At 53.0% G+C, this 141,519-nt stretch overlaps 2 protein-coding genes across 2 annotated transcripts; one reads left to right on the top strand and one right to left on the bottom strand.

Moving 5' to 3' along the window:
• Window positions 1–3,205: 3,205 nt before the first annotated feature.
• On the bottom strand, window positions 3,206–68,572 carry Runx3 (RUNX family transcription factor 3). The gene is made up of 6 exons (XM_004657504.2): window positions 68,427–68,572; window positions 29,915–30,177; window positions 27,847–28,003; window positions 18,914–19,018; window positions 9,406–9,555; window positions 3,206–5,677 (listed from the first exon to the last, which is right to left on the bottom strand). Exons 1-6 carry the CDS (start codon window positions 68,482–68,484, stop codon window positions 5,145–5,147), a joined length of 1,266 nt encoding a protein of 421 aa, XP_004657561.1. The 5' UTR covers window positions 68,485–68,572; the 3' UTR covers window positions 3,206–5,144.
• On the top strand, window positions 31,015–32,890 carry LOC123460782. The gene is made up of 2 exons (XM_045150095.1): window positions 31,015–31,473; window positions 31,693–32,890. The coding sequence occupies exons 1-2, from the start codon at window positions 31,291–31,293 to the stop codon at window positions 32,128–32,130; spliced, it is 621 nt and encodes a 206-aa protein (XP_045006030.1). The 5' UTR covers window positions 31,015–31,290; the 3' UTR covers window positions 32,131–32,890.
• Window positions 68,573–141,519: the final 72,947 nt, after the last annotated feature.

The following is a 141,519-nucleotide window of genomic DNA, read 5'->3' on the forward strand; positions in this document are numbered from 1 at the left end:
AGGATATAAGTAAGGTTTCTCTAAAATGCTGTGGGATGGAAATTCCTCAAGAGCTAAGCAGGTAATAATGGTGACTTCTTTTTTCTTTTTTGGTTTTTCGAGGTAGGGTCTCACTCTAGCTCAGGCTGACCTGAAATTCACTCTGTATTCTCAGTCAGGGTGGCCTCAAACTCACAGCGATCCTCCTACCTCTGCCTCCCCGAGTGCTGGGATTAAAGGCGTGCGCCACCACGCCTGGCTTTAATAATGGTGACTTTTGTTAAGCCCTCACTCCCACACTGGCTCCACTGACCTAGTGAGAGAAATCCAGACTCCCGAGGTCTAGGGCGTGGAGTCCTCAAGGTGACATTAGTGCTAAAGTCATTGATGTGAGTGAGAGAGTGAGAGAGGAGTGCCTAGTTCTTCCTCCTTCACTGTGACACTGCACCCCCCCCTCCGCCCCGTGGTCAGACCATAGACCCCGCGGCAGCCTGTGAGCAGGTTCCTATCTTCCCAACCCTGTCCATGTTACTCAGTCCCTTCCCCACAGCTTGCTCTCCAGTGCCTGACGACTCCAGCCAGTTGGTTTCCCTCTCCTGCTGCCATGACTACCCCTTCACGCAGTCCTCTCTGGCTCACCCCATGCCTTTGCACACGAGATTCTCCCCAGGTACAAGGTCTTCCTGTCACTTCTCTGTCCCATGATTTCCCATCATCATCTTATCTGAGAGGGGTGGATGCCTCCTCTGGGAGAAACCTCCCCTGCTTGCTCCTACCCGCACCTGTGTGACTCGCCTTGCTCTTCTGGCATCTGGTACCTGGGGGATGGGGTCTGCCCAGTGACTGGATGAATGGTGGCCATGGCCTTGAAAACAGCCTCAAAGAGCAGAGTGGGGCTGTGGAGCCAATGGCTGCTGCCTGTCAGTGCTCCAACGAGTCCTGGATGTTTCCAGCACTGGGGTGGCACCGAGAAGGTGGTATCAAGACAGTGGGGCCACCCATCTCTTTGCACACCCGTTCCTGGCTGGCTCAGGCAGGCTCTCCATGGTGGATATATAAATATATAAAACAAACAGCACACTCTTAGCTGCAAACTAAAAATAGGAAGGTTGGAATCCGGCTTCCCAGCTCCCTTGGCTGGGACCACACAGGTATGGCTCTGTGTGTGTGTGTGTGTGTGTGTGTGTGTGTGTGTGTGTGTGTGTGTGTGCGTGTGCACGGGTGGCCCCTTACCCGCCTGCTGCCGTGTAGCCCTCTGTGGGAAGTGAGGGGTGTTCTGGATTTCCATTGGAGCGGTTCATTCTTGTCCTCCCTCTGCCCCTCCCCTCCAACAGCTCATTTCATTTACGACCCTAAGATGAATGCAGCCACGGAGGTAGACTGGTGTTCATGCTGAGCTGGAGTATTGGTTGTGGGAGAGCTGCCCATCTTGGGTCATGCTGCGGGCCTGAGATGCTGTTTGTGGTGGTAGAGTCTGGGCTAGGGAGAGGTCCTGGCTAAGGGGGGAGCCAGGTCTGTGTCTTTATCAGGTCACCGTCACACAGCATTGGTCCCACAAGGTACCCCAGGTTCTCATCTTGGCCCTGTACGTCTGGCCAGGACAAGCACTTCTCAGAACAAGAACCAAAACCAGCCCCACAGCCAGAGCCTGCTGTCCCAGGGCTGGGTCCTGTCTGGTGGGCACTTCTCCCTCAGGAGGTGCCAAGTGAGGTCTACTATCTATCCAGTATCTTCTCAGGTAGACACCAGGCCAGTTATTGGCTGTCTAAGTCACAGGGCTCCCACAATTCTCAAATGGGACTCTGGGCCCCAGCATTCCCAGGCTAGGGGCAGACTGGCATCCTCATCTGGGCTCCTGGGGTTGTCCATGTTCAGAAGTCAGCGCTTCCCTCTAGCCAGGCACAGATACATCCCCGTCCTGAGGCAGGCTCAGGGACCTGTAATTCTGCCAACACCAGGAGGGTGGCTCAGAGAGGGGGCAGGGACAACCAGCTCCCACCATCGCCCCCACAGTGGTGACTGAAGATATCCTCACCTGGCCAGGAGTGGCCGTCCTGAGGCTGTGGAGTTACTTGTAGTGTCTGCCCCAAGTCTGGGTCATTCCTTGTAGCATACACCCGTCGCCAAAGTAGACCACCTGCCCCCACTCCCGGAAACCACCCCTGCCACCACCTGAAGGCCACTGCGGTGACTGTAGCATTTGCTCCCATAGCGTATGGCCTCTGGCCAGCTTGGGGCTTCTCTGTGCCTAGGTTTCCCTATGGTGATGGTGGTGGGGGAGGTTGCAGTGATTGAGGCTTGAGCCAGGGGTTCTGGAGGTCAGTTTTGGGGTGGGAGCATCATTACCATTACCTACAAAGCTATCCCAAACAAATAAGCAGCAGGTGTTGGCCACGTAGACAGTGTTGAGAAGCGGTTCTCATCCCGGGACAGGTCCTGCAGTGACAGCTGGGATACCGTGGGCAGAGGTGATGCTGGGAAGGGGAAGGTTCAGGGTGTAGGCTGGGAACTACCTGTTGGGTGTTTGGTTTTAAAGAGACCAACCTGTTGGAATAGGGCAAAACTTTGGGATTGATTTCAGCCAGATGGTCTGTTTTATGAAAAGCCCTCTCCACACTACCCAACTGGCCAGGTGCGGGGTGGGGGTGGGGCGGGGCTCCCGGGTGTTGTCAGGTAAGATCTTCACACCATCACCTTAACCACCACCATCTTCAGGCTGGCGTTTCAGCCTAGCTGCCAAGGCCATGAGGAGCTGCAGGCACACTCATTTCCACACGGGTGTGCTCAGACAGCTGACTGCTCTGCAGTCTCCACACTCTGCTGTTAACTTGCCACCATTCCAGCGAGCAGACCCTCAAGGGACCCCCCTCCTGGACTGTTCCCACACTAGAAAGCCCCTCATGGTGGCTGAGCTCTCCCTCACACTCTGCCCCTTCCCACATCTGCATCTAGGAGACAAGCTTCTGACAGTGGCTCCTGCCTCCATGTGACAGACAAGACCATCTGAGGGAGGGAGGGCTAGTGGCATCTTGAAGGCCTAGCTGATGTTCTGGAGTCCTGGCCCAATCCAAAGGGCAGGTTGTCCACTGTCATTGGGCCACGCTGTCTGGCTGTGTCTCACACACAGCAGGCTGTTTTGTTTCTCTTGCCCAATGCCGAGATCCCCCTCCTGGGCAAGAGCAGGAGGTTCCACCCTTCCCTATATGCAAACAACCCCAGCACAGGATCCTTCAACACGTTATATTATTGTAACAAATACAATTTCCATTTTACAGTTAAATAGTTCCCAAGACGGGCAGTTTACTGTACAAGCAAGTTGTGCATGAAAAACAAACACACCAAGCAAACGATAGTGCAAAGCAGTCCCTCCCCTGCCCACCTCAGCTCTGGGATGGTTTCAGGAAGACCTGCATAGGATGGGCACTGACACCCCAGGGACAGTATGTCAAAGGCGCAGGACCCTCCACCCACACTTACAGTAACATCGCATCACGACCCTTCAGCTTTCCTGTGCGTTCTCGTCCCTCGGAGCTTCCAGGCAGCACAGCTTTAAAGCAGCCTTGCAAATAAGGACCCATTTTCTACCAGCCCAGGCTGTCTGTACCCACCATGGAACCAACAGACTCGGCCATTACTTTGTCAGCGGGGGAGGAAGAGGGAGGGGAAGTTTACTTCCTAGCCCCACCAGGGTTTGGGTTATCAGGACGGGCAGTTATCTGGGGTGGGGCTATGCCAGTGCTGGGCACTGGGCACTCCAAAGGTACCTCCCTTATTGGCCCGAACCAGTCTCCACCACAGAAGCAAAGCAGGCAGGAGTGCCGTGGGTGTCTCTGCTTCCTGAGGAGCGTGGAGGCCATCTGGGTGTCAGGAGCTGCTAGGTGGGGAGTGCTTCCTCCCGAGAGCACTGGACAAGAGGAACCGCGGCAGACGTGACTGCATAGCCCGCGGGGACTTCCTAACTTGCCGGAGGGCGTATGTGGCGGCTAGGAGGTGGGTGGGTGGCAGAGACCAAGTGCTGCAGCAGAGACTGGCCCTGAGGAGCAGCATGGGGGAGATTTCCACAGTCACAGAGGATGTGGCTCAAGCCATATAAAAACCACTTGCGGGCCAGCCCTGGCAAGAGCTCTCTTGTCCCTTTCCCGTCCTCCCGCCCCAACTGACCTCTGTGTACAGGTAGCTTTGGCCATCACACGCATGTGCTTCTGCGCCCCCCCACCCCACCCCACCAGGCCTCCTGGGCGCAGATGTGCGCTCTTGGCACTTCCCTTGGTCCCTTGTGTGGAGGAATGTGACATCTGTAGGTGGCAGGACCCTGATGACGCTACCTTCTCGGAAGGCAGCTGGCAGGGCGCGTCTGAAACCACAGAGCTTATGTCGGAGACCCTGTCTGAAAACGTTTGATGAAGCTGCTTGTACTAAAATCAGTTTTAAAAACTGGTTGTGGTTTTGAGATTTGCTTCTTGGGTATAAACAGGTGAGAGTGAGAGCAAAAGCTGTACGTCAGAAGGCTAGGGGCAGGGCACAGCTGGGTTGGACCTAGCAGGACAGGGATGCTGGTCACCCCATACCCTCCATCTCAAGGCTTCTGCTAGGGCCCACTTGTCCCTGACTGTGAAGGTGGAGAGAACCAACTTGGACTTCCTGACTGGAATTCACACAGAGGAGTTAAGGCTCCTGCTCTAGGGACCTGCTGCTGGGGATGTCTTTGCTTAGGGGCCTAGTATCCTCAATCCCCAGGCAGCTGGGACGGACCAAGAGTTCTTGGATGGGGGGAACCAGGTTGGGGTCTGGTGTGTCCCGGGTCCTCCCTCTATCTACAGTAAGGAGAAGCATCTCAGGGGCAGAGGGAGGTCTGAGCCTCAGGTGGAAGTATGTGAGGGAGGTGGAGGTCTAGGGACCCCTTCTGGGCCCTGAGCTTATCCTGGGGACAAAGGCCTTCTCATTAGTGGAGGGAGCCTCTGACCCAGGAGAGAGCCCTGGGTGAGCCGCAAGTGGGTCTGGGGAGGTGGCAGGAGACCCATTGGGTGAGAGGTTGTGGGTCTGGGCTGGGGCAGTGCCCTGGGGGGCCCCCTCTGTACAATGCTGCTGCTGGACAGATGCTCTCTGAGCCGCTGCCAGCTCTGGCCCCTGGGACCAGGCCCAAGTCTGTTCAGTGCCCTGGTGGGTCAGTAGGGCCGCCATACAGCCTCGTCTATGCGGCCTGGTGTGCTCAGGGCTGTGGGTGAGTTGCTGTGGCTGCCATCTGCCTCCACGCCGTCTGCCTGGCCCAGGCTGGGGTTCATGAGGTTGCCGGTGGCCACCGAGGTGGCAGCGCCGGGGCAGGAGGTCAGCATGCGGGTGGGTGAGCGCTCGCCGCCCGAGGTGGCCATGGAGAACTGGTAGGAGCCCGAGGAGGCCCCGTAGAAGAGGTGGTAGGGCGCGGGGTTGGCCTGGAAGGGCCCGCTCTGGCTCTGCGGGGCGCCGGGGTAGGGCGGCGGGAGGTAGGTGTGGTGGAAGCGGCTGCTGGCCGGCATGCCCGCCACGCTCAGGCTGCCCAGGCTGGTGCCCGATGGCGTGGCGCTGTAGGGGAAGGCGGCCGACATGGCGCCTGGGTAATGCATCCTGGGGTCTGGGAAGCGGCTCTCGGTGAGGCTTTGCAGCGCTGGGAAGGAGCGGTCAAACTGACGGGGGTCCGAGAAGGGGTTCAGGTCCGAAGAGCCTGGGGACAGCAAGCGGGAGGGTCAGGTGCAGTGTCAGACACCCCAGGGACCCTCTCCCGGCTCAGTGACCCCTCTGGGGATCTCTGGCTCTGTCTCATATGGGTTGTGGGGACCCCGGTGCAGACCCAACTGGAAGTGGACCCTGACCTGCACGGCCTCCTGTAGGCCTTCTTTATCTCTGTGTGGCCTTTCTTTCCAACAGGAAGGGATAGGGCTCCCAAAGGTCTCTGTGGAGAGGGTCTCGGTGAGGGTGGGAACTGGATCCTGCCCCTGAAGACCAGGAAGCTGGGGCCGTGGGGACAGGCTGCCTCTTGGTGCGGCGCAGGTGACTGGAGCTCACCGCAGGGCCTCTGCTCTCTGCTGAGATGGGCCATGCACGCGCGTGTGAGTGTGCATGCTCTACACCCAGGCGGACCTTAGTTGGGGTGCTGGGTTTCTAGGAGGTCTGACCTCTGTCCTACAAGTTCTCCACCCCTCTACTGGGCCTGTGTCCCCCAGACTGCCCTGCAGGATGCCGCTGCCTGGTGGTCACAGGACAACCACCAGCTGACACCTTCACTTGCTCAGCTACAAAAAGGAAAGCCAGACAGATGCATTTGGCAGTCCAGCCCCCAACCTGGCCAATGTGTAGCCGGAAAGTACATGACCACCCCGGAGCCAGGCTCCTCAGTGGTCTCTAAGGTAAGGGGGTGCCAGCCTGTTCCCCTACTTTTGTAATCCCAGATCCCAAAATAAAGTTGGGGAGCCAATGTAACCCCACTGGTGGGGAAGCGGCGGCGAGGCATAGGTCACAGAGAACACCGGGCCTTCCCACGGCTGAGCGGCCGTCAGGGGTGACTGTGGCCTTGGGCTGGACAGCCATCTTGGCTTTGATGCTCACTGCCCGCGTGTTCTTTGGCAAGCCACTTTACGTCTCCATATCAGCTTATCAGGGACTCTAACAGTGTGTAAGGTCAAGTTCGTGGAAACACTTCAGATGGCACTGGGCACCGTGGGACCTGTGCAGAGATGCAGCTGCTGTGACCCCCTTGCAAGAGCCAGGATGCCTAGAACTGCCCTGGCCAGGACTCTGCTGAGATGAGACCCTGACTCAAGGCCCTTCCTGTACCCTGGCAGCAGTGGCCCAGAGATGAAATCACTTGTCCTCAGCCCCTCTGTCCTCCCTCCATGGACTAAGGGCCAGGAGATCAGGCTTTCAGGGCCTGTTGGTCACAAGCAAGGCGAGCCTGGGGATGCAGTGTTTAAGCTTCCTGCGTCCTGATCTCCACCTCAGGTGCTAGGTGACCTCAGGTGACCCGACTCTCCTCAAGTGTACTTCCCTCTGCAGTGGATCTGGTCCTGGCTGAGGGTCACCATGGAGAGCTACCTGACTTAAGGTGGGAAGAAGGGGCAAGGGCTGAGGCAGTTGGAACCTTCTGGGGACATCACCTCCCTGGCTGGTCATTCTGCCTTGAAGCCTAAGTAGCAGAGATGGCTGACACCTGCCAGCATCCAGTGACCCCAGAGAGAGGGCACCACAAGGCCCAGACAAGAGGAGAGGCACACTCCATGCTGAGCCCACATGACAGGATCCGGTTCTCAAGGCAAAGGAACCCAAACAGGACCTGAGACGGGACAGCGGGGGGCCCTGCTGTGGAAGGCCCAGAGTATGGCCCCTCAGGAGTTCAGAAAGCCTTGAGCTACCTGGACCTGCTACTGTCCCCACCCTCCTCCCTCTTCAAGGCCTCCACCTCTTCCCCAGGATTATGGGGGAAGTACTTGTCCAGACACTCCCTCAGAGAGCCTGGGCAGCTTCCTTGGGTTCCTGTGCCCATCCCCAGCCCCGCTGCCCCAGGAAACCCGAGCTGCCGGGGCCACTGCGGAGCAGCTAACCCGGCAGCGCAAGGCAGTGTTTATTTTCTTCTTCAAATTGCCTCAGCTGCTGCATGGTGGCTGAATGGGCCCTTTGAGCTGTGAGAAGCCCCAATTGTGGGCCGCTGCAGCTGGGGGGGCGGGTAAGCAGGGCCTCCGCATTGCCTGCAGTGACCAAAACTGGGGGTCAAAGCTATGAACAGGCACGAAGGGAAGAGGAGGTGGTGGGGGGTTATGAAGGGATCCCTTGAGATGGGTGTGACTCCTTCCAGCTGGGTCTGCCAAAGCCCAGAAGCAGGAACCTCTTTTTCCCACTTTGTGGATGAGAAAATGGGCTCAGAGAAGTTAGGTGACTTGCCTAAGGTCACACAGCCAATGTGAGACAGGACCAGACCGGTTAGGTAGACTTGATGGCAAAGTGAATGCCCTTTGGTGTCGTGACTATCCAGAACCCTTCCTTGTACCCGCAGGGCACAAGCTGAGGGGTACCTGTGGCCTAGGGTTGTGGGTAGCTAATAAGGGGATGGGGCCCCATTTCAGGATGCAAGAGGCCTAGTCAGCCATGGCCCATGGGCCACACCTCTGCTCCTCCAGGCAAGACCAAGCCCAGCCCAGGGCTGGGTGAAGGCTAGGAGAGACTGCCTCTGCCTTCTGTGGGCACAGATTCCCAAACCATGCCTCCCACCATGGGAGGGCAGATATGACCTCTCCCACTGCAAGGGGGTGGTAGGCAGAAAGCACTGTTTAGCCTTGTTGGGTTTTGAGGTGTCCTCAGCTAGATCCCAGTCCCCGTCAGGCAGAGCTCCCCAGGGCAGGGCTGGTATGTGGGGCTGCAGTGACCTGCGGTTTCTGGCCTGTGGGCATGGGAGCAGGGACAGCTTCTGGGCATGGGTGAGTATGTGCTGGGTGCAGGGCACCTTCTGAGGGCAGAGCTCAAGAGCTGCATCTCGACCCCTGTGAGCCTGTGGTATCACCATGGGCCAGCTTCCCGCTTCCCTTCCCATTGCAGGGTGGCATCGAGCCTCTGCCATCATGCCCTGGGCACAATGCACTGTGCTAGGCAAAGCTTCTCTTAGATGAGACCCAGTGTGGAGGAGGGCAGAGGCAGGAGCACATGGGCACCGGCCTCCAAGGCCTACCCAGATCCTTCTTACTCTGCAGAGGGGCCGAGATGGTGGGGGTGGGTATGGGGAGACATTGGACCTGACCACTGCTGCCCGTGTGGTCCACGGGTGGCTCTGACCGTCCTCAGCCTCAGTTCACTCATTGGCCACAAGAGCCCCAAGCCAGCCCTGACGATCTGTGGGGAAGCAGGCACGGTGCAAGGCGGCAGCCAGCCATGCAGCTTAGTGTCTGCCCTTGTGCAGCCTGGGCCGGCCGCCTGTGACCCCTGTGCCTGGCTCACAGCACAGAGGTGTAGCACTGGCTGCCTGACTGCAGGGCACCTGCCTACGCAGCAGGGACAGCTCCCCTCCTGCCGTGTCCCTTATTCAGGAGACATGCTGGCACCCCACTTGAATGATTCTGACATGAGCACACACCCCCGTGAACAGATGTCTGCCTCACCTTTCTTTGCCGTGAGGAAGCCGAGACTGGAGGGGAAGGTGCACACTGGTACCACAGTGGCCCCGGCTCTATAGGGTTAAACTTAAGTCCCCAGGATGGCAAGCTCTGTCTGCTTGTCCTGATCCCTGGAGTCTCTGTGCCTAAATCAGTGAGTGTCTACTGAGTGAATGGGGCGGCCCCGCACACAGGGACCCTCAGGAGACACCCCCATAGTGTAAGCTGTGCCAGCTGTCACCCTCTTCCCAAGGCGTTTGTCCTGAAGAGGATGGGCCATGTGCTGGCTCCCTTACAGGCCTCTGCCCGTCCGTACCTTGGATTGGGGTCTGGGTCTGGCTGCTGAAGTGGCCCGTGGTGCTGAGTGAGCCACGGGGGCTGGGTGTGCTCGGCGTCACCCGCATGCGCAGGTCCCCAAAGCGGTCAGGGAATGTCTTGGTCTGGTCTTCCAGTTTCTGTCGGTGCCCTGTGGAGCACACAGAGCCCATCTGTTACTCGTCAGCCAGTGCCGATCTGTGAAATCAAGATCCAAGCTACCCAATTTCCCCAACGGTTTGGCACCAGGGGAAAATGAGGCAACAGACTGGGGGAGGGGAAGCAGCTCAGGGTGACACCTTAGGAGGGTGGCCTCCCTGGCTCCTGAACACACTGTCCCCTCTCTGGGCCTTGGATGGGGCACTGGGCAGAGGCTCCAGCATATAAGGAAGGGCTGGATTCTCTCCCGTCCCTTCCTAGAGCAGGGTCAAGGAACCCAGTGGCAGCATCACACTTGGTACACAGTCCCCCACCCTGCCCCTGCGCAGGAGGCCTGGCCTATCCCCAGGCCCGGAGGCACAGGCACGCTCAGGTTCACCATGCCCCTGCCTTCCCACAGCCTGCTGAGGGCTAAGGGACACCTCTGGAATGGTACCAACTGTCCAGGCACTTCCCCCATCACACATTTCTCAATCACTCATCTTCTATCCCACAGACAAAATGCCAAGTTTCCAAAAGCCGAAGACCACAGAGACGCCCTCTGACCTCTGGCGCCCCCCCCCGGCAGCCCCGCCCTGGCCAGTTTGCGCTACTCTCCGTCCTCTTTCTGGTTCTCCGTGGAAAGCACAGAGGAAGATTCTCATGGAAATGTTTGGCAAGGGCTTATTCTGTCACTTTCTGCTGGAGTGGTGCACCTGGGGCTCAGTTTCCTCATCTGTGAAGTGGGGACAGTAACCAGCTCTCAGAAATGACAGGGTTCCCAGGGCCTTCACTTCAACCCAGAGAGCTAGGTGAGTGTGACAGGGACAGCCATGGCACTGGATGTCCCATGGTTCTGCTTGTCACATCCCTGTATGTGCAGATGGCTCCCCACTCTTCTTCTACCTCTTTTTTTTTTTTTTGTTAAAATTTTATTTAGGGCCGGAGAGATGACTTAGCGGTTAAGCGCTTGCCTGTGAAGCCTAAGGACCCCGGTTCGAGGCTCGGTTCCCCAGGTCCCACGTTAGCCAGATGCACAAGGGGGCGCACGCGTCTGGAGTTCGTTTGCAGAGGCTGGAAGCCCTGGCGCGCCCATTCCCTCTCTCTCCCTCTATCTGTCTTTCTCTCTGTGTCTGTCACTCTCAAATAAATAAATTAAAAATTTTAAAAAAAATTAAAATTTTATTTATTTGAGAGTGAGAAAGAGGAAAGAAGCAGTTAGAATGAGAGAATGGGCATGTTAGGACCAATAGATACTGCAAATGAATTTCAGACACATGTGCCACCTTGTGCATCCAGCTTTACATGGGTATTGCCGAATCGAACCTGAGTCCTTTGGCTTTGCAGGCAAGCACCTTAACTGCTAAGCCTTCTCTCCAGCACCCCCCCCCCCCACGCTTTGTTTTTTCAAGGTAGGGTCTCGCTCTAGCCCAGGCTGACCTGGAATTCACTATGAAGTCTCAGGCTGGCCTTTAACTCATAGCGAGCCTCTAACCTCTGCCTCCCAAGTGCTGGGGAAAAAAAGGCATGCATCACCATGCCTGGGTTTTATTTATTTATTTATTTATTTATTGAGGTCGGGTCTTGCTGTAGCCTGGCTGTCCTAGAACTCATTCTGTAGTTCCAAGCTCTTCTCGAACTCAAAGCGGTCCTCCTACCTCTGTCTCCCAAGTGCTGGGATTAAAAGTATGTGCCACCACATCGGGGAGAGAGAGAGAGGGGGGGGGAGGGAGGGAGGGAGGGAGAGAATGGGTGCACCAGGGCCTCTAGCCACTACAGAACAACTTTAGACACATGTGTCACCTTGTGCTTCTGGATTTACATGGGTACTAGAAAACTGAACTCAGGTTGTTAGGCTTTGCAGGCAAGCACCTTAACTGCTGAGCCATCTCTTCAGGCCTGCCTCCCGCCGCTCCCCCCCCCCGCCCCCGTTCCTTTCCTTAGTGGTCAGTCTCAAATGCCCTTTTTGGTCTTTTACACGCACTCCCCTAGGAGGCTCTGCTCACACCTCCTATCTGGGCCTCTCCAGGGCAGACACTGGGCATGGACCGAGCCTTCGTGGTTCCGTCTCCATTGCCTTGATAAAGACAGAGACTGTGGATCAACGAAGCATGGAGACTTGCCTGAGGTTGTACAGCAAGCAAGATGGTCAGATTTCCTGGACCTGGTCCCCTTTAAAAAGTATGTGAAGGGAATTCAGGCAGAGAGAAATGTGCCTGAGTCTTTGGGTCTGGAGTGACATGTGGAATTTTCTAGATTTATGGAAGAAAGTGGGAGGTACAGCATTCCCTCACTGCTCTGCCTAGGCTGGACAAGTGACCCGACGGCTACCAAAGCATGACGTGACTGCTGTTGGACCAGTGGGAGCCTAGGGATGGGCCTGGTTTCTGACTTTTTAAAATTAAACGAAATTTTTTTCCCAAGGTTATGGTTTCACTCTAGCCCAGGCTGATCTGAAATTCATTATGTAGTCTCAGGATGGCCTCGAACTCACAGCCATCCTCCTACCTCTGCCTCCTGAGCACTGGGATTAAAGGTGGGTGCCACCACGCCCAGCTGGTTTCTGACTTTTTATACACAAGGTATCTGGCATCCACAGACCCCAAAGATCCCTTCAAGTCCCTGCCACAAGCTCAAGATGGCCTCGGTAATGGAGGGGGGGTTCTGGGAGCCATGGTTCAGACAGCTCATGGAGATCTAGAGAACTCCAATTTCCCCAGTGAGCCCGGGACCAGTGGGATTCTTGGAAGCAGTTGTCCCCACTGATGTTCTTGGCAATGACAGAAAAAAGTGGGCCAGGGGCTAATGTGGCCAGAGCTGGCACTGCAAACCCTGAGGCCTGGGGACTGAGCAACTATGGGTATGGCAAGCAGGGTGGGTAGAGATATGAGCAGGAGAGGCAGTGCCAATGCCCAGCTCTGAGGCCCACTGGAGATGCCAGGGGCATGTGGATGGGGTGGGGGCACGATGAATTCCGAATAATCTCAGTGAGCAGGAAGCCTGCCGGATGGACAGGAGCCCTCGGGCTGGCCTGACAGTGCCTGGGTGCGAAGAGCTGGGCGTCTCTGTCAACCACAGGCTCGGGGGCAGCCAATGGCACTGCACAAACGCTGAGGCTACACCTCAGACCTGTCACTGTCGTCACCAATGAGCCAAGTTCCCTGTCCCTGAGTCACACGGTGTGCCAGCACCTATGGCGGAAGGAGGGTGGGCTTGGGGACAGCCTGGCGGTAAGGGTGGGCTCTGCTGTGTACAGCCTGGGTCCTGCTCATCACGCCCTCCATGCGGAGATGCTGTGGCCTGCACAGGTCATCCTCACTGCCACTTCTACCCTGCCTGGGCTTCGGGAGGCACATAAGAGGACACAACACTAAGACCAGGATGTGACCTCAAATGCTGAACCAGGACAGACACACCCCAGGCGCTGTTCTCTGATGCGCTTTGCTCCAAGTGATCAAAGGGGCCACTGAGGCTTCACAGCCAGCTGAGCTGAGGGCCGCCCTCCTCTCCCACAGCAGAGGGCTGGCTCCTGGAAGGGACCCTGCCCGCACCCCCCCCCATGCATCTGGACTGCTTCCTATGACTGTCTGGAGCCCCCACTGAGGAGGAGCTGAGGGGAGCCACTGCCCCACGTGGCCAGGGCGCCAAAGAGTCTCAGAGCCACGGGGCCAAGGCCCTCATGCTGGGAGCGCAGCACAGCGGAAGTGCCCATGCCTGAGGAGAGGAGATGGCATTAGAAAAGACCTTTTATTCCCTTTCCCACAGTGAGAGTGGTCAGGCTGCCCAGCTCCCTTGGCCACCTGGGGCTCCACCCTTCTGTACTTTGTGCCTCCGTTTCTCCTGCTCTCGCAAGCAGTCCCGCACTGACCTCCAGCCCCGGGGAGGGTGTGGAGAAGGCAGGTGGCTTCTCCGAAGCTCAGCCGTGGCCTCTCAATGCTCTACTTCCATTTAGCAGCACAGCAAGGACAGCCTCTGCCAGGAAGGCTCCCCGCCCTTTGGGGTTCAAGCTGAGACCAGCGAGCACTCCTGAAAGCAGCTGTGAGCAAGAAACATCGCAGCCCGCAGTCCGGCCCAAGGCCCCTCCTCCACGATGCCTGCATGGCACACACTACCCCGCAAGGGCCTGGCTGTGAAACTTAGGGCGGGATGTGGTGCCAGGGCCCAGCCCAGGCTGCTCTCGGGACAGAGGAAGATGGCAGAGTCTTAGCAGATCCCAGTGGGGCTCTGCCTTGCTCTGGAGCTGAGGGTTGGGCCCAAGTCTCCCACCACACTCAACTGCAGCCACCAAGTCTCTCTGCTCAGGGTTTCAGTGTCTCCACCTGTGCAAGGCAGTTGTCACCCTTTCCAACCCCCGGGAGGGGGTGCGCGGATTGGCCAAAATCTTGTAAAAGCAGAGTGCTCAGTGCAAGGAAAGAGACCACCCGGGGAAGCCCACCAGGGGGCTCAGATCACAGATAGCCCCCTCACGGCCAGAGTGTGAGCGCCCAGAACCCTCCAGTGTGGAAGGACTGATCCCAGCCTGCCCACCCCAGGCCTCAGTGGCCTCAGGTCCAGCACAGATAGTCCTGGACAAGATACCAACTCCTGTTGGACCTCTGTTGTCTCTTCTGTAAAATGGGGATGGCATGCTCAAGAACCCCAAAGGGTGAGGGCAGATTTGAGATGTTAACAGCCCACAGAAACATGAAGCATAGTGCCAACCAGCCTCTTATTCCTGGGCCAGGAGCTCCAGTCCAGTGCCTTCACACTGTGGCTGACCTTATAGGAAGGCTGCAAGAGTCAATGCCCTGGGGCCAGTCTGATCAGGGGCTTCCTCACAGCCCCAGGCAGGCCAGCATGCCCCCCCCCCACCAGCCAGATACCCAGTGTCCCTGAGGGAACCATGCAGCTATCAGATTCAGCCCTGCCTCCTTGCTGGCAGACACAGGCCAGCATGACTATGCCAAGCAGGTCACACATCTAACCTCAAGGGTCACAACCCATCCAAGAGGATGACAAACACCCCTACTGCACAGATGGAAGGAGAAGACCCATGACCAAGGTCCCAGGTGAGATTCAAACCTGGGCGGGGAGGGGTTCCTGGCCTACAGAGTTCCTTCAAGAGAGGAGAGCTAGGCTTCTGGGCCATGGGCTTGGTCTGTCTGGCAAAAGGCCAATTGAATCTGACCTCAACCAGGCCACAGAGGAGGCAGGAAGAGGAAGCAGCAGAGGTGGGCAGAGCCCTGGGAACAAGGTGAGCCCCAGCCACCAGGCGCTCGGCCCATGTGAAGTTCCCCACAGCCTCCAGGCTGCCTGGTGCTCCGCGAGGCGCACACAGCCTCCACTGTGCCCTGCTGGGCTGTGGGGCCGGGGCTGGGTGTACACTGCGGCCTGTCAGGAGATTTACACCGGGCTGGGAACAGCCGCGCAGGATGACAGGCGGGTGCTGGCCCAGGGTGGTCTGCTGTGAATTGGCCCCCTGTGAGCAGATGAAACCCAGCAGTGGCTAGGCAAGGAAGCTGGCTGGCAGGAGGCCAGCAGCAGGGAGGCAGTGGCTCCCACCCAGGGCTGCAACTGGGGCTTCCAGGCCTGGGCCTGATTAGGAGAGCCCGGGAGGTCTGAGGTTAACCCCTTCCCTTCTGCTGGGTGGGCTCTTCTGGCTCTGCCGGAGCTGCCCTTACTCGAGGATGCTCCAGGGTAGTGGAGGTCTTGGGTCCCCAGACCAGGAGCGGCTGTCTCTCTAGCCTGGCAGAACATGCCTCCCTTGGCTTCCCCGCACCTGGGCAACCCCAGCGCCTTCCATGTTCTCTGAGGCACAGCTATAGCCTGGTGTCCCTCTCCCAGCCCACACCAGGTTGGCAGAAGCCGCACTGCTTCCGTGCCCTTCAGGCCAGAGCTTAACTCTTAGGAATCCTCCCCTAACCGCTCCCAGTACCCACCTCAGCCTGCTCCAGCCTCCTCCCAGTTTGGCTAATTATTTATTTACTCTGATTATTTCCGAACTGCTTATTGAGCACTGACTCAGTGCTCCTGTCAGCATTCTCAGAGCTTGGAACAAATAAAGATCCCGGCCCTGGGACACTAGACGTGTGCATGTGTGTGTGCGTGTGTGTGTGTCTCGTGTGAAGGAGGAGTGTCCCTGGCAGGAAGAGCAGCCCTGAGGCAGAAGTGTGCCTTGAAGGAGGTGGAGTGAGTGAGGAAGAGGGCGAGGAGAGGAAGGCACAACCTTCAGGACCATGGTAACTGCAAAACCTGTTTCCATTTCTCCCCTGTGGAACATGAGGCCCAGGTGGGTAGGAGCCCAGAGCACTGGGTTCAGGGAGGTGTCCTCAGAACAGGCAACAGTGCCCAGCGTATGACAGGTGCTCAGGAAGATCTCTGTGGCCATCACTGTGTACGTTTTTGGGGAGGAGACGATACCAGGCCACACCCTCTGCCAGGTCTCACCCTTTCAGTGCCAGCACCTGCTGAGCCTGGCAGATGGGGTTAGCTGTTCCCGAGCTGTGGTCACTGCCAGGGTGGCCTGGCCCTGCCCCACCTCCGGCCCCACTTCTGGATCCAGCTCAGCAACCTGCGTTTGAACTGGTCCCCAGTGACTGGGAGGGACACCAGCATGTAGAACCTCTGAAACCAAGGCCACACAGGCAGGAAGCCACCGAGCCAGCCTCAGCCCCTGCTGGCCACCCTGCTGCAGGTTGGGCACACTGTGCAAGGCCCCCGAGGGGAATGAGCAGACCACAGAACCCACAGCCGGGCCTTGGGGATGCACAGATGCCCCCTCCCGGGCTCCAGGGCCAGTCCCACCCACTCCACAGTAGCTCTGACCTCACAGGGGTCAGGAGCCAAGCAGGGCAGCCACCAGGAGGCTGGTGCCAATCCCTGAGGGCAGCAGCACTTCCTGTGAGCCAGCTCAGGAAAGTTTGGGCCCCTGTAATTCCCCACATGTTCCAGACTCCCCTCGCCAGCCTGTGTCTCCTGGAGCCAGCTGGAGCCTTGGGTATCCAAAGGGTCACCTTGGGCAGCGGCTCTGCCTCCTTGGGATTGCTGAGGGTTAATTCATGGAAATACTGCAGGAGGCTGGACGTACAGGACCACTCAGGGGTCAGTAGTCATGTGGGGGCCTGGCCTCTTCCCTCTTCTGCATGGAGAAATTTGAGGCCAGCGAAGAGAAAAGATTAGTCTCGGCCCTCTGACTGAAGGGCATGGTTGGGGCTGGAGCCCAGGCCACTGGAATCCTAATCTCAGGCCCAGGTGGGCTCGGGCGGAGCAAGCAGGTCCCAAGGATGGGAACCAGAAGAACTGCCCCTCCCCTCTGTTCTGTTCCAAAAGTGAGCTTCTGCTAAGATTTGATTTGAACGAAGCTGCCAATTCAGCCTCTCCCAAGGCCCAGAAAGGTGCCCCATCTGTGCCAGGCCACACAGCGATCCCAGCTTTGGACTCCAGCTTATCTCTTGGCCCAGCTTTGCTTTCCTCTTGCTGTTTCGTCTCCTTGTGACCTTAGCTGCCTCTCCCAGCTCACCCCAGGAGGGCCTGTCTGAGGTCTGATGGCCTGGAGAGAGCAGGCCCTCCAGGAGACTCAATGGAGGTTGCCTGGGACCAGCTCAGCCACCAGGGCCTTGAGGAGCACCGGGCGGGGCCTGTGTGCATGCAGGGCTCTGAGGGGCTCCAGGTACTGCTCTGGCTCTTGCGACCTTTCTCCCCAGCCGACCCCCCCCCCCCCCCGGCATGCATAGGCCTCTGGAGCAGGGTGGCCCTCACTCTCGTCCTCAATGCCGAGCCCATTGTGGGCCCTGTCCTTGGGGGTGGAAGCAGGGGTATGGCTCCTTCCGTGAGGCATTCTGGTAGCTGCTGGGAGCTCAGCCCTGGATTCAGTGCTCAGCCTAGTCCACAGAGAAAAGAGCACCAGGCACCCAGGGACTCACAAGGCCATTTCATCCCCCAAGCCATGTGCTATCCTCACGTTGCCGCTGACACTGGGCCTGCAGGGGGTGGGATCAGCCCCCTTCACAGAGGTGGGGCTGAGGGCCAAAGAGCTCTTCTTTAGGTCACCCAGGACCTAAAAGCCTTGTCAGGGCGCACCTGTCACCCCCTATAAGTGCTTTACTCAGATGAACCCACCCTGTCCACACAACAGCACCACAAGGTGGCTCTTTACGCAAGCCCATTTTTCAGACAAGAAAACTGAGTGGCTACAGCCACACTCTGCTCTCTGTCATGCAGTGGCCTGTGGATCCCAACGGTTTTCCAGCTGTCACCTCCTCAGAGTTCTGCGCTCACTGATTTGGTCCACAGATAATGAATCTGAGGCCAGGAAACAGGCCTGACTGGCTCCAGGTCATGAGGTCCAAGACTAACAGCATGGAGCTGTGGTCCACATCTGTTCCTAGTAGGTACTGTCTGTCATGGGTAGGAGCTCTGGGCACCATATCAGAGACAGCAACCCTGAAGTGCCCGAGGGGACCTTCCCCAAGGCCACTAGCCCAGCTCCGGGCCTATTCCAAGTACCAACTGTCAGAATGAATGGGTGGGGAGTCAGGCCCGTGTCCCTCGCCAACGCGGATGGCCCTGGCAAAAGCACACTCCCTTTCTGAGCCTCCTGGGTCCCGAGAGGCACTGAGGACCTCCCTGGAATGAAGTGACCCTTGGGCTCAGCTGTTTTGAAGAGCTCATGCAATAACATGAAAATGTTTTCAAAACTGCAAAGATTCTTCTTAGGAAGACCACGAGGCCAGCCCTCTATGCAGCAGCTGCGTGGCACGGGGGCTGGGGAGCACGCAGCCAGAGCTGGCTCCAGTCACTCACCCATTCCCTTGAGGGGCACAGAAGCGAGATCTCCCTCCTGTTTCTCCAACTTGGTGCGCGCTGCCTGGCTCGCAGCAGGCAGCAGTCAAGACGAGCGGCGCACAGAAGTGTTCAGTACATGTCCACACAACCAAATTGCATTCCTAGTCTTATCTACATGTCCTGGAGCCACAGTGCCTGGGTTCTGTGACCTCAACAAGCCACACGCTAAGACGCCAAGTGTTACCAAGGAGCTTCGTGGCACAGGGAACCAGATCCTGTGTGCATGGCTGTCTGCCACACACTCCACCTCAGCTGAGGGGTACAGGGAAACCCTGGACCAACATCCAGCCCAAACATCCCCCTCATCCACCAGGCGCACAGCTTCCTCCACTCAGGGGACAGTCACCCCCTAAGGCAGGCGGCTCCCTCAGCTGGTCCCCTGACATCTGGGGTTACACCCAGAGGGTTTAGGATTTAGGCTTGCCAGTAGGCAGGTACACAGGATGCAGAGAGCACAGGAATGAGGACTGAGACTCTGCCAGCGCTCCGAGCCTCAGGGCTGTCCTCAGGGCTGTCCCCCTCCCTTGCAGGGGCTCAGCGGCACTTACGTCGGGGCTCCCGGGGTCCGTCCACAGTGACCTTGATGGCTCGGTGGTAGGTGGCCACTTGAGTGGGGTTGGTGAACACTGTGATGGTAAGTGTGAAACTCTTCCCTGGGGAATGAAGGTGAGAGGTTGGTACGAGGCACGTTTGCAGCCCCCTGGCCTCCCACCAGCACCAGAGTCCCTGACTTTCAGGCTGAGGTGCTCCCCTTCCAACCCAGACAGAAGACGCTGGGGCGAGCTGGTAAGCTTAGCATTCAAGGCCTCTGCGGGATCTGGCCTAGCTGTCGGCTCCCTCGGCACGATGTCCTGTCCCTCTGGCTTATTGTCCCTCCCTACTTTGTGGCCTTGCTTTGTATAATTCTTTCTATTGAGGGACCCACAAGATTTTGGGCTAAGGGAACAAATAGGTGTGTATACTTATTTTTACCCTAAAAGTAATCAATGATCTTTATAGAAACAAAACTGAGAACATAAAAATTTAAGATGACTCCACCCACAGTTCCACCAGCAGGGAAAAACACCATTGCCATTTGGGGGCATGCTCTTTACATTCTCTCTTTTTGGGGGTGGGTTTTGAGGTAGGGTCTTGTTCTAGCCTAAGCTAACCTGGAATTAGTCTGAGGCTGGCCTCAAACTCAGTGCAATCTTCCAACCTTTGCCTCCCGAGTGCTGGGATTAAAGGTGTGCGCCACTACGCCCGGCTCTTTCCACCCTCTTGGTGTGAGAGTGTGTACTTAAAGAGTTGCAGTGGTACTAAACAAAGTACCTATTTTCGTGCCTTTAATAATAAACACTTCCCCATGTTACTAAAAGTTCTTCATAAGGTTCGTTTCTTAACGGCTGCAAAGCACTGGCCTGGCGGAGGCCCCAGCTTTGACTCCTCCAGCTCCTGACCGCCTCTGCTAACCTCTTGCTGCGGCGTGTAGCCGGAGCTGCAGGAAGACTCATCTGGAAGCTGCAGACATTTCATCTGCAGACACAACTGTTATTTCCAGAACTCTACTCTATTTTTAGAGAGACATTTGGCTGCAGAATCTCCATTCAAAATTCCAGAAAGAGGAAAAACTTTTAAAATAATACTCTCTCTCTCTTTTTTTTACCATTTAAAATAGAATGAAAATGACATTCTGTTTGTATAAATCTCTGCCTGCTTCTCTGCTGATTTCTTCCAAATGGCTTCCAAGACGTGGCTAGCGATTCCATCGCCTTGAGAGGCTGGAGATGAGTTTGCGGGCGGCGGAGGGGGGCTGGTCTCAACTCTCAAGGGACACGTGTGACGTCAAGAGCAATGTGAGGCCACGCGTCACTCGAGTGTCATTGGCTTGGTGACCATGTCTAATCAAGATGGAAGATCTCCAAACCGTCTTGATGTTGTTTGCCTTTCTCCTGTTATTAGTGAGACCGAAACCTTTTCTTTGGCCACAACCTGCCACAATGCAGCCCTCACTGCGCCTCGTGTTTAGACTTTCCCACTGGGGTCTGAAGCCCTTTGAAAACCGTGTGAGGCTTGTTAGTGCCTTCCTGGGGTGGGCTGGGAACCGGCTGTCTGGGTGGAGGCTGCCACTACCTGGCTTCTTAACTCAGGGCTATTCTCCACTCTCAGTTCAGTTTTCTCACTGAGGGTTTCTACTCGCTATGTTTAGACATCTTCCTCTGAAGATTAACGTTCTTTTTTTAATATTTATTTTTATTTATTTGAGACATACACACACAGGGAGAGATAAAGAGAGAGAGAGAGAAAGAGAGAAAGAGAGAGAGAGAGAGAGAGAATGGGTGTGCCAGGGCCTCTAGCCACTGCAAACAAACTCCAGATGCACGTGCCACCTTATGCATCTGGCTTACGTGGGAACTGGAGAATTGATCCTAGATCCTTGGGCTTTGCAGGCAAGCACCTTAACCACCAAGCCATCTCTCCAGCCTGTGAAGATTAGCTTTCAACAAAGTACTTTCTACAGTGAGGGCTCTGACTGGCTGATACAGTCTATAGCAAGGGGTTCTTTTCAAAGGGCAGCCCAATTTAGAAACTTCTAGCACCTTAGTGAGAGTCAGACTTCCATCCTATGTACCCAGCTATGTTTAGAGCTTCATGTCTGTCTGCTTCCAGCAACATCGCCATTTAGAATAAGCGAGGGCTGGAGAGATGGTTTAGCAATTAAGGCGCTTTCCTGCAAAGCCTGAGGATTCATGTTCTATTTGTCCCCCGCAAGCCAGGGAATGCAAGTGCGCAATGTCGCAGATGTGCCCAAGGGGGCCCACCACACATCTGGAGTTCGACTGCAGTGGCTGGAAGCTCTGGTGTGCTAATTCTCATTTAAAAAAAAAAAAAAAAAGGACCAATCTATTGGGCTTGCCTCAAAAATAAATAAATAAATGAGTTAGGGCAAGGGGGAACTCTACTGATCCCCAAGTCAGACTTCCTCTCTCCCTGCTGCTTCTGCGTAGCAGTCCCTGAATTCTCGCTACAGACCTGGGAGCGTCTTGCAGGCAGGCCGCGGCCTGTGCATCTGCAACTCCCTGCTGGCCCCGGTGTGGTTCCAGGGTCCTGTCGAATGTGCTCCAAGGAGAGGGAGGCTCCCACGTTCCAGTGCCCTTGTCGCAGAGAGTGTGTGGGGGTGGGGGTGGTGATCTCACAAGTCTTCTTACCCAGGTGAAAATTCTAGCCTCAGAAACAGGAGAGGTCTGAGCAAGTCTAAACCAGCCAGCCACCTGTGCTGGAGAACGCCAGTGCTTCTGATTTGCAGAAGGAGTTCAAAGCAAGACAGCCACCGGTCTGGCTCCCTGGGAAGTAGGGTGCCTCTCTCGAAGATGGTGCCAGAACCAGACTTCTGGGAGCTGGGACAGAAACACTGAGGGACTGCCTTGGGACCCCAGGACAGAAGAGCCAACCTGCCTCTCACTTTCCGGTCACTTTTAGGATTTCTGGAAAGATGGGGTGCGTAAGACCTAGGCCACTAGGGAAACAAGGGCATCAGCCTCCCTACCCACTCCATCTGGACTCTTCAGATGCATGCATGACCTTGTGCATCTGGCTTTTAAGTGGCTCCTGGGGAACTGAACCTGGGTCTTTTGGTTTGCAGGCAAGTGCCTTAACCCCTAAGGCATCTCTCCAGCCTGCTCTGGACTTCTTTTCTCTTGTGGTCTTCTCCCTCCGATGGCAATTCTCCCCATACCCCTCCCCCTCCAGCCAGCCAGGCATTGATGAAGAGAGCTGGGCCTGAGCCTCTCATTGGTGCTAGGTCCCTATTGACGTAGGGTTTAGTCGAGGCTGGGAGCCCTTGCTGCCAGAACTCTAGACCCTGAGAACCAGGTCTCTCAGGTGTACACTGGAAAGGCATCTTGTCGCTGAGGACTCTCCCTGGCCACATTGTTGCAAGGTGGCATTTTTGGGGCTAAGGGGAGTGGCTCTGTGGTACAGCACTTGCCAAGCATGCTTCAGACCCTAGGTTCTATCCTCGGCACCAAAAACACAAAGAAAGTGGGCATTTTCAACATGGCCTCTGTGGGCGGAACCCCTCAGCATGGAAGAGGTCTGGAATCTAGGATAGGAAAAACAAAAGAAAACAAATAACAACAACAAAAACTTGCAGTGGTATTGTCCCCAACCTCTAATTGGAACAACCTCTCTCAAGCCTGAGTGCAGGCCACAAGCCACAGAGGTGTAATAGACAGTACCTGTGACCTTGCTGACCAACAGAGAGCACAGATATTTACAGATCATATTACAGTCCTTGCAGAATTCTCTGAATACCCTCACTGCTTGTCACAATGTCAACATTATAGTCATCATCAGATCCATAGCTAGACCATGCCATTGAATCCGTTCAACAGGGCATCCTGGTATCCCGACCCCTCAAGTGTTCAAAGGCCATGGGTGTGTGTTTATATCTAAGCCACACGGGCCTCCTGTCTGGGAACTCATATGCAGTTCCCCATAAGGCTCAACTCACAATCCATCTGCTCACTGACTTTCGCTTCTTCTCCTAGACCATAAGCTTGCCAGGGCCGGGGGCTGTGCCTTGTTCCCCGCACCCCAGCCCCCAGGTGCAGCACCTGCCCAGAGCAGGTGTTGCATCAACTCCTCGTACATGCCCTAAGAGCAGCAGAGATGACGGCTGCTATCTTCCAGACAGAAGACAGAGACTCACTGAGAATCAGGGTTGGGCAGCTCAGTGTCCAGACAAGACCAAGAAACGGTGGCACCTGTGGAAACTGCCCCTAAACTTGCTCCTGTGGAGTAGGCAGCCACCACCAGAGAAGCAAGCCACATTCCACCTCAGCGATCACTGCCACCCTTGTGGTCACCACTACCCGAGGTCACTGGAGCACCTCAGCAGCTTCCTCCTGCCCGCAGAGAGGGATGGAGGTGTCTGCAGGACAGGGGGATTGGGGACTAAGAGCAGGAGGGATGGGACAAGGACCTGAGAACTGGGGGTGAGGATAAGTTGCCTCTGAGTAGCCTCATCTCCTTGGCCCTGCACCCAGTCTTTCTCGGAAGCACAGAGGAGGCTGGTGGACAGCTGGGCAGCAGTCGATGGCCAGTAGCCCGCCAGGGGCTGCAAAGCAGGGAGCAGCAAGTCTGACCCTGGCTGGAGTGGGGAGTACAGGAAACAGGTGCTTTCCGGGGTCCTGACCAACTAGCAGGCTCAGGCCAGTCAGGCCTCCGACAAGCCCCACCTGTGGAAGCTACAGGAACAGTCTAGGAGCTGAGTCTAAGGCTCTGCAACCTTTGGGTTTTCTTAGCATTGGCAAGGTGCCATCTGTCCCCTCTCCCTCTAGAAAATCCACGCTTCTCATCCAAGTCTCTCCCCACATACTACTGCTCCTTCTTAATGGTCCAGGTGCACAAGTGACTCTCATTTGTGCCTAGGCCAGTGGCCACTTCCTAGAGGACAATTTGTGATGGTGTCTGGTCAGTGAAGGGCTGGAACAGCATTGGCATGTAGAAGTGGATTTGTTTGTGTGCGTGTGTCCACACAACACACACACACATTCACAAAGGCCCAGCACTACAGAGGACCATGATGAATGAAGTTTTCCTGTGAAAGATATACGTTAAAAAAAACTGCCAGGAGCTGGAGAGATGGCTTAGTGGTTAAGACCCTTGCCTGCAAAACTGAAGGACCCAGGTTTGATTCCCCAGGACCCACATAAGCCAGATGCATAAGATGGCACATGTGTCTGGGGTTCATTTGCAGTGGCTGGAGGCCCTAGTGCACCCACTCTCTCTCTCTTTCTCTCAAATAAATAAATAAAAATAAACCACACACACACACACAAAAATCTGCTGGGTATGGTGGCACACACCTTTAATCCCAGCACTTGGAAGGCAGAGGTAGAAGGATCATTGTGAGTTCAAGGCCAGCCTGGGACTACAAAGTGAGACCCCTACCTTGAAAAAGAAGAAAAAAAAAAAAACCTTCATGAGCCACAAACCTAACTTGGTTTTACATAAAATAAAGCAATTTTTGCAGTTTTAGTATCTACTGAATTCTCCAGAAGGGAAGGTGGCATTTTGTTTGTTTTGACTTGGGGAGCTGGGGATGTGGCTCAGTGATAGTGTGTTTGTTTTACATGAGTGAGGCCCCAGGCTGCACTACTTTGCACTGACAAAAGCAAAAACCACTGCTCAGAACTTTGCCAAGAATTTTCACACCTTGGGCCTGGGGAGATGGCTCAGCAGTTAAGCACACTTGCTTACAAAGCCTACCAGCCCAGCCTGGGTTCAATTCCTCGTGGGCACTCACATAAAGCTGGTTGTCAAGTGGTGCATACCTCTATACCAACACACCTCCAACAAGGGGGGTGCAGAGCCAAGAGTTAGGAGTTCCCCTGCAATCTGGCAGTTTGCAGTGGCAAGAGACCCTATCTCAAAGCAGGTGGCACATAGACACCTTAAATCGTCCTCTGACCTCTACACACACACACACAAACATGAATAAATAAATAAATAAAAATTTTTACAAAAGAATTTTCACACCTTCACCAAGTCCATGGTCTGACCTTGAGTCCTGTAACCTTGACATCCAGGGGCTTACACAAAGAGAACGTTGCCCACATTGTAGAGGTTTCGTCTCCTCTGACATCTACATATTCAAACAGGAGTTATAACAAATCGCTTTCCCTTTCTTCTCCTTCAAAGGTGTGGAAAGACACAGATATGAGGACTGCAGGTAAGTAAGCCAGTGGCATCTACAGTCTTCAGCGAAGGCGGACAGAGTCCACGACCTGCCGCTCAGGGCAGGGAGGGACTTTGCAAGTAGCAGGGGCATTTGGCTGTCTTTTCCTTGCTTTGCACCTGCAGCCTTATTGTGAAAGCTGTGGGGTGGCGTGTTGCGCATCCCTTTTTTGGAAAGTGATCTTCCTGGAATTTAGATAAAAGGAAGGAATGACAGACCAAAAAAAAAAAAAAAAAAAAGGAAATATGCAGAAATTTCCATCTAAATTCTTAGTCCCCGCAGATGTCAAAGAAACAGGGAAGAGTCTTGGGTTCCAAACCCCACTCGGTCCCCATCTAACGTGGCCCTAGTTCTCCATGTCAATCACAGGTGTATTCTCAGGAGGGGATTTCCCAATCAGCAGGCTGGGCACAGTAGTGGTGTGGCCACATGCACCCCTGGACCCAGAGCCCCCCCTCCTCACTGCAGCACCTCTACTTCCCCCACTCAATAATTCACACCTTCTGGCTTTCCCCCACCCACACCCAAACCACACTGTAATCAGAGAATCAGTGAGTGTCACCACTCAAAGGGACCTCAAAGGCTCCTCTGGTGCCAAGCATTTGAAGTACATACTCTCTAACGTGTACCTGCTCTCAGTAGGTGAGAACTGGTGTACCCAGTATCGAGTTCTTTAATCCACCCCACATCTCTAAGGCAGGTACAGTATCACTTCCATTTCACAGACAAGGAAATCGAGACACAGAGAAGTTAAGCCAACTGCCTAATGTCATTCAGGAAGTCCCTGGCAGTATTGGGACTCAGATTGAGGTGAGGTACTCTAGTGTGGGAGACCAGGAGCTTCTGGGGTCTGGCCTCCTGGTCCAGGGTTCCATGGGTTTGGGAACCCCTAGGGGAAGGGGGCTTTCCCCTTCCTCCCAGAACCCCTGCAGCTGGTGAGAGGATGGACACGAGAATCATTTATAAGCCCGGCCTATGGCATGCCCGGAGCCACAGTCTTAGCCAGGGCCTTGTGTGCTCCAAGAGTGCTTAATTAAGGGACATATTGCAAGGCTATTTCCCTCCCTGAGGGCTTCCAGAGTCTGAGGGAGGGGGGATGCAACCCACTAAGAAAGCATTTGGGGGCTGGGGGAGGTGGCACATGCCTGAGGCAGGAGGACTGAGAGGTGGAGGTCAGCCTAAGCTACAGAGCAAGTTCCAGGCCAGCCTGAGCTACGTGGTGCCTACCTCAAAATAGGTCACATTAATAAAAATAAAACTGTATGTCAGAGAATCATCGCCTCTTCTATTCGGAGGTATCACCGCCCTCAGGGGAGGGAGCAGAGTAAAAGAAAAGGAGGCACCAACTTCCTGGTACTTTGCCAGGCTCCTGGGACCCGCCTCACTTCCTGCCTGCTTCCATAGGGACAGCAGCTACAAGGCCTGCCAAGCTGGACCAGCCTCGCCCGCCTGCCTGCCACCGACCTGCCAGCGGCTCCCTCTCCACTCGGGGGCCGAGGCTGGGATTAAGTTGCAAAAGGCTGCAGAGATTGGGGATGACAAAAGGGGCTTGGAGACTAATTAGGAGCAGCAATGAAAGCTTAATTCATAAAAGCAAACATTTTTCCATCCATCAACCTGCAACCAGTTAAGTTTGAAAGAAAACTGTGCGTGGGGAAGGGAGCCAACAGGAACAGGAAATGTTTGAAAGAATGTAAACTATTTCAGTTTCATAAAAAGTAACAAGTAAACAGTTATTACATGCAAATAACGCCCTGGTTTTAATTAATGCTGAAAAGTCAAAATATGTTTGACATTTGTACGTATACACTAAGCTGCACAGAACAAAATGGTGCCCAGATGCCCGGTGGGAGCAGGCTGGCGGCTCTCCGGGAACTCAAACCTTGAGAAAGCCTTGTTTATTGGTGATGAAAAGTACAATTCGGTTTCAGCTGTGGCAGCCGGTGGCCCAGGACCGGGGGCTCACTTCCTAACCCCGGAGGGCTCTTGGGCTCAGCCACATCTAGGCTCAGCCACTGCTTGGCAGGCTGGTCTTAAAAGGGCCAGTGACCAGCAAGTCTCCATCTCCCCCCCCCCGCCCCGCCCCCCGGGGCTTAGTCGCTAGGGCTCCTCCACCCCAGAGTGACATGATGACGGGTTTCGGGTCCCACTCAACAGCCCCTGGCGGCAGCCACTGTGGCGTCTGTTCCTGCCTTCCTGCCACTACCGGGGCAGGCAGGATGGTCACTAGCTTGAGACTGGGGTTGGAGAACAGCCTTCGAGCTATCCTTCCCAGCATTCAAAGTCCTACACTGCACTCGGTTCTCTAAGAAACCACATTAGGGTTCAAAGCATTGGGGAAACTACACCCTGGGGAGATCGCAGCGGGAGAGCCACCGCCCTTCTGCTCTCGCCCTCTCGGGAGACCGGCTGGGAAGCCTGGACCTCACTGACCAAGGGCCTGTCCTCCGAGCCCCTAGCCAAAACACCTTCTAAGCATCCCCCTTTTTTTTGTGAGAACAGGGGTGCTAAAAGAGAAAGAGGGCCCCACCAGAGGCTTCAGGAGTTCATAAACCCCGGAACCTGGGAGAAAACTGTGCCCTTTTCTGGTAAGGGACCACAAACATATTCACATCCTCAAAGGAGTGTCTAATACCTAAGGCCATTTCAAAGTCGGACCTGCAGGCCTGTCTCTGGGGCTCCCGCTGAGACCCCTAAGTTCTCATTCAGTTTCCTACCTCCCCCCCCCCCACTGCCACCTCCAGAGTCCCTCCTGCTCACCTCGTCCACTGCGGCCCACAAAGCGAAGGTCGTTGAATCTGGCCACCTGGTTCTTCATGACCGCGGAGGCGTTGCGCAGCTCAGCTGAGTAGTTCTCGTCGTTACCGGCCATCACGGTCACCACCGTTCCATCTGGCACATCCCCCAGTGCCACCACCTGAGGACAAGGGCAGGAGGAAAGGCGACTTAGAGAGGCAAGGGAAAGCCAGGCAGGAGGAGAGAGGCTCGGCCCAGGAACTCCCTTAGGTCCCAGGCGCACTGCGGATTTCTCAAACCAGGGAGGGAAAGAGAGGTTTGACAACCGTTCACGCCCTCCCCCAATACAACAGAACCAAAAGGACGAAATCCCTACAAATCCTTGATCGGTGGGCTCACCCAAGCTTCCAAGAAGTCACCCTTTCTTATTAGTCAAACCTAAGCAAGAACTGTCAATCACAATGGTCACTAAGGGGGGGGGGGCGCTGGCAGACCTCTGCTGTTTTCTGCTTGAGCAAAAGAAGACTCAACGAGTCCCTAGCTGCCCAGTTTATAAGCAAAAAGTGAATAATGATAACAGGACTGCTTCCGGCGCTCCGGTCAAGCAAGAGCGGTTTGGGGCATGAAATTTGGCTTTGCAGAGTGTCCCAGGCCCAGTTTATGGGCTCCAGCCAGACCTGAATTCGTTATGCAGAAAAATGAAAAAATGCAAAACAAACTGCTGTTTTGCAAGGGGGTGCAGAAAACCCCTATAAAAGGGGGTGGCTTTTGATAACCAAAGGATGCACCTGCCAAGAATTGTTGGATGAGTAGAGAGGCCTTCCTAGTCACCCCCACCCTCATCCCAGGAGCAGCACCAAGATGCAGATGCCACTGAAAAGGAACCAGACACAGAGTCACAATCATTTAAACGTGGCTGCCGCGTGCAGGGCCTGGGGATCCAGATGGTGAAAATTTCAAGGAGAAAATGTTTGGGGTCTGATTAAAAAGGCCAGATTTCCTGTCAACATCCTGTCTTCTTTTAATTTCAAAGATTCCTTTTAAGCTCCAAGTGACAGTAAAACCTCCGATCTGACGATTACACTCACTCGGGCCTCCTCCCCCACCTCACGGGAGATTTCCCCCGCTGGTATTTTAAGATGTCACCTGGGAGACCTCAAAGAGCCACTCGTTCGTCTCTTTCTTCCTTCCTTTCTCTCTCTCTCTCTCTCTCTCTTTCTTTCTTTCTTTCTTTCTTCTCCTCTTTCTCCCTCCCCCCCTCTTTCTTTCATTTGAAGTCGTCTTAATAGGAGCAAGGAGGGCCTCAGCTGCCAGCAGCCAGCGTTTCTAGCTACCTAGAGCACCACCCCATCCTCTGGCCCTTTCTCGCGGCAGCTGCGAGAGGTTTAGGGGAAAACCGAGGCGTTTTCGTTTCATCTCGCTGCCCCCTTTAAAAAAAAAATGAAAATGAAACAGTCGCCCTTACTTTTTGACATAATTTAAAAAATTCTTTGAATGACTGGGGGCTACCAGAGGTGAAGTGACCTCTCCCCCCAAAATCTCGGCCTGTCATTCGGGATGCAGAATGTGTGGGAGACAAGCCTGTAGGGTGCGATGCCTGCGATCTTGGCCTACGGGTGGCCCGGTGCAAAATTCTCAGACGCCCGTGATGGAGGGTGTGAGCAGGAAGTGTGAGTATCAGCGGCAGCGGCGGAGAAGTGCCTGCGGTGAAGGCCAGGCCCTCTTCACCCTCCGCACCCCACCGCGGAGTGTCCTCTCCTACTACCCGCGATCCGCTTCCCGGTGGCCGCTTGGGCTGTGCTCGAGGGATCTGGATTAGGGGGCGCGGGACCCCATGCGCTATTTTCTGCATTCTCTTACTCTGGTTTCCATGACATGCCAGGTGCCACGGGCACAGTCCCTCCAAGTGCATCCCAAAGAGGGATGGGCCAAGTCCCCGCTGTCCAACGCTCACCGGCTCAAGGACTTGACCCTCCTCCCCTCCGGCTCCTCCCCGGGGCCTCGGCTCCCGCAGCTGGGATGCCAGGAGTCTCCGGGTCCCCCTCCCCCGTCTCTTGGGACCACCATCCCCCGGGGCCCCTTGGTCGCTCACCTTGAAGGCGACGGGCAGCGTCTTGTTGCAGCGCCAGTGCGAGGGCAGCACGGAGCAGAGGAAGTTGGGGCTGTCGGTGCGCACGAGCTCGCCCGCGTGGTCCGCCAGCACGTCCACCATCGAGCGCACCTCGGGCCGGGCGCGTCCTCCGGGCCCCGCGGCCGCCTGCGCGCTCAGCGCGCCGCTGTTCTCGCCCATCTTGCCGCCGCCGCCGCAGGGGAAGGCCGTGGAGGGAGGTGTGAAGCGGCGGCTGGTGCTCGGGTCTACGGGAATACGCATAACGCGGCCGTCAGGGCGCGCGCGGCGGCGGCGGCGGCGCGGCTTCCCCGGGAAGGGACGGCCGAGGAGCCGCCGCGAGAAGCGGGAAGCGGGAAGGTGGCGGCGCGCGGGGCCCCGGCTGGAGGGGGCCTCGGCGGGTGGGTGGGGAGGAGGGGGCGGCACCGGGGACGATCCCTGCCGCCCCGACGGTCGGCCCGCTCCGTTAGTCCCGCATCCCGCGTGCAACGCGTCCCCGCTGCCCGGGCCGCGCGCGGGCTGTGTCACCGCCGCCGCCGCCGCCGCCTCCTCCCCGCACCGACTCGGCGGCCCCGGCCCCGGAGCAAATCCTAGAGAATCGAGTGGCGGCGCCGCGGCCGCCCGCGCGGGGTTAGTACCCGGGGGCCCGCGGGGCGGGGCCGCCCGGGCGACGGACGCGTGGCGCAGCCAATCCGAGTCCCCGTCGCGGGCCCCCGCGGCGTTGGCTTGGGGAGGCGCGGCCCTCGCGGAGGAGGAGGAGGAGGGGCGCCGGGCCCCGCCCCGCCCCGTCCCGCCGGGGACGCCCGCGTCCAAGGTAAACCCACCCCCCGCACACCCCAATCCCGACCCCCCAGCGGGAGAGCCACGGTGCCCCGGAGTTGGGAGCAGCTGCGGCTGGGGGACAGAAATGGGTTCCGACCGTCCCCGGCCGCGTGGAAGTTCTTCCTGACCACATCGCACATCGGCTCGCCTTTCCGCGGGCTTCCCCACAGCTCCGGCCACCGCAGCGGTGGGGTGGGGTGGGGTGAGGGGAAAAGGGGAGCTGCACCCGCATCGGGACGCCGCAGGGGTCCGGGGCTGGTGACACCCTCGTCACCTCTGCCGAGCAGATCGAGCAGATCGTTTAGACCCTAGAGCCTCCGTGGCACCCGGGATGCCACGGGCCCAAGCCGGCGGCCCGCCTCTGCAGCTCCAGAACCCGCACCACCTCGGGCCCGGCCTCACGGTGGCCTCGGTGCCAATCTAGGGGCAAGACCAAAGCGGATCCTCCGCGGGTCTGCATTCGCCTGGGGGCCGGCCACCCGTTGCCGCGCGCTCAGAGCAAGTTCCAGGACGGCGCAGGCCTCGAGGCGTCGTGCTCCATGGCCGCAGCCCGTGGCTCTTGGCAAAAACACGGCCTGCAACACGCGTGCGTTCCGGAGCCCTTTCCTGCACGCGTGCACACCACCGTCCGGCAGCGTGGAAGTGGACGCGGGACTGAGGCAGGAAGGAAGCTGCGCAGAGGCTGCGAATCTAAGGGTCCCAGCTTCCAGAGGAGCAGGGGGGTGAGTATGGGGGGGAAGGTTTCTTTCCAAACCCTGTGGATGGACAGTGGTTGTCGCGGGGAAAGGGGCGCATCTTCTTCGGTTCATGCGCTCGGGCCACAGCTCTGTTGGAGGCCTTGCAGGTTCCCTGGCCAGGGGTCTCCGTGTCCATTCAGGCCGCGTGGCCCGGCCTCTCCCGGCCATCTCTGCCAACAACTCTTCCCCTCTCCCGTCTCCTAGGCCGGGTGGATGGACGTAGAGACGGGCGACTCGGGCTACACAGCGAGCAGGAGAACCCGAGAGATCAAGCCCCTATTCGCTGGGAATGACATCCCGGACGGGCTCGCTTGGGCGAACGAATGCCTGGGAATCCCTCGGAGCTTTGCAGATTCAGCTGGATTTTCGTTGCCTCCGGCACTGGACAGAAGTGCGACGGCCGATTTCAAGCCCTGTGAGCTGAGCAGTCCAGGATCCGATGGCTATGGCAAGACTGTGTTCTGGATCCGACCTCTGCCCAGTTCATGCCGTTTCGAAGTGGTCAAACGAAATCAGCCCCCTACCCGCACCCCAGTGCGCCACAGCAGGAAGGTCTCGGACCCAGCCTCGACCACAGGGAAGGCTGGTCCATGGCCCCCTCTCTGGGCCGCACGCTTGGTCCTCGGGCCACGAGGGAAGTAAGAACGGGCGAGGGTCCCTTACAGGGCTATGCCTCCGAGTGGTTTATTCCTTGGCACTGGCCCTAGGAAGGTCTGGCATGAGCCGCAGGTCTAGCCAGGCGAGGGACCTAGGTTTTGTTGTGACCTCTGGGTGCTTCGCGGGAAAGGCTCACGGACCCCTTCCAGGTAGGGCCCGTGCTGGGACAGGCCACCGTGCTGCCCTCCAGAGGCTTCAGGGCCCAGCTATGACCTGCTGTTTTTAGGGTCTGCAAATTCGATTTATCGGTTTGCACCCACTCCTTTTACCTGTTCCCACGCCTAATTTTTCCCTCTCACCCTAAGGGGAATCCACAAACTGTTTCCAGAGAATGGGAATTTTGAAGTCGCTGCGTCTGGCCCCAGGCTCTATATGGGCACCAGAACCAAGGGACCAGTTGGTGGCGCTTGGTCCCTAGCTGGAGGTCCTGGGGCCGCTGGGCCACCCTGGCAGGAGCAGTGGCAGGAACCATCGCTAGTTGGCGCCTGCGCCCTGCCTGGGCGTGGAGTTGCCCAGCCAGGCTCAGGGCACAGATGTGCGCCAGCTGTGGCCCCGATGCTAGTGAACCACCTCGGAAGAGCTGTTTTCTGGACAGAGTGCGGGAGGGATTCCTCGTCATCTATACGGACAAACGGATAACATGGTTTCAGCTCCCCCACCCCCACCCGCTCTGACGGCTGGTCCCTCTGCCCTGCCACCAGCTGAGCTCTCTCCGGGCCAAAAATATACCTGACCTCTCTCCCCAGCCTGGCGTCTTCTATTCTAAGGGTCGAGCCTCAGGGACAGACTTTTTCTCCTTAATTTTGAGGTAGTACCCACTTAGCTTCTTTTCTGCTCTGGGAATCACACACCAAGGCTCTTCTTTGGTTTTTCCATTGTCATACCTTATGGAAGCTTCAGCGGCTGACCAGGGACACGCCACACCCTCTTCCCTGTCCATTATGCATGCTCAGCCACCTCCTCTCATTGGGCCCATGGGTGGGTAACAGCCTGGCTTCTCTCAAATGCTCTTATTTAATAGCGACCCGTTCTTATGTCCTTGGCCAGGCCAGGAGGCAGAGGTCAGGGTCACCCTTCTCTCCCCACTCCCACCTGTAGCACCCAGCCCAGAGCTGGGTAAATCAGACCAGCCCGAGGCTCATGCAGCGAGCACCTCTGCTGAGGGGATCCCCATGTAGGAGAGTGCCCTAGTGCGTTCTTGGCAGTGAGTTGCTTCCCCTGTCTCCGGAAAGGCCAGAGAGCCACCAGGGTGGGGCTGGGTCTAATTCTTTGGGAGTCACCTGTGGGGAGGCAGGCTCCCCAGTCTCCCTCAGGTGAGAGGGCAGGTGTGTTCTGGAACACCTGCTAAGAAGGTTGAGAGCTAGGATCTGCCATCCACTGCTGAGTGTGTCTCCACCACCACTCTGGTACCGAGGCTTCAAACCTCCCTGAGCGTGACTCATTTGCTCAGTGCAGGTGAGAGCCCTGCACCTGGGATGGTATGTAAGGTGCTTAGCACAGGCCCTGGGCTGAGGGGTGTGTGTGTGCGCCATCCATGTCCCCCCCCCCCCCGCTATTGTTAAGGATATAAGTGAGCTGGAGATGTGGCTCAGCTGATAGTGTTTGCCTAGCATGCATGAGGCCCTGGGTTTGATCCCCGATGGCACTCACCTATATTGCTAGCACTTGGGAGGTGGAGACAGGAGAATCAGAAGTCGAAGATCATCCTCAGACTGGGCTACCATGAGATCCTATCTCAAAAAAAAAAAAAAAAAAAATTGGGAAGGCCCTTTACTCTTTGTTGGGGTCCTTTGGCAAACTCCTGCCTTTCTGTAAGCCTCACGCCCCCTGACTGTGAACTGTCCAGTTCTCACTCACTTAGCCAGGACTTAGAGCCCAGGCTATGGCCAGCCACCCCTCCCCATTCTGGCCTAGGGGCTGCCTTGCATAGTGTGGGACCTGTCTCCTGGCAGAGCTTCGGAGGGTCACCCGCAACCATCAAGATCTCCCAGACCCTCGCTACTGCCGTATTAAACAACAACTGTGCCTACATAGACACCAGCCCATTCCCCTCCCACTCACAGAGGTGTCCGTTGTGGCGTCCTTGTTACCAGCAGTCCAGACCAGTGACAAGAGCAAAACACTCTCACAGAAAGGAATGTCGCCAGCCTGGCCTCACACACCCGTCCCTAGAGACCCACAGAACCCAAAAGGGACTCTCCTGTCCCTCTCTGAGCCTCAGTTTCTTCTTCTATCAAGGGAAGTCTGTAACTTTCCAGTCACACAAGGAGGATTAGAGATTCCTGCTGGGAAGCGAGAGGTGGGGCATTGGGTCTAGGATTACAGAGAGAGAAAAAGGAAGGGAGTAGGGCTAAGTAAACCAGAACTCTGTATCCCCATTTCAGACATGTATAGTTACATGTCTGATTTATGATGTCTAAGTACAAAATACGCTATGGAAACATACCTGTATGTATGTACCAAAATGGTGAGAACCAGTCATGAAAGGTAGTGATTAAGTTGAGAGGTGGTCTCTCCAGCAAGATGGAGGCCTCTACCTCAGAGAACCCTCCCTCCTGAGCATCCTCTATGGAAGGTTCCAGAGCCACTAGAAGGACAGATAGGCTTTTCTAATTTGTGTTTGTATAGGGACAGACTTGGAGGGAGGGAGGGAGCAGGTGTGTCTGGGACACTACCAGTGTCTGTGACTTTCACATTCCTCACAGCTGATTACATAGCTGGCACCACCAAGGTGCCAGGGCTTTGTGCAGATGTGACTGGCAGCAGTCCCCAGCAGAGGTGCTCTGCCCAGTCCAACAAAGGAATGTGGCCCAAGGTCAGTCTGGGAGACCAGAGCCAGGCGAGGATCCTCATGGAAACCCAAGTACCTTGTGGTTACAAGTGCTCAGTTACAGTGACCCTGGGAAGGCTAGAGGCACAAAATCTATTAGGCAGCCATGGACTTGGAAATCTTCAGACCTTTCAAAGCTGGCTGGAAGGCAGATGGGGTCCAAGGCTGAGGTTCCCCTTTACAGTTCTCTTTAGGATCCCTGGAGCCCCCGGTTGGCTGATGGGAATACTGAAGCTGAGAAAGAGGGAGAGGCATGGCCTGGGCTGAGCTTGTGTCTCAGGGTGATCTCAGCACACAGCAGGGGCCAGGCTGCCCTCGGTGAGCTAGAGCTGTGGCAGATTGATGCCTACAGGCCTGGGGTTACCTACCAGCAGGGATGACAGCCCTTACCTGGCAGCTGAAGGGCCAGAGTGGGCTCTGTCCCCATCTAAAGAAGGAAGGCACTCTTCCAGCAATCATCTTTGCCAGCCGACTCCCCAGCCCCAGGTTTTCTCTGACTTCTTTGGGCACTTCCTGTACCCCTAGCACCCTCACTTTCTAGGGTACCAGATGGACCTCTCACTCCTATTCAGATGTAGATCAGCTCTGAGTGGGCATTGGGCTTTGGAGTTTGGGTGGGAGGAAAGGAAAGTGGTAGTGGGGGGAGAAGGAAAGGAGGGAGGGAAGGAGAGAGGGAGGGAGGGAAGGAGAGAGGGAGGGAGAGGCGCAGTGCCCACTCCCTCAATCTGAGCTGAGTATGCAACACCGGGCTCGATGGTGTGGGGGAGGGCTCTGTGTTATTTTTATTATTTTTACTTTTTGGCAGTGCTGGGATCGTACTCGGGGTATGCCGAGCAAGTGCCCTACCATGAGGCACGTTGACGCCACAGTGTGATGTCCCCTCAACTCCCTCCTACCTTCTCACTGATGCCCTGTATACACCCAGGAAGTGGTTGTAGCTGGAATTACTCAGTCCTTCTGCTAATGGCCCAATTCACACAGAACCACCTGTTGGGTGTGCACCCCGAGCTACCCTCCAAGGTGTCGCTCCTTCTTTTTTTTTTTTTTTTTTTTTTTTTGGTTTTTCGAGGTAGGGTCTCACTCTGGCTCCGGCTGACCTGGGATTCACTATGTAGTCTCAGGGTGGCCTCGAACTCTTGGAGATCCTCCTACCTCTGCCTCCCGAGTGCTGGGATTAAAGGCGTGCGCCACCACGCCTGGCTTCCCCTCAGGGTTAGGTAACCCGTGCTCCTGGAGTGGGGGGACCCCAGATTCTCCAGCTTCACCCATAGTGAGGTGTCGCTCATTCTCCTGTCCCTGGGCAGGTAGAGATTTCGTTCTTCCCCTCAGGGTTGGGCAACCTGTGCTCCTGGAGTGGAGGCACCCCAGATTCTGCAGCTCCACCCATAGTGATCCTGAGATAGACCCTTCCCCGGGCGCCATGGGGGCTTGGGCTCTGGAAGGACCCAGAAGGGCCCCTCTGAGTATCACCTGAAACTCACTCTGCACTGTATACGCTGGAAGCATTCTTCTAGGGTGGGCCACTTTCCAAGTGAGAAAACAGAAGCCCAGAGAGGCTAAAGAACTCGCCCAAAGTTGCACAGCTGGGCAACCACAGAGTTGGGATTCCCGCTAGGCAGCCTGCCTGCAGAGCCCATGCTCCTGACCACTGCTAGTCCTGTGGACCGGAGTAGTGGTGAGGCAGTGTTAGGAACCCTGAGCACGCTTCAGCGTTTCACTGTCACCCACTGGGCTCTGAGACACCACACGGCAGCACTGAGGCCTGGGGAGGATAAGCGTTTCACTCAAGGTCACAGCTTGGGCTTGGGCAGAATCTAGACCCCCTCTTACCACCGCCTCCCCTCCCCCCCCGCCTTCCTGGCAATTGTAAACCCTCCTGTCTCTTATGCCCACCCAGCAGGTCCTGGACCCACTGGGTCCCATTAGGGATTTTCCACCTTTGCAAAAAGGTCCTAATGACTGTCAGCCCTTGTGAAGCCTTAATTAATCTCAGAGGCCTATGGCTTGGAGGAGCCGGCCTTGGCCTTCCGAGGCTGAAGATGACGGCTCCATTTATGTGGTGGAGGAGGAACGCCTCAGACATTCCTGCCAGCAATAAAAGCCACATGGCTTTCCAGCCTCGCCCTTGGAAAAGAAAAAAAGCACAGCCCTCTGCGGAAAGAAATCAACTATGTACTGTATGCATGGCATGAGATAAAAACGGGGCATTACGAGGTGGAGAACAGTCAGGCTTCTATGCAGTCTCCGCGGCCACCGCGAGTGGCAGCGCCCAGCGGTCACCATCCTCGCCACAGCCCTGGGGAGCAGGGCTGGCCTTGGCCCCAATGCCGGCTTGTTCACCGTGAAGAAGGAACCTCAGCCCCTCCACCTGGGCTGGACTTGAGCCCTCCAGCTGTCCCTGTGGCCATGCCAGCTCCCCAGCATGTGACCTGCGCAATGTCACAGTGCCCGGCTGTCAGGAAGGGCCCGGGCTTGGTGGATGGATTCTGTTGCCGTGACTCTGAAATTCTTAATACTCGTTGAACAAGGACCTACCTTTTAATTTTGCACGGAGGTCCCCAAATTATGTGGCCAGTTGTGACCACAGGTCCTCCCCCTACCCCCACACACAGGCCAATTGCCATGTCTCTCTGGATGTCTGCCCATGCCAAAGTCTGGGTGAGGGGTGGTATTGCCTGAGCACACATTACCCATTGTGCTTATGTTAGCTCAAATGAACTTCAAAACAACTATGTAAGCTGGGCAGATTAGGAAACTGAGGCTCAGAGAAGCACCTATGTGTCGAGGAAGCCTGGTTTTGAACTTGGGTCCTGTGGACTCCCAAGTGAGTGCTCTTAAGCACTGGGTTCTGCAGGATTCGGTCTCACCACGCAGGGTGGTGATGTATACAATCAGGCTCTTCCATTCCCAAGTAACAGAGGATACACCCGAGGCCTAGAAGTGGTGGTGGTCAGGGTCACACACAGTCAGTGGGCAGCAGCGGAGAACACGAGTGGGCCCGGGCAGGCATTCACAAGGCTGAGGTGGGGGCTGCTTCCGCAGCTGTTTGTGAGTCACAGTCTGAGGTGGGCTGTCACCAGAGCACCGCCCCTCCCATTTTAATTACCCAGGACTCCTCCTTCCTGTCTTCTCCCATTCTTTCAGTTTCTTTCTGCCATTCTGTTCTCATTGGCTGGAAAGCTGTGGCACCCTGAAAAACTCAAAGGGGTCCAAATTACCTGTGAATCTTAGAAAGCTGGGTGTGAACGGAGCACAAAGACTGTCCCATGGGGACTGGGCCTGAGGCTCTGTAGTCCTGGCTGCCAGCTGGGTGGGGGGAGCCCTTCCTTCCTTCCTTCCTTCCTTCCTTCCTTCTTCCCTTCCTTCCTTCTTCCTTCCTTTCTTCATCCCTTCCTCCCTCCTTCCCTCCCTCCCTCCCTTCCTTCCTTCCTTCATCCCTTCCTCCTTCCTTCCTTCCCTCCCTCCCTCCCTCCCTCCCTTCCTTCTTTCCTTCCTTCCTTCATCCCTTCCTCCCTCCTTCCCTCCCTCCTTTCTTTTCCTTCTCCTCCTCTTCCTCCTCTTCTTCTTCTTTCTTTTGTGGTAGGGTCTCACTCTAGCACATGCTGACCTGGCACTCACTCTATTGCTCTAGGCTGGCCTCAAACTCACAGCAATCCTCCTACCTCTGCCCCTTGAGTGCCGGGATTAAAGGCGTGTGACACCCACCAATGCCAGGCCCAGGGGAGCCATTTCTATAGTCCTGTTGGGTGAATGGAGGCAGTGGACCCCTTTAGGCCTTGGACACCTCTTCAGCCAGGCATCCTGCTTCATCCCCAAGAGACCTGCAGACAGCCTTCTAGAACTCCGTATCCATCTACACAGATCTGCTCATCTCTTACCCTACAGCTGGGGAGGCTAACGCCCAGGAAAGACAAGGGAATTGTTCCAATTGGTGGTGGTAGAGGCTGGACCTGGCTTGGGGCTCTCGACGCTGGCCTGCATGCTTACAGCCCTGCCTGCCTTGTCTTACTGATCCAACACTGGCCTGTCAGAAGCCCTAAGTTCCCAGGCCTGACTCACAGCCACACATCCCTGAAAGGTGTCCCCTGCTATAGCCTGACTGCCCCCCCCCCCAGTTAATTTGTTATTAAGTTCCTCCTCACTGGGGTGTAGCGGCGGGTGAGGCCTTTAGGGAAGGGATTATGTGACAGCGAGCTTGTGTTGCACAGGTGGGCTGGTGCCTTTTGAAAGGCCAGGGGAGGGACTGGAGAGATGGCCTGAAGGAGCCAGAGACCACCTGAATTCGGTTGCCCAGCACCCATGTAAACATCTGAGTGTGACCATATGTCCACAACCCCAGTTCTGTGGGGCACAGAGACCAGAGAATCACTGGGACTCACAAGAACTGGCAAGCTCTGGGATCAGCGGAGAGACTCGTCTCAAGGGAACACACGGTGAGCAATGGAGCGGGACACCGGATGTTTCTCCTCGGGTCTCTGCGTGCAAGTGCATGGGTGTGCACACCTGCACACACCTGTGCATACACTCCAACCACACATGTTACCCTTGCACACTAGCAAGAACGAAGAACAAAGGATCCAGGGAGGCAGGTGAAGTTCTTCCCGCCCTTCCACTTGCTGCCATGTGAGGACACAAGATCTGTCCCCTCAGAATGCAGAGAATGGCTGCCATCTTGGAAGCAGAGAGACCCAGGCCCTCCCAGGGCCACCACCATGGTGCCTTGATATTGGACTTGCCAGCTCCACAGCAGGGAGGCATAATTTCCTACCACCTAGGAGTGACCTGGCTCAGGCATTCTACCACAGCAATAGGAGCAAGCCGGCCTAGAGAGCCATGTACACCCCCTTTACCCCCATTAGCACCAGCAGCCCATGTTTCTAGAATAAGGGTCCCGCCCTGAGGTTGCGCTGTGGCTGAGAGTGGGCCGGGTGGGTGGTGGACGCTGTGTGGGAAAAGGCAGTGTCGAGAATCAAGGGCGAGAGCTCTCCGCATGGGCGGTATTCACGAAGGTATTCATTTATTCTAGAGAGTGAGCGCAAGTGTCGGATAGGGCAGGAGGCTGAGCCAAGTATGAGAGTCCGTCCGGGGCAGGGTCCCTTAAAGGGTTGCTGAGCAGATGAGAGAGTCTGGCTCCCCAAACTCCACCCTGACCCAGCTGTGAGTTGCAGCCCAGCACCTCCATTTCCAGCTGGCTCCTCATCTGTGACATGAGGGGAGCAGCTCATCCTCCTCTCCTCTCCTCTTCTCACCAGCTCACACCCCCAGGGCTGGCCTTGTACTTGGCCCAAGCTCCTGTCCTTCCAAGTAGGAAATGGTACGCAAAGCACACGGTCATGCTAGAGCGGCTGCGTCAGGAGGTGGTCCCCACGAAAGTGCAGGGGACGGGGAGGGGGATGAGAAAGGGACTCTGGCGGCAGTCCCAGGGTCTACCCTTGTTTTAGCTTTCAAAGTCAGGGGTAGGTATATATTCTTTCAATAACACTCATATTTTACATACTTCTGCGCTTCTGTTGTACAGAAACCATTTCAGAATAATCTTTTTTTCTCTCAGTCTTTTCAGAATAATCTTTCTAATATTTTTTTCATTTATTTAACAGAGATTAGATAGATAAACAGATAAGAGAAAAGAATGAGACACTAGGGCCTCCTGCCACTGCAAACAAACTCCAGACACATACGCCACTTTGTGGGTCTGGTGGTATATGGTATACCTGGGAATTGAATCTGGCCCATTAGGCTTTATAAAGCAAGTGCCTTTAACCACTGAGCCATCTCTCCAGCCCTAAACATATTTCAAGGAAAGTAAAAGATTAAAAAAAAAAAAAGCCGGGCATAGTGGCGCATGCCTTTAGTCCCAGCACTCGGGAGGCAGAGGTAGAAGGATCTCCATGAGTTCAGAGCTACCCTGAGACTACATAGTGAATTCCAGGTCAGCCTGGGCTAGGGTGAGACCCCACCTCAAAAAAAGCAAACAAAAAAATTAAGGCAAAGCATGCTGGCACACCCCTGTAATTCTAACACTTGGGAAGTGGAGGTAGGAGGATCAGAAGTTCAAAGTTTGTTTTGCAGAATGGCATTGGTCACAAGGACACCATATGTCAAATATATGACCTTGGATCATGTATGTGTACCATTGAACATATTCTAGAAGATTCTGAACTCAACCCATGCCCCTCTTTGCTTTAGCTGGAATTTGAACTAGGTGGTATTCACTTCTAACACTTCTCCATAATGCTCAGAGCATGTCAGTGCAAGCTTTTATCTGACAGTCATTTCTTTTGTTGTATTTTTGAGGTAGGGTCTCACTCTAGCCAAGGCTGACCTGGAATTCACTATGTAGTCTCAGGTGGCTTCGAAGTCATGGTGATCTTCCTCCCTCTGTCTCGAGTGCTGGGATTAAAGGCGTGCGCCACCACACCTTGTTGTGATTTTTTAAATACTGTCACATCTTCTCTAAATGTGCTTGTTCCAACTTGGAAATACCCTCTGTAATAAGGTGCATTCATTTTACCACATAAGTTGTTACCAGGTTAGAGCCTTAATTTTTAAAAATTAATTATTTATTCATATAAGAGAGTTAGTGAACATGGGTGTGCCAGGGCTACCTGCCACTACAAACCAACTCCAGACACATTTGCCACTTTGTTCATGTGGCTCTACATGGGTATTGGGGAATCAAAACCAGGCCCATCTGGCTTTGCAAGCCAGCGCCCTTAACTGCTGAGCCATTTCCCCAGCCTGAGTACTGATTTTTTTTTTTTTTTCCAAGGTAGGGTCTCACTTTAGCCTAGGCTGACATAGAATTCACTATGTAATCTCAGACTGGCCTTGAGCTCACAGTGATCCTCCTACGTTGGCCTCCCAAGTGCTGGGATTAAAGGTGTATACCACCATGCCAGGACTGAGCCTTGTTTTTTTTTTTTTTTTTTAAGCTTAAAAAAATTTTATTTAAGGCTGGGGAAATGGCTTAGTGGTTAAGGTGTTTACCCAGAAAGCCACCCTGAGACTACAGAGTGAATTCCAGGTCACCCTGGGCTAGAGTGAGACCCTGCCTCAAAAAAAGCAAAACAATGGGCTGGAGAGATGGCTTAGCGGTTAAGCGCTTGCCTGTGAAGCCTAAGGACCCTGGTTCGAGGCTGGGTTCCCCAGGACACATGTTAGCCAGATGCACAAGGGGGCGCATGCGTCTGGAGTTCGTTTGCAGTGGCTGGAGGTCCTGGCGTGCTCATTCTCTCTCGCTCTCTATCTGCCTCTTTCTCTCTCTGTCACTCTCAAATAAATAAATTAAAATCTTAAAAAAAAAAGCAAGTGGGGGAGGGAGGGTATTACCATGGGATATTTTTTATAATCATGGAAAATGTTAATAAAAATTGTGAAATGAAAAAAATAATAAAATAAAAATTAAATTAAATTTAAAAAAAAAGCAAAACAAAATTTGGGGGGAAAAAGTTCAAAGTGGATTTGAGGCCAGCCTGGGCTACATGAGACCCTGTCTCAAAATACCAAGTAAAAAAGAAAGAAAGAAAGAAAAAGAAAGAAAGCATTCTGCCTCTAAATCTTTGGAGAAAAGGGCAAAATTGCTTACATTACAATAGAGTCATACAACCGTCCATGGTGCATAAAAACTGGAGTGTATGTATTCATTCATTCATTCATTTTTTTTTTTTTTTTGAGGTAGAGCCTCGCTCTAGCCCAGGCTGACCTGGAATTCACTGTGGAGTCTCAGGGCGGCCTCGAACTCACGGCAATCCTCCTACCTCTGCCTCCCAAGTGCTAGGATTAAAGGCATGCGCCACCACGCCCAGCGTTCGTTCTTTCTTTCTTTCTTAATACTTTGTTTTATATTTATTTATTTATCTGAGAGAGAGAATGGGCCCCCAGGGCCTCCAGCCACTGCAAATGAACTACAGACACATGAGCCACCTTGTACATCCGGCTTACGTAGATTCTGGGGAATCGAACCCGGGTCCCTAGGCTTAAGTGCCCCAACTGCCAAGCCACCTCTCAGCCCTCTATTTTTTTTTTTTAAATTTTTTTTTTCAGCCCTCTATTTTTATTTACGTCTTTATTTTGGTGCAGGAGGTGGAACCCTGGGACTTCATGTGTGTGGCCAGCTCTGTGCCCTGGAGGGAGTTCACACCCCTGGGTGCCATTTTATTCTCAGCCAGACTGGTTTCAGCTGCCTTGTCCCTCTCTCTACCAGTTAGATCTCAGCCATCTCAAGGTGGTGCTCCCACCCACCGGCATCTCCAGGGCTGAGCATGCTCCTGGCAACCTGCCACCAGCCCTCTCATGCCATGGGCCTCTGCAGGGCTGAGAGGAGCTGGGTTGAATCTGGGGATCCTGCCCGGGAGGATGGGGCTTGGAGGGGAACAGGACCCTTCCCTGTTGAAACTGTGCCCTCGTATCCTGGCCCTGTCTTCCCCAGCCATTTCCTTATGCTACGCTATGTTACGTCTGCATTCATCACAGGCGGAAACTGAGGCAAGCGGAGGCGAGAGACTGGTTCAAGTTTGCCCTTGGCCAGCTAAGTGTCGGAGCTGGGCCCAGACAAGCAGGACGGAGTTGAGGTCCGGCTACATAGTGGACCCCAGGAACAGAAGGCCAGCAGAGGTGGACAGTGGACTTCGGGGAAGAGGGGAAAGGGGAACAAGGTGTTGTGGGAGGGCTGCCGCTAGGCTTTGTCACCAAGTCTGTGGCTGCTGGGGACAGAGGTGCTGAGGATGTGGGCCGAGTGAACCCAGCCAGGCTTGTAAACTCTACCTGGCCATCCAGACCACGGCCTCTGACAGTAGGCACTCTTGTCATTTGCTGTCGACATGAGTTTCTCCTTGGTGGGAATTTAACCCCGTGTGTATCTCTGGCCGTCCCAGAGTGGTTCCACACACGTCCTCAGGTTCAAGGTCTCCTGCCCCTTCTGGGACCCTCACTCAGTCAGGGCCTTTAGCTAGGAGCTCCAGGGCTGTCCCCATGTCAACCTGAGAGCTATGTGTCCAGATGGGGAGAAAGGACAAGCTCGAGGAGGCGGGGGAGGCAGCGACATTAATGAGAACCTACTACGTGCTGGGGGTGGTGAGGACACAGCAGGGGGGGGCATAGCTGTGGGTGCTGTGATCCAGCTGGGAAGACAAAAGACCAAGGAACAGCTCCCAGGTTTGGTAGTGCCTTGGGACATGGCAGAGGCAGAGGGTCACAGGATGGACTGACAGTCCGGCGATGCGGAGTGGTGACCACCCATGCCTCAGTCGGGGCCGCCAGAGAGGGCCCCTTGGGGCTGGTGTCATCAGGCTGACTGAGGAGGACAGGGAAGGGAACGAGGAGATGAGGACACCGGTTGCTTCCCTGGACCCCTGTACTGCCACTGCCCCCACTTTCATCTCTGTTTCTCCCACATCAGCTGGGGTAGGCTGAGGAAACTGAGGCTGGAGAGGGGAGGGACTCTGCGGCCCCGCGGGGTGGCCTGGTGACCGGATGGGTGAGGCACCAGGCGCTGCAGAGGATCCTGCGGGGGTCGCGGGTTGCACCGCACCCCAGGGGCGCCGGAGGACCAGGCTGGCGCTGGGCGCGGTCCCCCAGCGGAAGGCGCCCGGGCCTGATTGGAACAAGGTGGCGGCCCAGACCCATTGATCTTGCCCGGTGTTCCAGCCACGGGGCGGGGCCAGCGCCGGGCACTCTGCCGGTTTTCCCAGGTGTGGGGACACCCCGGGGGGAGGGGCGGGGAAGCAGTTTTTCATGTGGTTGTGGCCCAGCCATGCCACCCAGCACGTGGGGGAGGCCGGGGCGTTGGGGGCACGTTAGCAGGGTGAGATGTGTATGTGTGTGTTGTGGGCGGGGGCGGTCGTAGGTGGGTTGGGTACAAGGTTTCCACAGCCAGCCAGCGTCAGGCCCTGGAGATGGTCCGGGACCAAGGAGGATCCCCTGCTTGGGAAGGACAGGCTCACTGTCACTATGGGAGCCTCCTCTTGTTGCTGGAGGGACTTTCTGACCACTTCAATAGAGCTCTTTCAGTTTCCCCACAAGTACCTTTGGGGCTCAACCTCACTTACCCATGGGGAAACTGAGGCTCAGCAAAGTAAAGTGATCTGCCCATGTCATTAGGCTTTGTCTTAGAACCCAGAGTACCCGGCTAGAGACGCAGCTCGGACACTGACTGCCATCCCCAGCACCAACTGTAATCCCAGCACTTGGGGGGTGGAGGTGGAGGGGGGGGCATCCTTAGCTACATAATGAGATTGAGGCCAGCCTTGGCTAACATGTGACTCTGTCTCAAAGAAAGAAGCCAGGGGTCCTAGGATTGGAATCAGATATGAGAATTATAACTAGTCAACACTGGGAAGACCCTGACGATCCTAGAGTCCTGTCTGGTTGGGTTAGAGAGACTTGGGTCAGGAGAGGGGATAGGATGTGACTGGTGACTTGGGGAGTCCAAAGCCAGTACTCAGAACTCTCAGCTGGCTGCTGACTGTGAGGTCCCTAAGGCAGTGGTATGCTACTAACCATAACAGGTTCCTCCTGACACACAGGAAGTCCTTTTAAGCATCTAACCCAAATCCCTGATGCTGCAGGGAAACCTTTTTTTTTTTTTTCCCTCATCTGGAGGCAGCTCTAAGAGGAGCTTGGCCTTTGATGCCTTTGAACCCTGCTGATTCCCTGGTGCTTTGGTTAGGAAGAGCACGTGCCCTCCCCACTCTCAAACCCTTTCTTCTGTATCTGTCACTGTGGCCTTCTAGAGCTTTCTATTGACTTGAGAAGTGAGTACTCTCAGCGTGAGTATTAGCAGAATAGGGTGGTCGTGGGGGTCAGGGCTGGGGGTAATAGAAACCTGGGAGGGGAGGTGATATCACTGGTTGTCCCCTTCTGACTAATCTGAGATTCCCTGTGACCTGTCTTCCCACCCCCACCCCCATCCTCCCCCGCATCCCCCCAGGTAGGGTCTTATTCTAGTCCATGCTGACCTGGAATTCACTATATAGCCTCAGGGTGACCTTGAACTCACAGTGATCTCCTATCTCTGCCTTCTGAGTGCTGGGATTAAAGGCATGTGCCACCAAATCAGGCTCTTCCCTTTTTAAATCTTTCTTTTAAAATGTTATTTATTATTTTTATTCATTTATTAGAGAGAGAGAGAGAGAGAGAGAGAGAGAGAGAGAGAGAGAGAGAGAGAGAGAATGGGCATGCCAGGGCCTCTAGCCACTGCAAATGAACTCCAAACGCATGTATTACCTTGTGCATCTGACTTACGTGGGTCCTGGGGAATTGAACTTGGGTTCTTTGGCTTTGCAGGATAATGCCTTAACTGCTGAGCCATTCCTCCAGCCCTAATTGCTCAGTTTTTATTTCCTTCTACACTATTTTTCTATCATCTAGGTCCAGCCACACTGGACTCTGCCATGCCAGTAACCCCCAACATTTTCATCCCCTCGCAGGGATGCACTTGAAGTCTTCCCCATTCTGTCTTCAGTGGCTCAACCCCTCCTGGCAGCCTCTGCTAAGGAACATTTTCTTTTTAATACTTCTTTTTTATAATTTTATTAATAGAGAGAGAGGGAGACAGAATGGTCACACAGGGCCTCTAGCTACTGCCAAGGAACTCCAGACATGCACCATCTTGTGCATCTGGCTTATGTGGGTTCTGGGGAATCGAACCTGGGTCCTTAGGCTTCGCAGGCAAGTGCCTTAACCACAAAGCAAACTCTTCTGCCCCAACATTTTCTGATCACTGTGGTAGGCAGACTAATAGCCCTAATGATGTGCACTTCCTAAAAGCAAGACCTTGGAATGTAACAACTTACATGGCAAAAAGATCTTTGCATATATGATGAAGGTTAAGGCTTAGAGATCATACTGGGTGACCCAGGCGGCTGTGAAGGCCGGTGAGGACAGGCAGAAGGACACTGGAAACTGGCTGGAGGGCCACAAAGCCAACAGGCATCATGAGAACACCTGGCCCAATGTTGCTGCCCAGGAAGGTGAGAGGAACGCCCTGAACCAGAAAGCACAGCTGGATGGGAGAGGGATACCAGACCCGCGCCTCAGAATGAAGCCCAGCCCTGCCCGTGCTTTGCCCTTGGCTGCCCGAGACTCACACTGGATTTCTGGCCCACGCACTGCAGTCTTAAACTGTCTTTAACAGTCTTTAACTGCAGTGGCCATGGGGGGTGGGAGGGGGGAAGGAATTAGCATGTCGGGGACCTGAGTTCCAGCTCTTAGTGGCCATCAGCACCTCAGCAGTGGTGGCTCTAGCTGACAGCGGTCCACTTCAGCCGTTTCCCCAGAGCACTTCTATTCCAGAGGACGGGAGCTTTGGTTTGCGCTGATCCCAACAGGGCAGTGTCTCCCGGTGGGTCTGAAGGTCGGGAAATTTGGGCATCCCGTGTTCTACCTGGTTTCTTGGGCCTCCTCATCTAAGGTAGGTGCTGGGCCCACCTGAGGAGGTCTGTGAGCACTGAGTGAATGAATGTCCTCTCTGGCTTCCCAGGCGCCAACAATTTTAAAGTGTGACGAGATTGAATGATCAAAGCCACCCAGCGTTCAGGAGGCCTGTCCGGCTAAGTGGTGCATTCCAGGCTATACAGTGAGACTCTGTCTCAAACAACAGTCACAATAAAAGCCAGTGGTGCTGGGCGTGGTGGCGCACGCCTTTAATCCTAGCACTTGGGAGGCAGAGGTAGGAGGATCGCCGTGGGTTCAAGGCTACCCCAAGACTACATAGTGAATTCCAGGTCAGCCTGAGCCAGAGTGAGACCCTACCTCAAAAAACAAACAAAAAAAAAAAAAAGCCAGTGGTGTTATAGCCCTTCCCACACGCCAGGTAGGTATGGTAGGTAGGTTAACAGTCCATTCCGTTTTGCAATAACCCTGTAAGTTATCAATTCATTTGGCAGAGGAGAAAACTGAGGTCCAGGAGACTCCAAGCAAGCAACCACTGCGTGACTGAGTGGGACAATGTCAGGTACCTGGAGGACCAGACTCACGGAGTTCCTGCTGGGTGTCCCTTCCTTGTCCTCACACCGATTCCCTATTAGCTCAGGGTGCCTTTCTGTGCGGGGGGGTTCCCCCATTCTCTGGCTGCCATACTCCTGCTCATGTGCCCAAGCCCTGACTTAATTCCCCTTCTTTGTGGGGCTATCTTTGACACCACCCCGAATCCTTCTTCTGCCACACTGCCCGACTTGCTGGTGGCCCTTTTCTCCCTGGGACATCCCTGAGGACAGAGCCAGCTCTTTGACCAAGGACCAGAGTTCCCCAGAAGATTTGTAGAATGAGCAAATGAACGAAAATCTTCTTTGCTCAGTTTTAGAGTCCAGAGTCCACGAGACGGGGGAAAAAACCCTCATTTCCCCATCACTTAAAACAAAACACATATTTTTTTTCCTGAATATGAAAATAATACTCATTCATTAAGGAAAAAATGGAAAATAATAGAATTATGGGGAAGAAAATTAAAACCACCCCTAACCCTGCCACCCAGAACAATGGCTGGCGTCTGCTCTTGGGCCAGCTGGTCTTCCTCCTGTGCGCAGACTTCACTGCTTTCCTTCCTGTCTGTCTTTGTATTCTCTTATAATGCTGGGAACATAGAGTATATGTTGTTTGAGACACGCTTTGGAAACAACTCGATGTAGTGTGTGTCCCCATGTCACTGAGTCCCCTCTCCAATGGCAGATGAGAGGCAGCTGAGGTGGGCACCTGTCCCTCCTCTCACCTCCCAGGCCTGCACCCCTGTGTTCCCTTGACCTAACTGCTCAGCTTTCTAGTTTCTGGATTTCCATCCTGTGACAAAACTGCAGGGACAACGTGGATGGAGTGTCTTGGATAGCCTGACTCCCCTGTTAGGACAAGTTCTGGGTCAGGGATCATGCAGCCCGGAATGGGTACCCCACATCCACCCTGCGGCCAGTCCTTCCCATAAGAGCTTCCACATCCTCACCAGTCAGGAAGCTGAGGACACAGTGTCCCCGTGTCCAAGAAAAGTCCATCTACCCTCAAGGTCTCCATGCTCTGTCCAAGGATGAGAACACCGTTCTTTAGCCCTCTGTCCATGCAGGCATGTCCAAGTCTCCTTATTTGCATCTGAGACACTCAGCGCCAAAAGATCAGCCACAGAGAGACCTCAGTGAAAGGATGCTGCCTCCTCAGTCACAGACCTCACGCCTGTGAGTGACCTACTGACCCAGCTCGCCAGGCACCAGGCCCTGGGCATCCGTGCGCCCTGGGAAGTGAGAGGGGCTGGCTCCCACTTCACAGATGAGAATCCCTCAGGTCAGTGGTGCTACGGGGCTGTACCACGCTCACCCAGGATCTGCCCAGGCCCGTGGGACTCCCTATCATAGGCTGCTAGCACTTTCCCAGGGAGCTCTGGACCTTGTGACCTGGGGACAGAACTGCTGATTCAAAAAGCCTGCTGCCTGTTGAGTGGCCACAGTTCCAGCCTCACTGGGAAGCGAGGCGAGGCTTGTGCCTGACAGCATGTCCTGGAGGCCCCCCGTGCCTCACACTGTCTACTACTACAGGGTGACGTCAAGTTTTTGAGCGGGCTGGTGGATCGGCTCTGAGTCAGAGGAAGATCTGTCAATCAGCCACCCCTGTGGGCAGCCCAGCTTGGTCCTCCTGAGATTCATCCTACCCTTGCCAGGCTGGGAGAGGCAGGGGCTGTTTACCCTATCCTGGTGATGACTGGTTCCTTTTCAACCAAATCCCCAGGAAAAAAGAGGCCCGAAATGAGACCAGGGCTTCCCCCTGGGCCCCTGGGAACACTCCTAGCTGCAACTTTGCCCATCACCCTGGGAGTGCTGGGGTCACTCAGACAGCACCGTGGCTCCGAGTGCCTACACTGTCAAGCTGGAAGGTCCCGGGGTGGCCCGGAGTTACAGTTGGGAAACCCAAAGTCCCAGAGATGGCTTCCTTCTCGCACTCTACTCTGTTGCGGGGAGGACCACTGTCACACCTGCAAGGGCTCAGGAGCCCGCGACAGGTGGCTGGGGCCTCTAGGAATATGGGGGATTTCCTGGCCAAAAAGTGGGAGCCAGCGCGCCCAACTACAGCTCTCCTTAGACCCCACTGGCCAGGGTCTGGGTAGGGGCTCCTCTTGCGGTGGCCTTGGACTCTGAGGTGTGAGGCCATGCATGTCTTCACACTGGCACAGCGGGGTGGAGGGCATACGGCAGGCGGTGGCCCAGGGACCCACCTGGAATGCCTCAGCTGGTGCCGGCCTGGCATGCAGGCAGGCGCACTTGAAGAGGGGTTGGGGCGCGGCCCCATGTACCGTAGGAGCATGCGCGTTAGGGAGCGCATGAGGGATCCCAGGGAAGGCTGCGGCCCAGGCTGCTTTGGACAGCTAGGGGGGATGCTCGCCAGGGGCGGGAGGGAGCTGCCTCTTTTATTTATGGTCCATGTAAACAATGGATCTAATAAAGAACATTAACGGGGCTCCACTCCACCCTCCCTGGGGACAGGCAGAGAAACGAAGCAAGAAATCTTAACGCCTGAAGTCACATCCCTGGAGAGTATCCTGGGACAGGGACCGTCCATGTCATCCGCAGCTACGCCAGCCGGTCTCCGAGCCCTTCGCAGCTCCCCAATGGCGCTCAGCCTCGTCTGTTAACCCTCCAGAATCAACGGGAAGTGGGTGCTTGTTAGGAGCACCGGTTAGTAAACTAGTTAGTGTAGACAAAATGAGGCACTTGCCTAGCAATGACGACAGCACCAAGGCAACCAGAGACCTTATGGATATGCAAATGAGCTGACCCTAAAGGTGGGTATCAGAGCTATGGAGAAGAAAAGTCTAAAAACCCACAAAAAGCTGAAGAGGCCATCACTCAACCCAGAGAGGCAGACTCCACGTAGCTCTCCGCGTTGATACCCGCCACAGGACAAGGACGGAGCAGGAGAGCTGGCCCCGACCCCGCCCACCGACCAAGTGGGGTCCCCAGCAAGCTGCCTCTAGGCTAGGCTGCATTTGAGAGAATGGGGAGAAAAGAAAACTTGACCTAATTAATTAACATGTGTGAAGGGTGAATAAAGTGTGGTAATTAAATTAACATATCCGCCTCTCTACTTAATCACACCTCTCCACCGCGCTACTGCTGCTGTGTTTTGGCACACACAGAGAGAAACTGAGTCAAAGGAGCTTGGACATCATCCTCTGGAAACAGATGGCAGCGTGAAGATAGAGTCTGGAGTCAGGAGCTGGCTAACTGAAAGGTGTGAACCTTCCCGTGGACCCCAGCCAAGCAGCCATAGGTCTCTGGTCCTCCCGTGATCAAGACAGGCAAGTCCCTGATCTGAGCCCCCCCACACTCCCCAATGCCACAGTCTGAGTCCCAGACATGACTCCAGCTCTGTCATTGTCCCTGGCCCCAGCCCTAGTCACTGAGACACAGCCTCAACCGCTACTGCCTTGCTCACCATCATGCCCCCCCCCCCCACATTGTCCACACAGGCAGGAAGGCTGTGGAGCCTGCCTCGACCCCAAGCCTGCCCGTTGGAGCCAAACCTCCGGGGCTTCAGTTGTCTTGGGCCTAGACAGGCCAGGGAAGCCACAGTGGGCCTGGAAGCCTACGTCTCACTCAGGGCGTGGGTCACCCACGATTGGTCAGCAGGGCTGACTCAGGGTAGTCACTGTCAGGTTCCCATGTCCCTCAGCCTCACTCTGTGGTGTCCCTTCCCTGACTAGGCTATGGGCCCCTGGGAGACCTCACTTGAAGTAAAGCCGAGCAGGTGGTCAGTGTGGAGCTAGGGTTGATCCTGGTGTCTGTTGGGATTCTACTTTCCTCCAGGGGCACTGTCTGAGCTCAGCTTGCCCTGCCCTCACGCTGTGCCTCAGTTTCTCCTCCGCTGTCCTGGTGAAGGAAAGGGCCACCACACGTCCAGTGCTTTCCAAGGGACCACGTCCACCTTCTTTTCATGTTTTCGGCTTTTCGAGGTAGGGTCTCACTGTAGCCCAACCTGACCTGGAATTCATTATGGAGTCTCAGGGTGGCCTCGAACTCATGGCAATCCTCCTACCTCTGCCTCCCAAGTGCTGGGATTAAAGGCGTGCACCACCACGCCTGGCTTTCGTCCACCTTCTATAGCCTCCTCTTGGTATTCAGACCCAGTTCTCTGATGATAAATGGAACAGGAGGAGCCAGTGACCCACTCACCAAGAACAGCCACTTGTGACCAGCTGTTGCAGTCAGCTTCACATTGTTGGCATAAATTACCCAACCAAGAGCAGCTTTGGGGGGAGAAAAAAGGTTTATTTTGGCTTACAGGCTCAAGGGGAAGCTCCGTGATGGCAGGGTAAAACAATGGCATGAGCAGAGGGTAGACATTACCCCCTGGCCAACATAAGGTGGACAATACCAACAGGAAAGTGAGCCAAACACTGGCATGGGGAAACTGGCTATAACACCCACAAGCCAACAATACACTCCCTCCAAGAGGTGTTAATTCCCAAATCTCCATCAGCTGGGAACCTAGCATTCAGGACACCTAAGTTTATGGGGGACACCTGAATAAAGCCGCCACACCAGTCAACACCCTTACATCCCTTCAGTCATGAATGTGCTTAACCTTTCCCAGGAGGGGAGCAAGTGGAAGCTGCTGGATGATGCTTGATATAGAAAACCTCCATTACCTTATAGTTGAGGTGCTGCAGGGAGGGACATGCACTCTGCAGGCAGGCTGCCCGAGTTTGGACCCCAGCTGGCTTAACCTCGCTGGGTCTTTGCTTCCTCATGTATAAAATGGGTTTCATAGAAGCATCTGGTTTATGGGGCTCAGTGGGCAGCAGCCATGAAATGCCTGGAGCATAGTAGGAGCTGTGTGAGTGTTGATAATAGTGTGACTATTTAAAAGTTGACTCATCGGGCTGGAGAGATGGCTTCATGCTTGACTGAGAAGCCTTAGGACCCATGTTCAACTCTCCAGATCCCACATAAACCAGACGCACAAAGGCGAGGCAAGTGCAAGGTCTCACATGCCCACCAGGTGGTGCAAGCATCTGGAGTTTGATTACAGTGGCCGAGGCCCTGGCATGCCAATTATCTCTCTCTAATAAAATAAAATAGGGTTGGAGAAATGGCTTAGCAGTTAAGGCACTTGCCTGCAAAGCCAAAGGACCTACGTTCGATTCCCCAGGACCCACGTAAGCCAGATGCACAAGGGGGCGCATGTATCTGGAGTTTGTTTGCAATGGTTGGAGGCCCTGGTGCACTCATTCTCTCTTTATCTGCCCCTCTCTCTTTCTCTCTAGCTTCTTTCTTTCTCTCTGAAATAAATAAATATATTTAAAATAGCTGGGCATGGTAGCACATGCCTTTAATCTTAGTACTTGTGAGGCAGGGTAGGAGGATCGCCATGAGTTTGAGGCCACCCTGAGACCACAGAGTGAATTCCAGGTCAGCCTGGGCCAGTACGAGATCCTACCTTGAAGTAAAATAAAATAAAACTTAAAAAAAGTTGACTCATCGACATTGATATTTTCTAGACAGTTGCTGTGAATTTTTCAATTTCGGTTTTGTGCCTTTTCTGTTAAGATGCACTTTCTAAGTCACATACATCTCCTGGATCCTTGAAAATAATCATTTCCCTGCCCCACAGTGCTTGCAGCAGAAGGCAGACTCACTGGCCTCCCTAGAGTAGCTTATCCAAAGTGGACTGGGGTGGAGCGAACCTTCCAGATTCCTTTGCATATCAAAGGCTCTGTGGGCTGAAGAGGTGGCCCAGCAGTTAAGGTACTTGCCTACAAAGCCTAACAACCTGGGCTTGATTCCCCAGTACTCAATTAAAGCCAGATGCATGAAGTGGTGTACGCATCTGGAGTTTGCAGCAGCCCTGGTGTGCCCATTCTTTTTCTCTCTCTGCTTGTAAATCAATAACAAATATTTTTTAAAAGGCTCTGAAAATTCCCGTAGCATAACCCAGCAGAATACTGGAATGCTGTCGAATGTAGCCAGCTCCTTTCTTGTCTGGTCCTTTTGTCTCTGCTAAGCACCTAGTAACACCCACTGAGGACACATGAGGGACATTTCACCCCAGTTGACTGGTTTCTAGAAGACAGGGCAAGAGTAAGAATTTCCAGTGATCCTGCTTACAGAGGAGGTTCCATCTACCTTCCTGGAGCTCATCTCCAGTGATGAGACTCCATCACACGCCTGGTGCCCTCCCCCGCCCCCCATCTCTCCGGTACTGTCTGACTCAGTCTCTGCAGTGGCTGGGAAGTCCAGTTACTTCAACAGTCCCATCTGACAGACAAAGAAGTGAGGGGTGGAGGCTGAGTGGCTACACGCCCAGTCAGGTGTCAGATCCAGAAGATAACCGTACAGTGTCCGGTTCTGAAGCCCGTAGGCTTACTCATGTATGTTGATAGGAAAAAATAAAAATAGATCCATTCTGCCAGGATCAATCTCCCTGTGACATGCTTTTAAATGTCTCAGGTGTTTTTCCTTTCCTGTCATGTCTAATGTATTAAAAAGCTAAAACGGAGCTTCAGTAGCTGTCTCCTGACTATAAAAACCTTAAAAAGGCCAGGTGTGGTGTTGCACACTTTTAATCCCAGCACTCCGGAGGCAGAGGTAGGAGGACTGCTTATGAGTTCGAGGCCACCCTGAGACTACATAGTGAATTCCAGGTCAGCCTGGGCTAGAGTGAGACCCTGCCTTGAAAAAACAAATCAAGACAAACCAACCAACCAACCAAACACAAACTACCTGAAAAAGAGCTTTGGTAGCTATCTTTTGATTGTAAAAGCAGTGTGTATCAGATGTCCCAAATGTTCTGAACTGGAAAATGATGTCACCTGAAGAGAATTCGCAGTGAATAGCTGGGCACGCATTTCTTTGGATCCACACAGGTTTAGCAAGGACACCACTGGCTACATGTGGGTACTTAAAGTAGAATAACTAAAGTGAAGTCATCAGCGGGCGCTGGTGGCATAGGCCTGAGTCCTAGCTCCTCGGGAGGCTAAGGCAGGAGGCTGGCAAGTTGGTCCCAAAATTTAAACAAGCATATAGCTCAGTGGTAGGATGCTGGCTTAGTATGTGTGAGGACCTAGGTCCAGTCCCCAGAATTGCAAAGAAAAAGAAAGAAAGAAAGAAAGAAAGAAAGAAAGAAAGAAAGAAAGAAAGAAAGAAAGAAAGAAAGACACCAGGTATGGTGGCGCAAGGCTTTAACCCCAGCACTCGGGAGGCAGGGGTAGGAGGATCACCATGAGTTCGAGGCCACCCTGAGACTACATAGTGAATTCCAGGTCAGCCTGAGCTAGAGTGAAACCCTACCTTGAAAAAACAAAACAAAAAAGATTAAACATTTAGTTTCTCTGTTGAATGGGCCACATGTCATATATCTAGTCTTCATCCAATACAGTGGTCATTGTGGGGCAGCTGCACACAGAACATTTCTACCATCATGGAATGTCCTCTTGGACCAGAATTCGCTATTTGAGATTTTTCCTGACATATAGGTATAATGACCATTAATATTCTTTCTATAATTCTGTAATGTCTCTCTGTTTGGCTTTACACATGGAAGAAAACATCCAATAGAGATAAAAGTAAGACATGGGGGAACATTCTAGAAGGAAATGCACCCAATGACAGCCTTTGCCTCTGGAGCCAGAGCTATCCAGTTTGCTTTTTTGTTTTTTCAAGGTAGGGTCTCACTCCAGCCCAGGCTGACCTGGAATTCACTGTGTAGTCTCAGGCTGGCCTCAAACTCATGGCGATCCTCCTACCTCTGTCTCCTGAGATCTGGGATTAAAGGCGTGTGCCACCACGCCTGGACCCTGCAGTGTTCCACACCTTAGAATGCTGAGAGTTGGCAAGCTGACCTATTTAGGAGAGCTACCTGTGTGTCATGAAGTGCTGGGCCGCAACCCCATCATTGCCTAGCCAGCACCCTGGCGGCCCCTGTCTTCCTTGAAGCCCAGTCCATCCTATGCGCCTGGCCAGCTTCCTCCGAGTTCCCATCCCTGTCCCCTCCACAGGACACTCAAGCCCACTATCACTAGGGATCCCTCTATGTGGCTCTTTTCATGCCATTTACTCTCTGGGTACCACCAGCACCTCCACCCTCCAGATCTGCAGATTATAGACCCAGTTCAGACTCCACCTCCCTAAGAACCTTCAGGAAGTCTTTGAGCCTGGAACAATCAGGGAGGCCTCTCCTGTTATCAGGTCCATGGCCTCATGATCTTAAGCAAAATTACCTCCTTTTTAAAAAAATATTTATTTATTGGAGAGAGAGAGAAAGAGAAAGAGACAGACAGAAAGAGAATGGGTCCACCAGGACTTCTAGCCATTGCAAACAAATTTCAGATGCATGTGCCACACTGCATCTGGCTTATGTGGGTACTAGGGAAATGAACCTGGGCCCTTGGGCTTTGCAGACAAGTACCTTAACCACTAAGCCATCTCTCTAGCCCCAAATTACCTCGTTTTAAAAAATATTTTTATTTAGTTATCTGTGAGAAGAGACACAAAGAGCAAGATAGAGATGAGAGAGAGAAAGAAAAAGAGAGAGAGAGAGAGATGCCAAGGCCTCTTGCCTCTGAAAACAAACTCTAGATGCATGTACCACTTTATGTATCTGGCTTCAGGTGAGTGCTAGGGAATCAAATCCAGGCCTTCAACCATTGAACCATCTCTCCAGCTCCAAATTCACCTACTTTTGCTGAACCTCAGTTTTACCATCTATAAAATGGGGTGGTAGAGATGATGACACCTACCACATAGTTGTCGGCAGAGACTAACTTAAAGGAGACCTACTTGCAAAGCAACTGTCACAATGCCCACTGCACAGCTCTCTGAGTCTGGGTGCCTTTTAATTCCTCACTGGAGGCAGCGATGCCCACTCCACTGCAGCGGGGACTTAATGCGTTTGTAAGCATTCACAGAGCCTGGGGAAGTGGCTCAATGGATAAAGTGCTTGCTAGGCAAGCATAAGGACCTGAGTTCAGATCCCCAGCACCCATGAACACATGCCAGGTGTGGTGACGTGCGCCGATTGTCCTAGCATTGGGAAAGTGGTGGCAGGAGGATTCTCAAGGCTTGCTGGCCAGGTAGTGAGCTCCAGGTCCAGTGAGAGACTCTGTCTCAAAGAATCAGGTGGAGAGACACTGAGGAAGATACCAGACATCAGCCCTTGGCCTCTACAAATGTGCACCTATGCCCAGGCACAACCCTCCCCCCACACATACAAAAATAGTATTATAGAGCCCCAGGGAGGCTGATTCAGGGCTGTGGGGAGCCTCAGAGGGTCTGCAGTGGGCTGTACCTTAGGGGCCCTGGAAGCCCCTGACTGCGGGGCTTGGGCAAGGACTGCCTTCTCTCTGGGCCTCAGTTTCTTCATCAGTAAACCGGGGCAGGGTGGGCTGCTGGCTCTAGGAGGGCAGGCACACCCGCGGCGCCCATGCCCACACGCTCACATGAGGGACATGCATCACCCATGTGTCTGCGTCCCCAGAGGTGCTCAGGAGAGGAAGAACCCAGGCAGGCAGGCTGCTTTTCCCAGGAAGTGCCATGCCTCAGGCACAAGCATGGCCCGAGCACTTGCTGTGTGCGTGGCTTCACCCAGCCCGGGCAGACCTCAACTCCACCACTCACTGCCCCATGGGCTCCTCTCCTGTCCTGCCACGCAGCCTGGGAGGTAAGTGAGAATGTGGAGGCTTGGGGAGAGGTGAAGGGCAGGGTCCAGGACCTGCTCTTGGGAGGACAGGGCTCCTGCTCTTTTTTTTTTTAAAATTAATGATTTATTTTATTAATTTATTAGAGTTAGAAAGGAGAGAGAGAGAGAGAATGGGCACACCAGGGCTTCTAGCCACTGCAAACAAACTCCAGACACATGCACCACCATGTGCATCTGTCTTACGTGGCACCGGGAAAACTGAATCTGGTTTGTTAGGCTTTGCAGGCAAGGGCCTTAACCACTAAGCAATCTCTCCAGCCCTCCTCTTTCTTTCCTTAAAATGTTTTAAAAAATGTTTTTATATGTTTATTTGCAAGGGGGAGAGAGAGAGATAGAGGAGAGACAGAGAGAATGGGCGCACCAGGGCCTCCAGCAGCTGCAAATGAACTCCAGACACATGTACCACTTAGTGCAATTGGCTTTATATGGGTGCTGGGGAATTGAACCCAGGTCATTTGGCTTTGCAGGCAAGCACCTTAACCACTAAGTCATCTCTCCAGCCCCTCCTCTTTCTTTTGAAAAACAAAAAAGTGGGGTTTTATGGGTGTGTGTGGTATATGTGCACGTGGTACATATGTGTGTACAGATATGTGCGCTCTGTGCACACACGTGGAGGCCAGAGGACGATCTTGGGTGTCCTCTATAGCTCTTCTGCTTTACCTCCCTGACACGGAGCCTCTCATTGAATCTACAGCTCCCTGTTGCTCAGTCAGACTGGCTGAGCAGGAAGCCCCAGCCTTCCTCCCTTCTCTGCCTCCCACAGCACTGAGGTTACAGGCATGGGCAGCCATGCTCATTATTTTACATGCGTGTTGAGTGTTGAACTCAGGTCCTCAGGCTTATATAGCAAGCACTCCTTATCCCTGGAGGTATCTACTGCCCAAGGCCCCAGGAACATTTTTTCCTCCCCCATCTCTAAAATACAGGCTGTGTATGACTGTTTCCTTCAATCTGTTTCTAAAGGTGACCTGTGCTCAGAAATGGTTTTCTTTCTTCCTTCCTTCTTTCCTTCCCTTCTTCCTTCCTTTCTTTTTTTTTTTTTTTTCCAAGGTTGGATCTCACTCTAGTCCAGGCTGACCTGGAATTCACTCTGTATTCTCAGGGTGGCCTCGAACTCACGGCGATTGAACCTCTGCCTCCCGAGTGCTGTGATTAAAGGCGTGCGCCACCACACCCAGCCCAAAGTGGCTTTCTTTCTTCCACGGAAGGGAAATGGTGACTCTGCAGGGAAGGGAGCAGGGTTAGGCTCTCCCAATGGGCCCCACTCCCTCACCTGGAGCTCTGTCTCCCACCTGCCCAGGAGAGGGGCTTCTTCCTTCTGGGGTTACGGAGATGCCTCAGTAGGTACCCTGAGACCTCCAGAGGCCCATGGGGCTAAGTCAGGAACCTGAGGGACATTGGAGGACGTATCTTCATTAGGGGTAGTTCTTGAGAACCTCTGCCACTGGCCGGTTAATTTCGGGGCAGAAGTGTGACCCAAAGGGACCTGTCCTGTCCTCCCCAGTTCCTTTGACCTCCTTCCCTGTTTTCTCCCCAACATCTGCCACCTCTGTCACCAGACATTCCCTTCTTCTCAGGAGAGGCCAGGTGCCCCACAGACAGGCAGATGTGGCAGGAAGGGACCTTATTACTACAAGCCCAGTGGCATCACTGTCCCCGAGGGGTCGAGACTTCCACAGGCTCTCCAGCTTCGGGTCACACAGCAGAGGGCATTTGAGGGGGGCTGATGGTGGCCACCCCATAAATCATAAGTTATGTGCGTCTGCCCTTTCCGCCCACACATAAGTCTGAGCATTGTGCCAAAAATGCTTTTCCCAGACTTGAAAGAAAACCCCAAAGAGGAACCTAAACCTCTGAGCAGCCTGCAGCCATTGGCTGGGAGGCCTCTGGCTCAGCGTTCAGAGAACAACCAGCCAGCCAAGGGGAAGTGAAGGGGCCCTGGAAACCTGTGCCAGCCAGTAGCCCGTCCACCCCCCTCCCTCCCTCCATCACTGACCCTTCCCTACACCTGCTCCTAGGACTTCCTTTTGGATGCTTGATGTGGGAGGAGTGAGGGTCACAGGAGCAACAGATCCCCGAGGTCTAGGGGAGACCCCCCAGATGACCTGGAGGAGAGGCAGGGTTCCAGCCTTCCCGTCTGCTCAGAGCCTCAGAAACTTCTCTGTCTGCACACACAGGAGAAAGTTGGTGGGGTCCTAGTCATTTCTGGCACTGATGGAGAACTTGACTGTACCCAGCCCTGTATTAAACGCATCCTAACCTTGACTTATCCTGCAGCCCTGGGTGGGTACTGTAAGTTCTTCTACAGAGGAGAAAACAGAGCACAGAGAGGCAAGACACTTCTCTCCAGGCCACACAGCAAGGAAGTGGGGGGCCGGGCTGTGGCCTGGAGCCATACAGCTCTAGTTTTCTGTTGCATCTTCCTCACAAGAGCACCTGTGTCTCAACCCTCATCCCTGGGGCCCACAGACAAGGGCCTCGGGGTATGTCTGAGAGCCCCGTGCATGCTCTTCAGCACTGAGAAAGTCAGGACCCCCACTGGGAGAAGGTGACCCAAAGCTGGGGGCCAGCAGCATGCATCTCGTGCACCCCTACGCTGCCCCACAGGCCCTGCCCAGGGCTTCCAGCACCTTGCCTCTGGGAGGGCCATGTTGCTAACCCCATTTTTGCAAAGGATGAAACTGAAATCGGAAAGGGCTGATAACAGATGAGTTTGCTGAGTCACCAGCGGCGGAGCAACCTCACCCTGGGCTGCCCCAACCCTCGAACTACCTGCAAAGCTGACGGTGGCTCCCAGGTTGGGGGAGGGGAAGTCTGTTTTCTTGAAGCTGAACTGGACCTTTCAAAGACCATCGCCCTCTTTTAACTTCATTTTCCCCACCTGAGGAGTGAGTAGGGGGACCACCTTTGCCCCTCGGCTCCACCTTTCCCTCGATTGGCTCACTGCTTTTTCTTTTTTCCTTGTAGTCGCATGGGCCACCTTGTGCATCTGGCTTACGTGGGTCCTGGGGAATCGAACCTGAGCCCTTTGGCTTTGCAGGCTGATTTAACTGCTAAGTTAATTTAACTGCTAAGCCATCTCTGCAGCCTGTTCACTGTTTTTCTTTTTTTTGTTGTTGTTCTAGTGATTTCTCAAGGCAAGGTCATGTCACACCATCCCACATGTAGTGCCCAGGGGCTTCCTCTAGGAGGCGCTGTTCCAAGGCCAGTGATGGAGCGGGGGCTCCATATTCACCTCTGGCTGAAGCCCTTTCCACCCTCCCTTGAATGGAAATGATTCATTGAGTCCCAAAGCTGGCCCTAGCGCCCCAGACTTGAGAGAGAGAGAGGCTCCTTGATGGTTCGGGTGTCTCCCCAGGGAGATGAAGATGAAAACTGGGTGAGGAATTGATAATATAGCTTGTGAGAGCACTTGACTACAATGCACAGGGTTCTGGGTTTGATCCCAACTACCCCCCCACACACACACACATGGACTGGGTGTGACTTCCTAACCACTCTGTGGCAGAAGAGCTCAGCATTCAAAGACCAACCAACCAGTCTGCCTGCCTGTGAGACATCCCCAGGAGACAGAAGTAGGATGGAGTCCGGGCGTGGTGACACACGCCTTTAATCCCAGCACACGGGAGGCAGAGGTAAAAGGATTGCTGTGAGTTCGAGGCCACCCTGAGACTACATAGTGAATTCCAAGTCAGCCTGGGCTAGAGCGAGACCTTACCTTGAAAAACCGGAAAAAAAGAAAGAAAGAAAGAAAGAAAGAAAGAAAGAAAGAAAGAAAGAGGAAAGGAAAGGAAAGGAAAGGAAAGGAAAGGAAAGGAAAGGAAAGGAAAGGAAAGGAAAGGAAAGGAAAGGAAAGGAAAGGAAAGGAAAGGAAAAAGAAGTATGATGGAGGTATTCCTGCTGCTTCACTGAACCCCAAGTCCAGGGCTGTCTTCCTACCTCTCTGCAGTCTGGATCAGCTCAGAGGTCAGCATTTCCTGCTCTCTTCTGGCCTCATAGAGCTTTCTGGAAGGTCAGGTTTTCAGGCACCGCTCAGGGGCATCATTCCTCGGTCCCCTCCCCCTCAGGTAACCAAGCAAGCCGAGCTTTGATGCGGTCACCTCAAGGGCTGCGTGTCAATGGGCCCACTATCTGACCAGCGGGGCCGCCGGCTGGCTCTAGTGGGTGAGGGTGAGGTCTGGACACAGAGTCCCACTGTGTGAGGCTGGTTCATGGCCGCCCAGACCCTGTGGGCAGTGGGGGGCTTCTAGGCACACCCTTCCAGCCTGGGGGAGGGACACCTTAGGCAGGCAGGGTGGTCTGGGGAGATGGCTGTGTTCAAGGCAGCCTTGGGAGCCACCTTCAAAGAGGCCCGGTAGACGCGGCGCCAGCAAGCGCCTCTGTGGGTGTGCGATGGCTGGTGGTCAGTCGTTCATCCTCCAGGGTGAGCGGGGGAGGAGGGCGTGTGGACATACTCAGGGTGACCAGTCACCTGGGGTGCCTGAGACTGAGGGTTTCTTGGGCTTTGGGACTTAAAAAAAAATATTTTTATTTATTTATTTGTGAGAGAGAATGAGGCAGAGGAGAAAGAATAGGCACGCCAGGGCCTCCAACCGCTGCAAATGAACTTCAGACGCATGTACCACCTTGTACATCTGGCTAATGTGGGTCCTGGGGAACCGAACCTGGGTCCTTTGGTTTTGCAGGCAAGTGCCTTAACCACTAAACCATCTCTCCAGCCTGGGCTTTGGGACTTTTGTGTACTTGTTAGTTTCTGCTGCCCAGGACTTCCTCTCCTGCTTACTCCCTGGCCACTGACTCTAATTCAGACTGTCCAGGCTAGCCATTTGTCCACCCTCTGCCTTCAACAGATGCGCCCGTGCCTGAGAGTTCATTTTCCATTTCTCCCAGGTATGTTTTGGGGAGACTAAGCTGCTAGCCCACAAGGTCTCTGCTAAATGAACTGAGGTCAGGCAATAAAGTCTCTGTGCATTCCCTCCAACCATCCCAGGGACCACCCAAGTCATCTTGCCACCCCCTGCCCCAGCTATTCCTTCTGCCTGGAATCTCACCTTTTCCTTTCCTTTTTTTTTTCTTTTTTATTTTTTGAGGTGGGGTCTCACTCTAGCCCAGGCAGACCTGGAATTCAATACTGAGTCTCAGGGTGGCCTCAAACTCACAGCGATCCTCCTACCTCTGCCTCCCAATTGCTGGGATTAAAGGTGTGCACCACCACGCACAGCTATCCTTTTTTTTAAAAAAAATTTTTTTTCTTTAAATCTTTTAAAATCTTTTATTTATTTATTTATTTATGAAGTATATATGTATGTATGTGTGTAGATAGATAGATAGAGAGAGGCAGAGAGAGAGAGGGAATGGGCAGGCCAGGGCCTCTAGTCACTGCAAAGAAATTTCAGACACATGTGCCACCATGTGCATCTGGCTTACTTGGGTTCTGGGGAATCGAGCCTGGGTCCTTAGGCTTTGCAGGCAAGTGCCTTAATTGCTAAGCCATCCCTCCAGCCCCTTTTCTTTTTCTATTTAATTTAATTTATTTGCAAGGAGAGAGAGAGAGAGAGAGAGAGAGAGAGAGCACATCAGGGCCTCTAGCCACTGCAAAGAAACTCCAGATAGACAAATGTGCATCTGGTTTTACATGGGTACTGGGGGATCTAACCCAGGCCATTTGGCTTTGCAGGCAAGTGCATTAATTGCTGAACCATCTCTCCAGCCCACTTTTTAAATTGTTTAAAAAAATTATTTACTTGCAAGCAGAGAGAGATAGAAGAGACAGAGAGAACGGCACACCAGGGCCTCCAGCCGCAGCAAACGAACTCCAGATGCGTGCACCACTCTGTATGTCTGGCTGTACATGGGTACTGGTGATCGAGCCAGGATTGTGAGGCTTCGCAGGCAAGTGACTTAACTGCTAAGCCACCTCCCCAGCCCACCTTTCCCTTCCTTTGTCACTGCCTTCCTCTTTACAATTCAGTCCTGTTGCTCCTCCGGGGGACTCGACCCGCCATTGCTGCCGGCATCTCTTGCTCCAGCGCGCATGCTCCCAGGATGGAGAGTCCCACGTGCTTCTCCAGAACCAGCTCCAGGCACAAAGCCCAGCAGTCAGTGTGGCTGGAAGTCCTGATCTGAGCCAGGCCCTTGGCTCATTTGATTTTCTCTCTACAATCCTGGGAGCTAGATGTCATCATCATCTCCTGATCATTCCCAGAGTGGGAAACTGAGGCACAGGGTGCCGATGACCTGCCCAGGTTAGTTAGGAACAGGCAAGGTCCAGACTTGAATTGGAGCGTCCACTTGCAGAACCCAAGCCTTTGTGGAATGGCTGAATTGGTGAACGAGAGCTGTGTCAGTGCGGCCTTTCAGGTTCCTCCCTGGAGGCTTCCCACCCTCTGCTCTGGGGAACAAGCCTTTTTGCCCATGAAAAAGCAATGTTGGGGTGTCATAAAAGGAACCTACTACAAGGGGGTACGTAGGTGCAGAGAAGGCCCTTGGGTAGATTCAAGGTGACATACTGGTCCCTAACAGAGCTGTGGAAGCCTCCTGTGGATCCTCTCGCTCCTGCCAGAGATCACCAGGCAGGCAGTAGGGAAACCAAGGGCTGGAGGGAGTAAAGGACATGCTCAGAGTAACACGGAGCACCAGAGTCACAGGCGTTAGGTCTCAGCTTCCCCATTGGTCACACACGTAGAGTCAATAGCCCTTGTCTTGCCTGGGAGACCCTCCAGAGGCCCTATCTCTCACGTGCTTGCCATGGCAACCCTGTTTTGCCCTCTGTGCGCTCTCTGGGTCGAGGATCTGGGGCCCTCCTCGTCTCCTGTTCAACCTCTGCTGCAGGGCAAGGTCACATGCTTCTCAGTCCCTTCCCTCTAGCCCTTTTCATCCACAGGAAAGCAAGGGGTGTCCTGGGCCCAGCAAAGGCTCTGGTCCTAAAAGACAGAGGAAGTACGTGGGGCTAGTTTGGAAGGTCCCAACCAAGCCCTGAGTGTCAGATGGTCCAGGCTGATACTTCCAGAGGCTCAGGTGATCACTGGTGACCAGAGGCAGGGGCATGGATGCCGGCCTTTGCTGGTGAAAACATAAGTGAAGCCATTCTCCTCTGGTCTGGGCAGGCCCTGAGCTCCGTGGTGGAGCTCCGTGGTAGTGCCGGAGGCCTGTCATGGATGGAGATGGAGGACACACAAGGGGTCAGGACATCTGGACTCTAACTCATCCCTCTCCCTTTACCAATGAGACACTGGCTCTCAGAGACGTCAAGTGACTTGGTTGGAGTTACACAGCAATAAGCAGCAGAGCCAGGGAGGACTGGGTTCCCGGCCAGCATTGCCTGAGTTTGCCTGGGCTACACATCAGAACTGTTTGGGGTGGAGGGATGAGTTTTTAAAATAATCTTTGCCCGGTCCCAAACCCAAGACGCTCTGATTGGGAACCCACTTCAAGACTCTCTGATGGGACTGGGGAGATAGCTTAGACAATACAGTGATTGTTTCACAAGCACGAGAACCTGAGTTTGGATCCCCAGAACCCACGGAAATACCGGGGTGGGAGCACGTGCCTGTAATCCCAGCACTGGGCAGGAAGAAAGAGGAAGGAAGACCCCAGGAGCTTGCTGGCCAGCCAGTCTAGCCTAACTGGTGAACTCCAGGCCAACGAGAGACCCTGTCTCAAAAAGAAGTAGACAGCTTTCCTGGGGTGACACCTGAGGTGGTCCCCTGGCCTTCCTCCACACACACGTGTAGATGTGCCCACACACATGACCATGCTTGCACATATGCACATACACATGCAAACAACAACAAAAAAAGTCAGGACTGGAGAGATGGCTCAGCAGTTAAGGCACTTGCCTGCAAAGCCTAACAACCCTGGTTCAATTCCCAGTACCCACATAAAGACAGATGCACAAAGTGGCGTATGTATCTGGAATTCATTTGTAGTGACTGAGGCTGATATGCGCATTCTCTTTCTTTCTCTCGCTTGCTCTCTATCTATCTCACTCTTGGTCTCTCCTTGCAAACAAGTAAATTAAATATTCTGAAAAAAATCAATCAGTTAATAAAAGTTGCCTAGAAGTAGTGAGATTCATATCACCCTGCTAAATACCTAGAGAGGGCCAGCGTTTGGAGCAGTCAGGACTGAGGAAGAGGATGTTGTGGACGAGCAAAGGAGGGGGGCATTTTCATCTGTTAAAACATACTTAAGGGCTGGAGAGATGACTTAGCAGTCAAAGCACTTGCCTGCAAAGCCAAAGGACCCAGGTTTGATTCCCCGGGACCCACGTAAGCCAGATGCGCAAGGGGGCATACATATCTGGAGTTCGTTTGTAGTGGCTAGAGGCCCTGACATGCCCATTCTCTCTCTCTCCCTGCCTATTTCTGTATCTCACTCTCTCAAATTAATAAATAGAAAATAAAACATTAAAAAAGCATACTTGATAATACCAGACATAGTGGCACACACTAATCCCAGCACTCAGGAGGCAGAGGTAGGAGAATTGCATAAGTTTAAGATCAGCCTGAGACTACATGGTGAATTCCAGGTCAGCCAGAGCTAGACTGAGACTGTACCTCAAAAAACTAAAAAAAGAAAAGAAAAACAACAACAACAACAAAACAACAAAAACATACTTGGTAAGTACCTGGAAGCCAGAATGTGAGGACCCAGAGGTACTGAGCTACTAAACTTGGCCAGAAATTTTGGGGTCTGTGAACTCAGGCTGGAAATAATGATATTTCCCCTTTTGTCAACCTCTAATTGAAATTTAGCTTCTTTATCCATCATGATGGTGTCACCCATGGAATCCACAGATTGTTTTCAGTCTCAGCAATTGTCACAGATGATCTTGAAACACCTGTCACCCATGCTCATGGCCTCACATCACACTGGTTTCTGGATCCACTGTGAAGGCTTGCTGTCACTCAGTGAGCACCTTAAAGAAACCTGCAGTGACCCTCCACAAACTGGCCCTTAGTCATTCTGTAGATCTGGTTTCCTCCATAATCCTATGGATTTTGTTTTAGACATTTTAAAATGCCATCAAGAAGGAGCCCACAGGCTACCTGAAATGTGAGGGTGGTCCAAATGGGTTAAGGTCCCCATGTAGGCAATGGGGAGTCAGCCCTGCAAGGGGACCCTGATGACGAAGCTCTCTGGGGGAAGAATTGGGGACCCTACCCTTGAGCAGGCAGGCTGTAAGGTGAGAATGCAGACAGTGCCAGCTGAATTTCTTCCAAGAATTCCCAGGCTGCCCAGGGACCCTGGCCTCCCGGATACCTTCTGGGCCTCTGCCCAGTGGCCTCCTCCATCAGCCACATATTGGACCAGAGATGCCAGCTGTCCCATCCCTCTCCCTTCCTGCTACAAGTTGCCACGTCCAGAGTTCTATACCATGAGCCGAGTCCCCCAAGTCCTTTGTTTTAAACCTGGCTACTTCTCCATCTTCTTGAGTGAGGAAAAAATACAGATTACAAAGAGGTAGCAAATGGTTTTTACAAACTCTTATTTTCTTGCCGCAGAACTGCCTTTAATTAGCTCCGAGGACCACAAAGGGCCTGTGATAGGAACAAGAGCTGGCACGACCACTTGTCACCCGCCACAGCCAGGTTTGGGGGAAGCGTCCCTTCTTTCCTGCCTTGGCTTCCTCAAGTCACCAGAGAAGAAGTGCCCCTCACTCCCAGACAAACCTTCGCCAAATCCGTGTACGCAGCACCCCGAGCCCTCCAAATCTGGAACCCGAGCGCCGGCTCTGAGCGCGGCTCGCCAGCAGCAAGGCAGGCACACTGACTTCTGCATTTCAGCCCGCTGCCTCCACTCAGAAGAACATCATCCTCCACCGAACCCTGGAGTTCTAAACCACTCGGCCCCACAGTCTTTGAGCAGCCCAGAGGCACTGCCCCATCACAGCTTGGACAGAGAATCCCAGCCAGAGGGGACTCGTGGGAGCAGAGAGGTTAAGTAACTTGCATAAGATCACTCAGCAACATAGGCACAAGTGGTGGAACCGAAGCTCAGGGACTCGAGACTCCTGACCTCGAGTGTCCCAGCCCTATCCGGGACACAGGGAGGAGGAAGGCGCCAGGGAACATGAGGCCAGACTATTTCGGTCTTGAAGGCCAAATCTCTCCGAAGGCACGGGCTCAATCAGAGGTTCCAAGTAAGGCATCTTAGCCCTTCCTGAGGGAGCCACTCCAGAACTTTGAGTTCCCCCCAGGCTATGGAGAGGAGCAAGAGCCACCCAGAAAACCTGCTTCCCTCTCTGGCCAAGTCCACAAACCTTCCCAGGACCTGTTCCCCAACAGAAGTCCGGCTTCAGGGCAGCCAGCAATATAGGATTCTCCTAAAAGCCCGAGTGGCTCCCTTCTCCCGCTACCCCCACTGTCCGGAGAAGGCACTGAGAACACTGGGCACGGTCCACACTGAGATCTTGACCCAGACCTGCCTCTCATGATCCTCCAAACACCAGTCCCCTAAGCCGAGGTGGCAGAGCCAAGTTTTGGAGGACCCTGGTGTTCTCTGGGGGAGGCAGGCAGCCGGGGGCTCATGGGGACTCTTTTCTTGTTTTCTCCACCCCAGGACCCTCTGAGGTCTTGAGACTTGCCACACACCATCCCCACCAGCTGAGGATAAAAGTCTCACCTATATATTTCACCATGGAGGCCACCAGCCCTTCTCCCCCGCCCACCCTCATCAGGCTGTCCGAGGCCAGTGCTTGAGGTGGCCAGAGCGGAGGATAGAGCACAGCCACGGCTCCCCACCCATGGGACCACGAAGGGCCCCAGCCATCGGTACTCACCACGAATGAAGGTCGGGGTGTAGGTGGGGAAGGAGTCAAAGATGCTGTTGGAGGCCATGTCCCTTTCTGAAGGAGGCGAGGACTCAGCCTCGTGGGGGTTGAGTTGGACCCACTTGGTTGGCTGTTCTTTTGTTACTTTTTTTTTTTTCCTAACTACTTTTGAAAATAAAAGAGGGGGAGATGTTGTTTTTCGTTTGTTTTTTTGTTTGGTCTCTCTTTTTTTTTCTCCCCCTGCTGCTACAAAAAAGAAAAAAAAAAGAAAAAGAAAAAGGAAAGAACGCGAGAGTATCTGCAAGCGAGAGAGTAAAAAAAATCCCCAAGGAAAGTAAGTTTCTGTTTGTACCCAAGAATTTGGCTTCCCGGTCCCACAGGAATGTCTAGCCACAAATTTTCAGCAGCAGCATATACAGAGTATCATTAGATGGTGGGAAGGGGCTCTGGGCAGCCAGGGAGGAGCAGCGAGCGGCTGCAGTACAGACGAGACCACAGCAGTGGGAATGAATGAATGAATGAATGAAGCTCTCCCTGGAAGACTGAGCTCAGGCTGTGACCAAGCCAGGGGGTGGGGATGCCGGGAGCCAACCAGCTCTACGCAGGGCCCCGGAGGCAGCGAAGGCCTGGTCTTGTGGTTCTGTGGTTGAGGGACTAGGCCTTCTCAGTGTCAACCCAACCTCAGTATGATCACAGGATGCGAGAAGCCAGCTCGCCGCCTCGGCCCATTGGCTGGGCTGCTGTCATCTGGGTGGTGATGTCATGACCCCTCAGAAAATCTTGTGGCTGCCTCATTCTCTTTTTTGGAAGAAAAGAAAAGAAAAGAAGAAAAAAAACCAGAAGACTAAGACGGGGGGTGGGGGGGTCATACAGAGAAAGAGATGGAAAAAGAGAGAGATGGAGAGAGGGAAAGAGACAGAGAAAGAAAGACAGAAAGAGAGAGAGAAGAGAAGCTGGTGGTTACTATTTGTGGTGCTGACCTCAGCATATGGCCCAGGAAGCAGATGGCAAGGTGGTTTGCAAAGGACTGGGAGACCCCTTCCTAATGATGGACAGTGTTGGCCAGACTGGCTCCTCCCCAGAAGTCTGGTCCCCGAGAGGTTGAAGGGCCCCTCACCATGGCCATGGCTCTGGGCTGTGGCTGACACCCCACCATGTCCATCTCCACCCTGGTAGGGAGAGGCGTCCACATGTGTGGCTGGGTGGCACTTCAGGGGCTTTTATGGGAGTTGGCATTATGTACAAATGGGAAACACATGAGGCGGCTGCCACGGCTTGCCCACTGAGAAAGGCCTTCCTTGGGAAATCTGCGGCCTGGCTGTACCAGGAGGCCCCCCACAGAGCTCAGGGCCTGAGGCCTGAGATCCTTATTGGAGGCCCTTTGAGGACCTTGCCTACCTATGCTTCCATTCCCTTGGGTTCTTGCACCAGCCTGACACTCTAGCTTCTGACCTCAAGTTCTTTCTTTGGGCTGATCTTTCGGACCCTATCTCCACCTCTTTTGAACCTTATACCGAGGCTCCAGGGACTCAATGATACAAAAGAGAACTAGGGAAATGGCCCAGTGGTTAAAAATGCTTTGTATACAAGCCTACCCACTGGAGTTGGGGTCCCCAGAGCCCACGCAAAGCCGGACACAAATAGCACATGTGTCTGTAATCTCAAAACACCTATAGCAAGGGGAGGCAGAGGTGGGAGAATCGCAGAGCTCACTGGCCGGCTAGTGTAGTCTCTGCTGTGGAAACATGAGAAACCTTGCCTCAAACAAGGCGGACGGTGAGGATTGACACCTGGAGGCTGTCTTCTAATCTCCACACATGTGTCTTGCACACACATACCCATGCATAAACACACACACACTAATTTGAAAAAAATTAGGGCCGGAGAGATGGCTTTTAGCAGTTAAGGTACATGCCTGTGAAGCCTAAGGACCCAGGTTCAATTCTCCAGACTCAAGTAAGCCAGATGCACATGGTGGTGCGTACATCTGGAGTTCGTCTGCAGTGACTAGAGGTCCCGGCATGCCCATTCCTTCTCTCTCTCCATCTCTCTGTCTCTAATAAATATGTAATAAAATTTTTTTTTTTTTTGGTTTTTCGAGGTAGGGTTTCACTTTATCCTAGGCTGACCTGGAATTCACTATGGAGTCTCAGGGTGGCCTCGAACTCACTGCAATCCTCTTACCTCTGCCTCCCAAGTGCTGGGATTAAAGGCGTGCGCCACCACACCCGGCTAAAAATAAATCTTAAAAGAAATTTTAAAAGACACCCTTCAATGTCCTTTGAGCTGAGTCCCCAAACTTCAGAAAGGCCCGCTGCACTTGGGTATCACCCCTATCCTCACCCAGAGAGCCCAGTCCACAGTGGACTTTCTGGGGACAAGAAGCCCCTGGATGTGTGGGTGTGTGCTTCATGGAACCCCTGAGAAGTTATTGCCCACTGTCTCTGCAGGTGAGCGTGGTGGTACTGAAGTGGAAAGGAGGTTTGTGGTGGCAGCCAACAGGCTCTGGGGTCAGCTTTGTGTTTCTGTCTCAGGTTTTGGAACTATGAGACTGTGACACGAGCCATTTCCTTCCCCTGGACCTCAGTTTTCATTCCCATAAAATGGGGATAACACCTTGGTGTGAGAGACAGCACAGTGTGAGGGCGTGGTACGCGCTGGTTTCCTTGGCCATGTCTCCGCGACGCAACTGGACTCTGTTATGAGCGAGCCACGCAGGGAACCGGCGAGGCTGTACAGGGAGGAAACTGCCTGCTCCCACCGGCGCTGCGAACACATCAGCCTGCCTGGCTTGGGAGGGACTGCGGGGGTCAGAGATGAGGTACGCCTAGGGGGTTTCGGAGCGTCTTGGAGCCTGCCGTGTGAGATAGAGCGGAGAATGATGCAATGGGAATACCCACCCCCATTTTCCAGAAGTGGAAACTGAGACCCCCCCCCCCGATCGGTAGCTCCTCATCCAAACACCCTAGAGTGAGTCAGTGGGGCCCGGTGGCTGCTCGAAGCCAGCGTGTTTCCACTCAGCGGACACCACCCCCTCCAGTTTCTAACACACCACCGTATGTGCTTTGCTGCTTTATTTTCTCACGCCTATGAGTGGGTCCCCCAAAGCCCCTATCACTTGCTAACCCCAGGGGCTCCCCCTCCATGGAAACCAACTACGGGAGCACAGGTGGCTGTGTAGGGCCCAAGGGCACATCGGGGCTCCAGGTCCCTTTGCATTCCCATGGTAACACAGCGTGGTCCTCACCCTCTGCTGGAGGGCCTTGCAGACTCCATGTGCCCCTGAAGCGTGAGCTAGATTGACGCTGAATGGATTGCTGAAGGCGGTCTGGGGCAGCAGGAAGGACAGAGCTGGAACCAGTCACGCCTGAAGTCCCACTTTGGTTCTATGTCATCACGGGATGACGGGGAAGACTTCATTCCCCTGCGTCTGTCTCCTTGACTGTGCGATGAGGCCAATCACAGTTCAGACCTTCCTTCCTCTCCTGAGAGGATCCAAAGGGACAATGCTCTTGATTGGCTCGCGATCAGCCCTCGGCTCCGAGGCTCCCTTTTCTTCTACTACTGACAGGGTGTCCAGCCAAGCTGGAACAGGCAGGGTTCCTCTTAGAGTCTACTAAAAAGATTAGATCAGTTAAATAAAATAAATAAAAGAAGGGGGCCCTGGTGAGATTGTTCAGTTGATAAAGCGCTTGCCTTACAAGTATGAAGACCTGAATTTGGTGCCCAGAACCCATGTTAAAAAAAAAAACAAAAAACCTAGGGTGGTGTACCCTTATCAGCCTGACACTGGAATGGCAGAGATGGGGGTCCCAGCCAGTCTTGCCTATTCAGTGAGCTATAGGCCAATGAGAGACCATTTCTCAAAAAAGGTGAATAGTGTTCCTAAGGACAATACCAGAGGTTGTTTTTCTCTACACACACACACACACACACACACACTGGAATCTTAAAAGATCGTTCCCACATGTAAAAGAGGATCATGAAAATAGTATCTTGAACACTTTCATTTTATTATGTTGTTTAAAAATATTTTGATTTATTTATTTGAGAGGGAGAGGAAGAGAGAATGGGCAGGCCAGGGCCTCTAGCCACTGCAAACAAGCTAGACATCTAAACCACCTTGTGCATCTGGCTCATGTGGGTACTGGGGAATTGAACCTGGGTCCTTAGGCTTTGCAGGCAAGTGCCTTAACTGCTAAGCCATCTCTCCAGGCCTGTATTTTTATTTATTTATTTATTTATTTATTTGTTTATTTTTGTCTTGTTTTGTTTTGGAGACAAAGTCTCACAATGTGGCCATGGCTGGTCTTGAACTTGCTACCTTCCTACCTCAGCCTCGCGAATAACTGGATTACAGTTGTGGGTTACTAGGCCCAGCTTTAATTTCTTTCTTAGCAACGTGTCTTCGCCTAGTCTTTCTGAAACACTCACCCTAGTTTTCCTAAAAGCAGAAACTCTTGTTCTTGTCAAAATGTCGCATAATACCCTATTAGAATCCAGCTAGGGAAACGGGAGGCCAGGAGGTGAATGCAGATATTGCCCTATGCAGGTGAGCCGGGCAGAGCTTGGGGCAGCCTGGGAGCGCAGCGGCAGGAAGCAGCGCAGGCTCCGGGGAAGAAGGAGCTCCGGTCAGGCCGCACTGGGCCAGTATAGCACAACCGAGGAGACTCAGCAACCCTGGTGGTGCCACCTGAGACAAAGACCCAAGGACAGACACCCTGCTTGTTTTATAACCTCCTCTGTGTTCCCACCAGTCAAATACAGTGGGAGCCATTGACGAAGGCCATGGACGGGGTGGGGGTGGGGTGGATCTCAAAGCCTGCTTAGGGCCATCCCAGCCAGCGATGCTGTCACCATCAGGTATGCAGACCCACCCAACTCACGCGCAGTGGTGGCTGAGTGCTCAAGAGTGACATCTCACAAGGGTGACATGAAAGCTCAAGTGGTCTCCCGCACGCCACTCCTTGACCTCTGTGCAGAGCTGGAGCCACGAACGCGACCTCTGGTAACTGCTTTGGGGGAATCATGGCATCACTGATGCAGGAGCATTAGTGGCCGTGACTCCTCCCCTTACCTGTCAGTCTCTCAACACGCACAGACAGTGCCCCCCTGGACTCTCAGGACCTCCACGCCGACTGCAGGATTGTAGCCCACTCACTCTCAGCTGGGTAAGGATGGACCCCGGGGAGCAACCCCATATCCCAGACTCCTGGGTTTTACTCGGCAGCTAGGGCCAGACGGTTTCAGATTTGAGCTGAGCCCTGGAACGGAGTTCAGATTCTGCTCCTCACGAGCAAACACGGTGACGGCAAGGAAGAGGCTGGGTGACATTTCTTATCCATGGCAAGCTGGCCTGCAGGGAGAAAAGAAGATCCCTTGCTTCCAGACCCGCTCTCCCCGGGAGCAGCTGCTGTAGCCCGTTACAATGGTGTAGCCCTCCCAGGGACCAGGCTGAGGGACTGGACAGTGAGCATTCTTCTCAGAGGACCACTGGGAACAGCTCTGGGGATGGCACCCTTGCATACCACCTGGATTCACTACCACTTTCTCTTGTTTCTTTTCCTTTCTTCCTCCTCCACCAGTTTTTTTTTTTTGTTTGTTTGTTTGTTTGTTTTTTGAGGTAGGGTTTTACTCTAGTCCAGGCTGACCTGGAATTCACTATGTAGTCTCAGGGTGGCTTCAAACTCACGGCAATCTCCTACCTCTGCCTCCCGAGTGCTGGGATTAAAGGCATGTGCCACTCTGCCCGGTTCTAGTATCTAAAAAAAAATTTTTTTTAATACATTTATTTATTTGAGAGAGACAGAAAGAGCACACCAGGACCTCTAGCGCCTGAAAACAAACTCCAGATACATGCTCTACTTTGTGCATCTGGCTGACATGGGTACTGGATACTCGAGCCTGGGTCCTTAGGCTTTTCTGGCAAACACCATTAAGCCATCTCTTCGGCCCCCTTACTGCCACTTTCAAGAGAGGTTCCGAGGTGAATGGCCCTGCCTAAAGTCTCCCAGCTTGCAGGTGGATGTGACAGGATCCACACCTAGCTGGCAGCACCTGCTCTCTGATGTTCCCCCTTCCCCACCCTTGCCTCTCTTTCCTGTTTGTTTTGAAAAGCTACCCAGGTTGCCCCCCTCTCAGCCCCCTCACGCCTCCTCCGCCTTCCTCCCTCTTCTCACTGCCATCCTAGGGGGCTGTGTTGACAACTTTGATAGCTGAGGGTGGCTCTTTCTCAGGGACTCCAATAGTCCCCATTGCTCCTGCTTTGAAGACCTTTCCGCCACCGGCCTTAGCCTGCAGCCCAGATAGGACAGGGGCAGAACCAGAGACCTCCACGGGGTCAACCAGTCAGGGCCAGTGCAGGCTGAGGCCAGCATTTCCCCACTTCTAGAGGTTTGCTGCCCCTCACCGCTGACCACAGTCAATCCTGCCCGTCCAGGTCCTTCCACAAACCTTTTCACACTTTTTCACCTGCTCCTTCCGGCAGGCACATAGGGCTGGGGGAGGGCCCTCTCTTACATCAAGGAAATCTTTGGTCACAGAGGTACGGGTGTCACTCGTGTCCACTCTGCAGCTTCCAACTCTGCCATGTCCTCAAGTGACCCCTCCACTCCCTTTCTCTTCCTAAAGTCCCTGTAGGGATGTTGAGGCGCTGGGGTCTTGGTGTCAGACAAATGGGTTCAGACCCCAGCTTGGTGCTACTCATCCAGTGAGGCTGTCAAACCTTACTGTCCTCACCTGTGCAATGGGGGCAGTTAATAGTCCTGATGGGTCTCACGTGCTGGAGCTGTGACAAGGGTTCTCCCCGAAAGAAACAAGGTGGACGGACACTCAGTCAGGCCAGCTCCTATTTAGAAATGGCCTGAGAGCCAAGGGGAAGCATGTGCGTACATGCGCGTGCATACATGAACATATGCACATGTATAGAGGAAGGACAGGCAGAGGTGGACTGACTACCCAGCAGGCTGTGACCCTTCCACTGCCTCTAAATCCCTGCGGTAACAAGTCCTGATTTGGGCCCGGGCTGAGCTGAGCACTGGAGGGGACACCCCAGCCACAGAGTCCCCTCACTGAATTGCTGGGTGGTCCAGCAGTCTCTCTTGTGCTCCTCTGAGGCCTGGAAACTCTGCCCAGCAGACCCTCCTCTCCCTCAGTACCCTGAACTCCTTGGAGGAAGAAAGACACCCTAAATGGCAGCCCCTCTTAGCTTATAATATGGTCTTCATCTGTGTCTTTGGGTAGAACAATCTATTTTTATATCAAAGTGTTCTTTCAGGGCCTTAACCTGCTGAGGGGTGGTCCTTAAGTGGCCACACCTATCTTAAGGTGGGTAGGAGGACAAAGACAGGCGCCCGTGCCCACAGAGCTGCTGGCAGGGAAGGATCTGCCCTTGGGTCGCCTTAGCCACAGCTCCTCCTACTCGCTCTCCACCATTGTCTGTTTGGGGCCAAGACGTGGTCTCTCACCACAGAACAAGCAGTAAGAATGAAGACCAATGATGAACTTGAACGTGCATAACCTTTGCTTTATGCCCTGCACACTTCTAAGAGCCCTACATAAATTAGCTTACTAGATATCATAATAACCCTTCCATAGATGGGTGGTTTGAGGGTCCGAGAGGCTAAATCACACGCCTAAGTTCAGCGCCAGGGCCAGTGTGTGAGCACAGACAGTCTGTATTTCTATCGTACAACCCATTTGACAGCCAAGGAAAAGAGAGGCTCAGAGAGGTGGGCCCACCAGCTCAACAGGATCAGGGAGTCCAGATCCACAGCCCTCGCACCTCGGGGCATCCGAGGCCTGGGACATCAGCTAATCCTAGCAAACGGTGTGTTTGGAAGGGCTGTTATCACCTCCTACCTCACCAGGCTCAGAGAAGTCAAGGGACTGACCTGGGCTGCACAGCTGGGAAGTGATGGAGGCGGTATTTGCACCACAGCAGCTGGAATGCCCAGAGCCTTTTCTAGAAGCTCCCAGTGCAAGCCAGCCTCTCAGCCTCCTCCCAGTCCCTGCTGCCTTCCTTGAAAGCCTGGGTCCCAGGAAGAAACAAGACTGACTCACAGACTCTTAAAAATGACATGGTCTGAATGTCTTCCTCCCTGCCCCTCCTCCTTCCTCTAAATCATAATGACCCTCTTTGCAGGCTGTGCTAGCCAGAAAATTTGCTGACCCAGGCAAAAGGAGAGGGGGGTGTCATTATGTGGTTAGGAAATGGAGGGGCACTGCGCATGGCACAGAGCTAGTATCCCAGGGATCCCAGCGGTCTCCCGTCCATGAAGCATCAGCTCCCAGCCAGGCCTGTGGCTTCCGCATCCTTGCGTGTGCTCATTCTCTGTGCACAGGAGGCAGCGTTATGGGAGAGGAGCGAGAACCTAGCCAGGGAGGCTACAGAGGCTGACACGAGGGGGATCCAGGCTCAGGAGGGACAGAACTAGACCCATGTCACGTGACTGGCAGTCCTTCCTGTGATGACTTTCTGGGTGCATTCAGAGAACCTCTCTTCCTTCTGGTTGCAGGTCCAGAAAGGATTAACTCAGGGAGGAAAACATTAACTCCAGGAAAAAAATAATAATAATAATAAAAATATATATATGCATGCATATGTATATATATTGCCCTTTTGCTTTGCCTGCTGGTGGGTGCATCCACCCCTGTGCTGGGTGCATCTACCCTGGTGCTGCCATCCTTCTCTAAACCCTGCTTCTTCATCTGAAGACCAGCGGCTCTCCAGGAATCCTCCAGGCCTTTAGGGACAGATTGGGACCACGGGGGCATCCAGCCTTGTGGGCTGAGCAGCTACCAGGTTCTCAGACTCCAGCCTGCAGACTGGTTGGACTGCCCCGCCTGTACGGAGCAAGCCAATCTCCCACATCCCTTCATAATCTATACTCACTCTATTAGTTCTGCTTCTTGTTGTGGTTGTTTGTTTGCTTGTTTGTTTTTGTTTTTTCGAGGTAGGGTCTCACTCTAGCCCAGGCTAAGCCAGAATTCACTATGTAGTCTCAGGGTGGCCTTGAACTCTCGGCGATCCTTCTCCCTCAGCCTCGCAAGTGCTGGGATTAAAGGCGTGTACCACCATACCCAACAAGTTCTGCTTTTTCAAAGAACCCTAGTACAGAGGCCATTATCTTAGTTTGCCTCCCAACAGGGACAGACCTTGGATCTCAAGAGTAAGGCGCTAGAAATTCACCTGTGAGATGACCTCAGGGAGCAAAGGGAAGGAGGAGGTGAGGGGCATAGGCCAGGGAAGGCAGCTCTGACCACTTGGGGCTCAGCGAGGTGCAGGACTTGGGAATCTTGTGTAACACAATGCAGAGCTGCTCCCTGAGGGTGAGGGAGATGGGACCACACACACCAACTTCAACTCTCATCAGTTTGAGGGGCACTCTGGTAATGCCAGCTCTCACTAGGGCCACTCTTGCTGTGCCCCATGGAGACTGCTCACTTCCAGCTAGAAAGCATCTTCAAGATAGTCTCTCCTCACAGGAAACTGTCAGCTCAGTGTCCTCTACCTGTGACAGGCAGGAACTCATCACTTCACATACATTGTCATCAGTATCCTCGCTCCAGCCTACAAAGCCAAAGGACCCAGGTTTGATTCCCCAGTACCCTCATAAAGCCAGATGCACGAAGTGAGGCAGGCATCTGGAGTTTGTTTGCAGTTGCTGGAGACCTTGCCACATTCATCCATTTTCTCTCTCTGCTTGCAAATAAATTTAAAAAAATATTTAAAAATCCAGGCATGGTGGCATATGCATTTAATCCCACCACTGGGGAGGCAGAGGTAGAAGGATCACTGTGAGTTAGAGGCCAGCCTGAGACCACATAGTAAATTCCAGGTCAGCCTGGGCTAGAGTGAGACCCTATCCTAAAAAACAAAACAAAACAAAACAAAAAAACTGGGCAAAAACCACACCTTGTAACCTCAGTCCTGTGGGGGACAGAAACAAGAGGATCCCTGGGGCTCACTGGCCAGGCAGTCTAACAGCAACTCCAGGGTCAGTAAGAGACTCTGGCTCAGGGAAATAAAGCAGAAGACTAATAGAGGAGGTTGCCCTACACTGTTCTTGGCCTCTGCATGCATGTCTGCATATACATATATGTACACTATTACACATCTCATATACAAGTGTACACACACTCCCTGGGGTGGGAGATAAAAGAAAGGGTGCATGGGAGCTAGATTTATGCTCACCTCAGGGATATTTTGGCTGGGTATAGAAATCATGATTAAAATCTTTTTTTTTTTTTCCCTGTGCTGGAGAAATGGCTTAGTGATTAAGGTACTTTCCTACAAAGCCAAATGACCCAGGTTTGATTCTCCAGGACCCATATAAACCAGATGCATAAGGTGGATTATGCATCTGGAGTTCCTTTGCAGTGACTGGAGGCCCTGCTGTGCCAATTCTGCCTCCTTCTCTCATTCTCTCTTTCTGTCTCTCTCCAATAAATAAATAAATAAAATATTAAAAAATTATTTTTTCTTCAGGCTTCAGGCATTTCTCCATCTTTAGAGAGTCTAAAGACATTTCCTTCTTAGCATCTGAAGGGATGAATGGGAAACAACCAAGATATATAAAAATATTATATATTGTTGGGTGTGGTGGCATGCGTCTTTAATCCCAGCACTTGGGAGGCAGTGGTAGGAGAATTGCCATGAGTTTGAGGCCAGCCTGGGACTACAGAATGAATGCCAGGTCAGGTTGGGCTACAATTAGACCCCACCTCAAAACAAACAAATAAAGGAACAAAAATACTAGATATTTCATTTCTTGGGTGCCATTGCTCCTTAAGTGGCCTCCAACTCACTGTCTCCTTCCATGGATGGTACTTCCATTTGCCCTTCAAGCCAGTTCCCAACTTGCCCTCCACTCCTCACTCACTGCTAATGGGACCTTCCAGATCAATTTCATATGGCCTCAGTTTTGCTTTTTTGGTGCTAGGAATTGGACTAGGGGCCTTGTACATGCTAAACACATCCCATACCATGAAGTCATACTCTAGCTTATTCCACTTCTTGCTTGTGGTGTGAGACACTTGTCCTCCAACTCTGTTGTGCAGGTGGAGCGTTAGTCAGAGTCTAGCTCAGTTTCCACAGCTGTCTGTTTCCTGCAAGAAGCCCTGGCCTAATGAGCACCAGCCTTCCACTGCCGATGGTACTCTAAATCAATTTCACAGGGCCTCTGTTTTGCTTCTGGGTACTGGGGAAGCACGGAACCAACTATATGACCTGGACCCTGTTGCCACCTCCATGGGTGGTCTGCCCTCACCGTGTACCCACCCGTGGTTAATAGAGGAGTGAATTACTGAGACTCAGAAACTGCTCCCCCTTCAGGATCCTTGACCTCTCCATGTTTTAGCTGTCCTGATTCCTGAGCCCAATCCTTCAACCAGTCTGTGGATTTTTCTGGGGACAGGAAGTATAGCTCAAGCTCACATGCATGAGGGTTTGCTACATGATTGTATGATCAAAAGATCCCAGAGAGGACGGAGCAAGGGCCTTGGACTGCTACACTGGCAGAGGCTTGCTGTTCACCCCACTCCTGCTGCAGGGATGCTCTGGGCACGTCTGTGTCCTTCTGTGCCCTAGTGCCAGGGTGCAACAATGAGCACAAGGGACGTCATCACTCCTGGGAGGAACTGAGCGTCTCTGAGGAGAAAACAGACCCCAAGGAACATCACAGACAATGACTCAACTTCAGGCGTGGAGTCCACTTGGGTGACATGACATTTACCGTCGGGAGAGGCAGGGATCCACGTGTGGGAGCATGCCGGGGGTAGGCTTGTGAAAAGTGAGGAGCGGGCAGCATGGGGAAAGGTCTGGGGGAGGACAGGATTCTGGCCTGGATTGAGATGGGCAAGAGCAGAGGGCTGGACAGGTGCGCAAGACCGGCTTGATGGGTGACCAAGGCAGATGGAGGCACAGTGTGTGTTGAAAGTCCCTGCTGGGTCGTAGTTCTCATGGTACGGGGTAATGGGCTCAGACTTGCGTTTTTGAAGTTTCTCTGGAGAACTAGTTGAAAGGACAGTAGGACATAAGTCATAAGCATCCACACTGTGCATGGCCTGCACCTCCCATCGCCAGGGCCAGAAGGGAAGGAGGACCTCACTATAGCTCCCAGCCCAGCCCCAGCCCCAAACTTCCTGGCGGGCAGAGGAAAGCTGCCTCTACCTTTGTTCTTGTCCCCCCCCACACACACACTCTAAAGGCCTCCTGTCCTTCATAGAGGTTTGAACCCCCTGTTGCAGTCTGGTTCACATTGCTGGTAAAAATCACCCAACCAAGAGCAGCTTTGGGGAAAAAAAGCTTTATTTTGGGTTACAGGCTCCAGGGGAAGCTCCGTGATCACAGGGAAAACAATGGCGTGAGCAGAGGGTGGACATCACCCCCTGGCCAACATCAGGTGGACAACAGGAACAGGAGAGGGAGAGTGCCAAACACTGGCAAAGGGACACTGGCTATAACACCCATCAGCCTGCCCCCAACAATACACTCCCTCCAGGAGGCATTAATTCCCAAATCCCCATCAGTTTATGGGGGACACTTGGATCAAACCACCACATCCCCTTTCAAGAAGACAGCTGAAACCCCAAAGCAGCCTCCTTGGAGGCCTGGGCCAGGAGGAGTCCATAGGTTGGGGCGGGGCTCCATCTTGCTCTGCTCATGTAAGCGGTTTATTTCATCTCCTCAGAGCTTTTCCCCCGTCCTCGCCCTCACCATTGAGTAGCGCGATATTGCCTGTCTCCATTGAACGGTGAGAACAGAGAAGCCCAGGCCCCACACCCCAGTGATGGACAGCTTGTGCTGGGAGCGGGGCTGGACCACACTCTCTTTTCGTCTTTCTTTTTCCCTTTCTCCAATGCCACCCCATACCTGTTCTGCCCCTCCCCCCACCTTCTATATTTTTCTGGATGCATGTGTGCATGCATGTGTATGCACTGTGCGTGTGTGAGAACATGCGTGGGCATGTGTGTAGAGGTCAGAGGACATCATCCTCGGGAATACCATCCGCAGCTCCTTAGAGATGGCGCTCTCTCTCTCTTTGGCCTGGAGCTCAACAACTAGGCTAGACTGGCTGGCCAGTGAGCCCCAGGGATCCACTTATCTTCTGCTCCCCAGCATTTTGCACGGGTACTGGGGATCAAACCTAGGACCTCATGCGTGTAAGGCAAACACTTTACCCAATGAGCCACCTCTCCAGCCTTTCTTGTTGTCTTCTGGTGTTTGAAACAGGGTCTCATGGAGCCCAGACTGGCCTTAAACTCCTGATCCTTCTGCTTGTGCCTCCCGAGTGCTGGGCTGCAATGACAGGCATATGTCACCACACTCAGTTGATCTGTTGTTTAGCTTGAGACATCGTCTTACTGTGTAGTCCTGGCTGGCCTTAAATTCTCAATCCTTCTGTCTCAGCTTTCTGAGGGCTGGGATCACTGGCAAGCCATCACGTCTGGCTGCACACCTAGGTTTTGCACATCTTCCGCTACACGGGGAGGAGGGGTGTGCACGGGACACTATTCTGTGACTGGCTATCCTACCCTGGACACAGAAAGTCCCCACTAAGTGCTGGTATAAAGATCTGAGAGCCACCCTCCCGTCGCTTTTCAGGCCAAGTCCTGCCACTCAGGCACTGCCCCCAGCCACAAGAGCATCCCCAGGGCCACTGGCTCTGGAGACTGACTGACGCTCACTCAGGGGTCTTTTCAGTGTGACCCCCAAGGCTGCGCATGCACGTGTGTGTGTGTGTGTGTGTGTGTGTGTGTGTGTGTGTCTGTCTGTCTGTCTGTCTGTCTGTCTGTCTGTCTATCTGGGGGAGGTCTGGATCCCACTGACACCTGGCATTTGTGAAGACACAGACCCCAGCCAGCTCGGCCTGCTCTGTGGTGCCTCCCTCCAGCTGTGACAGTCCTCTGGTTTTCTGTGATGCGCACAGCTCACAGACCCAGGGAGGGGCTTCCAGACTCTGGGTGCAGCTCCAGGCCCAGTGTGAGGAAGGACACACTGCCTGCCTCCATTCACACGGACTGCTGGCACTCACTGTGTGCCAGCTCCACCCCTTGGTCCTAAGACTCACAATGATGAGAGGGAGGGCTCAGCCCTCTGGCCCTCCGGAGGCTGACTGGGAAACGCTGAGGCAGGAAGAGCAGTGGAGGACAAAAGGAGGCCACCGTGAGCAGGTGCCGGGATACTGAGCAGAGATGCAGAGGAATGAGGGTGCAAGCCTGCTTTTGTGCTGGGAGTGTGTCCCAGGCCAGGGAAGGACAGACACAAGACCAGATAGAAGGACAGTCAGAAGGTCCTTCCCTCCCAAAGTTTCTCTTAGCAGTAGGTCAGCTATGGCGGGGACGGTATGACTATTAATTTTCTGATTTGGCAGATGAAATACAGGAGGCCAAAATGGTACAGGGGTTGTACTAAAAGGTCATTCGTAGGTGAAATCGAATTGGCCACCCGGTGCTGTCTGGGAATGTTGCCTGAGCCTAGACCATATGTAGTCAGCGTAGGGTCCAGAAGAGCTGGGTGGACAATGGCAGGCCACAGCTGGAGGTTCAGTAGGGGAGAGTGAGCTCTGAGCTGCAATTCGGAAAAGTCTCTTGGCTGGGAGGAAAGTGATGGGAATGATGGGAATGATGGGAGTGATGGGGGTGAGGGGGTGATGGGGGTGATGGGAGTGATGTGAGACAGTCCTCTCATGACATCCAGGAGAGAGCAGTGGGGTGGAAACGGGACAGTGCCCTGTGGAAGGTGGTGAGATGGCTTCAGGAGACACTAAGGAGGCTGAGCTGAATGCGTGGAGTCTGACTCCTGGTTGTGGCCTGAAGCAAGCTTGGGAGTGAGGAGCTCAGGCCTGGGGAGGGATAGGGGCAGAGCCTTAGGAATAGGGGAGTAGGGGCTCAGGCTGGGGATGAGGGTGGAACCTCAGGATGCAGGGGTGGGGCTTGAGGTGAGGATGGGGTCTTAGGAACAGGGACAGAGCCTGGGGGATGAGAGTGAAACCTTGGGAAATATTGGGTGAGGCTTGAGTGAAGAGTGGAACCTTCAGAAGAGGGGTGGAGTCTAAGGGAAGAGAATGGAGCTTAGGAAGTGGGGCAAAGTCCACCAGGTGAGAGCTGTGAGGGTCTAGGGTGCCCTCTAGGTTGAGAGATCTCCTGGAGGAATACAGAGAGTCAGTCAATGGGCAGCTCTGGGGCCTGGAGAGAAGACTGAAGTTCTTGGGGCCCATCACCCACACAGATGAGCTGTGACACTCTCTGGATGGGTGTATGGGGAGAACCAGAGGCCTAGGTGATCTCAGGTGACCAGATAGGCTGGTGGCCCAATGGAAAGCCCAGGGGAAGGTGTAGAAGGAGGGTGACATACATACAACACAGTCAGTGACTTGGGGGCCCAGGATGTGTGGATGACCAATGGGGAACAATTTGGGGACGGGATGCAGCTGAGAGCCCAAAAGCTGGGCTTCCTTCATTTCATTGCTGGTTCTTTTTTTTTTTTTTCGAGGTACGGTTTTGCTCTAATCCAGGCTGACCTGGATATCATTATATAGTCTCAGCATGGCCTTGAACTCAAGGCAATCCTCCTACCTCTGCCTCCCGAGTGCTGGTATTAAAGGCGTGGGCCACCACACCCGGCTCCATTGCTGGTTCTTTTAAATCCTGAAAGCCATTGTGACTGAAGACATGGCAGAATGCCAGCTGAGCCTGGAGGGTCACAGAAAGGCCCATCTTGAGAGCCAGGTAAGACATGGAGAGACCTTGGGTCTTGGGTGAGCTGATCAGTCCTAGCTCTGTGGCAAGGTTTGATGCGGGGCAGAGACTGGGTCGAGGCATAGGATGCTCCAGTGACCAGCAGGGAGCTCTTGGCTTCAGAAGTCCGAGGGCCCACTGTCTCTCTCCCCGTGTCCCCGCCCCAGTCTGCTCTCATACCAACAGCAATGGTTTCCCTCTGAGGCAAATAGACCACCGAGCAGCCTGAGAAGGGACTTAGCAGCTCTCAGGCCAGGGAGGTGCTGGGCCAGAGCATCGGGTGTGGGAGCAGAGGCGACAGAGAAAAATGTTATTATGGTGCCAGGGAAACAGACTCACGGAACTCTGGGGTCCTGCCATTTCTGGTGGCCCAATAATGACAGCCAGAGGCAAGAGAAAAACCAAGACAGTGGCCTCCTTCCCTGCTCAGCAGCCTGCGCTGAGGCACATCAGATAAGCTTTTTTTTTTTTTTTTTTTTTTTTTTTTTTTTGTATGTGGTCAAGGTGTCAGACGTCTGGCTGTTGGTGGCCTCTCTCCAGGGTTCTCATCATTCATTTGACCTCCCTCCAGGAAGCCCGGAGAAGGCAGGAGCAGAGCCTGGTCATTTAAGGAGCCTGGGCTGGGTAGCATTTACAGCCCCATCACAGGCCCAGGGGATGAGAAACGCCTGGCCCGTGTCTACACGTCGACCATCTTCCCCGGCTCCCCTGGGGGCCAAGGCATCACCTCCACACCCCATCAGCCTTGTGTTCAAGGCCTTCCTGGAAGCGCTTCGTTAATATTCTCCTGCTGGTATTCAGTGTGTCTATATAAAGCTTCTTAAGTCTTCCTAATACTGTGGTGGCGTCTGTACCCCGCCTCCTTCCAGGGTCAGGAAACTGAAGCGCAGAGGGCGCAGAGTCACACAGCCGGAAAGCGTCAGAGGCGGGAATCAGCTGGCCTTTCTGAGTTCACACTTTGGGTTGTCCTGCCCACTGCTGTGGCCATCCTATGGGACACCCTGGGACTCTTCTGTCACATAGGGAGTGGTCTCTGGGACCATACCAATTTTGATTTCTACCAACTCTTTCCCCTTTGTTTTTTTTAATTAAAAAATATTTTAGGGCTGGAGAGATGGCTTAGCGGTTAAGCGCTTGCCTGTGAAGCCTAAGGACCCCGGTTCGAGGCTCGGTTCCCCAGGTCCCACGTTAGCCAGATGCACAGGGGGGCGCACACGTCTGGAGTTCGTTTGCAGAGGCTGGAAGCCCTGGCACGCCCATTCTCTCTATCTGTCTTTCTCTCTGTGTCTGTCGCTCTCAAATAAATAAATAAAAAATTAAAAAAATATTTTATTTATTTATTTATTTATTTATTTATTTATTTATTTATTTATTATTTCTCTCAGAGAGAGAAAGGGAAAGAGAGAGAGAATGGAAATACCAGGGCCTCTAGACACTGCAAATGAATTCCAGATGCATATACCACTTTGTGCATCTAGCTTTACGTGGTGTGGTGGTTTGATTCAGGTGTCCCCCATAAACTTAGTTGTTCTGAATGCTAGCTCCCCAGCTGATGGATATTTGGGAATTAATGCCTCCTGGAGGGAGTGTATTGTTGGGGGCGGGCTTATGGGCTTTATAGCCAGTTTCCCCATGCCAGTGTTTGGCACACCCTTCTGTTGCTGTGGTCCACCTTATGTTGGCCAGGGGGTGATGTCCACCCTCTGCTCATGCCATCATTTTCCCTGCCATCATGGAGCTTCCCCTCGAGCCTGTAAGCCAAAATAAATCTCTTTTTCCCAGAAGCAGCTCTTGGTTGGGTGATTTCTACCAGCAATGAGAACTGGACTGCAACACGTGGGTACTAGGGAATTGAACCTGGTCCTTAGGAACTGCCAGCAGGCACCTTAACCACTAAGCCATCTCTCCAGCCCAAGGTTTTCTTAAAGATATGAAGGTAGGCCCTGAAGAAGAACATGCAAGCACATTGAGCACATGGACATGGGCTTCTCTAAGGGAGGGTGGCTCAGGGAAGGAGTAAGACCCTCTCAGTGTAAGTTCAGGCTTCCAAAGGGAGGGTCCTGGAGGGGTAAGAAACCACAAAGCACAGACAAATGTGGGACATGTCAAACGGTAAATGACATTCAAATGAACTAGTGCTTGGGGGCTGGGGAGACAGCTCGGTCAGTAAAGTACTTGCCTTGCAAGCATGAGGACCAGAGTTCATCCCCACATAAAAATGCTGGGTGTACGGCTAGAGAGATGGCTTAGTGGTTATTTGCCTGCAAAGCCAAAGGACCCGTTTTCAATTCCCAAGGACCCATGTTATCCAGATGCACAAAGTGGTGCATGTGTCTGGAGTTCATTAGCAGTGTCTGGAGGCCCTGGTGAGCCCATTCTCTCTCTCTCTCTCAAATAAATAAATGAAAATAATATATATATATATATATTTTTTTTTTTCTTTTGAAAAAATTTTTTTTATTTTAAACTTTTAAAAAAAATTTTATTTATTTATTTATTTATTTATTTGAGAGCGACAGACACAGAGAGAAAGACAGATAGAGGGAGAGAGAGAGAATGGGCACGCCAGGGCTTCCAGCCTCTGCAAACGAACTCCAGATGTGTGCGCCCCCTTGTGCATCTGGCTAACATGGGACCTGGGGAACCGAGCCTCGAACCGGGGTCCTTAGGCTTCACAGGCAAGCGCTTAACCGCTAAGCCATCTCTCCAGCCCGAAAAATTTTTTTTAATTATTTTTATTTATTTATTTGAGAGAGAGAGATACAGAAATAGGCAGGTAGACAGAGAGAATGAGCGCGCCAGGGCTTCCAGCCACTGCAAACGAACTCCAGATGCTTCCACCCCCTTGTGCATCTGGCTAATGTGGGTCCTGGGGAGTCGAGCCTCGAACCGGAGTCCTTAGGCTTCACAGGCAAGTGCTTAACTGCTAAGCCATCTCTCCAGCCCTGAAAATTTTTTTATTAACAACTTCCATGGTTATGAAAAATATCCTACGATAATGTCCTCCCCCCACTCTCCCCTTTAAAACTCCATTCTCCATCATATCTCCTCCCCCTCTCAGTCAGTCTTTTATTTTGATGTTTTTTTAAAATGTTGGGTGTCCCAGCGCTGGGGATGAGGAGACAGGATGAAGAGCTCATTGGCCAGCTAGTCTAGCCTAACTTGTGAGCTCCAGGCCGATGGAAGATCCAGTGTCCAAAGGTGGATGGATGGCGTTTCTGAGGTGACACCCAAGGTCGTCCTCTGGCTTCCACATGCACGTGAACACCTCGCCCCATGCACATGCATCTGCACATGCACAAACATACACATAGACATGCACACATTTAAGAAAATAATATTCAGGCTGGAGACATGGCTTAGCAGTTAAGGCACTTGCCTGCAAAACCAAAGGACCCAGGTTCAATTCCCCAGAGCAGATGCACAAGGTGGCACATGCGTCTGGAGTTTGTTTGCAGCAGCTGGAACTGTTGCACCCATTCTCTCTCTCTGTCTCTTTCTCTCTCTCTCTCTCTCAAATAAATGAATAAAACTAAAATAGTTTAAAAACCAATATTCAATGTAAAGAGACAGAGCCATGAGAAAATTGAGCCTCAGTGAAGTTAAGTGACTTTCTTAAGGCCACACATTAAACTCAGGTCTGAGTCTGAAGCAAGCGGGGACATTGGCAAGGCATAGAGAGGCTGCTACCTAAGTCAAGACAAGCAACAACTGGTTGAAGACCTAACTCTCCCTCCTTTAAAGAAAATGTATTTGTTTGTTTGTTTATTTATTTATTTGCAAGCAGAGGGAGAAAGAGAGAGAATAAGAACACACCAGGGCCTCTTATCACTGCAAATTAACTCCAGATGCATGTGCCACTTTGTACATCTGGCTTTACTTGGATATTTGAGAATTGAGCCCCGGCCAAACGAAATTCGGATTAAACTTAGGTCCTCCTGTTTGCCCAGTGGGCACTCTTACCTGCTGAGCCATCTCTTCAGCCCATATTCCAATTTCTGTGGTGTCAATGTTCCCACCAAAGCTATTTACAAGCTACCAAGAATGTCTGCAAAACTCCACAATATTTTACAATTGCTTCTTACAAGCTAGTAGCAGCCAGCACCAAAGGCCTCACACACCACGGACAGCCTTTCTGGCCCATAGCAAGGCCTTCTGCCACTGCCTTGAATCGGGGAATGTGGCGGAAGGACAGGCTTGCCATGCTGGGCCCTGGGGAGGGGACACACTTCTTTCCATCCAGCTGGTTCCTTTAGCCCTCTTGGTGTCCCTATGGCTCTGTTCCCCATTTTTCCTCTGCTTGCTCCTCTCTTCTCTGTCTCTGTGCTTCCCCTCCCATTTCTACCTGCAGGTTTCTCAGGAAGCATTTCAAAGACTGTTGAAAACAACATGTGTCTGGCTCTACAGGTTTTTTTTTTCCCCCCTCTGAGAGAACAGGACGTGAGAAGGCCAGGGTGAGCTTCCTGTGTGAAATGGTGTGTGGGCTTTCTGAGCAAAACAAGGGTCAGGCTGTGGTCCTGAAGGAGCTGAGGCCACAGTCACCTGGAATGGAGCCCTGGGCAGCATAGCCCACGTCGCTCAGGCCCTCCCTGGGGATGAGTTTTCCGGACTTGCTCTGGGAGAACACACCAGGCTGGGCACAGAACGTTCCCCGGCCCACCGCAGTTGCGCCCCATTTCTTCAGGTCCTCACCATGCTACAGGCCACCCTGGCCCACAGTCCAGGCACTATGCCACCTCTTCCCAGAGTGAATGTGGCTCGAGAGTAACTCCACCTCGGTGAGCCTCAGGCTCCTCATCTGTAGAGTGGGGATGAGAGGTGGGCTTCGGAGGTCTCTCCTATGGGGCTTCACAGGATGCTCAGTAGGTGGGCACCAGTGGGGTAGCATTTTCGACCTGTCTAGTGGGTAAAGGAGATGTCCTGTATGAATTTTAATTGACGTCTGCCCAGGCAGATGCTGCACTGTGACTCACTAAGACTCTGGATGGAAAGTTTCAGTCATTAGATGTGGGGCCTTTGGCAATTACTTAAGCTACCTGTGCCTCAGTTTCCTACCTATGAAATAGAATCTCACTGGGCCCACTGCATAAGAAGATTGCACAAGTCCATAAACAATGCATGAAGGTGCTCAGCACCATGCCTGGTCCATGCTGCAGTCTTAGTTGTAGCCTCTAGTGTTGAATGGAGAACACCATCAGCTTGACAGGATCTGGGGTCAGCTAGGAGACAAAGCCTTTGGGCCTGTCCATGAGGGAGTTTCTAGATTGGGTTAACTAAGGTGGGAAGACCACCCTAACTGTGGGATGTACCACTCACGGGCTGGGCTCTTGCTCTGAATGAAGAGAACAGAGCTGACTGAGCAGTCCTCCTTCTCTGCCTCCTGACTGCACATGTGACCAGCTGCCTCACCCTGCCACCATGCCTTCCCGCCACGATGGACCATTTGCCCTGGAACTGGGAATCAAAATAAACCCTTCCTTCCAGGTGTGACGGAGCACGTCTTTAATCCCAGCGTTCGGGGCGATATAGTGAGTTCCAGGTCAGCCGGGGCTACAGTGAAACCCTGCCCACAAAACCCCACCCCTAAATACATAAATAAGCCCTTCCTTCCTTCAGTTGCTTTTGTCTGGTGTTTTACTGTGGCAAGGAGAAAGTAGCTAGCACAATCATTGATCTGAAGGCTCCTCACAGCCCCTCAACATAATATGACGCTTTCCTGTTAACTTTAGGGACACCTCTGATAGGGACAATCACTGTACATTTATTTCCCTGGAGACTGTCATCCAGGGTCCCTAGCCTGCGACTGATTCCTGGCCTAGAACATCACCATGTGACAGGGCAGCCTAAGCATCCCTGAGCAATGCTTAGGAAGGCTGGTGATGACACTTTCTCCTCCCAAAGGGCTGGTTTTGCCTCTCAGCCACGCCCCCTTCAGGCAGCTCCTGAACCAGGCTGGTCTACAGGGCTTTCTGAGCCCTGGCTGTGGTGATTGGTTTGCAGCTGAACATGTGATCCAAGCTAAACCAATGAAAGCCTGCCTTAGCCACATGGCTGCCATTCATTGAGCTCTGACATGTGCCCGGTGCTGCTCCAACCCAACCTAGAGGATCTTGTCTCAGCGGCATTCTCCCCGTTATACAGGTGATGAAATGAAGACTGCCTTTAGGAGCTGGTTCTGCCACTGGCCACCCTGTGACCTTGGAGGATTCCTCTCATATATTAGGAAACACTTCTTAAGTCCCCAGGGCTGGGCATTGTGCTGCTGAGTGGGACTCACTCCATCTGGAAGAATCACCGTGATTCCTCATCATTCATTTGAACTATCAAGGGCACCATCTCTGTGAAGTGGGAACAATATCTTTGACCTTTTGCAGCATGGGTGGAAAGGGTGATGGCCCCTGGCCTCTGTCCCCAGTTTCCTGATTGGTTCTGACTTTAAGGAGAGAGAAGGAGAGACTCAGTCCTGTGTCAGCTCTGACATCACTCACATGTCCCTGGGTGGGCCCTGCCTCCTCCTCCTCTCTGAGCCTCGGTTTCCTTATTTCTGAATAGATGTATGTAGCAATCACTTTCTCATTGTTGGATCAAAAACACCTGTCCAGAAGCAGTTTGTGGAAGGAAAAGTTTATTTCCAGCTTTTAGTTTCATGGGGAAGTTTCATTCTGGCGGGGAAAACATGGCAGAAGAGACGGCTGGGTGTCACATCTTGTCGCATCAGCAGGGAGGAAGCAGTGACAGTGAATTGGCTAGCACTGGCAAGGGGCCAGAGTTGTCATAGGCCACTGCCCATACCAGTGACACACCTCCTGCAGCAAGGTTTCACCTCCTAAAGGCTCCATGGGCTAGGGATTAAGCATGAGGCTTAACACAAACACATGAATCTACTGGGGACATTTTTATTTTCAAACCACCACAACATGTTCCAATGCTTCAAGCTGTTTCCTCCTGGGGAGTAACCTGGGGTTTCTGGCATTCCTCTGCCCTGACCCTGTCTTCATGATGTTCACCTTACCCTCCCTAGAGCCTGACTTCTCCTCTGGAGAGTGACTTTTGGAGAAGCAGGCATGCATCTCCTGGCCTTGTTCCTCTAACCAGGGAGACAGGTGGTATCAGAAGGACCAGGCTTGGTGCAGATCACATTCCCCAGCTGGAAAGCCTTTCTGGCCCAGTGGTTTCTATGGATCCAGGTTCTCAGTAAAGGAAAGAAGCTATTTTCCTCCTAATCTGAAATTGATTGGATCTGGCCTCAAAAAATGGGGCAGAGCCTGTGGGTCCAGGAAGTAGTGCCCTTAGATTTTTGATTTTCAGAGTTTCAGATTGGAGTAGAGCAGAAGATCAGCTTGGTCAAGGGTCAGATGGTAAGGTGGGGCTGCAGGGCACGCTGGGAAGAGCACCTTCCGGAATCTGGACTCTGGATCCTGGGGCTGGACTGGTGGTTCAGGTCTGACGGTCCTGGGCCTCATTTTAACATTCACCTGCGGTGTGGACTTAGGGTGAGTATGTGTCCTCTTCTGGGTCTCAGTTTCCTCAGGAATTGAGGGAGGAAGTCAAACTAGTCACCAGTGAGGACAGTCTCACTTCTCCCTGAAGTATGGTAGTGACCATATTTCCTCCCTGCTGCCTAAGTCCAGATCTGACCCTCCAGCAGACTGTCAACCCATCCTTGCTCATCTCTCCTGCCATGGCTTTGATATAAAGTGACCCCCCCCGCCCCGCCACAAAGGCTCACAAGTAGAAGGCTTGGTCCCTTGTGGCGGTTCTGATCATGAGGTGGGGAAAGTAGGAGGTAGAACCTCATGGGAGGAAGTAGGTTACTGGGGGCCTTGAGTGGTACATCTGTCCCAGCCCCTTCCCATCTCTGCTTCCTGGCTGCCACAAGGAGAGCCACTTTCCTCCATCATGATGCTATGCCTTACCAGAGGCCTAAGAGCTATGGAGCCAGCTAGCCAAGGGTAGTCCTCTGAAACCCTGATCCAAAACAAATCCTCCTCCTTCAAGGTAATTTTCTTAGCTGTTTTATCACAATGGTGGAAAGCCTATTAGCCTTCCTCCAACCAAACTTCACACACACTTCAGCTCTCAGCACAGTACACTGCTGGCATCTGTTGCAGCAGGGCGGGGGGGTAGAGGGGTCCACCTCCAAGCCTTAGAGCTAGCTATACTCTCATCCACCCTCTCCTGTCATTTCTTTTTCTTTATTTTTTTTTTAGGTAAGGTCTCGCTCTAGCCCAGGCTGGCTTGGGATTCACTATGTAGTCTCAGGGTGGCCTTGAACTCATGGAGGTCCTCTTACCTTTGCCTACGTAGTACTGGGATCAAAGGTGTGCGCCATCACACCCAGTTTCTGGTTTTTGTTTTTTTCCTTTCTGTCATCCATTATGACTGTAGCAGTTACCTTCTTGTTGCTGTAACAAAACAGGTGATCATCTTATGGAAGGAAAGGGCTTATTTCTGTCTTACAGTTCCAAAGAAAGGTTCATGATGGCTAGGAAAGGATGGCAGGAGCAGACAACCAGGCATCACATCTCCACAGCACCAGGGAGGAAGTAGAGAGAATGAATTCAACATGGCAACAGGTCTGAGCTATAACACCCCAAGGCCCACCCCCAGTGGCACACCTCCTCCAGTAGGGCCTCACCTCCCAAAGGCTCCAGCAGCTGAGTATGAGACTTAGGGGGGATTTGGGAGGGGGAGTTAAGAGGTGGTAGGACAGGATTGTGATATATATCATCTATATTTATGGAAGCTGGAGCTCTACTGAAAACCCCCTCCCTGTGAACTAGCTGACAGAAGGCTAGAAATATCTATGCTGCATGAAGCCCTATGGTAGAGAGAGAAGTCATCAGTGGAGATAAACAACAGTGGACATCGCAAGCCTTAAGTTTGGCCAGCCAGGCCAAATGAGCCAACTGGTACAAAAGTGGCCTGTTATGGGGGAAACCAATAGCTCTCTAATTGGACTGGAGATCTGCTCCATGGTGGGGAATACATACCTGGTATGAAAACCTCGTCAGAAGCCTATGGTAGGGGAGGTCATGAGCCCTAGGAGTGTAATGCAGCTGGTGTCTGACTAAATGCATATACGATACTCACCAAAATGCCCTGAAATCATGTTTCTTTTTGAACATTGATACCCATATATTAATGCTACTCTCACTTTTGGTTAGAGAAGCTTCTCTTTTCAGATGGCGGTGACCTCTGGGACGACTCAGAAGGCACCATGGTGCTGAGAAGAAGTGACAATGGAGTGTTCAGCACTGAGACATCTCTAACACACCTTCCAAGGCTCAGGACCCATCACAGAAGAGGTGGCGGGAAGAATGTGAGAAGCGAAGGAGGAGTAGGGCTGCATACAGCGCATTCTTCCACACACAGAACGGCCTGGGTAGCCGTGACCTCTCAAGACCTCATGAAAGGAGGAAAAATGACATCAAAGTAAAAGAGAGACTAACTGAAAGGGGGAGGGAATATGATGGAGAGTGGATTTGTGAAGGGGAAAGTGGAGGAGGGGAGGGAATTATCATGGTTTATTATCTATAATTACGGCAGTTGTCAATTAAGAAAAGTTAAAAATGAATGAGTCTTAATTGCAAACATGAGACTATGGGGACCTTTCATACTGAAACCACCACAGTGAACTACAGCCCTGGCACCGTGCCCACTTCTGAGCTCCCACAGCACTGGCTATGCCTCCCCCACTCCACTAGCCTGGCTCAGATTCAAGTTGGGCCCCCAGCAGAGAGACCCCAGAGGCCCTCACACCTGGTGTCACCTCCCAGACTCTGCGACATAGTGAGGTCCCTGGAGGGAATGTATGGCTAGTTTGTTAGGAACAAGCTTGATTAGGAGGGGTCACCCTATCCCAGGTGCGTTGAAGTTGGGTAGGCAGACCCAGCGACCCATCTAAGGTAGACTTGATAATGTGGGTCCGTGTATTTTGCATGGCTGGTTAGTGGGCTGGGACAGGGCAGTCTTTGTGGGATAGGCTAGAGACTTTGGGTAGCGTGGCTGTGGGATGGTTTGGGGTAGGGTGGGGGTGGTAATGGGGTGTTCATGAGGGGTGAAACAGTGATCATGTGGTGAGATGGGATGGCCTTGTGGTGTTGAGGTGGGATAGTCTTAGGGTGGTTGTGGGGTGGGATGGTCATGGGGTGGTGTGAGGAACGGTGGCCTGTGTGGTAGAACTGTGGATTGGAAGGCCCAGTCTGGGTCAACGGAATTGTGGGGCTGGTTGCTGGAGTTACTCAACATGCAATCTGGGGTGGTTCAGTGTGTGTGTGGGGGGGGGCTGGTTTGGCCTGGCTTAGTGGGGGTTGCGTCGTCTTCTGCTTTGGGGAACGACTAACCTGCTAGTGCTACTGGCTGAGCTGGGTGGTGACTGTGACCTGGACAGTAGCATGGGCTGCACCGTGTGGTGGCCTTAGCCGCTTGGGTCAGACCGACTGGTTGAATTAGGCTTGGTTAGCTGGGTAGAGCGCTTTGCTCGGGCTGGGTTAGTTGGTTGGGCATGGACTTGGGCTGCCCTGAGCAAGGTTAGTTGGATTCAGCCGGTGAGATAGGTCGGTCCCTTGAGTTTCTAGAACTGAGCTAGCTTTGACAGCTGGGTGGGTCGGCTGTCTGGTTTGGAGCTGGGTTATGAGCTGGCCTGGCCTAGGTTCCAGGCTGGCCTGGGGACAGCCGCATTGCTGACTTCTGCTCAGTCCCCACCTTCTGAGCCAGGGTGGTGGGGGTGGTGGGCGCCTTGGCCACAAATAGCTGTGGGGAACACAAACAGTTTGGTCTTCAAAGCCCTTGGTGGTGGCTGTAACTTTCCACCCTGTCCCAGCAAGCACGACTCTAGGCCTTGTGTGCGGCCGGCTGCTGCTTCCTCTGCAGGCAAACCACAGTGTGTGTGTGTGGGGGGGGGGGTAGGATAATGGGGAGCTGGGGGCTCCAAGGCTCCTCCACAGGGGCCAATGGACCTTGCCAGCAAACCCACCCAAGGTCCAGGTGCTCTGTGCAGGGCAGCGCGACTGACCCCAAAGTCAGGGAGCTTTCAAGGCCCAGTAGCCATCTTGGCAGGCCTGACTTGCCGTGCCCGGCGGGAGGCAGGGACATCAAGGAGGACTGGGGGAGCAGGCGCAGAGGTGTGGCGTGATTAGACTGCAGGCCTGGAAGAGCCCCACGATGTCTGGCTCTTGGTCTCTCGCAGCTGAAGACCAATGGGCAGTCGTTCGCTCTCTCTACATAGAAAAGCCGTTCTTGAGTGCTTGCCAAGGGCGACGGCCTGGACGGCGGGGTCAGAGGGAGGAGAGATGGTCATGGTCAGAGACAGGTTTCCGAGGGGCAGTGTGCCCAAGCTACCCTTCCCCCTTGTTTGCACAGCCGCCTCCTGTTGCTCCTTTGAAGGCTCCCACTGTGGGCAGCTCAGAGCCCGCTGTGCCCGGAAGAGGTATGGCCTGTGGGTAGAGGCGCAATGGTGGCCAAGCACAAACAGTAGTGCTGGACCTCAAGGCTAAGGTCCCTTTCCCCCAGCTTCTGGGCTACATGTCACCTCCCAGCCAGGCCAGCAGGACAGACCCTCTACTAGCCCTGGGTGAGCAGGAGGGGTTTTTAAGGTTGTCAGATGAAAGCCTGTCCTTTTTTTTTTTTTTTTTTTTTTAGACAGGGTCTCACTCTAGCTCAGAGTGACCTGGAATTCACTATGTATTCGCAGGGTGGTCTTGAACTCAACAGCAGCGATCCTCCTACCTCTGGTGGGACTAAAGGCGTGCTCCACCACGCCCGGATGAAAGCCTGTACTTTCAAGGACAGAAAAGGGAGGTTCAGAGTGGAGAAGGGACACAGTGAGTTGGAGGCAAGCTTAGGCCCCCTCCAGATATCCCGACGCTTCACAGCACGAGCAGCCACATGTCTCAGCGAAAATCCTGCTGACGATCTGGCCAGACAGACCTATGTTTGCTGGGACATACGTCTTAATCTCTCAGCCTCATTTTCCTCTGGGACACTGGCTCTCTCTATGGGCTGTTTTACCCCTAGGGAATGACTTGGTACCACCCCGGCTGCAAAGTGCAGTGGGAAGGTTGTGAGAAACACCTACAGCAACGCAGGGTGATGGCTAAAGCCACCATGAAACCCTGAGGGATTCTCAGGTCCCTGGTGTCATCAGCACTGAGGTGGACTCAGTGATCCAGCTTGTCTGGGACTGAGGAGTTTCACCGGACCTGGGGCCTCCAGGATGGCTTAGCCACACCACCAAGCTTCCTCTGCAGAGTGGGACTGTGGTGACCTTCTCGAGGGCTGTCATGAGCTTAGAGGACAGTAATGATGTGGGGGGCTTAGCAGGGTCAGGCCGCAGCCAGCTCTCTGCAAATTTGTGGGTCTCTCTCTCTCTTGTGTGGGTTTCACTGCCTCGGTGGGCGCCGCTGCTCACTGGCTCCTCCTCCTGTGCATCTCTGCTCTGGTGTTTTTCTGGTGGGCGCTGCACTTCCTTCCCTACACCAGTGCTCACAGCGAGCCTCAGCACCCCCAGGAAATTGCCTCTAGCTCCCGCAGCCACCGAGGCCTCCTCCTCCGTGGCTTTCTTTCCACCCTAGTTTGTCCTGCCCAAGCCGGGCACTGGGGTTCCTGCTCAGCCCCAGCTGGAATAGAGGAGACAAGAGCAGACGCCATGTCTGGGCGCCGGCTCCACCTCTCCTCCCTTCACTGCTGGCCTCACGACAGATCATGGAGACCTGGGACGGTAGTTCTTGTAGCCTTGAGAAGCATCAGGTGGTGGGAGGGTTTTGGGATACTGAGTGAACCAACTGACTATAAAACAGTAGGCGGGTGGCTTGAAAAACACCTCCATTCTTGAAGGTAGTAATGTCAGAGGTTGGCAGTGTCTGGCCTGTACCCCTTTTCTGCTGTGTGATGGCGGGCCCATTTTTTTTTTTTTTTTTTTTTTTTAGGTAGGGTCTTGCTCTAACCCAGGTTGGTCTGGAATTCGCTATGTAAACTCAGGGTGACCTCAAACTCATGGCGATCCTCCTCCCTCTGACTCACAAGTGCTGGGAATAAAGGCGTGCGCCACCATGCCCAGGCCTGTGAGCCTGTTTCAGTATCTGCCAATGGGGGAATGTAAGAGTACCTCCTTCCTGGGACTTTGGGGAGAATCTAGTGTGATGACACTGTGAAAGGCCTTGCTCGAGGGGCGGCCACGGTGCACACTGTTACACATCCAGAAAGTACGGAGGCATCGTGAATTCTCTCCCCTCTTCCATCCTGCCTTCCCTCCTCCTCCCGAGTGTCTCTGCCAGGCCTTCCCCAGCAACAGAGAGCGCTCAGCAGAGGCCCAGCTCTGAGCACTCATGGCCCCTGGCATGGAATAGGCTAAGCTTGTCCTCAGCTCCTAGAAGAGGCCACATCACCTGGGTAGCACGTACCTCTGTCCCCCAGTCCTCTTCTCCCGCTAGACCCCGCCTGGAGACAGCCACGCCCCTTGCAGAAACAGGCTTATGATTCTCCACCCCGGTGGGTTTTCTACTGCTGAAGCCAAGGCCAGCTACTTTCCCATGTTTCCTACCCTGGTCCACCAGCCCTGCCCTGTGTTGGACTGGTATGTCTCCCAGCCATGCCACTGGGCCCCTCCACCCTCACCACAAATGCTCCCTCCACTCAATCTCCCTGGCCACTGGGAATCAGGAGCCTTCACCCCCTCCCCACTCTCCAGGTTCTTCCTCAGCAGGAGTTGGCCTGGCACCTTTGGACCACTGATTCTGCCCGGGACATCCTCTGGTTCTGTTGCAAATCCATAGACTACACACTGGTCAGCCACTCGGTGACGTGGCTCATGCACTGCGCTGGGGCAGCTGGCTCGGAGCGTAGCTGCTCTCTGCTACCCGAGCCTCAGACCCAGCTGGAGGTGAGTCCTCTGATCCCGGCCGACTGGAGCAGTGACCAGTCGAAAACTCCTACCTTTTGGCTTCATGACTCATGGAGCCGTGGAGCCACACCCATGATCTTGGGTGTCTGGCCCCTCTGTGGTGAGCTTGCCTCCCCAAAATGTTTTTTTTTTTTGTTGTCCAAATATTCAGTAATTCCAGTAATAGCTTCATTGTTTTTCTTTCTTTTTTTAATCTCTCCGTGTGTGTGTGTGTGTGTGTGTGTGTGTGTGTGTGTGTGTGTGTACGGTGCCCCATGGGTGCAGGTCAGAGAGCAATGTCTGGTAGTGGTCTTCACCTGCCACCTTGTCTGAGGCAGGGTCTCTCATTCATCATTGCGTTTGCCAGGCTGGCAGGGCCGCGAGTTCTGGGGATTCTCCCGTCTCCGCCTCTCACCTCACCAAAGGAACGCTGGGAAAATACACCGCATTCATTTAGCCTCGCACAGGCTCTGGGGTGTGCACCCCAGGCACCTCGCCTGCATGGCAAGTGCTTTATCCACTGTGCCATCTCCTGTTACTCTGTTGCTTTTCTAACTTTAAATTGACTTGAGTATATATCTTAAGATTTAGTTCGAGGCCACCCTGAGACTCCTTAGTGAATTCCAGGTCAGCCTGGGCTGGAGTGAGACCCTACCCTGAAAAAAAAAAAAATCTTAAAAAAGCTGTGGGGGGTGGGGAGCTGGAGAGATGGCTTAGCGGTTAAGGTGTTTGTCTGCAAAGCCAAAGGATCCCAGTTTGACTCTCCAGAGGGAGCGCATGCGTCTTGTGTTTGTTTGCAGTGGCTGGTGGCCCTGGTGTGCCCATTCTTTCTCTCTCAAATAAATTAATTAAATGTATTTTTTTAAAAATCTTATTCCTATTTAATATCATTTTTATTATTTTTATTTTTTTATTTGAGAGAGGAAGAGAGAGAATGGGCATGCCAGGGCATCCAGCCACTGCAAACAAACTCCAGACACATGTACTACCTTGTGCAGCTGGCTGACATGGGTCCTGGGGAATCAAATTTGGGTACTTTAGCTTTGCAGGCAAGCGCCTTAACTGCTAAGCCATCTCTCTAGCCCCTGATATATATATTACAAATATATATATTTATATATAATTATGCATAAATTAATATAAATTACATATAAATTAAATATATTTATATTTGTAATAGGGTTTTTATGTATTCCAGGCCAGCCTTGGGCTCATCGTGTGGTTAGGGATGACCTTGAACTCCTGGACCTCCTGCCACCACCTCCCATGTGCTGTGATTATAGGCATGTGCCACCATGCTCAGTTTTATGCTGAGCTGAGGGTAGAACTCAGGGTCTCGTGAATGCTGGACAAGGGTTTCACCACTCCATGAGCTGTGGCTTTTCCCTCTAAAGCCTCTTTGGTGATCATAAGTACAGCAGGTAGGGTTGGCATGCCATCTGTCATACCGTCCTTGGGGGACAATTAGGAAGACAGTCCGTTGGGAAGACATCCCCCCCAAGCCTTTCAGACCCCTGAGATGGCACAGCCTGGCACCACCTGAGCCACCATCTCTCCAGCCATGAGCTACTCCCATATACAGGAATGCAGAAAGCCTTCAAGGTTAGGAGAGCTGAGTGGGATCCAATCTCTGCCCCTTACACACTGGCTGGTACTTCACAATTGTGGAGGCCCTTCTAAAACCCTAAGCCCACCAGGAGCTGCCTGAGGCCACATGATCAAAAATGGACCTGCGACGTATGGTCAAGAGCCTTGGTATGTTGTTGATGGAAAGATCTGAAGGTCCTCTGGCCTTGTACTTTGCAGAGGTCAGGCTTGGTGAGGCACTTTGTTGGAGTGGGGGCCGGGGAGCCCTTTCCGTGTCCGTGGTCATGCACTGATGTTATGAGGACAATGTTCTCATGCCACATGTACTGGCTGGCTTCCTTGCAGACAAGCCTCATGTGTTGGGGGATCAGGAAAATGACAGCATTCAGCTGGAGGTTCAGAGTGGCTTGTGGTAGACAGGATCCTAAGGTGTCTTGTTGCCCCTTGGGCATGGGGAGGCCCTGGGAATGTCATCTTGGGCCCATCTGAAGGAAGTTTCTTTTGGTGGTCTGATCTCATCAGAGAAACCTGTCAAAAGAGGCAAAGGGCAGTGGCGTGGTGCTGCTGATCTGGGGTCTGACAGACAGCACGGGTGACCAGCCTAGGTGGGACCATGTGACCAGGGATTACGGGTGGCCCTTAGAAGCTGGGGGTACCACTGGCTGATAGCTAGAGATCATTACATAGCTCCAACGGACTCCTGACACCCACTGGTGGAGCTGGGAAGACACCCAGAAGCCAGATGAGATGCCAGCGGGGTTGACATCATGTCTATAGCCTGGGGGAACCCAGTCTGCTCATGGAGGTGGGCCTTCAACCCACCTCACTGTGAAATCCATGTTGGCCTCCATTAGCTGGCCCACTCATCCACAGGAGGAGGGAGAGGTCTACTCTCCTTATGCAAATGCTCCTCTGTTCCCACGTGGCCACACCCTCATAAACCCTTCCTGAGAGGAAATATCCACCAATCTACTGAACCTGATCCCATCCAGGCCTAGCAGCATTGGGAGAAAGATCAGAGCTGGGTATGGTGGTGCATGTCTGTGATCCCAGTACTGGAGAAGTAGAAACAGGAGCATTAGAGGTCCAAAGTCATCCTTGGCTACATAGTGAGTTCGAGGCTTAGCCTGGGCTACACGAGATTCTGTCTTGAAAAATAAAAACAAAAGCAGGCATGGTAGCATATACCTTTAATCCCAGCACTTGGGAGGCAGAGGTAGGAGGATCACAGTGAACTCAAGACCAGCCTGAGACTACATAGTAAATTCCAGGTCAGCCTGGTCTAGAGCAATACCCTACCTAAAAAAACCAAAATAAAAAATAAATAAAAACAAAACAGAAAGAAGGAGAAAGGGAGAGGGGAGAGGAAAAGGATTGGACCTCTGATTGCTAGCCCAGGGAAACACAGAAATTCTAAGGCTGGAGAGATGACTTAGCAGCTAAGGTGTGTTTGTCTGCAAAGCCAAAGGACTCAGGTTCAATTCTCCAGGACCCACGTTAGGCAGGTGCACAAGGGGCACACACATCTGGAGTTTGTTTGCAGTGGCTAGAGGCCCTTATGTACCCATTCTCTCTCGTTCTCTGTCAAATAAATAAATAAAAATAAAATATTTTAATAAAGATAGAAATTCTAAGTTCCAAGTCTAGTTTTTACTGACTGAAGATGGCCATTGTGGTTTGATTCAGGTGTCCCCTATAAACTTAGATGTTCTGAGTGCTAGGTTCCCCAGTGATGGAGATTTAGAGATTAATGCCTCCTGGAGGCAGGCATTGTCGGGGTCGGGCGATGGGTGTTATAGCTCATGTCCTCTTTCCAGCGTTTGGCACACTCTCCTGTTCCTGTTGTCAACTTGATGTCGGCCAGGAGGTGATGCCCACCCTCTGCTCATGCCATCGTTTTCCTCTGCTATCACGGAGTGTCCCCTCGAGTGTGTAAGCCAAAATAAACCCTTTTTATTCCCCACAAGCTGCTCTTGGTCGGGTGATTTCTGCCAGCAATGCAAACCTGACCGCAGCAGCCATATATGTACATGCCCATACAATGGTAAAGTCATGCCAAGGACATCTCTGTGCAGGTACTAGATGTTGGTTTTCTATTTAGGGTAGAGACATATGGCTTCCTTTAAACTCTTTTTTACTTTATTTGTGTGTATGCAGCAAAGCCTCTTGCCATTGCTAACAAATGCCAGACACTTGTGCCACTTTTTGCATCTGTCTTTATCTGGGTGTCTTGCAAATTGAATCTGGGCTGGAAAACTTTGCAAGCAAGTGCCTAACTACTAAGCCATCTTCTAAGCTCCCTCTAACCCATGCATCAAACTTTTTGAGATATTGGATATTCTACATGTTAGGCAAGTGCTCTACCAACTAGCAATTTCCCCAGCCCTATTTTTATTTTAAAATATATATATATATTTCATTTAGTTATTTATGTGAGGGAGAGAGAGAATGGGTGCACCAGGGCCTCCAGCCACTGCAAACGAACTCCAGATGCATGCACCCTCCTTGTGCATCTGGCTTACGTGGGTCCTGGAGAATCAAACCGGGGTCCTTTGGCTTTGCACTCAAATGCCTTAACCACTAAGCCATCTTCTCCAGCCCCTATTTTTACTTTCTAAAAATATTTTTATTTATTATTTATTTGCAAGCAGAGAGAGGGAGAGAAAGAGAAAATGGGTGTGCCAGGGCCTATTGCCACTGCAAACAAACTCTAGACATATGAGTCACTGTGTACATCTGGCTTTACGTGGGTACTAGGGGACTGAACCCAAGCCACCAGGGTAAGTGCCTTTTGCCTCTGAGCCATCTCTGCAGCCCTTATTTTCACTTTTTATTTCAAAATAAGTAGTTTCCAAATAGTCTAGGCAGGCCTTGAACTTTTTGTGTCTCTGCCTCAGGCTCTTGGAGTAGCTGGAATTACAAGCTTGTGATACTGGACTCAATTTCCTTGAAAAAATTTAAAAGTACGTTAGTTGAATTAAATAATCAGTATATCTGGTTGTGGTGGTACACACCTTAAGTCTCAGCACCTTAAATCTCAGGCAGAGGTAGGATGATTGCAGTGAGTTTAAGGCCAGCCTACGACTACAGAGTGAGTTCCAAGTCAGCTTGGTCCAGAGTGAGACCCTACTTCAAAAAAAGAAAAAGAGATCAGTATATAAAGGGGTTTAAAAAAATCAGACAAAACCCCAGCCGGGCGTGGTGGTGCACACCTTTAATCCCAGCACTCGGGAGGCAGAGGTAAGAGGATTGCCATGAGTTCAAGGCCACCCTGAGACGACAGAGTTAATTCCAGGTCAGCCTGGACCAGAGTGAGACCCTACCTCGAAAAACCAAAAAAAAAAAAATCAGACAAGTTCTTTAATCATCACCCAGAGGTGGACTTCGAGACTCTTCCCTCCTATAAATGTGTGTGACCATCTCTATTTCCACCAAAACATGGTGATACCCTGTGACTTCTGTGGTGCGTGATAGAAGGCTCTGCAGTTGCAGCCTGGCTGGTGTGGGACACTCGTGCTTGAGAAGCTAGCTGTCATATAAGGTCGCCACCAGAGTGGCTCTAGGTAGTCACGCCAGCCAACAGCCCAGCTGTCATTCCCAGCCCAGTAGCCATGTGAGGCACCAGTGTGGACATCCAGCCCATTCAAGATGGACATAGTGGCTTTGAACACAATGACATGAGAGACCCCCAAACAAAAAGTGCTGGCTACATCCCATTCCTATTCTTTTTGTTTTTAATTTAATTTACTTGAGAGGGAGAGGGAGAGACAGAGAGAGAGAGAGAAAGAAAGGGCACACCAGAGCCCCCAGCTGCTGTAAACAAACTCCAGAAGCATTTGCCACCTTGTGCTTCTGGCTTGTGTGGGTCCTAGGGAATTGAACTGTGGTCCTTAGGCTTTGCAGGCAAGTGCCTTAACTGCAAAGCCAGCTCTCCAACCCACCCCTCTCATATTCTTGACCACAGCATCACAGCAGAATCAACAGTGACTTTCACCTGTGACATTCTGGAGTCCTGTGTTAGGTGGTAGCAGTAGCAACCCGGAAAACTGGTAATTCATTCATAGGAGTGCAAATCAAAAAGTCTAAAGTGGGGCTGGAGAGATGGCTCAGTGGTTAAAGGAATTTGCTTGCAAAGGCTGATGGCCTGGGTTCAATCCCCCAGTACCCAACGTTAAGCCATATGCACAAAGTAGTGTACATGTCTGGAGTTGGTTTGCAGAGGCAGGAGGCCCTGGAACACCCATACTCACTCTCTCAGTTTCTCTCTCTCTCTCTCTCTCTCTCTCTTACTTTTTTATTTGTTTGAGACCAAGAAGGAGAGATTGAGAGAGAGAGAGAATGGGAAAGCCAGGGCCTCAGATGTCCTAGGGAGGGAAGGTAAGGGACTTGCCCAAGACCATCTAGTAAGAGTGTGAGGAAGCCTCCCAACATGGCTTCTTCCCTGATCAACTCATTCACGCTTTGGGTAAAGGAGGCACCAGAGCACAGGGTGACCTCTATCCCCATACAAGAATGGCCATGTAAGGAGAGGTGGCTGTCCTGAGCCAAAGCTTGGGGTTGGCCATGTGTCCTCCACTGTCACACAGCGAGGGACCAGTCTGATTGGGTCAGCCTGGAATTAGAGTCCCCTTGCTCTTCTGTGGGGCCTGGGGGCTGGGGAAGAGCAGATTTTCTGGCCTCAGGGAAGTTGACTGCTGCTGAGAGTCAACGCTCTGGAAAGAGTTAGAAAACAGGGTCCATCCAGAGCGACAGCCAAGGTCCTCTGGGAGCTGACACTCGTTCACCAGTTCCAGGAGGCACCTTTCAGTGCAGGGGCCGTGGGAATGTAGCAAAATGTGCAGCGTGGTCAGGGTGGGAAGGGAAACAGGTGGGAGGGAGGGGACTGGAGGAGGGGAATGTGGAGCAGGAGAGTGGGCCAGCTTGGCTCAGTGGTACACTGAGGTCGAAATGGTAAGTGGAAAGGATGCTTAAGACAGGCTCAGACGCGGTGAGCATGGCTCATTAAAGATTCTGGATCACACTCCGCAGAACCACTGAAGGTGCCGCAGTGAGTGCACATCCATCAGTGAGCTGGAGAAGAAGAAAGAAGAGTCACCATTGGGAAGCTTTATGACTCCTGGCCTCTTGAGGACCTGGTTTCCTGACCAGGAGACTGGAGCATAGATGACAGGTAGCAAACCCCCGGCCCAGCTGCCCTGCCTTCCCAGTCTGTCCATAGCAGACATTACTAGTTGATCCCTGCATTGGCCCCAGCCAGCCTTCACCAATCGCACAGACCTGGCCTGGGTAAAGGCATCATCCCCCCTCCTTCCACACAAGAGCTTTTGTCCCACTTTCCTGTGTATGCACTCACCACTCACTCTGGGTGCCCATTGCTCTTGCAGTCCCCCAAAGAGGGAAATTGGGGCTTACCCAAAGCCATTCTGTTCTCCGAAGAATCCACTCTGTGGCTTCTGCATCAGCATCAAGGGACTGACCCCACTGCTCAACTGCCTCCCAGAGCCCCCAACCTTGCCACTGTCCCCAGAACTTCTGGGGGCTTTCTCCCATCCCTGGCCACAGCCCAGTGGTCCCAGATGTAGAGTGCAAGAAGCTTTTGGAATTATTGGCACAGGATGGATGCCCAGTTAGTTAGAAAAACATGTGGCTAACGCTTCCCTCTCCTGCCCCCTCCAGCCACCACCACCTTCTAATTCAATTTCCCTTGAAAAACAATGGTTTCAATGAAGGGGGAAACAAGAATTTCCAAAACTTCGTAAAGTTTTGCAAAATAATTACCCCTCCCAAACTGGCAGGCTCCCTCCCTCTTCCTGCCCAAATGACTGTCTCTGGGACATTTTCACAGGCTTTCAATCCCAGCTGGACATGTCCCTGTCCCCTGGTCCCCAGGCTGCTCACCCAGATCCCATGCTGGGTATCAGCTGGGCAGGGGCTCCAGGGTCCGCACCCTCCTCCTGGTGACCCGAGTTGTCCTTCGCTATTTATGGGGAGGATTGGCCAGGAGAAAGGAAAGGAGGGGAGGAGGCCTGGCTGCTCTTCAGCCCCAGCTATGGGAACATGGACCAAACTCCAGTGGAAGTCCCCAAGCTCTCTCTGAGCTTAGCTGAAGCTGTGAGCAAGAGGGGTTCAGGGTCTGCCTGAGGTGTCATGGGGTACAGTGGACTGACCTTGACCCCAGACACTTCATCCCAGCTGCCCCTCCTGGAGGTTTTGGGTTAGAAGCCTCTCAGAAAAGCCCGGGTTAGCTGCTCTCAGCCAGCCCTCTGCATGCCACTGCCCTCCCTGGAGTCCCTCACCTAGTCAGTGGCTCCCCAGGACTTTCAGCAGGGCTAGTGCTATGTGAGACTTTCTCTCTGGTAAGTGCCTACTCCTCCTACTCTCCCAGGTAGGGCACCAGTGACCAACTGAAGTCCACTTCCACCAAAGTTCACCCTAGCAGACCAATAACTTTATTGGACTTCCTAACAGAGCATGCGTGAGGAGTCATCCCTGTGTGCTGACTTCTCCAGCCCAACCTCTGGCTTGAAAGGACCAAAGATGCCTCACCGTGGGAGCTAGTCTCCAGGAAGGCCTTGTGAAATGCTGGCCCCCCAGGGGTAGGGACGACTTAGGTAGCCAACAGGCTTTTATAGAAATGGTGGAGTATGAGGCTGGAGAGATGGTTGAAGGTGCTTGCTTACAAGGCCTGATTGCTAGGGTTTGATACCCAGTACCCATGTATAGCAGATGCACAAAGTGGCACATGCATCCAGAGTTTGTCTGCAGTAGGAACAGACCCTGCTGTGCCCATCCTCTGTCTCACTCTTGTAAATAAAATAAATTTAAAAAGTTTTTTGAGGTAGGGTCTCACTCTAGCCCAGGATGACCTAGAATTCACTCTGAAGTTTCAGGCTGGCCTCAATCTCACAGTGATCCTCCTACCTCAGTCTCCCAAGTGCTGGGATTAAATGTGTGTGCTGCCACACCCAGCTAATCATATATATATATTTTGTGTGTGTGTGTGTATAATATAAATATATTTATCATTATTATTTTAATTATTAAAATATAAATATATTTTATATATTTATTTGTTTGAGAAAGAGAGAAAATGGGCATGCCAAGGTCTCTAGCCATTGCAAATGAACTCCAGACACATGTGCCACCATTTGCCTCTGGCTTATCTGGGTTCTGGGGAGTCAAACCAAGGTCTTTAGGCTTTGCAGGCAAGCATCTTAACTACTGAGACATCTCACCAGCCCTAAAATCTATTAAAAAAAATAAGTAATGGGTATAACTGAGCAAGGTGGCACATACCTATAACCCCAGCACTTGGAAGGCCAAGGCAGGAGGATCATGACTCTGGTGGGATGGACTCCTGAGGCTGGGTCATGAAAGACGTGGTTGCTTTGCTTCAGGACACTCTCTGGGGCCCATGGCTTGCTCTGAGAGAAGATGGTCCCGTGGACAGCCAAGCAACCCATGGAAGACTCTCATGGCAAGGCCGGCAGATGGTCCACACCCACTGACCAGCCATGGGAGTGAGCCCCCAGGGAACTGGTCCCAGGCCACCCAGCCGAGCCTTCAGGTGGGTGGGCACCATGTCCATACAGGATTGCACCCTCACAAGGGACCCAACACCATGCCCGGTACAGCTTCTTCCAAGTTCCTGACCATTTTGTGTTAGGGTGTTTGCTCTTTCCACCAGAACCTCTGCTCAGCTTGTGAGAGCAAAGTGACCCAAAGCTGGGACACAGACAGAGGGGACCGCCAGGCTTCTTGGTGACACGTCACAGCACGTACAGGCTCAGTGAGGGCATTTGCTACCATCTGACCATTTGTGTTCCTCCAAATGCATATGCAGAAAGTTAATGACCACTGTGGTGGTGGCAATAGGAATAAAGGCTGCTGGGGGCTATTGGGTCATGACAAGGGAAGAGCTGCTTCATTCCTTCTGCTAGGCCAGGGCACAGTGAGACAGGAAGGCCTGCTCTTGACAGACCTTGAATCTTTTGGTACCTTGACCTTGGACTTCCCAGCCCCCAGAACTGTAAGAAATACATTTTTTAAAATTTTATTTCTAAGTTAACTAGTGTGTGGTTCTTTGTTAGAGTGGCTGTGGGAGTTGGTCTTCATTGTCAACTTGACTGGAGTTAGGATCATTTTGGAGACACACCTCTGCACATGTCTGTGAGGAAGTTTCCAGAGAGTGAAGGATGGTCCTCAATGTGAGTGACACCTGACGTTAGGCATGGCCGCGATAAAGAGTCTGAGGATCTGCAGCATGCCCATCTGCCTTCACCGTGTCTTCCTGAGCAAGTACGTGTATGGCTGCCACAATCCTACCAACATCAGACTCCAGCTTTGCCAGCCTTCCCACGTGGTTTCAATCCTAGCAAGTCTCAGGAATCCTCCAGGTCTTCGGCGCTTGACTGGGACTACTCAGGCGTCCAGCTTTGTGACTGAGAAGCCACTGGGGTCTCTGCCTCTCCAGTGTACAGACAGCCATTGTTGGACTACCTTACCTACATCATACAGGTCACTGGACATAAGCCTGTTTTATCATGTATGCATGCATTCCGTTAGCTCTGTTCTTCTAGAGAACCCAGGAGAGAGAGAGAGGGGGGGGGGAACCCTGCCTTCTACAGTGGCCCAGGGGACTGTGCCTTTGACTTAGCATGTGCCATTAAAAGGCTAGACTTTCGAGTTGGGGAGATGGCTCAGAAGTTAAAGGCACCTGCTTACAAAGCCTGCCAGCGTGGGTGCAATTCCCCAGTACCCACATAAAGCCAGTTGTACAAAGTGGCACATGCTTCTGGAGTTTATTTGCAGCAGCAAGAGGCTCTGGTGCGCCCCTAGTCTCTCTCCCTCTTCTTACAAATAAATCAATAGAAATATTTTTAGAAAGAGGCTTAACTTTAGGAGCTGTGAGCTAGGGTGTGGGATTCTGTGCAGAAAACCCTTACAATAGTTCCGCTTTGTTTGTCAATTTGAATTGAGAAGCACCTAGGAGACTTGGAAGGAAGAAAAGCCATCTTGAGTGTGGGGTCACCTTCTTATAGGCTGGGAGACCCTGATGACATAAATGGGGAGAAAGGAGAAAGCCCCTCCCCCACAACATTCTCACTCTCTGCTTCCTGCCACCACCCCTGCCCACCATGATGGGCTGAGTTTTCTGACACCATAAGCCAAATAAATCCCTCCCCTTTTAAGTTGTTTGCCTCAAGCATTTTGTCATAGTGACCAAAAAATGTGACCCCCAGGAAACTATTGATTTGGGGCCTGTTATGACATGAACTAGTTTCACATCTCATGGAGCCATTTTCTTCCCACACTCCTTCTCGAGTATTCACTAATTTCATCATTCCCTAGTTCTCCTTTGAACCAGCTGTGTCACCTTACTGCTTTCCTCAGTCATGTGTGTAGTGAATTTTGACTTGTGTTTAATCTAAATTTGGATGATACTTATGCATTTATTTATTTTTAATTTTTATTTCTTTATTTGAAAGAGAAAGAGACATAGAGAAAGAAGAGGGAGGGAGGGGGAGAGAGAGAGAAAGAAAGAGAGAGAATGGACACTCTAGGGCCTCTAGTCACTGCAAACGAACTCTAGACTCATGTGCCACCATGTGCATCTAGCTTATGTGGGCGCTGGGGAATCGAACCTGGGTCCTCAGACTTAGCAGGCAAACACCTTAAACTGCTAAGCCATCTGTTCAGGTCCCATCTCTCCAGGTCCCCCCCACACCCCTTTTTTTCAAGGCAAGATCTCACTCTAGCCCAGGCTGACTTGGAATTCTGCAATTCACTATGAAGTCTCAAGGTGGTCTCCAACTCATGGCGATCCTTCTACATCTGCCTTCCGAGTGCTGGGATTAAAGGCATGCGCCGCCATGCTTGGCTCATTTATTTTTGAAATGTTTATTTATTTGTAAGGGCTGGGGGAAGGAGGGACAGACAGAGATAATGGGCATGCCAGGGCCTTCAGCTGTTGCAGATGAACTCCAGATGCATGTTCCACTTTGTGCATCTGGCTTTAAGTGGGTACTGGGGAATCAAACCAAGGTCAGCCTTTGCAGGCAAGTGCCTTAACCACTGAGCCATCTCTCCAGCCCTGTCTTTTATTTTTCCATCATACTGTAACATCTTACAATGCCCCCAAGAATGGGAGACTCGCTGCCTATTAAGGAATATCTTAAGGCAGCTCCTAGAATGGGCCTAGAAGTCTCTATTCCTGTAGCTATGTCTTATAGTTCTCCACTGGGAGAGGCCCACCCCTCCAGGAAGAGGACAAAACCTTAGTTCTTATAGCAGACCTTCAAATTTGGCAATTTCCAATTTTTCTGCACTGTAGAACACATACTGGGTGGGGGAGCTGGAGAGATGGCTCAGCAGCCAAAGGCACTGTCTTTCAAAGCCTGACAGCTCAGGTTTGATTCCCCAGAACCCACATAAAACCAGATGCACAAAGTGGCATATGTGTCTAGAGTTTGTTTGCAGTGGCAGGAAGCCTTGGCATGTCCTCTCTCTCTCTTTCTCAACTCAATGGACATATATTGTTGTTTTTTAAAAAAGAAAAGAGGGCTGGAGAGATGGCTTAGCGGTTAAGCGCTTGCCTGTGAAGCCTAAGGACCCCGGTTCGAGGCTCGGTTCCCCAGGTCCCACGTTAGCCAGATGCACAAGGGGGCGCATGCGTCTGGAGTTCGTTTGCAGAGGCTGGAAGCCCTGGCGCGCCCATTCTCTCTCTCTCCCTCTATCTGTCTTTCTCTCTGTATCTGTCACTCTCAAATAAATAAATAATTAATTAAAAAAAAAAAAGAACAGCTTCTGGAATTCTGCTTTGAAACAGTCCATGTGCTCTCAGTGTCTGTCACCTTCACCCTGATGCAGGTTGTCAGGCTGGCCTAGAGAGCAGCACTCTTGCTTAACCTGCCAATTCCTCTGTTTTCACCTGGACTCTGGCTGATGTTTGAGTGGTGGCTCATCTCATGATAGGGAGTCAGCTATCTTTTCTTTTTCTTTTTTAGTTTTTTGAGGTAGGGTCTCACTCTAGCCCAGGCTGATCTGGAATTCACTATGCAGTCTCAGGGTGGCCTTGAACTCGTGGTGATCCTCCTACCTCCGCCTCCCAAGTGCTGGGATTAAAGGTGTGTGCCACCACGCCTGGTAAGTTATCTTTTCTTGTTTTGTTGATAGATTTTTCTTGTCCTCAGGTTTTGCTGCCTTCTGTAAAAGGAAAACAGATTCTCCAATGGAGAGGGAGAACAACATAGGTTAAAGGGATACCAGTATAGTTAAAACTTTAGGGAGATTTTGATGGGTGTAGCCTCTCTTTGGGCCAAAGACTAGTGGGAGCTTCTCAATGGAGTCCAAGACCCTCATCCCCATTGAATTTTGACTTGGTTTCCAGTACCAATACTAAAGTACACTTATAACACACCCACCAGGGCTCAGGGAACCTTGCAGAAGAGTGGGGGAGGGGAAAGATTATAAGAGCCACAGGGTGGGAAGGAGTGTCCAGAGACATTGCCCCCTCCCCCACCACAGTGACTGACTTCTGCTCTCACCAGTCATAGCCCATGACCCTATGGTGAAGACCAGTAGCCCCATTGAGGAGGGCCCTCAATGGAACGGGCGTAGGGAGGAGGAGAATGGTACCAACGCGTGATGCGACCATACAGAGTTTCTACTGAATAAAAAGGGCAGAAGACATACAGGACCGGACGCTCTACTCAAACCCTTCCTTTCTGTCTCCAGAGGGGTCTCATAGGGTGCAGCCTTCAGCCCCTGCCTCTAGTTTACTTTAATGTTCTGGCCCTCGGGGCAATGGCCAAATCCCAGCTACAGCCCTTTATGGCTGGCCCGGGCTCCTCCTCTTCAATCTCACGCCACACTCCCTTCACCCCCCTCTATGCAGACACAGTCACTCCCTGCTTCCTGGGGTCCTTCAACCACTGGGTCCTTGCTCATGCCGTCTCCCCCTCTCATCCCCCAGTACTACGTCCTGCATCGCCCTGGTCTCACAGTCCTGTCCCAGTCAGCATTCTGCCCCTCAGCCCCTGTTCTCATCCAAGGTCACAACTTGACCTTGACTTGTAGAATGATGTGACATTGTGGGTCCTGTGATGGATCTCGGGTTGCAGAAAGACGGGGTCCACATCAGTCTTGTCCTACTTTTTTTTTTTTCTGTCCTCAGGACTCATGCTGGGCATGGTGAGGCATGGACACACAGAACTGAGGTTGGTTCAAGGCCTCTTGCTCTAGGCAGCTGTGGCCTCTGTCTCCCATGTTTCCCCCATTCCCAGTGGCACAGGGAAGAAGTGGGGTCTGAGCACAGCCATCATGCCTCCCTCAGTCCAGCTCAGGCCACGTTTCTGGTGTGGCACCTCTGCAGCCAGCCTTCCTTGCCCCTGCATCTTAGGAGAAGTTCAGCTCTGCTCTGTCTACGAGGAACACGGGTGCCTGCCCTCCAGGCCTTCTCATGAGAGGTTAAGAGGAAGAAAAACCCGCAGACACAGGCAAAGCAACCCCACACCTGCCGCCGTTTCCGCGGTGGATTTTCCCTCTGCCGCGGAATGGAGAGCAGCCAGCGAGGAGGACTCAGGCTCAGGCGGGGGGCTGGGGTCACGGTGACAGCCTGGTCCCAGAGCTAATGCAATTGCTTCATTCAGTGTCTGCCTTGAAAAAAGTTAGAGGACAGGGAGGTGCTGGCATAGGGCTGCTGACTTGCTGTGTGACCTTAGACAAGGTGTTTGACTTCCCTGGGTCTCTGTCATTCCACCTGTCCAATGTGACACTTGGTTCTATCTATGATTTCAGATGTGTGTGTGTATGTATTGAGCGTGTGTGTGTGTGTGTGTAGAGAAAGATGTCAGGTGTTCTCATCCATGGCTCTTCTGCCTGAGACAGTCTCTCGATGAACCTGGAATTCCCTGTTGTTTTGGTTCAACTGACTGACCAGGGAGCCCTAGTGATCCTCCTCTCTGTCCACCTGTGCTGGGATCACAGGCATGTGAGACCACACCATGCCAGGGGCCAACTTCCGGTCCTCTTGCTTGGGCAACAAGCACTCTTACCTGCCGAGCCCTTGCCCCGGGCCTCGCGGATCTTTCTGAACCCAGTTTTCGTGGTTCCTGGATGTGAACAACTCGAACCTACGCCGGGTACCTCCTATTCAGCAGCCAGGGCTGGGGACAGGTGCTGTGGGCGGGGTCTTCATGGGTCTGTGACACAAGCAGTTTCCTTCTGGATAAGTGCTTGGCATACCACTTTGCTGCCCCGTGCTTCAGTTTCTCCACCTGTAGCTAATCATGACCCTCCCCTGCACAGGCCATGGGTGATCTGGACAGCTTGGGTACAGAGACACTCGGTACAGGCTGAGGGACCAGCCACACTGCTGAGTAACCTGTGGACTGAGACCCTCAGGAAGTGTCTCCACGGGTGTGGTGAGCTGCAGCAGGCTTCTCAGGCGTGGGCGCTTTCTTACCAGGTCGAGGAGCCCCTGCTGCATGGCCTTGTGTGACCCCACGAGCCAGAGCCATCCCATGGTACAGTGGGGGCCACCGGGCAGCAAGCTCCCTCCCAGTAGGCATGCAGGAGGGCAGACTTACAGAAAGGGAGGTGAAGAGATGGAGGAGCTCAACGCCTGCGCATCCTCCTCTCCTTTCCCAGCCTGTGCTCTTGTTGCCGCACTGGCTCTGAGCAGGTGGAGCCCACCGGGGGGCCATGCTGCCCTCATCCCGGGATTGCAGAAGGCCTGGCTGCAGTGGCTTCTCTCCAGACAGCTTGTCTTGGGGGTGGGGAGGACTGTACCAGGTGTTGGCAGCCGTCCGTACACATCTGGAGGCAGGTGGGGAGGGCGGCGAAGGAGTTCGTGGGCGGAGCAGCCCACTCTGCTGTCATGGACTCCAGAGCCTGGGGTCTCTGCTTCTGCTCCTGGTGCATACGGCCCCTAGAGCATCTCCTGGAGCAACATTGGTCTTGGGGTTTGAAGTCTTTTTGGTCTTCTGCACTCAAGTCATTGCATTTGACTACTCGGCCTTGACCCTGACCACAAACCAATCCCAATTCCTGACCCCAGCCCTGGCCGCACGAAGCCCTGACCCTGGTCTTGGTCAGCCCCATGGCCGCAGCTGTATGGAAGAGGCCAGTGTGGGCGGGCTGGGGGTGGTCCCACCACATGCTAAGGTCATTCATGGCTTCCAGGACAGCCCTCCTTGTCTTAGGAAACACAGCCATAGCAGGGTGTCATTGGGAACCTTCAGGCCTCAGTGTGTGCCTTCCACTGGCCCCCGCGAGTCAGGACCATCCTGAGCCATTGGTTCCCATGCTGAACCACCTCCTGCCCCTGTGCTTCCAGACTGTTCCTGACCTTGTTGCCCGACTCTGCTGACTGAGCTGGTCTCCAACGCTGGAAATAGCCCCTAAGGTCTCACAGGCCTGACTGGAGACCAGTTTCCACCCTCTGGCCAAGGGGTCTCTGGCAGGTTTCTCGGTCTTTCCATGGCTCCGTCTGTCCCTCTGTGCTGTGGGGATCGTGGGCATTGAGACTGTGCTGCGGAGGGTGTATGGGAGGCTCATGGCCCAGATCCTGACAGGGGTCAAGGTCAGCGACCTTCCACAGGGTTCCTGGTTTGAACTACTCCAGGAGTGATTTGGGGTATGGTGACACCCCCTTCTTCTCTTTCTTGGTTTGGAAACTGAGGTCCCTGCTAACATGGGTGAGGGGAGCGGAGAAGTAGCACCTCATGCTTCTCTCCTCAGTTCCCCTGAGCTCCATGGAATCCTCTAGAATCCCTGGTAACCCTGAACAAGTCCTGCCTTCTCTGCCAGACTCAGTCACCCCTTCCATCAGAGGAGGGAGTGTTCCAGGGTGACCCTTGCCCAGCCCCCTTCATGAGGGGTCAGTCATGCTGTAGTGAGGGCTGTCCAGGAGTCTCGGGATGTGGCTGGAAAGTTGGGGCTCACTTAGTGACAAGGGCCCCCTTTGCTCCCTTCTGTTCTTTTCATGATACTTCAACTGTTTCTTTCCTTAGTCCAAACCATTGTTTTTCCAGGGTGAAGTTAAATCAAAGCCATACGGTATCCCCCTCCCAGGCACCCCCTCCCACACACCCTCGCCAAATGGAAGACAGTTCTGGTCACAGTGATGACCTTGTGGATGAGGTTCTGCTTCCCAGGGGGTCACCAGACAGGTGCTGTCAGGCTTGCCAGTGGCCTGTCCAGGGTAAACTTAGAAGGTTCTAGACTAGAGGAGGTGAGTTGGAGACCCTGTGTTAGGGAGATAGGAGCCCCACCCTGAGACCCCAGCTTCATCATACATGCAGTGGGGAAGAGGGACACGTACCCTAAGGCCCACCTGGGACAGAGTCATAAAGTCATCTCAGAGCAGCTGGGCTACTTACGTGACTTGGAACATGGACGCCATGTTGCCTTGTGAGGCTTGGGTCCCTTATTTCTCTGTGACTCTCACTCACTTGCTGTGCAACTTTGGACATGCTCCTTGACTCCCCTGAGCTCTGGTTTCTTCTGGCCCTTGAGCCAGAACCTCATATTACTGGAAATAACGATGTTAGCAAGTTCAGTGGGGTGCCCAGCACTGGTACACAGTGGTGCACACACCACTGGTGAAACCTTTGCTGAGTGAAGAAGGGCCTCAGAGCAGATGGGGAGAAGCCAGGCCCATGCACAGATAAGCTCACGTATGCACAGGTCCACACGCAGAGTCTTGTGTACAAACAGGTCCATATACACACAGGTCCACACACAGATCTATGTACACATAGGCCCACATACGAAGATCCAGATACTCACAGGTCCATGCACAGAGAGGCCCATGTGCAGACAACTTCATGCACACAGGGGTCCATGCACATACCAAGTACAGGTCATAACTGTCAGGCCCTGTCCCCCAGCCCAGAGATCCCGTGCCAGAGAGGAGGACACAGCATGCTTATGAAACCACAGTAGGTCCTCACACGGTCAGTGACCCTCTGGAGGCACAGTGTTCCAAGGACTGCTGTGCCCCGCCCTGCTGGTAGCCCCAGAGCAGGTATGTGGCAGGTCCCGTGTAGGGGCTCTCTTTCTCGCTCTGTTTCTGCGCAGTAGTTACCGTCTGCTAGGCCCCCAAGCAGCCCAGGGAGGTGTTGGGATTAACAGAGGCCTGGCTACTCCAGTTACCTCACTGTGATCCTACACAAGCCACTGTCCGCTGCTCTGCTCTCACTGCCCCTCATGCAGAAGGTGACAGTGGCCCCTAGCCACGGTGCAGAGCCCAGTGGAACAGCTCTCCCCCGCCTCGCCCTCCAGCACCCAACATGCCTAGGCAGTCTGTCGGTGCGTCCTCACAGAACCTGGCTCCATGTTCTCTGCATGAACAAGAGACTGTGTCCACCCCACGTGTGCAACCTGCAGGGGCCTGGAGCCGGCAGCCTGGGCCCCAGGGTGACAGCACCCCACACGACTGTGAGCCATCCCAGCATTCGCAGCCCCTCGCTGGCTGCTTCACAGATGACCTCTACCGTCCTATGTGTGAACTGGGAATGGAGACAGCAGAGGTATGAGGATGTCATCTACTTCTTTCCTCAGAAATGCCTCAGTTTGGGGAGCTCTTTGGACTGGGGTGGGCAGAGGTTAGAGGGGGAGGAGGAGGTCACAGCCTGAGCCCATGACCAGCAGCCCTCAGAGGCCACCCCCACCCCAACCGGCTCATAGGCTGTTCCGAGCCTTAGCAGCCTGCAGATCACCTGAAGAACCTAGCATATGGACACACAGAATATGTACACATAGAATATGGAGGTCCTTGGACCCTTCCTGTTCTAGAATCTTCCTCCAAACCTGGAGGCCTAGAAAGGTGAACAGTACCCAGAACCCTAGGCCTCACGCCAGACTCCTGCTGAGGCCTCTTCTGATTTTCTAGGTGAGATGAGGTCTGATTTAATCCCATGTTGCCCCCAAGGATCCAGTGTGTGTTGAGTGATTGTTCAATGGGACGCAAATAGACTAGATAGGCGCCTGCTGTGTGATGCTGGGCAAGCTGCCATCTTCTGTGGACCTGGGCTCAGGTGACCTCTAAGATCTGCCACTGTGGTTCACTGGGTTCATGGTCCACGGTGTCTGGGACTTTCACGGCCTGGGAGGGGACCCAACTCTTGCACACATCTGGAAGCCAAAGCCATTTGTCCTCCGAGATACAGGCGCAGTGACCTGAGCCAGGACACGTGGCAATTGTCCACCCCACGGGGAAGGACCTTCGCCAGCCTGAGGGGGCCCCTGACTCCAGCCTGGGCCCGAGCACAGCTGTAGAGAGCCCCGCTCGCACTGTGGGCGAGGAGCAGGTGTTAGGCTCTCACTTCTTAGAATCCTTATGAAGCCGGGGTAAGCTCACTTACAGGAAAGGAAAACGGGGGGCTCTGCTCAAGCCAGCCCTGCTGGGGAGCAGCAAGTGCGTCAGCAGCCCGGCTCCCGCTGCCTCCGGAAATGCCGCCTGGGGTGCAGTCACAAAGTGGCAGGGCGGGGGTGGGGGGGGCAGCCTAGCACTTAGGGGGTCAGGTGACCTCCAGTCGGCCTGGTGCTGCCCAGAGCTGCACTGGGTGCACAGAGAGGTCAACTTCCCTTTCCTGGTGGCACCCTCACTTCTACTGCCAGCCGGGAAGTCTGTGAAGTTGCCCGTTTGTCCCCAGGCTGGCTCTGCACTGCTGCAGAGTCCCAAGAGGCTGAGGTCCTGCCCCAATAGCTTCAACAGGGCTTCTGGGTTGGGTCTTGGGCTGATATGGGGACCCACAGCAAGCCTGTTAGGGAGCCCTGACTCCCCACCCATCCCTTGTTGCTCCTCCACGGCTTGCTTGCTACAGCTATTTAAAGCCGGTGGTGGTGGCCATGGGAAACATCTTCAGATGTGTTGGTTTCATTCTCTGCAGCGCAGGGGCGCAGGGGCCGCGTCCCACTGCCACTCTCGAGGCTGGTGACTCATCCAGAGTGAGAAAAGCTTTTTTGTTGTTTGACACTCGCTCCAGGCTCTGTGGCTTGAGAACCCAGCCTTCCGGGAGGGCCTTCCCTCGTCGTCGGGAACTCCTGAAAGGCCTGGGGAGGGCCCAGAGTGGCCCCTTTGTCCCCTGGCCATGTGGGATCCCAGGGCCCACAGTTCTCAGGGGCTAAACATTCTATGTAAGCTGGGGTCACCAGCTGGTAGAGGGGCTCCTCAAACCTCACCTGGCCCACCGCCTCCTCCAGGATCACAATCTCCACCTTTGTGACTTGGTCCACCGACCCTCAGTCCTCTCACTTGTGATATGGTGTTGGGCCCATGGTCAGCGCGCACAGTTTATGGTGTGTGGAGGAGGGTGGCTAGCGCTTAACCAGTGCTAACTTCACGCAGAGTACTACCCACGAATGACCTCACTGAAGGGCCGTGCGTAGAGCTCAGGGAGAGAACCACTGCTTAGCATGCACAAGGCCCTGGATTGGGTTCTGTGTTAGTTTCCTCATTGCTGTAGCAAATAACTGACATGCTTTGCCTGAGGAAGAAAGATTTATTTTGGCTCACAGTTTAGGGTTCCAGTCCATCCACGGCAGTGGGAGCTGGAGGCAGCTGGTCACATTACACCTGCAGTCGGGAAGCAGAGAGAGGCGAGTGCTCAGAGGCTAGCATCCTGTTTTGTTGTTTTGTTTTGTTTGTTGAGGTAGGGTTTCACTCTAGGCTGACCTGGAGGTCACTCTGTAGTCTCAGGGTGACCTCAAGCTCATGGTGACCCTCCTACCTCTGCCTCTCGGGTGCTGGGATTCAAGGCATGTGCCACCATGCCTGGCTAGCTTTCTCCTTTTTATTCAGTCTAGGACCCCAGTCTGTGGGACGGTGCTGCCCAGAGTTGGCTGAATCCTCCCACTTCAATACACTTCATACAGAAACTCCCTCACTGACATGCCCAGAGAGTTGTCTCCTAGGGGATCACAGAGTCTTCCGATCTGTAGTCAGGCACATTATCAATTATACCACTAACCCAATGCTTCCCAAGGTGTTTCTAGATTACATCAAGTTGGCAATCAATATTAACCATCACAAGTCCCCAGTAAGTAAAACCCAAAAGTAAACAAACCCCCAAAATATTCTTGCCTATGGATAATCCCACCAAATCCTCCCAACAGCTCCATGGAGCAGACACTGAGGAGCCTTATATTTCTTTTTTCAGGAGACTGAGACTTGGGGTGGTGACAAAATAACTTAAATGATCTCATAGCAAGTAAGTGGCAAAATAAGTCCAAGCTCGGGCCATGTCATATTAAAGGCTGTGACATTAACCACTACATCAAGCTGCCTCCAGAGCTTGGTGATGGTGGCTGACAAAGACATGTCTCCAAGAAGCAGCAAGAGAAGCCCTATGCTCAGAGAGTCTGCACAAGCCACTCCCCCTGCTGAGACCTTTCCCTCTCCCCTCCTACCTGCCTCTCCGCAAGCCTCAGCCCTCGAGGGGGTCACTTCCTTCCAGAACCTTCCAGGACAGCCTGTGTGAGGAGTCTTAGCAGCACTTAGCAACTGTCTGCATACTTTCACCAAGGCAGCTAAGTCACACTTTGCGGCCTGTATCCCTACCCTGACAGTGCACCAGGTAGAGAGCAGCCCAGCCCCCTCGTTGCCCCAGCCCTAGGGAAACACAATGCCTGACAAACATTAAATCCCTAAGATTTGTAATCTGAATAAGCACACTGCAGGAGCAGACAGAGGGTAGGGGAAGGGTGAAACAGCGGTCACAAGGAACGTTTTCTAGAAACTTCTTAACAATACAGAAATTTTTTTGGTCACCTGTGAGAGAAGTAGGCCTTTGGATCTGCTGCCTGATAAGAATTTGGAGATGACTGGACAGTCCAAGAGGGGCTGTGCAAAGGATCTATTTCCCCAGCCTTGGCCAATGTGCTATGGCCCCATGGCACCACAGGAGTGAGAAAGAAGGGTCCCTGGGCATTGCCACTCCAAGCCACACCGGCAGTGGCTAAGGTCCCCTAAAGAAGGAGCACTCAGCTCCATCTTTGAGAGTTAAAGTTCGCTAAGACCACAGCAGGATGGCGTTTATCCAAGAGTGTCACAGGGGAACAGGTGACCACACGAAGTCTTGGGCCCTTGGGTGATGGAATGACAATGAGGCTGGGCTGCCTCCAGTGAAGACAGCAGTAGATGCTGTCTGGAGACATCTAGCAGGGACCTTGAGTGTTGCTGCTAATGCAGATGGCTAAGTCCAGGTAGCAGGGATCAAGGGTGAGCCACAGCTGCGGGGATGGTAAGCAGCTCACCTGATACTGACTGCGTGACCCATCCTTCCCTTGTATTAGTTACTTTCTCATTGTCAGAACAAAACACCTGACAGATGCAGCTTAAGGGAGGAGAGTTTTATTTTGGCTCATGGTTTTAGAGGATATCAGTCCATCATGGCAGTAAAGGAATGGTGGCTGGTGAGGCTCATTAGTCAGTAAGGGAGAGTGCCACATGGCTTGTTCATATCATGATGGATATGGAAGCAGAAAGCTGACTTCCAGCCAGGCGTGGTGGCGTGCACCTTTAGTCCCAGCACTTGGGCGGCAGAGGTAAGAGGATCGCTGTGAGTTCGAGGCCACCCTGAGACTACATAGTGAATTTCAGGTCAGCCTGGGCTAGAGTGAGACCCTACCTTCAAAACCAAGAACAAAAGCAACAGAAAAAGGTGACTTCCATATGGACATTATGACTTGTGCATGCCCATATTCACACACATGAACAAAGTCTTAACTCCACAGACTTGTAACGTACACCTATAATCTCAGGACTTGGGAGGCTGAGGTAGCAAATCACAAAAGTCCAACATCACTTCTGAGACACAAGGCAACACCTTAGCTGTAAGACCCTGTAAAATAAAATAAGTCAGGCTTGCCAGGCATAGTGGTGCACGCCTTTATTCCCAGCACTTGGGAGGCAGAGGTAGGAGGGTTGCTGTGAGATCAAGGCCACCCTGACACTACACAGTGAACTCCAGGTCAGCCTGGGCTAGAGTGAGACTCTACCTCAAAAAGCCAAACTAACTAGCTAAATAAATAAAATAAATCAAGCAAGTTACATACTCCCAACATACAATGGCACAGAGTAAAACATTTTCATTTCAATAAGGGAGGCCTGGGGGCCTTGCAAGGAAAGTCCAAACCAAAACAAGACTGAATGAAACCCATTCACACCAGCAGCCTGAATGTTATGCTGTCTTGAAGTTCCCTCTGCCAAATTAATAAGGCCACTACTTTTTTGGGGTGGTTTGCATGTGGATTGTCCCTCATGGCCTCATGTTCATGATTAATTTACATCCTTGATCCCCAGCCTTGCTGGAGGTTTTGGTTTGAGCAAAACCAATGAGTTTACTGGGGTCACTTACAGAGCACAGGTGAGGGGTCGCTTGCAGGAGCGTGGGTGACGCAAGGGCAGCTGCGTCACCACAAAGTGCCCCCCCCCTCCTCATGGCAACCTCACAGAAGTTGCATCATGGAGTCCTCCCTCTAGTAAACCTTTTACATCCTAGGTAATCTAACTTTTCCCCAAGATCCCTTGTAGCTGGGGATAGGGCAGGTGGGAACAGTATCTGTAACTTCCGGTGAGGGTCTTGTGACCCTCTCTTCCTCCAATCACTAAGGAGTTGTCAATAGCTTCATCACGATTACTGTAGACCTTGTATCACAGGGTTGTGCTGCTCCCAAGTTGCCATAGCCACCAGGCCAAAGCATGCTTTACCTCAGGATGGCTTTATGTTATGTCCAGAGGAAAACCACCGTACAAAAGGTGTGTCACTGGTGCGGCCCTTCAGGGTCATCAGTCCAGCCGTCCGGGTGTTGCTGCTTCCTCCCAGCTGACGTGACAAGATTGGCGCTCAGTTGTCTGCTCTGCCGTGCTGTTCCTGCCATAAGGAAGCTCCCCGCGACACTGAACCTGAAACAAACCCTTTCCTTCCATAAGCTGTTTCCAGTCAGGTGTTTTGGGTGCAGCAACAAGAAGGCAACTGCTATACCTTTGAATCCAGACTCTCTGAGGCTTTAAAAAAATATTTTATTTATTTATTTGAGAGAGAGAGAGGCAGAGAGAGGGAAAGAGAAAATGGGCACACCAGGACCTCTAGCCACTGTAAACGAACTTCAGACACATGTGTCCCCTTGTGCATCTGGCTTATGTGGGTCCTGGGGAACCAAACTGAGGTCCTTTGGCTTTGCAGGCAAACGCCTTAACCATTAAACCATCTCTCCAGCCCCTCACTGAGGCTTTTAGTAGCTGAGCAGAACACAGATTCTTGGCCTCATGAGCTCAGTCTTTACTGTCTTCACTCTCTCTTTTTTTTTTTTTATGAGAGAGAGAGAGAGAGAGAATGGGCGTGCCAGGGCCTCCAGCCACTACAATCAAACCCAGACACATGCACCATCTTGCACACACGTGTGACCTTGCACGCTTCTGTCACCTTGTGCATGTGGCTTATGTGGGATCTTGAGAGTAGAGCATGGGTCCTCAGGCTTCATAGGCAAGTGCCTTAACCGCTAAGCCATCTCTCCAGCCTCTACAGTCTGCACCTCTCTTGGCATTCTGGTTTTCCAAATTCCCTCCAGAATGGCCCCTTAAGCTCTGCTTATACCATTCTACAGTTTCTGTAGCCCACAGCTCCAAACTCTTCCACATTCCACCCTCAAACCAGTTCCAAAGGCTGAGAAACACATGGGCCTGTTTATCCCAGCAAGAACCCAACTTCTCCGTACTAGTGTTATACACGAGGTACTTTTGTTGCTGTGACAACACACCTGATAGAAACAACTTAGAGAGGACAGGATTATTTCGGCTCACAACATTGGGGATTCCGGTCTATCGTGGTGGCTGAGGTGGGCCCCATCCGAAGATTGTTCACATCTTGATGAATCAGGAAGTAGCCAGCTCAGGCTAGAACTGGAGGCAGACCTACCATCCCTAGCAACCCATCTGCCCTCTGCCAGCCAGCCCCCCACCCCAACCCCTTCCAAAACAGCACCACCAGCTGAGGATCAAATGCTCAAACACAGGAGCCTGGGGATAACTTTCCATGTTTAGGCCACAGCACTTGGGCTTTGGCCCCCACCTTAGTGACATTTGGCGGAACAACTGCACTAGCCACAGGGCCACCCTTTCTGCCCATGGAAGGGACCCAAATAGCAGCCACAGTGTCCTGGCCAGTGGGTTAAACTTCACCAGTATGGAGCAAGGGGAGGAAGGGAAGACACATGGCACAGAGAGCTCACAGCAGCAGCCACACACAAAGGGATTCCTGCTAAGGACGGCAGTGGTCAACCAGCCAGACAGGCATCGGCTGGCTTGGTAGGTGAAGGTCCCCTTTACATAGCAAGCAGCGTGAGCACTCTGAGGGTGCATGAGGCCCCACCACCTGCCAATCCTTCATGGGCTCTCCTGGCTGCCCATAAGGTCAACGGAGAGGCCGGAAGCACTGACACAGCACGTACTGCAGTCAGGAAGCTGGCGAGAGGCCACAGCCCTGTATGGGGGAGTGGGGGCCAGCCCGGCGCAGGTGTCACCCTGCCGTCTCCAGGCTTCTCTCGGGGGCTGCCCCTCCCTGCAGGGCCTCTCAGCTGCGTCGGGTCCTCAGACCAGGAGCCGGAGCTCAGGAAGGCCAGAGACCGGGAAGACAGCCTTGTCACCTGCGTGTGTTCTCCTCTGACGCAGGAGCGAGCGGCTGCGGAAAGAAACAGTGCTGCATGGCCGGATGGCCCCGAGGACTGAGGGGAGGGCTCAGTTGATAAAGTGCTTGCCGCCCAAGTATGAGAACCTGAGGACCCAAGTTTGATCCCCAGAACCTATGTTAAAAAAAAAAAAAAAAAAAAAAAAGCCGGGCTGGAGAGATGGCTTAGCGGTTAAGCGCTGGCCTGTGAAGCCTAAGGACCCCGGGTCGAGGCTCGGTTCCCCAGGTCCCACGTTAGCCAGATGCACAAGGGGGCGCACGCGTCTGGAGTTCGTTTACAGAGGCTGGAAGCCCTGGCGCGCCCATTCTCTCTCTCTCTCTCTCTCTCTCTCTCTCTCTCTGTCTTTCTCTCTGTGTCTGTTGCTCTCAAATAAATAAATAAATAATGAACCAAAAAAAAATTAAAAAAAGAAAAAGCCAGTTGTTGTGGCACTCACCTGTGATCCCAGCACTGGGGACGGGCAGACAGGCTTGCTGGCCAGACAGCCTCGCCTAGTCTAGTGAATCCCAGGCCAATGAGAGACCCTGAGGAATGACACATGAGGTTGTCCTCTGATCTCCACACGTATGCACACATGTGCACCACACACTCATGAAAACACACACGCATACACAAAGTACAAGAAGAATGGGGCTCAGTCCCCCTGATGCCTCAGATCTTTCTTTCTTTCTTTCTTTTTTCTTTTTCTTTTTCTTTTTTAGGTAGGGTCTCGCTCTAGCCCAGAGCTGACCTGGAATTCACTGTGTAGTCTCAGAGTGGCCTCGAACTCATGGCAATCTGTCCTACCTCTGCCTCCTAAGTGCTGGCATTAAAGTCGTGTGCCATCACGTCCGGCTTACGCCTCGGTCTTTTCATCTATGAAAGCAGACACACGCCCTGCCCGCCCCTCAGGGCTCTCTCAGTGCAGCCGCTCTACAGGAAGAGCCACAGTAAATAGTTGGAGGGAAGGGGTGGGTGACAGGGCAGGCTGCTGCTCCAAAGCCTTCCCCATGAGGCTGGAGGTGTGGAGCAACCTAGCCAAAGTCATATGTTGATCACACAGAGAGCAAGGAGGGGAACTTTGTGCGTCGGAGCCCAGACGGACTGGCAGCACTCAGGCCTGAGCGGTGGATGGAAAGATGCACAGCCGAGCCCTGTTCCCAGCCTGTCTTCTTATCAGACACAGAAAGGCTGGCCCCAAGGCACTGAGCCACAAGGTTGTTGAGCACTCAGGCCCAACTTGGCCTCAGAATCTCACTGTACCAAGGGGAAGGTTGAGAGGCTCAGACAGGTTCCCTCAGGGAGCCATGCCAGAGCAGGTGTTGGGATCTGATACCCTTGCTCCACCACCACCACCCAGAAACATGATTTGTGGGCCCCAGAACCAGCTCAATCTGCTTGCGACTCCACAGACCCACCAGCCACATGGCTTCCTGAGGCTGCTCCCCCAGTCTCTGGTTCAGCGTGGCAGATCTGACACCAGGGTACCTGCACCCACTGTCACCAAGCAGCCTCCAGAACAGCCCTAGACAGACTTCTGGGAAGGAGCTGGGCTCAGCCAGAACTAAGCATCATGCTCTGCTATGGGGGCCTATAGCAGCTACTTTGTCATTGCTGGGACCAAATATACAACCAGAGCCAGGCGTGGTGGCATATGCCTCTAATCCCAGCACTCGGGAGACAGAGGTAGAGGATCACTGTGAATTCAAGGCCAACCTGAGACCACAGAGTGAATTCCAGGTCAGCCTGGACTAGAGCGAGACCCTACCTAGAAAAGAAAAAACAAACAAACAAAACAAAAAACAACAACAACAACAAAAAAAACCAACTAGAAGCAGTTCATGGAAGGAAAAGGTGGGTTTATTATTCTGGTTTATGTTTTTTGGGGGAAGTTTCATCATGGTGAGGAAAACATGGCAGGAGCAGACAGCAGGTGTCACATCTCCACAGCGGCAGGAAGGAGCGCGAGCTGCTAGCTCTGGCAAGAGGGGCTGGACTATAAGACCCCAAGGCCTGCTCCCCGCCCCCCAGCAACACGCCTCTCCCAGCAAGCCTAACAGCTCCACGAACTTCCCAAACACTGCCGCTATGTAAAGTCTTGAGGGACATCCCACATTCAAGCCACCACAGGCCCCATAGTAGCACAAACTGCTGTTGTTAGATGTTTCTTTCTAGGACGAGCCATTTCAGTCTGTCCCCTGCACTTGACAGGTGGCAGAGCAAAGATGGCTCCTTGGAGACCCCCCCGGCATCGGCCCCCCCACCAGGAAGCGTGACAGGTAAGAGCTAGAGACTCCTGCTTTTTTATGTTTTTCTTAAAAACATAACACGTGCATCTGCTCTTTTTCCTCTCTCAGTGCTTGGTCAGGTGGCTGGGTATTGTGGGAACAGATTGAGGGATTGGTATTGTGGGACACCTCCGTGGGACACCCGCAGGAAGTTTGGGATGGATATTGGGGCCATGGAGAGTGGAGTAGAGTGAAGATGAGGGACCGTCGAGAGCCGCACAGTAGTCTGGGCAGGAGGTTACTTAGTGTGCCTTCGCCCAGGAGCACGTGGCTCTGTTCAGACCTGGCTCACCCATGACCCCAGGGAGGGTCCTTGCAGGTGAGTCCGGGAGACCCCGGGTGCAGTCAGAGTTCCAAGCCAGACAAGGGGAATCCCAACACCAAGACAGCTGTGGAACCTGAGGTTGCTCCACCATCACCACCTGTACTGCCCACATGCCACTTACCATCTCTTGCCTCTACCTGTGACGGAACGGCTGACCTAGGGCTCTGGCCAGATTCAAGTCCGGCTCAGATCAAACAGTTGCCCCGTGGTTTTGAATGCATTGTAACTGTCACTTCCTGTCCCTTATGAGGGCTGAGAGTGGGGCAGCCACAGAGAGCCTGGCCCTGTTGTCAGGCGTGGACTCTCAACGGAAGCATCTGCCCACTGAGGGTCCGCTCCCGGTCAGGACGTGGACTGGCCGCGTCATTCCTCCTCCAAACGCGTCATCTTCTGAGAAGAAGCAGGGCAGTCATCAGAAAGGCTGAGGTGGTGTTGGTGGTGGTGGACTGGGTCCTTGAAACAGGCAGACCTACAGTCAAGTTCCAGCTCCTGCACTGACTTGCTGGCTTTGGGCAAGTAACCTCACCCCTTGGAGCCTCCATTTCTGCGTCAATACTATCTTCAGGGCTGGAGAGATGGCTTAGCGGTTAAGCGCTTGCCTGTGAAGCCTAAGGACCCCGGTTCGAGGCTCGGTTCCCCAGGTCCCACGTTAGCCAGATGCACAAGGGGGTGCACGCGTCTGGAGTTCATTTGCAGAGGCTGGAGGCCCTGGCGCGCCCATTCTCTCTCTCTCCCTCTTTCTGTCTTTCTCTCTGTGTCTGTCGCTCTCAAATAAATAAATAAATAAGAAATACTATCTTCAAGTCATGGTTTCTGCCAGATGCTGTTCCAAATGATCATTCCCAGACATCACTCAGCCAGTATCCCTGACTGGAGATGGGGGACAAGAACTTGGAGTGACCTCCACTGTCCAAATTCCAATTCCAGGGTCTTTAATGCCAGCCATACCAGAAGGATCACCGTGGAGATTACAGGAGGCACTTTGAGAAGAAGTCCCCTCGGTAGACACTGGCACATGGACGCTCTTATCCTGCTGTCATCACTGCTCGTTTTCCTCCGCTCCTCCCCACGCGCTCCTCCGCATGCCTCCATCCGGGCACTCCATCCCACACCGCTACCAGCCCTTGGGGCTGTGAGTGGGAGGGGCAGCCAAAGGCATTTGGCTCATAGGAAACAGGCCCCATCCTGGGATCACATGGCACATGGGTCCCTTCTCTCACCACTTCCTGTGTCTTTACCCCTTTGCTAGCCGTCTTTCGCCACAAAGGAGCTAGGGCTTCGGAGACCGCTGAGCAGAGTCCTTGTTTGACACCTGCTCCATTCAGGTGGCTTTTTTTCCCCCCTGGGGAGCAGTTGCTGGGTGTACAGTTCTTTGGATTGTCCTCCTTTGAGGATGGAAGGTCACCATGTCACACCCTCCTTCCAGACTGACAGAGCTCAGGGTAGGGTGGGTGTGTCAGGATGACAGCGGCCCCTGGCCAGGGGGTAGGTCTGCCCCTTACCTCTCTGCTGTATCGTCAGCTCAGAGGTGCTGGAGGAACACACAAGCAAGAGCAACTTAGGGATGGAGGGATGGCTTAGCAGTCAAGGTGCTTGCCTGCAAAGCCAAAGGACCCAGGTTTGATTCCCCAGGACCCACATAAGCCAGATGCACAAGGTGGTACATGTATCTGGAGTTCGTTTGTGGTGGCTAAAGGCCCTGGCATGCTCATTCTCTCTCCCTCCATCCCTCTCTCTCTCTCTCTCTCTCTCTCTCTGTCTCTCAAATAAATAAAATAAGACATCTTAAAGAAGGAAAGGGTTTATTTCAGGCTTACAAATTCTAGGGGAGGGCTGGAGAGATGGCTTAGCGGTTAAGCGCTTGCCTGTGAAGCCTAAGGACCCTGGTTCGAGGCTTGATTCCCCAGGACCCACGTTAGCCAGATACACAAGGGGACGCATGCGTCTGGAGTTCGCTTGCAGTGGCTGGAGGCCCTGGTGCTCCCATTCTCTCTTTCTCTCTCTCTCTCTCTGCCTCTTTCTCTCTCTGCCTGTCACTCTCAAATAAATAAATAAAAATGATAAACAAAGTAAAAAAAATTCCAGGGGAACACCATCAGTGGCAGAAGCCAGCTCATTTTCATAGATCCAGAGAGACACCATCACACAGCCAACAAATACCAAAAAGCATGAGCAAGCCAATCTCCAAACTGTCCCTTCCTCACCCCCATACACCTTAGGGCTGGACTCAAGACTCGCCCCTGGCCATGCTCTGGCTGTGGCAGTGATCTGCCTGGTAGGGGCTCAGGTTGCAAGCTCAGTACATTCAAACTACCACATCGGGGCTTCAGGCACCTGGGTTCTGTGGCACTCTGGACTTTGAAGAGTGGGTAGAAATATGAAAGACTTGTCCCTTCCCTTCTTGTTGGCTTCTTCCAGTTTTCCCACTCCATCTCTTCAGGCAGCTGTGTTTACAGAGACTCTGCCAGGTGCCAGGTCTGCTGGGTTGTTGGGTGTACCTGCCTGAGCAGACCTCTAGGGCTGGCATGGCCCGATCTGAACCTGCCCCATCCCTGACCCCTGATGGTCCTCGTCCCTTTTCCGTTGTCCCCATCTGCCTTCTTCAGCCCAGGACAGGACTCTGGGCCTGAGACAGAGGCAGCAGGAAGGATTTCCGGCTGCGCAGCCAGCCTGGTGGCCTCGGTTGAGACTCACGCTGTCATGAGAAGGAGAAGACAGCCCTGATTCTGTTTTCTGGAATTATGGTAGGGTGGAGGATTTTGCAGGCCCTGCCTCCAGCTAAATGGGCCCAATTTTATTTTTATTACTCTATCTACCTAATATATCCTCTACCTATCCAGCTATCTATCATCTATCTACCTATGTATTTGTATTTTTTGGTATGTATATAAATATGTAGTACGGGACTGGAGAGATGGCCTAGCAATTAAGGTACTTGCCTCCAAAGCCTGAGGACCCAGGTTCGATTCCCATGCAAGCCAGATGCACATGTGGCAAATGCTTCTGGAGTTCATTTGCAGTGACTAGAGGTCCTGGCATGCCCATTCTCTCTGCCTCTGTCTCCTGCTTTATCTCTCTCTCTCTCTCTCATAAATAGATAATTTTTTAAAAATTAAATAAACACGTGGTATGTATGTATGCATATTAGTGTTTTATGTGTGAGCACCTGAGTGTGGTGTTTTATGTGGAAGCCAATGTGAGGTGTCTTCCTCAATCACCTGCCACCTTAATTTTTGGAGACAAGGTCCCTCACTGAACCTAGAACACACCGATTCCGCTAGACTAGCTTGTCAGCAAGCCCTAAGGATCCTCCTGTCTCTGCCTCCCCAAAGCTGGGCTTATAGGCACACACAAACACACCCAACTTTTACATCCTAACTCAAGTCCTTATGATTGTGTGACCATCACTTTATCCACTGAGCCATCTCCCCATTTCCCAAGTTCCATTTTAATCATCAAATTGTCTCCTAGGACCTGGGCCAGCTCTGCTCCCTGAGAGCTCAGGAAAGCAAAATACCCTTGGCCTGGAGTCCCCAAGACCCACAGAGCCCAGGACTAAGCACTCATGAAGCTCCGACTGTGCCAAACACTCCAGTGTTCCCCGCTGAACCCTCACCCCATTCAGAGACAGATGCCGTGACCGTCACTCAGCCGTCAGCAAAGGCAATGCTCCGAGATGTCAAATGTGTCACATGGCAGTTCTGCTCCCTCTGAACCTCAAGGTCCCCAAACCCTAGTCTCCCAGTTCCCCTCTGCACCCCACAGTGTCCAGGCACTCGTGTGGGGAAGGTCCTTCTTTGAGGGGCACGAGGAGCCTGTCATCCAACCCCCTTCTGTCATCAAAAGAAAACTGTAGCCGGGCATGGTGGCGCAGGCCTTTAGTCCCAGCACTTGGGAGACAGAGGTGGAGGATCGCCATGAGTTCCAGGCCACCCTGAGACTACAGAGTGAATTCCAGGTCACCCTGGGCCAGAGCAAGACCCTGCCTCAATAAACCAAAAAATAAAATAAAAAGAAAGGTCCCTCAACCTGCTGCACACCACAAGCCAGACTTGGGGTCCAGCTGGGCCCTGCTCTGACCCCTGGAGGAGTTGGGGTCAACCCAGAGTGTGCCAGTCAGGCCAGCGTGGCTGGCACCACACAGAAAGCATTTGGCTCGGGTCTCGCTCACCCCCTCCCCCCCCACCTAATGCGGGCATCCAGCGCCCGTCCATCCAGGTGGAGAGCTCTGCACAGCCAAGCCTACCAGCAGAACAACTGAAAAGTCCCAAACAGGCTCAAGACTCAGACCCTCGCTCTCCTGCCCTTGGTATTGCATGGACGCCCATGAAAGCTAATGGTGCATGCGCTCCGAGCCCGCTGATGTGACAGCTGAGCGAAGTATTTGAGCCCGAAGCCTCCAAAGTGACTCTTTCCTCAGAGCCTCTTCTGCCCCAGGGAGCAACTTTCTCTTCTGAACTGGATTTGCCTTCGGATACTCAGTGATCTCTTGAAGGACTCACTGCTGCTACCCTGGAACCAGACCGAGCTCCCTTCCAAAGAGGAGTTTTCTGAGGCAGCAAAACAGTCCACAGAAACCCCCACGGCCAGCCAGAGCTCAGAGGAGTCCTTGAGAGACCCCGAGACTCCTCAGTCTTCAGGTTCCAAATGCAATAGACAGAAAGCAAACAACAAGGTACTAAGGAGATGGCCAATCACCATCCTGCAGGATGACAACTCCCCTGGGACCCTGACACTAAGACAGGGTAAACGGCCTTCTCCACTAATTGAAAATGCTAGGGAGCCGGGCGTGGTGGCGCCCGCCTTTAATCTGTGAGGAGGCACAGGTAGGAGGATCGCCGTGAGTTCGAGGCCAGCCTGAGACTACATAGTACATTCCAGGTCAGCCTGGGCTAGAGTGAAACCCTACCTCAGAAAACAAAACAAACAAACAAAAAAATCTAGGGAACTAAAGGAGCCATTCTTGGAACCAGACGTCTTTTGAAAACTGGAGGCCATTGAGAGCTCCTGTCTCAAAGGAGGCGGATGGCATGCACACGAGCCCCCGCACAAAAGTTGTGGGGGACCAGCAACCCAGCTGGCCTCCCAGGCTCTCTCTCAGGACCACGGGTAACACTTTCTGGGCACCTCAGGCTGCAGGCCCAGGGGCTTTCAGAACAGGTAGCCGAAGATGAGTAGCTGGAGGGGTCAAGCAGATCTGGGGGTCCAACTTTGCCATCCTAGATAGTCATTGCCCCTCTGAGCCTCAGTTTCCTTCTCTGAGGCACTGCCCAGGGTCTGAGAGGCTGCATGCAGCGCTCCGCCAGCTCCCGCCAGCTGCTGCCGGGCCCTCACCCATGGTCACTGTTCTTGTCTCCAGTGGCCGTAGGGATCCCTTTGGGCACTGCTGCCTTTCATTTTTCTTTTTTAATATATGTTATTTATTTATCTGAGAGAGAGAAAGAGAAAAAAAGGGGGGGCATGCCAGGGCCTCCAGCCACTGCAAATGAATTCCAGATGCATGCTCTCTCCTTGTGCATCTGGCTTACTTGGGTCCTGGAGAATCAAACTGGGATCCTTTGGCTTTGCAGGCAAACGCCTTAACCGCTGAGCCATCTCTCCAGCCATTTCTGCAGCCCAGTGCTACCTTTCTTGTTTCCCAGTTGGCTGGGGATTTGGTGTGAGCGCTGAGACTGAAGCTCAGGGAGGGGACATAGTAAACCACCCCACCTGCACCTGGTGGTTACCCCCCTCCAGATAGTATAGATCTGATATGTAATGTCCACGAGCTGTGAACTCACACTGTTCCCCTTTGGGGTGGGGGCCGGGGCACGGCGTGTGTGGTTTTCACACCTCCCTGAGCTGGCCCCTCTTCCCCTGCTCTCTGCCCACCCATCAGGTCTCAGGACTGTGGAAACAGGCGGACCAGACGGGGTTCTCGTTCTCCTTCTCTGAGTCAGCCCCAGCATGCCACAGGGCTGTCAGAAGAGACAAAGGCAGGAGCCACACCCTGTTCACATAGGGAGCCTCACCCGTGCCCACCTGGACCCCCTTGGCCAGGTTGCCCAGGGCTGGCCTGTCCACCCTAGCCACTCAGGCTCCCTGGAAGATGAGGCTGGAGGCTATCAGGGTAGAGGAGGCGATAACAGAACGGGAGGAGGCCGGGCACCGGCGCAGAGCCTCGGGAGCCTGGCCAGGCTGCTGGAGACACTTAACTGGCTCCAAGGTCACATGAAGCTGGGACTGTTCTCCCTGACAGCCTGTCTCTCACATCTGCTCCATCCCTGACCATCCAGGAAACAAACATGCAACGAACGGTGTCTGGTGCCAAGCTGGGCCCGGAGGAGGGGCGAGATGAATCGAACCTTCTCCCCAGAGGCTCCCAGTCACTGGGGGAGACAGACAAGGTGACAAATGGTTGTGGACATAAATGAGAGCCCTAGGGATTTAAATTAAGAAAAAGAAAAACCCCACAGGGTTGGTGATTCCTCACAGGCCACTGAGGCAATAAACCCAGCATTTTGTGTGACAAAATAGAAGGAGGACTTATGACTGTCCACAAAGTTGGGCGAGCCGGGGGGGGGGGGCGGGCTATAGCCCAGAGAGATGTGGGAGGCCCATTTATAGTAAGCGGTCTTCAGTGGTCCCCCGCCTCTGTGAGGAGTGTCAGTTCTGCGAAGTCTGCAACAAAGAGAGACCTCATGGAACTGCAGAGATGAATTTCAGAGGCAGGCATTCAAAGTCAAGGCGGGCCTTCATCTTCGGCCAACTTTCTTTACGACCTGAGGCCAAGTTTCTCCTCTGAGCCTCCATGTTCTCCTCTGCCAGTCGGAGACCCCGTATTAAAGATCCTCACCACAGCTGATAAGGGCTGGGTATGCATTGTGTGCCAGGCACTGCACCACACATTTTGCATACTTTACCTGGCTCTGACTGCAACTGCCTCTGAGGTGAGTGCTATTGATAGAGGAACCCTTTCGTCCCCCGAGGGCAAAGCCAGCGGCGGGTTCGTAGAAAGAGGCACATTGAAGACAGGAAGTCTTATGATGTCTTTGCAGTGTTTCTGGTCTGGTAGGACCATCCATGTCCCCTGCTTCCAGCTTCCTGTGGCTCACATGTCCTTTGAGGGTCACTGGGGATGTTAAAGGTATCAGTCTAGTATGAGGACTTTCAAGTCAGGCTCGGTAGAATTCCAATTCCTGCCCTGTCAACTTACTGGCTGAGTGTGTGACCCCTGTGTGTGTCTAGAGGGAGCTTCCAGGAGAAGGGTCACGCCTGAGCCCAGGTCCCCAGGAGACAGAGCCCCAGCAGACCTTGCAAGGTGACAGTCACTCAAGCCCCCGGTGGGGATAAGGCCCACTGGCATGGAGTGGCAAGGCCACAGACAGGGGACAAGGCAGGCAGCCCTGAACAGCTTCAGACCAACCGTTGGTGGCTGTGGAGAGGGACGTGGTGAGCAGGGGCCGGGGGGGGGGGTGGGGGGATGAAAAGAGGCCAGACACCATCCAGGCCACAGCACGCAAAGGACCACCTCACCCTCCGCCCTCCCTCCCAGCTAGAAAGGGGAAGGCGGCCCAGACCGGGAAGTGGTCGGCCTCCGATGACCACTTCATGGGGACTGCGCCAGCCTCTAGCAGGAAGTGGTCAGCCCTTCCCACCCCTGGCCAGCCAGGCCCGCCTGAGCTCACACTTGGGGAGACAGCTGGCCTGAAAGTCCCTGCTCGACAGCCTGCGGGGAGCGGTCCTTGATTCTTAGAGGCCCTATCCCAGTGGAACTCTCCCACCCCCACTTTGTGGCTGGGAGTCTGCAGAGCCAGGTTCAAGTCCCAACTCTGCCACTTCCTGGCATGGAAACAGAGGCCAAGTAGCTGCCCTGTCTAGACTGGTTCCTGGTCTGTTTAGTGGGGTACAGAGCCCCACCTGCCACTTCAGAGGGACAGTGTGTCCTCTGAAAGATCACATTTGGAAAGTCCCCAGGGCTTTTCACAGAGGGGCTGCAGTTGGAAGGGAAGAAGGTGGCCCCAGGTCCCAAGGCCTCTGAAGTTTGGGGACAAAGCACCAAACTGGGAGCAAGGGCTGGCCTTTCCTGGCTATGGGACCTCAGTCAAGTCAACCAGCCTTCTGGGCCCTTCTCTATGGCAAGAGAAACCCTAGCTCCGGGGGGTTGGGGGGGGTCTCATGGGATCTGCAGGAAACTACACACAAAACTTCTCTGCACACTGTGATGTGGTCTGGGGGAGCTGGACCAGAACCCCATCTACTGGGTTTAGCCTCTGCTGCCTTAATGCTGAGCCCCACACATGGAAGTGAGTTCTGCCTGAGGGAAGATGTCTCAAGCTTTCCTCAGCCCCCTTGGGTGGAGGGGAGTAGCAGATCCCATTCGTGAATTCCTCTAGGGTACCTAAATGGAGGGGCCTCAGAAGTCCTGGACAGCAGAGCCAGCAGAGGAGTAGGAGGGGAGCCCATCTGGGCCAGACCTGGAGGACAGCTGAGGCCCCCAGCTGGCCCACAGCTTTGTGGTGCAAGGGTGTGTGTATGTGTGTGCTTACATATATCTGCATTTATTGAGGGGGCGGGTCCTGATTTTATCAAATTCTCAGAGTTAAAAATAAAACGTTTAGGGAGTAATCTGCTTTTTCTCATTTCTTTCCATTCCATTTCTTGAGGAAACTGAGGCACGGCGGCGTGCATCATCTCTTGGTTCTGGTAAGCAGTGAGAGAAAGGGCCATTTGACACTCCAATATGATGACGCTTCTCTCTGGTTCAGAACGGTCCTTGGAAAGCTCAGGGGAGTCTCTATCCCACCCCGACATTCCAGGACTCAGGTGAGGGCTAGATATTGGGGAGACCACAGTGCCCATCTACCTACCACCGTTGCCGCCATCGTCACCATGACCACCACCGTGTCCCAGAGTCACCATCACCACTACCATCATTGCCGCTATCGTCACCATGAACAACTGCCACCATCATCTGCCAACACATGTCACCATCACCACCACCATCTCTAGGACCATCACCTACCATCCTTGCCACCACCACCAGCACCAGCAGCATCAACCTAGTAAACACCTTCAACCTGGGCCAGCCACCTTGCTTCCACCCTCACTCGGAGTGTCTGCCCCTGCTGATGAACCCCCCCCCCCAAGAACCAGTGAGCCCAGCTCCAGTATGGCTGAAATCCAACCTCAGCATCGTGGCCTGGGTGAGACATTCAGAAATGAAAACACTGTTAGACTCAGCCGGCCCAATCCTTATGAAAGACTCATTGGAGGCAGCCAGAGCGAGCTCTTACTTTGACACCAGGGGGAATATACATGTCGATGTGTTCTGAGTGGTTTAGAGTCATGAACTGGTTGAGTCCTTGTGGGGGACCCTCTGTGGCTGGGACATTATTATCCTTATTTTACTGCGGGCATGGAGGCCAGATAGCTAGTAAATGATAAGGCCAAGATTGAAACTCAGGCACCTACACTGGAGTGCCCGCCCCTGATTACTGTCCTGCACTGGCAATGGGAGGTGTATGGGCCAGGCCAAAGATACCCCAGGTGCCCAACCTGTGAGCGACTGTGATCCCTTGAACCCCCTTATCATTGGCACGTCTGTGTTCCCAGGGCCTACCACTAGGCCTCTGACATAGTAGGACTTAGTAAACGTCAGCTCAGTGAAATAACTGACAAAACCAGCCTTGAAATACTCCCCTGCCCCAGCCCCTGCTCATTCCTCCAGAGCCACGTGGTGTCTCAGCAGCTGTAGTTCTCCCGCTGGCCAACAGAGAGCAGCATATAAAACAGGGTAAGAACTTCCTCTGGCTGCCAAAAAAGAAGGAATTAGGAGAAAGATGAGGTAATATAGCTTGTGGCAGGCATGAATGCAGTTATCCACCCAAAGCAAGATGGGACAAACTGATGGGACACCATGACAGATGTTCTCTATTCTACACCTGAGGTAACTGAGGATCCAAGAAGAAAAGAGCCCAAGGTCACACAGCCAGGGAATGGCAGAGACAGGTTTGGAATCCAAGTTTCCTGGCCTCTTTCCCAACCCAAATGCAATGTGCGGCTGATATTGGAAGACAGGCCAGGCAGCCGAGTCTGCAGGATAAGCCCAGGAATAACCAGTGATAAATAGCCAGGGGCAACAGCCCACCCCCTGCATATAGCCAGGCAGCCCCCTGGTGGCAATGACTGGTAGTGTCCAGAAACAGCGCCAAGTTTGCTTATCCACCAGTTAGCAGGACACGTGTCAACCTTAACTACCCAGGCCTGATCCTAGGCTGCTGGGAAGACCAAGAGCATCCAGGTTCAGTCCCTACGGGTATTTACAGTCTAACAGGTGAGGCAAGATGACCTCAGGACAGAACCCAGAGCTTGTGCACCTGAGTCTCAGAATTACAGCAGGTGCCACTTGTGCACCCAGCACTGTGCAGGCTCCATCCCTCTCAGGTCACTCCATCCTATGGGGTGGGGGCCAAAGGACCCAGGTTCAATTCCCCAGGACCCACATAAGCCAGATGCACAAGGGGGCGTTGGAGCATCTGGAGTTCATTTGGAACAGCTAGAGGCCCTGGCATGCCCATTCTCTCCTCTCTCTCTCAAATAGATAAATAAATAAAAATAAAATTATTGCTCTTGTTAAGCTCACATTCTGGACAGTGATCAAAATAAACACAATAGGGTCTAGAGAGATGGCTCAGTGGTTAAGGTGCTTGTCTGCAGAGCCTAACTTTGGTTTGATTCCCCAGTACCTATGTAAAACCAGATGCACAAAGTGGCATGTGCATCTGGAGTTCATTTACAGCAGTTCTCTCCCTCTTTGTCTCTCTTCTCTTCTCCCTATCTCTCTCTATTTGCAAAGAAACAAAATATTTTTAAAAAGCTGGGCATGGTGTCACACACCTTTAATCCCAGCACTTGGCGACAGAAGTAGGAGGATTGCCATGAGTTCAAGGCCACCCTGAGACTACATAATGAATTCCAGGTCAGCCTGGGCTAGAGTGAGACCTTACGTCGAAAAAAATTTTTCATTAAAAAAACACAATATACAGTGTAGCAGATGGACAGAACCTTTCTAGAGAAAGCATTAAGTAGAGAAGAAGGATGGAGAACATTTGGGAGAGGGGCATGATTTTTCAAATAGTCGTTTTATTTATTTATTTACTTGAGAAAGAAGAGAGAGAGAGAGAGAGAAAGAAAGGAGAGAGAGAAAATGGGTGTGAACCACCTCGTGCATCTGGCTTACACGAGTCCTGGAAAATCGAACCTGGGTCCTTTGGCTTTAGGCAAGCACCTTAACTGTTAAGCCATTTCTCCAGTCCAAGGGGTGTGATTTTAAACTGTGGTCGGAGAAGGTTCTCCTGATGGCGTCAGAGCAGATAGCTGAAGAAAGGTGAGCATGTGGGTGCCTGGGACGAACACTCCACACTCGGCAAGCAGCAATGCGAAGGCCTCCAGGCACCGTCCTGGCAATCGCATCTAAAATGAACCTAGCGTTATAAAGCCACCATGGCTCCCACTTCATAGCTTCTCTTCTCAGGTGAGCTTTGGAAGCGGCAGAGCTGATGGAGACACGAAGGCCCAGAAAGGCCATGCTCAAGGCTACAGAGTGAGTTGGACAGAGCTAGCATTCAAACCCGTCTTCTACCCATGTGCCAGGGCTGTTTAGAGAGTGGCTTCAGGCTTTCTAACTTCTACAAGGTGTCCTCCCTGGCATCCCTAAGGTCAGGGGCAGGACTCAGGCTCCAAAGGGCTGCCCACTAAGAGACAGGCTGGGCACTCAGGTGATGGAGACATACTCAGCCAAGGAGGGGCTACAGGGGTGTGTACCCATCAGCACCAAGGATGCTTCCTCCTCAGTGGAGTGGCCTCATGCCAACTGGTAAGGCAGAGTGGACACTGAGCATTTTTAAAATTTTTTTTTTGTGATTGTAATAGTGTTAACCCAAACCTAGTGACTTTAAATCATAGAAGTTGTTTTCACAACAAAGGAAGTTAAAAGCCTGGAATCTGGGCTGGAGAGATGGCTTAGCAGTTAAGTGCTTTCCTGTGAAGCCTAAGGACGCCAGTTCAAGGATTGATACCCCAGGACCCACGTTAGCCAGATGCACAAGGGGGCGCACGCATCTGGAGTTCTTTTGCAGTGGCTGGAGGCCGTGGCGCACCCATTCTCTCTCTCTCTCTCTCTCTCTCTCTCTCTCTCTCTCTCTCTCTCTCTCTGCCTCTTTCTCTGTCTGTTGCTCTCAAATAAATAAATAAAAATAAACAACAACAACAAAAAAGCCTGGAATCCGTTTCACTGAGCTACAGGGACAGTGTCTGCAGGGGTGCGTCCTCCACAGGCTCTGAGAGCCTGTTCCTTTGCAGTACTCGGGCTCTCTGCTCTCTTGTGGCTGCCTTCATGTCTGGCCTTGAGGCTCCCTCCTTTTGCTTCGAAACACATTGCTGGGCTGGAGAGATGGCTTAGCGGTTAAGCGCTTGCCTGTGAAGCCTAAGGACCCCGGTTCGAGGCTCGGTTCTCCAGGTCCCACGTTAGCCAGATGCACAAGGGGGCACACGCATCTGGAGTTCGTTTGCAGTGGCTGGAAGCCCTGGCGCGCCCATTCTCTCTCTCTCCCTCTATCTGTCTTTCTCTCTATGTCTGTCGCTCTCAAATAAATAAATAAATAAATAATGAACAACAACAACAAAAAAAAGAAACACATTGCTCCATTGCTGCTCCGGCCGTCATATCACCTTGCCTCCTCTAGCCCCCTCCATAATCTTGGTCCAGGGCCACATCTCCATCTCGGATCCTCAATGGCTGAGGTATGGGGACACTCAGAACAGGTTCCATTGTGGGTGCCTTTTGTGAAGCTAGAAACTAAAATACAACAGAGACCAAGCACAAGATGCCAGCTGTGGTCATTTGGTTCAGAGGCAGTGGGAGGGCAAGACTGGAAAGCAAAACAGGGCTGTAGTTTGGCTCCAGGTGTCCTCCAAAGGTCATGTGTTGAGGGTTTGTTTACCATCTTAGTGCCCTGTTGCGAGGTGGTGGAATCTAGAAGGTACGGCTTAGTGGGAGGAAGTTGGGTTATTGGGGGTCATGCTCTTGAAGGGGGATATTAGAACCCCAGAATTGTTTGTGTCAGTTTCCTCCTAATCACCATGAGGTGAGCAGCTCTGCACCACCACATGCCACATGTTCCCAACCAGGTATTTAGTTGGGTAACACCTTTTCACTGGAAGAGTGAAATCTAGGGCCTGGAGAGATGGCTCAGCAGTTAAAGGCACTTGCTTGCAAAGCCTGTGCATCTGTGTTCAATTCCCCAGCCATCCATGTAAAGCTGAACAGGCATTTGTTTGCAGCAGCAAGAGACCCTGGCTCGTGAGTGTGTGTGGGTGTGGGTGTCCCCATGTGCACACATACAGGCATATTAATTAATCAGAAAAAGAGTAAAATCCAAGCCAGGAATGAAGGTTAGGAAGAGGATCAAGAGTTCAAGGTCTGGGCTGGGGAGATTGCTTAGCAGTTAAGGTGCTTGCTTGCTAAGCCTAAGGACCCACATTTGATTCTCCAGATCCCACACAAGCCAGACACACAAAGGTGAGGCAAGAGCAAGGTCATACATGCCCAAGAGGGGGCGCCTTATGAGTCTGGAGTTCCATTGCAGTGGCTGAGGCCCTGGAACTCCAATTCTCTCTGTGTGTCTAAAAACAGAAAAAGAGTTCAGCTACATAGTGAGTTCAAAATGCATCCTACATAAACGTGGTACATATCCACAGATATAGGGTCTACTATACATGAATAGGACCATACCATGTAAATGTTTCTCCAACTTGTCTTTAGTAGCGTGTATATTGTTCCCTATTTGTGTGCATTGAGTGAGTCATCATGACTATCAGCCAGAGCAGGTTATAGGCGGAAAACAAAGCATACTAAACCAGCCACATTCCTATAGCTCTCTCTTAAGTATGTAAGTCAAGATGTCACAGCACTAAATAGAGCTTGTATGTCTCATATTCTTTCCCTAAGATTATGGGGACCAAGACCCTGTCCCATAAACTGGCATGGTGTTCTCCACATCGCTTGCAGTTAACTTTGCTATGTAGCAGCCTGTCCTGAGAATATCTCCACATTAGTGCACTTTTCTTTTTCTTTTTTAAATATTTTATTTTTATTTATTTGTCAGAGAAAGAGGGAGAGGGGGAGGGAGAGAGAGAAAGAGAGAATGGGTGCACCAGAGCCTCCAGCCATTGCAAATGAGCTCCAGACACATGCGCCCCCTTGTGCATCTGGCTTACGTGGGTCCTGGGGAATTGAACCTGGATCCTTTGGTTTTGCAGGCAAACGCCTTAACAGCTAAGCCATCCCCCCAGCCCATAGTGCACTTTTCTTTCTTTCTTTTCTTTTCTTTTTTTTTTTTTTTTTTTTTTTGATACAAGGTTTCATGTAGCCCAGGTTGCTCTCAAACTTGATGTCTTTGAACCTCAAGCCTTCACTTCCAAGATCCTGGGGTCCAGATGTGTCACCACTCTTGACTCAGGCTAGTGCACTGTTCCCTTACCCGACACTATTCAACCACGGATGGGAACCTCCGAATGGATGGACCATTGCATGTCAGTTACTCCCCTGAGGCTGGACATTTCAGTTAGTTCGGAGCCCTGTCCCACGTGTCTTTGAACCTTCCTCCTAAGGTCTGAAGTCCCAGGAGCTGGCACAGCTAGTGAGGACGGTGAGGGCGCTGCTTCCACCAAGCAGCAGCGGTAAGCCTGCCAGGAACACGGCATGCTGCATGGCACTAACAGTAAGCTGGTGAGCATCCCATTGCCATGGAGACCAGTGCCCCGCCTCCCAGGAGGAAGCAGGGAACAGCACTCTCCAGCTGCCCTCCAGTGTCCCTCTGCCTCATCCCACTCCATCCTCCTTCCTCCAGCCATGTTGTCACTTGGGGCTGGTGGGGAACCAGCCAGCATCTCTCACACGGCCCTGCCAGCCTAAGAGGTCCACCTGAGAGAGGAGGACGGTGGCCTCTGGGGTCCAAATACACACTCAGCTGCTCTTCTGTCTGATCGCATTGAACCAACGGGAACCTAAGGCACCCTGAAATTGGAGCAGGAACATTGGAGCCACTATTGATCTTCTCTTGCTTATGTGCCTAATCACAGTCCTACCAAGAACAACTGCCCTAAGATCGTGTGTGTGTGTGTGCGCATGTGTGTGGGTGTTTGTGTGCATATGCACGTGTGTGCATTTACTCGATTCCGCTCAGCTACAGTGACAAGGGTCCTGGGGTTGGGTTCTACCCAGTTTTCCCTCTACAGCACCAAAAAGACAGTGAAGATAAAGTCAGAGGAAGAGGGATGACAACCAAGATGGGGACACACTACCCTCTCTTTGGCCCCAGAAAATTGCCAGATGGCAATACAGCTCTTCCCTCAGACCTCTTGATATCTGGACTGCTGCCTGCTCTTGGGGAGGGTCTTCCTCCCTCAGCTAATCCTTCCAGGAAACCCCCTCACAGGCAGACCCAGAGGTGTGTGTCTCAGTCAAGTCCTCATCAAGTTGTCCATCAAAGTTAACTGTCACAGTGGCCACTCAGGACACTCAGCAGTTGCCTCATCCCGTCACCAGGCTTCCTCGTAGGGGTC

Source organism: Jaculus jaculus, chromosome 5 (assembly GCF_020740685.1).
Source record: "Jaculus jaculus isolate mJacJac1 chromosome 5, mJacJac1.mat.Y.cur, whole genome shotgun sequence".
Classification (NCBI taxonomy): domain Eukaryota; kingdom Metazoa; phylum Chordata; class Mammalia; order Rodentia; family Dipodidae; genus Jaculus; species Jaculus jaculus.

Excerpts from the sequence above, each read along its gene's own strand:
- Runx3 (XM_004657504.2), bottom strand. The coding sequence starts at position 68,484 with ATGGCCTCCAACAGCATCTTTGACTCCTTCCCCACCTACACCCCGACC. Across the intron at positions 30,178-68,426 it reads CACCCCGACCTTCATTCGTG|ACCCGAGCACCAGCCGCCGC; the intron begins GTGAGTACCGAT and ends GTATTCCCGTAG. Across the intron at positions 28,004-29,914 it reads CGCTGCCCGTCGCCTTCAAG|GTGGTGGCACTGGGGGATGT; the intron begins GTGAGCGACCAA and ends CCTTGTCCTCAG.
- LOC123460782 (XM_045150095.1), top strand. The coding sequence starts at position 31,291 with ATGGCCGCAGCCCGTGGCTCTTGGCAAAAACACGGCCTGCAACACGCG. Across the intron at positions 31,474-31,692 it reads GCTTCCAGAGGAGCAGGGGG|GCCGGGTGGATGGACGTAGA; the intron begins GTGAGTATGGGG and ends CCCGTCTCCTAG.